Raw genomic sequence first — 126,383 nt, forward strand, 5'->3', positions numbered from 1 at the left:
CCATCGTGACATTGAGATGTGTAATTGCGCCTTATTGTCGGCTGTGGGAGACGCATATTAATGTTTGGAAATATTGCTTCGCTAAATATTGTTCTTTTGGCATTCAGCTTTCACTGGAACTCAAAAATACATGTTTATATTTCCAAGAATGTCTGGGACAGCCCGTTGAATAAAAAATTATTAAGTTTTTACAAAAGCGCAATTTTCAAAAAAGGCCATCGATCGATTTTGATAAAAATTACATTTTCGGATTCAGCGCATCATCTGCTTTCGAATGGTATATACCGTTTCTTTTGAGCCTGAGATGACCTTCCGACGAACCGTGCTACACGCCGAACCGTTTCAGATAGCCTGCTCAAATTTTCAGTACCCTTTGGGGCATCCTTTGCGCAACTTTTGGTATTTATTTTTGTCAAGGTCATGTCAGGTCACGGAGTTATGACGTCATAAAGGGAACAACCTCCGGCCAGATTTACGCTAAATTTGAGATTGCTTCACATTGGTATAAATGCCGACTGACCTGACACACTGATGGATTGTTTTAGAATCATAACTGGCTGATTTGACATTGGCACAATGTCCGTTGACCTTTTCAAGGTTACTTAAGGTCAAGGTCAGGTCAGTGACCTCGGTTGACCTGTAATGACTTCTTGCACTTGTATGCCTTTTCGGGGTATTTTGATGCCCTGAATTCGAATTTGCTATCCATTTCAGGCATCGTCGGTTGTTTCTTGTAGTTCATTTTGGGTCAGGGTCAGGTCAGTGACGTCACACGCCTGACGTGACCCAATGCACAAATGACCTTGCAGACTTCCGATGCTCCCAACGCATCATTTTTAGAGTTATGACATCGAAATATACACCAAACGATAGAGAATTGATCAAGGATCACGACAGTGAAGGTTTCAAGTCGATATCTCTTACCGTTTTGCCGCAATCGGCGCGGAAATCTGAAAAAGTTAGATTTTTCCGAAAATTTGACCTTTGACCGGTCATAAGTAGGTCAAATGTTGACCTAGGACCAAAAAATATACCACCAATCGCGAGATCTCGTTGAGAGCAATCCGTTGGTCTTTTCCGCTAAGCTCTACGACGCTCCGTTTTCAAACGCCAGGGGGGGTCGCACCAACCCCCCCCCCCCCTGCATTGGCGAAGGTGGCAAAACACCGTTTACGGGCGAGGGTTAATGTATCTCATTTTCACCCACAAGAAGACAGCCATATACAGTTTATTTATCTGTCTCCTGGACTTTACCAACTCGAACACATTCACTAACAATAATTTCCTTTCTTTTCAGCTATATGGACCAATAGATTGTGGTTTTCAAGCTCAACGGAGCCCATGTGAACATGTTAGCAAGCCCGGTGGCGTTACTTTGGCAATAACCCAGTCCAGATAATTCTTCCATCAAAGCATCTCTTCCACATCTCGATCCTGCGAACGGAGGAAATCAAGCTGTTGACACCTGAACAAGGTAAAGGAAAGAAAACTTTCTGTATGTGTGAAGAGAAAGAAAGGAGGTGCAAAATGGCGAGCCGCCACTGCAAAGTGCCATTTGAAGCCTTTGATCTCTGCTTGGTGTTCCGAGAAGAAGCTGCAGCTCTAGGGTGCCCTCTGTATCGCAGTGTGATGTGTCTGTTATCTGAGTAACGTCACTCGATCTCTGAGAGTGACGTCACCTGATCTCTGAGAGTGACGTCACCCGACCTCTGAGTGGCGACCGATGGCCGGCGCTGACGTCATATTTGATCGCGAGTCCAACAAGTGGCGTCGGATCAGCTGGAGTGTTTTGCTGATTGTCTGCATAACGCTGTTAGCAGCTCAGGTGAGTCCGTGCTTAGGGGGAGATCTTACTGGGCCGATCAAAAGGGCCGATAAATCAGCTGGGGCCAAGCAATGAGAAAGGCACTAACCCTCAGGTTACCGCACCAATATAATCGATCTGCATCGCATGACATTTTGTAGGTACTATATCGCAAGTGGACCTTGCTCTGAACCCTGTGTGCAGAAATAGGAAAACGCCGCGCGGACTGCTTTCCAGAGACTTTGTTGTACTGTCCTTTTGTCTCATTCCAAAAAAGTAGTTATTCGACGAATTGAGAATCATAAAGCTCATTGCTTAGTGTCCATTTGATATGTTGAATCTTAGGGAGCGAATCAAATCAAAAGTTGACAATTGAGTAACTCAAGTTGCCCATGTAGGTATCAGCCAGAGTGACCATGCATTTACTAAATGTGTCCGATTGCAGGTGGTGGAGCGTGTACGCCATTTTATGAAAGAGCCGATCTCGGTAGAAGTCAAAGTTCACCGAAATAGTACCCTCAAGGTAAGACCAAATAACCGCCAGCTGGTCTGAGCCTGTTTCCTCAGGGAGCGACGCATTACTAAAGGTACAATCTTTTCTATATCAATCCTAAAAAAGATGAACTTGTATCCTACAATCAAACTAGGCATCCCAAATATCTGACAAAACTATTGCAACATCAACACCTACCTGATACTGCATCGATCCGCGGTTGAATGGCGAGGGACCAGCTGGCTTGGAATGACGGCGTTTGCATTTCAGTGCTTCATGCAGCTTTTAGAACAGTCGGTCAGAATAGAGCCACTGATAGGCTCAATGAAGCAGCGTAAATCTCCGGTTTATGGTCGGCTTGATACCTGTCCGGTACATGCATTTCCTCAATCTGATGCCCGGCACTAGGCGATGTAAGCTAGAACGCAAACTTACCACAATCGATACGAGGCCGTCTTCAGTATAAATTCGAATGAAACGTAACCTTCCCCTACGATTTGATGGTTATGGCTATTTATATTTCACAATGTACACTTATTGTTGCAGCAACAATATTATGCGTCCACTTGTCTTTAGTAGATAATATCATATAATATCATGATATTAACCCGCGCCCTGCTGGGGGGGGTGTTTGAACACCCCCCCTTGTGGTTTTTCGCGAATATCTCAAAAACGGCGGCGCGGAGCGCCGCCGTTTTTGGTACACCTTATCATACATCAATTCTACACATGTTGTGAAAATTTCAGACCAAGGTCATTCAAGGTCAGGTCACCAGGTCACTTGAAGTGACCTCACCTCATAAAAAGTTTCAATGTCTGTCATAGCTACACCGAGTGACCGATCGCTTTGAAACTTTCAGCGATTGCTAAGAGCAATAGCATGTACAAAATGTATATCTCAGAATTTTGATATCGATGACCTAAGGTCAGGTCAATTTTGCGACCTCCCCATTATAAGTCAATGGGAGAAAATTGAAATGCGCCTCTTTTGAACGAAAGACATTATAAACACTCCCAAACACTGAATTACAAGTGGTTTAGACACACTGAACATGAAAATGGTGTCCGTGACCCCTGTTTATGCCCTGAGGTCATCTTAGGTCACGAATGGTATCTAACAGTTTTTCGCAAATAACTTTTGATAGAGGCATGCTAGAGCGATGAAAATGCCTTAGATGTGTTCAGCTCGACGATACGGATAGACTGATATGCAACATGACCCTTTCCGGTCAGGTCGTGACCTTGACCTGAGGTCAAATTTTCAAGTTGACCTTTCAAGGTCAAGTTATAGTTCATTCGATGCGTCTTGACGAGAGTAACACGATGCCGGTAAAAGTAAGCTCGTACAAGGCTTGGGTCAAAAGTTATTGCAGAAAAACTGTTTCCGAAAAAATCGGCTATTTTTGCAGTTTTTGCCCCCTGCAGGCAAAACCGTTGACGTTAGGTGAAATCTGAGAAAATTACTCAGAAAGGGCGTTAATAGGGCTATCGAATGCGCTTTTCCGCAGCGCTGTAGATCTATTGGTTCCCGAGTTATGCGTTGGCTTCTTGGAAATTGTCGACATTCGACCTGGAAATCGGCGAAATTTTGCCTTCAATGACCTCTGGTGACCTGACCTTTGACCTGACCAAAAAATTGACCGAAGTGATTTCGTCATTATTTTTGACGCTCTTTCGAACGCCGCCTTCCGCGTATCGCTACGTGGCCCAGGAGCCGAGTTAGAAGGGGGGGTGTTCAAACACCCCCCCCCCCCCCAGCAGGGCGTGGAAATCCAGGACCCCCAGCAGGGCGCGGGTTAAATGACGGTGCTCAAACCGCAAACGTCGTTCATTGCTGCTTGGTCCTGATGTGCGGAGTCTTTTGTGTTGTCATGTATATAAATAGCTACGGGAGATTAATGACAATTCCAGGGCGACATACACCATGTACCAATTTATATCTGCCCAATTGACACACTTTGTACTGTATAGGACGGATTGCTCCATTATCGCCATTATTGTTACGACATTTATTACCGGGATCAATACATGCGGAGCATAATTAACATGCGATACACTCAACAGACGTTGGTAAGCTAATACTAAGGTGAGCGTCAGCCGTACATATCACATACGTCCAAGTCCAGAGTAAACTAAATATTTCCAAACTTGTTCCCTAGATAAGGAAGTAAATGTTTATTTCAAGTTCGATTATGACGTAAATAAGATTTCGTCATGAGCAAATAGGGCAAAATTCCTTTATTGCTCATTGTGGTGGCGTTATATTGATATTAGCCATTTTCACGAAGGCTATCAGGCGAATCGGCACTCTCATTTGACTAAATCTGCACACAATCTCTTTTACAATAAATATTTTTGTATCATGTATTTTTTCAGGGTTCAAATGGAACATTATGTCTGATATTTTAACCTTCGCCCCAGTGGGGGGGGGGGCATATGTTACCACCCTGTCGCGTTTTTTGCGTGTGAATAAAAACCGCGGCGCATAGCGCCGCGCCGCTTGGGGTAGCTTTTGGTACATCAATTTTGGACAATGTGTAAAATATTTGGCCCCAGGTCATGTCAGGTCAGGTCACCAGGTCAAGTTAACTGACCAAGCCTAAAAAAGTTTGCAGTCATGTCCAGCCTGCAGTGTTTGTCAGAAAGGTTTTAAACTTGGTGGATTGCATGCTGTTATGGGCGCCTACAATTTGTATATCTCGGATTTTTTATATCCGTGACCTAAGGTCAGGTCAGTGGCGTGACCTTTCCATTACAAGTCAATGGAGAAAAATGAAAATGCCTCTAGATCCGTGTGTACGCATAGGAACAGTCCAAATATTTCAGAATCACGATGATTTAGACCACTCGTGATGACCAAGGTATCACTTTTGCTGATAGCCTCTAGAAAGGTCATCCGAGGTCATTTGAGGCTACAAACAGTTTTTTGCCAATAACTCACGATTGGAAAGAGATAGAACGCTTGGGATGGTCTCATTGTGTTTGTCTTGTTAAGACGCATCGACTGATATGCAACATGACCTTTTCCGGTCAGGTCATGACCTTGACCTGAGGTCAAATTTTCAAGCTGACCTTTCAAGGTCAAATTATAGTTCATTCGACGCGTCTCGGCAAGGGGAACACGAATCTGGCAATAGAAATGTCGTGGCTTTTTGTAGTCGAAAGTTATTGTCGAAAAACTCTTTTCGTAAAAACAGCTGTTTTTTGAGTTTTTGCCCTCTGGAGGCAACACCGTTGACCTGAGGTCAATTTCGATAATGACCTTATCAAAAGAAGAGTTCAAAGGCTATCGATTGCTTTCCCCTGCGTTTTTCTAGCTACCATAGTTCCTGAGATATCGGCTTGTTTTCTGAAAAATATAATGACAATTGGCAAATTTTGACCTTTGATGACCTCTGGTGACCCCAATATTGCTCTAAGGTGAAAAATGACTCAAATACTTTCAAACGTACGCATTGAGAGCTATCGACTGCTTTTTACCGCGTCTTTCTATCCCTCTTAGTTTTTGAGTTAGAGGTGGGTGGTAACATATGCCCCCCCCCCCCATAGGGCGAAGTTGGGTGAGACCGCCACTGGGGGGCGGGTTAACAAATGAGCTCTGCAAGCATCTGTGTAACCCAAACGGACAACTTTTAAGAAACACAGTGAACCTAATTTGACCAAATCTGCACTAAATCTGCACCTAATCTGCACCTAATGTGTACCAGATGGCCGTCGTGAAAACAGGTATTATTGAACTACGACAAGTATTCGGGATTCAGGGATGCCTGGAACATAGTTTGCAACAGATATAGTCAGTGGCGAAAACGATCATTGATGAAACTCCAGGGATTGTAGTGCAGCAGAAATTGATGATGCGCAGTGGCAGTTTGCGTAGACCCGCCTCTGACATTCGCTTGCCTCTGACCAAAAGAATTCAGTAGTCTATGATTTCTGTAATCTAGTTATTCTGCTGCTACTAAGACGGTAGACAAGTTGGCGTTCCTACCGAGAGGGGATGAGAAGGTGTCAGCGGCAGATAAGACAGCCGGTAACGCACTGAAGAGCACTAAGATGGCTACGCTGGCGACTCAAGGAAGAGATGATTTCACATTTGATCTTGGTTTTGGCAGATTTAACAGCAATATAGCCTGAGATTAGGCTGCAAACAGTCATATACAATCTAATACGTTTTTACGGACAAGGTTCTACAAGTATAACGACTGCTTTCCAAAATCATGTAAATATGAGGTGTTCTCGTACCGCGTTTGCAAATTGTTGACGCACCGTCTATAAACAAACCTTATATATTAAACGTTACATTAGACACTAAGTTCGTAATATTTGTTTGTCGTATGTGTGTGGTCAAACATGTTAACCCGCGCACCGACGGGGGGGGCGGATATCCGCCCCCCTGAGGTTTTTCGCGAATAGCGGGAAAACCGCGGCGCGTAGCGCCGCGAAATTTGGTATGACTATTTCCTTATCAATTTTACACATGGTGTGCAAGTTTGAACCTCCTACCTTTCAAGGTCAGGTCACCAGGTCACTTTGAATGACCCAACCTCAAGTCACTTTTTTGCAACTTTGTCACCGTGCCAGAACTACAGTAGATGTCGGAGGCCTTTGAAAGTCGCAGGATATTATTAGGTCATTAGTAGCTACAATTTGTTTATCTCGGAATTTTGATATCGGTGACCTAAGGTCAGGTCAATTTCGCGACCTCCCCATTATAAGTCAATGGGGGAAAAATCAACTCCCTGTTTTTACCACTAAAACGGGTCGGAATGGCCCCATATACCATACATGACTTCATATACGATCAACCTTCACTACCTTGAGGTCTGTTTTGCTGTTGGGCAGCTGTGAGGTCATGTGACGTCATCAAAGGTCACCAAAGGTTTTTAGCCAATAACTCCGTACAGGAACAAGATACAGACGCGTGGATGGTCTCATTGTGTTCAGCTCGTCAAGACGCATCGAATGATATACATGATGACCTCGAGGTCACGTGACCTGAGGTCAACCTTTGACCTTGACCTTTCGAGGTCAACATATATATCATTCGATGCGGATTGACGAGAGGATCACGATGATGCCCTTAGTTTGTTCCTATATTGACTAATTCGAAAGTTATTCGAGAAAAACTCTCTCCATATCTGGCGCCGCCATTTTGACTTTTTCGACCCCTGTGACGTCATCTTTGACCTGACCTGAAAATGACCTTAGTAAAAATTGTAGATCTTGACCGTGCGTATCCGATGCCGTTTACCGCTTGTCGCTATCTTGCTTCGTTCTCGAGATCTCAGGGGGGGGGGCGGTCATCCGCCCCCCCCCCCGTCGGTACTAAGTTGGCGCATACCCCCGTCGGTGCGCGGGTTAAGCGTTCTATCACGGCTACGAGAAAAGTAACATTTCTCTTTCAAACTGCGATGAATTTTCTGAGGTCAACAAACTCTCGTGCCGTTAAATAACAACTCGCTAGTCGATACTGTACCCGCGATAAAGAAAATCGCGACACTCCCCCCAGTGTTCACTCGCAAGGGAACACTACAACACACTAGCACTGTAGCTCATTCTGGAGGGTACCATTGTTTCACGAACAAGCTTGAGTCTTGAGTCTTCATGTATGTCAGTCACGTATGCAGTCACGTTGGGCACTCCTCTAAGAAGCATATCTTGCTCACCGGCCTGCGGTGCACGTGACCTCCCGTCGTCTTGACCTCCACCGTTCGCACTCTCCCATCAGAGCTTGGGAAGACTTTGCGCACTCGTGCAAGCGGCCAGAATCCGCGGGGAGATCTTCCGTCAATGACGAGAGCGACATCTCCTACCTGAACATTCCTTCTATCCGACAGCCATTTCCTCCGCTTGAGCAGAAGTGGCAGATACTCCCTCTGCCACCTGCGCCAGAAGTGATCTGTGAGCGCCTGCACATGGCGCCATTTCTTCCGGCCAAAAGCATCATGGTCAGTAAAGACACCGGGCGGCAGTGCCGCTTCAGGCCGGCCCACCAGAAAATGGTTGGGTGTCAGTGGTTCCTCGTCGCTGATGTCGGAACTCACATACGTGATCGGACGGCTGTTCAGGACGAACTCAATCTCAGTCAGCACCGTCTGTAGCACGTCGTCTGTCACGCAACTGTTTCCCAGTGCTACTCGGAGCGCGCGTTTTGTGGAGGCCACTAGTTTCTCCCAGACTCCACCCATGTGGCTCGCTGACGGTGGCAGAAACTTCCACTCTATCTGCCTCTGACTGAGCAGGTCGGTCATTTGAGCTTGATTCCACATCTGTAAGCTCTCACGGATTTCCTTTTCTCCTGCTGTCAGGTTTGTGCCGTTGTCACTCCAAACCACTCGCGGCTTGGCACCTCGCCGAGCTATGAACCGCCTCAGCGCCATCAGAAAACAGTCTGCGTCCAAGGAGTTTGCCAGCTCAAGGTGTATGGCTCTTGTTGTCAGGCATGTGATGAGAAGAACATACCGCTTTCCAGTCCGTCGGAAGTTTCTGACAGTGAGAGGACCGAAGAAGTCGAGGCCGACACAGGCGAATGGGCGTGACATATCAAATCGGTCTTCCGGCAGTGCTGCCATCTTCGGTGGTTGCGGGTTCGCTCTCCTGTTCCGACAGAAAGGGCACTTGTGCAGAATCCTTTTCACGGCTGATCGTGCTTTAGACAGCCAGTAGCTTGCTCGGACGTCCGCTAAAGTGTGTTCGAGTCCAGCATGGAGCAAACGTCCATGCGCGTCAGAGACGATCAAACGGATGATATCATCATCTCTTCCGATGATGACAGGATGGCAAGACGTCTCCGGCAAAGGTGCGTTCTGGAGACGGCCACCAGCTCTCAGGAGACCCGATCCATCCAGGAACGGCGATAGCTGTGCGAGCTCGCTCTCTGCTGAAACAAGTGAGCCTTTTTTGATCTGCTTCAGCTCCACGTCATAGGTTATACGCTGTGACTCCTTCAGTATGTTTGCTTCAGCTGCTTGTATCTCAGGGACAAGTAGTGGCCCCCCTACTCTGTTTCCGCCAGTCGTTTTTTGCCTCAGATTGTTCACAAAACGCATGATCCAGGCGAATACGCGCTTATACCGCAGCCAGGAGGAATATCGAGCAGGATCCAGCAGTCGATCCGACCTGAGCTGAGTAGCCAATACCACCTTCTTCGGCTTCTTGATCTCTGGGTCATCGGAGCTCAGCGGCTGCTCTACTTCTTCTGAGGGCCAATCTTCTCGGTCCCTGGACAGAAACTCCGGTCCTGTCCACCAGATAGCATCAGTCTGTAACTCAGCAGCTGACGCTCCACGTGAACAAACGTCAGCTGGATTCTGATGACCTGGCACGTGTCTCCACTGGGCTGGGCGAGACAAATCATGTATCTCTGCAATCCGATTGGCTACGAAAGTATGATATCTCCGGCTCTCGTTGCCAATGTACTTAAGAACCACTTGGCTGTCCGTCCAGTAGACTGTCTCGGAGACCGTGTAGCTTAGCTCTCGTTTGATGAAGCTGGATAGTCTTACACCGAGAACTGCAGCTTGTAGCTCGAGTCTTACGATTGTCAACTGTTTCAGCGGAGCCAGGCGGGTCCGAGACATAACGAATGCTGTTGAAACCTCTCCATTCTCGGTGATCATCCTCAGATACGCGACCGAGCCGAAGGCGTTTTCTGACGCGTCGCAGAAAACATGCAGCTCTACTGCGCGTACGGTGGCCCCGATCGGCAGCTGTGACTTCAGGCAGCGTGGAACCTTGATTTCTTGTAACAGCGGCAGCTCTGACAACCATTGTTTCCACACCACCAGCTCCTCGCCAGTCAGCGGCTCGTCCCAGCTGCATCGCAGGGTCCACAGACGTTGGACGAGCAGCTTTGCTCTGAGCAGGAATGGTGAGACGATACCCAGAGGGTCGAACACCATTGAGAGTCGCCGTAAGACTCCGCGCTTGCTCGCTGCTGCGTCGACTTCACGAGATTTCACACACAAGACGTCTTCCTCTGGACTCCAGAAGCAGCCCAGGGCACGTTGTTCAGCTTGTCCGAGGCATGACAGGTCCAGTTTGCTTGAGCTTCGCTCTTCTGCTGAGATACTCATCAAGACGTCCGAGCTGTTGCTCATCCACTTGGTTAAGTGGAATCCACCCTTGGCCACCAGACTCGTTATTTCTTTCTGCATTGTCTTCGCCTTTGACACGCTCTTTTCCGACTTCAAAAAGTCGTCCATGTAGAAATTTCTTGTCACTGCTTTGGCAGCTTCACGTGACTCCGCATTTTCGGTCACATGATCTTCAGCTGTTCTGCGCAGAACGAAGTTCGCCAAGGTAGGGCTACACTTGGCTCCAAAGATAACAACCTTCATCTGATACATGTCCGGAGGCCTTGTCTTGTCCATATTCCTCCAAAGGAAGCTGAGGGCAGGTTAATCTTCTTCGCGGACTTTGACCTGGTGGAACATCTGTTCCACATCTGCTACCAGTGCTATGTGTTCTTCACGGAATCGAATCAACACTCCTACCAGATTTTGGAGCAAATCTGGTCCCGTCATCAGTGCTTCATTGAGTGACATGTCGCACCACTGAGCTGCAGCGTCGAACACGACTCTGACCTTTGGTTTCGCTGGGTTCACCACTGCATGATGAGGGAGAATCCAACGTTTCGGGCAGTGCTTTGCCTGTTCTTCTGTTGTTACCTTCCTTGCGTGGTTATTGGCGACATAGCCCATCAGAGCCGCGTCATAAGCTTCTGCTTTCTTGGGATCGCGGCTCAGGCTGCGCTCGAGGGACTGCAGTCTCTGGTAAGCCATCTTGTAATTATCTGGCATCTGAACGTCGTCTGACCGCCAGAGTAGTCCAACTTCATATCGATCCCCGTGGTTACAGATCGTGTTCTCTATCATCTTCTCAGCACGGTCATCTTCTTGTGACCGCGATGAGCCCTCAAACTTGGTTCCGAACGATTCAGTCGTCCACCAATCCTGAAGACAGGTGTCATCTTTGTCTATGAGAGCTGACTGAAAGAGGACGTTTCGGAGGTGTCCAGGTACCAAATCAGCTACTGTTCCGGTAAGCGTCCATCCAAACGCAGTGCGAATGCCGGTGGGCTGACCGGGCTTGCCCACTCTCACTTCGAGCTGAAGAATGGCTTCGAGAACGTTAGCACCAAGCAGTAGCTCAACTTTGCCATCACAGTTGGGAAGCTGCACGTCCTGCAAATGCTTCCAACTTGAGCGCTTCTTTACTTGTGGCACCGTCACTTTGATATCTTTCACAGAAAACACTTCTGGAACTGTGATAATGCTACCGTTGTCAGCCGACAGCACCTTCAGCTGCAATCGCTTGGTGTGTTGCGCCGGCCCACAGCCTTCCACGTTCTGCAAGCGAAGCAGCTGGCTTTCACCTGACAGTCCGAGGTCTTCAAGCACATCTTCGCAGCACAACGAAGTCTGCGAGCCAGGGTCGATCAGTGCACATACTGTCTTCTGTTTTCCATCGATTCCCAGTACCGTGACCGGGACGAGCTGCAGAAGGGTAGTTCTCTGGTTTCGCTCTCCTGAGCTGGCCACTACCCGGGCGGTCGCGCTGCTGCCACTATCTGTAGCTTTCTCGTTGGTAAAACTTGTCGAATCGCGCTTGATCGGCTTACTTCCGTGCAGAAGCCTGTGATGGCGCAGTCTACATCCATCCACGCCGCAGGACTTAGCGAACTTGCAATTTTTTACTGCATGGTTCCTTTTCAGACAGAAAAAGCAGAGCCTGGCACTAGCTACTAAAGTCGCCCTCTCATCGGCCGTCTTCTCCAGGAACACTGGACAAGCCGTCAGCTGGTGTTTTTCATCGCAACAAATGCACGGATATCGCCTGGAAGTTTCTGCATCAGTGACGAGAGCTGTTCTCTGCATGGCTGAGCTTCGTTCGTCGCTGATCTGTGGTCGTCTTCTCTCGGTGACCCTCTTGGCTCCTTTAGACACTGCCGCATAGTTCAGTGCAACCCTTACTTGCCTCTGAAGCCACGTGTCAAACTGTATGAGGCTGGGCCGCGCGGGCTCAATGTCCATGACGTGCTCTCCCCAATCGCGCTTTAGCTCAGATGGGAGCTTCTCCACTGCTCTCCTGAGATTCTCAAAGCTGTGCAAGTCACCGTGATACCCTAGCTTCTGAAACACGGTGACGGCGCAGTGCACAGTGGCGTGGAACTTCTCCAGCGACACCGGATCCAGGTACGTCGGAGAGGGGCATCCAAACATCGCTTGAAGGTTGGCGGCTACTATATCCTCCTCTCGTCCGAAGCGGTCCTCTAGCGCTCGAATGGCGTCTGCATACAGGGCCCCGTCGTACATCATACCAGCTATGGTGCGCTGTGCGAGTCCAGTGACAGCTGATTGCAGATGGGCCATTTTCTCGGTTGCTGACAGCGCCCTTTGGTCATGGACAAGCGACTTGAAAAGAGCGAACCACTTGGACCACTCGGCGGGTTCACCGCTGAATTTGTACAGCGTCAGTCTTGGGAGGCTCTGTGCAAACAGCTGCGACGGATCCTGATTCGATGGGCGATTGACAGGGAGGTTCAATCCCGGGTCCAATGGTGCGGCAGCCTCACAGGCGCTGGCTCCGGCTTGCTGCCTCGCTGAGTCTGTTTGAGCTGATGATTGATTACGGTCCTCGTCAGTTTGCTGCTGGCTATTCATTGTCATCGGCGCTTGGGGTAACTCTTCACTGAAATCGTGCCGTCTGTCCCAGTTTAGGCCATCTTCTGCAGCCATCGTCAGCTGCGCTTGCAGTTCCGCTGCAGCTTGAGCGTCTTTCGCCTCTTGAAGGCGACGTTGGCGTTGAAGCTCTTGTTCTTGTCTTTCTTGCTCAAGTCTTCGCTCCAGCTGTGCGGCTTCCAGTCTCTTTACTTGAGCGTTAACCTGGGCCTGCCGTGACATGGTGGATACCGCTGAAACTTGTGACCCAGTCGCAACTGATGCGGGGTCTCCCTGCCTCTCGCGCAGATAATTTTCGATGCGGCTAACAGCTTCCTGATGCTGGATAGACGCATCTTCACAGTACTTCAGAGCTTGCTCCTTTTCCTCTTCTGATTCAAACGTGTTCACGTATTCATCCGTGACGTTTTCTATAGCCTGAAGCGCTTTATCCATGTCAATCAACAACGACGATAACTGCGTGCGGCTCCCTCTTGCATCGATGATTACGAAGGCGCTGCGTCGGATTCTTGTCAAGTTGCTTAGAAGTCTTGCACGATGGCGCTTGATGTCGGGAGACATCGTGTTTCCAAAACAATTCAATCAGAATTACGTTAATCACAAATCAATTATATTATTTCTGACTGAAGTTTTAATCAATTTGCTCAAATTACCATGTAGCTAAATGTCAACATTAAAACGTACAATCAATGTGATGGTTGTCCTGCAACCGCCTCATTAGGCCTCACTTAAGTTAAGCTTACGTTTAGCACGTATTCAGTCGCAGGCAAGCGAGCTTGACATTTGTTCAAGATGAGCAAATCTTTACATTTAAATATTTTCATCACTTATTTGTTTTAACATGTTTGACTGTTCTCGTACCGCGTTTGCAAATTGTTGACGCACCGTCTATAAACAAACCTTATATATTAAACGTTACATTAGACACTAAGTTCGTAATATTTGTTTGTCGTATGTGTGTGGTCAAACATGTTAAGCGTTCTATCACGGCTACGAGAAAAGTAACATTTCTCTTTCAAACTGCGATGAATTTTCTGAGGTCAACAAACTCTCGTGCCGTTAAATAACAACTCGCTAGTCGATACTGTACCCGCGATAAAGAAAATCGCGACATGAGGTCTTCTGTTCTTTTGCTTTGTTTTCTCCTTGCCACCCGCACTGTTGCTGCCGCTGCAGCTACTGTTCCTGCTCCGCTCTGCCCCGGTGACTGCGGCTACTGTCCCTGCTCCGCGCTGCGTCCTGGCTCCCACCTGAGTCACCTGCTGCACCCCGGAGTATATACCTCCGGTATTCAATTAACTAAGTGCCGGCCGGCCGGCCAGCTCCGGTGGCCGCCCTATCTCGGTGTTTGGTGTCACGTTACCGGCCCAGTGAGTCACTGGCTCGTGAGACATGTTACCATCGCTGACCCAGGAATGGCTCCAGCGCCACCACATTGCTTAACCCGCGCCCCGTATGGGGGAGCGCCCCGCGTCCTTTTCCGTCGATACCTCCTAAACGGCTGGAGATATCGCCACCAAACTTTCAGGACCCCTCCGGGCATCAATTTTACACATTGTGACTAAAAAAGTTTCCAGAGGCTATGATAGGTTGTCCACAAATGACGTCAGAAAAACGTCTTGTTCTGCCATTTTCGACCGAAAAAAGACCTTCGCGAGAAGAGCTGTCAGGCCTACAGCGTTGAAGATACATAAACATGATCAGACATATAAGGTGTAGAATTGACAGGGCTACAAAACTGTTATCTCGTATTTTTGAAATTTTGAGTTTTGACCCCCAAAAAATGAAAAAAACCTTTTATTAGATATATTAGCCCAGAAACCTAAAACGTTTTTTGAGTTAAAAAAAAACGGAATAGGTATATGTGATAGTGCTTACCGTCTTCTATCTAAATACCAAATTTTAGATAGATATCACGGTTTTTTGCCAAGTTATAGCGAAAAAAAAATGTTCAAAAAGATGACGTCAAATTTTCAAACTCATTTTTTTTGGCAATTTGAGACCACCTAGCGCAAAACAAAGACCACCATTAGACTCCCCGTGACGAGCTGCATCGAAATGATACCAATTTTATGCAACAAGATCAACTTTGAAATTTGACCAAATTTGACCTGACCTTGACCTGACCTTGACCAAAACGTGACCTAAACTGGCCCCAAAGGCTGCCTGATCCACATAATCGCGTTTGTCATGTAAAATGGACCATAAAACATGAATCACACGACACTTTCATATTGTGAGTTGTGACCCCCAGTGACCTGACCTGGTATCAACGACCTCAGATAGCAAAGTATGTGTTTAACGAGCAATGTACCATCGATGGTTTTCAATAACTTACCAGTTTACTCGATTTCACAACACATTTCTTGAAATGCCTGTGAACGGTGAAAATCCGACCTTTGACCTGACCTGTGACGTCATCGGTTTGACCTAGGTCAATGAAATTAGGTCACAAGGTAGTTCCCTGTTGGGGCTATCGAACGCCGTTTGAATTTACAAAATAGGTCGGTAAATTTTTTAGATCTTAGGAGGGGGCGAAACGCCCCTCCCCCCCCCCCCCGACGGGTCCGCCGATAGTCCTACGGGGTGCGGGTTAACCCACGGTCATGGCATGTTGCTGGGTTGTTAGTGGATGCTATGTTAGTCTAGAGCTAGATTACTTAGTTTTGAAGAGTTTATGAAATGAACAACAGTATTTTCTCTAATGCGACGACTATGTACTCTAATTAAAATAACTTATGGAGTATTACGTTGCTATAATTCAAAAGGTGCATGTTTTATTTTTTTGCCGGGATCAGCCGAGCTTCAGTGAAACACGTGACCTAAAAACATTAACCATGACCTATGAGCCGACCTAGTCGACATATGACTTTTTAACTATACCATGAAAAATGACAATCTGACCATTGAAAGCTGAACGCTCACTTACTGAACCCCCTGAACTTCACAGACCTGACTTCTGACCCGACTGTTTCAGTTCCCGGCTGTGACCATCTGTAACAAGAACTGGTTCAACCTGACGCGGGCCCGTAGACTGCTCGCAGACGTGTTTCCCGGCAACAACTGCAGTGACGAAGACATTCTGCGAGACGACATCAACGCCGGCTCCGGCTGCACGTGAGCACGGAGGCGCACCCCCCCCCCCCCCCGGTCTGTTTGTGGTCAAACCTGACGAATGAGAGTGGGCGTATACCAATGGCCTGCATCAGACTGCAAGGGGCTGTCTAAAAGGTCCTGTCTGGAATCATCAGTATCGTTAGCATAATGTTGTATGCGAAAACGATCTTAGGAGAAAACGATTCACGTAAAAATCCAATAGCAATGCGTGACAGGACTTCTACTTTCCATTCCACAAGGTTTCGGGGAGGGGGGAGGTGGCGCGTTAGCTCGTAATTGCATTTTCCGTTTTATCCTCTAAATCTGCAATCCCTTGCAGACTGTCGAGCGTCATGCCAGATGTCTTTGGTGGGTCGCTGAGAAGGACTCGTTACATGTAATTATTACGAGCGAGCTAGCGCAGTTAGCGAAGCGAAGTCTTTTCAATATAACGGAAAAATCTCAGTATGAGCGGCCCGGCCCGGCCCCGCCCGGCCTGTAACGCTTTTGAGAGGCTTATATCTCAGCAACCGCTGGACCAATTGGCCTGCGGTCTTTTTTGCTGGGTAATTCAATTAACCCGCGCCCTGCTGGGGGGGGGGTGTTTGAACACCCCCCCCCCCTTGTGGTTTTTCGCGAATATCTCAAAAACGGCGGCGCGGAGCGCCGCCGTTTTTGGTACACCTTATCATACATCAATTCTACACATGTTGTGAAAATTTCAGACCAAGGTCATTCAAGGTCAGGTCACCAGGTCACTTGAAGTGACCTCACCTCATAAAAAGTTTCAATGCCTGTCATAGCTACACCGAGTGACCGATCGCTTTGAAACTTTCAGCGATTGCTAAGAGCAATAGCATGTACAAAATGTATATCTCAGAATTTTGATATCGATGACCTAAGGTCAGGTCAATTTTGCGACCTCCCCATTATAAGTCAATGGGAGAAAATTGAAATGCGCCTCCTTTGAACGAAAGACATTATAAACACTCCCAAACACTGAATTACAAGTGTTTTAGACACACTGAACATGAAAATGGTGTCCGTGACCCCTGTTTATGCCCTGAGGTCATCTTAGGTCACGAATGGTATCTAACAGTTTTTCGCAAATAACTTTTGATAGAGGCATGCTAGAGCGATGAAAACGCTTTAGATGTGTTCAGCTCGACGATACGGATCGACTGATATGCAACATGACCCTTTCCGGTCAGGTCATGACCTTGACCTAAGGTCAAATTTTCAAGTTGACCGTTCAAGGTCAAGTTATAGTTCATTCGATGCGTCTTGACAAGAGGAACACGATGCCGGTAAAAGTAAGCTCGTACAAGGCTTGGGTCAAAAGTTATTGCAGAAAAACTGTTTCCGAAAAAATCGGCTATTTTTGCAGTTTTTGCCCCCTGCAGGCAAAACCGTTGACGTTAGATCAAATCTGAGAGAATTACTCAGAAAGGGCGTTAATAGGGCTATCGAATGCGCTTTTCCGCGGCGCTGTAGCTCTATTGGTTCCCGAGTTATGCGTTGGGTTATTGGAAATTGTCGACATTCGACCTGGAAATCGGCGAAATTTTGCCTTCAATGACCTCTGGTGACCTGACCTTTGACCTGACCAAAAAATTGACCGAAGTGATTTCGTCATTATTTTTGACGCTCTTTCGAACGCCGCCTTCCGCGTATCGCTACGTGGCCCAGGAGCCGAGTTAGAAGGAGGGGTGTTCAAACACCCCCCCCCCCCAGCAGGGCGTGGAAATCCAGGACCCCCAGCCGGGCGCGGGTTAAGGTACGTCAATTACGGGGTAGAAGGGATGGGGCATCCCTTCTACCCCGTAATTGACTGCTTTTGATACATCTCAGTGACCGTCGTGGCACGTGCCACGTGAAAAGTCAAGGGTGATCAAGCAGTTTTGCAAAAGTAATGATTTTGAGAGGCCAATATCTCCGCAGCGGCTTGAGCGATTGTCTTGCGGTAATTTTTACAGGGTAGCTGCATCCCTTCTATCAAAGGTCGGATAGGTACTCTTGATCTATGCTCGGGGTTACATGAGCAGAGTTAATACGCATTACAAACGGACTACAATGGTGAGCGAATAGGAAAATCCGTTCCTGATACGCATTTACTTGCTCATGTAACCCCGGTATATGTGAGTGACCCCCACTGCATGCGTGCAAAATACAAAAAGAAGAGGTGCCAAATTTGTTCCCATTTCAGTGACTCGGTAATTACTGGGGCGAATTCGCTGAAACTTGGCATACAGGTAGGCACCCACCAGGCAATGCATTCCCATGTGTTGCTGTTAGGGCGCTACTGCACGTGCGCAGGTGCAGGGGGCGTTTCCAGATCTCGAGAACGGCTGGGCCGATTGCGCTCAAATTTGGTACACGGTTAGGGACCGGTTAGTAGGGTGCCGTGCAAAAGTCATTTTGGACCCCGTTTGCACGTGCGCACGTGCAGAATGCCGCTTCCAGATCTCAGGAACGGCTGGGCCGATTGCGTTCAAATTTGGCACACCGCTAGCGACCGGTTAGAAGGGTGCTTTGCACAAGCCCGTTGGAAGTACCCTCTCGCCCTTCCGCACGTGCAGGGCTCACTTTCTCCGGCTCGCTCGTTCTTCGCCCAAAAGGCGTTTTACTGGTTGTTAAAACATTTGTGTTATCTTGGGACGGCTTTGGCACTTCTGATTCTGGAGCATTAATTCAGCTGCTTCCTACTGAGACTGTATATGTAACTGTCCCATAAGTAAACTAATCATTAGTCAAATCAGTGTTGTAGATATCACCGTGGTATAAACAAACCCAGCATTTAATAGCAAAACAGCTATGTTGTGAAAAGCTAGCCAATTACCTACTACCAAAAACTTTCTGGTGCTTCAGAAGACATGATGAGTAGGTGACAACATTACCAAACAGGCCGAGTGCTTTTGAGTTGTGAGAATAAAGTTTCCACACACAATCGGGCCTGCAGAGATGTTTGCTGGATGCAATTTTCGGTTGGGTGAATGTGCAATATGGATGCGCGCGTGCAGGCCAGATAGACGTTTTTCTTGTAGCTGGGGCTGTGATCGGCAATTTACGAGCACGTGCTATCGGCTCATTTTTCTATGAAAACTGAGCTTCTTGGTTGATAAGGCCTCGGATCGCTTAAAGATATTTGTTTCTTCGTTTTCTCACTTATCTTGATCCTGAGCCCTGTATTAGGCGAACTTGATCGGTAATTGATCGCAACGCATAAGGAAAAACGGAAACGGTTTGTGAACGGAATTACATAGAATGCTCATATTAACCCACGCGGGGCTGGGGTCTCCAGCCGAACGCGCGGGGCTGGTGGGGGGGGGGTAAATTTTACCCCCCCTATTATCTCCCGAACTAATGGTCCTATTTGGAAAACTCAAACGCCAATCGAAAGATCGCATCACGAACAACTAAAAATATGTACTTCATTTAAAGTTTGAGGTCAAGGTCAAGGTCAGGTCAAGGGTATAAATTGCAAGTTTCTACGGTATCGGCCTTGCACCGTAGTTGCCGAAGAATGGAGTCATGGACTGAGACTGATTGCCCAAAACGTGTTCTTAGGCTACCAAGACAATATTTGTTGCATACAATATCATTCAGAGGTCAAGGTCAAGGTCAGGTCAGGTCAGGTCAGGTCACCAAAAAAAAAAATATAGAAAAGGGCATGTGCGACACATGTTTTATGGGTCATTTTACTCATAGAATTCAATAGGCACACTCAATAAGTGATATGGAGCACCTGTGGATGAATTTCAGGTCAAGGTCAGGTTGAGGTCAAATTTTGAAGTTGGTTTTTAAGGCCTAAAAAGGTGTCTATCTGATGCAGTTTTTCACGGCGAATCGAATGGTGCTGTTTTTGTTTCCGTACGAGGTCCAGAAATTCCAAAAAAAATATTTTTTTTTTCTCAAAATTTGTGTGTGTCGTGACGTCATGAAATTTTGAATAACTCCCACATTTTTGAACCGATTCTTCTAAAAATTGGTATGTAGGTGCACATAAACCACTTCTCTGACATATATTCCGGTTATATCGATACACTCAAAATTTTGGATTTTATAATTATTTTCCCAAAAAAGTCAGTTTTTTTAGAAAAAAAAAAATTGGGCCAAAATCCAAAATTTTCAAAAAACCGAGATAGCCATTTGATAGACAACGTAGAATTACGTATAACCTTTTTTACGTCTTGATTCCTTTAAAAATGAAGATGTTAGCGGCGTTTGAAATTTTGCCGTTTTTTTTAGGCGAAAATGGCGAACATGACGTCACTAAAACGTCAACTTCTCAAAAAAATTCCGACGGATTTCGCTCGAATTTTCAGGGAACGTGTCAAATTGATGTAAGAAAAGGTACTGAAAGATTGGCGGCGCTGCGCGCCGCCGTTTTTGAGATATCGCAAAAATTCGTGAGGGGGGTAAAATTTACCCCCCAGCCCCGCGCGGGTTAAAGGTTGGTACAGGAAAAGATAAAACATGCAATATGCAGACGAGAAGTGCATTTCCTTTACACGTTCCAGTTGATGATTGTGAAATGTAGCGTATAAAGTGGATGACATGCAGAGACATTTGATGACATTATGCTGCTCCAGAACGTAGCGAAAGTACTTCGAACCAGTCCTTTCACAAACTATTGCACTATATTATCAAATTCAGATTCTGAACCGTAAAGGTGGGAGCGGCCAAATTATACTACCGGCCAAATTGCCCCGTCCTCCCCTACATTCGAAGCGTCTCGACGACAGGAACACGATGCTGGAAAAAGAAATGTCCAGTTTTAGAGCAGACGTAAGAAATGCTCACAAATATCCTAACATTCCAAAACCTTACATCAGCAGTGTTCGATAAAAAATAACACCCCTTTTTCTAGCCTGAACTATGCGCGCATGATAGTTGACGTCCATTGCTAGCTCATGCTAGATGAGCTCGTTGACCCATTTCATGAAGGCGTCACTCTCCTCTTCAGTAAAGTAGTTTCTCCAGTCGCCCACTTGACCCTTCCGCATGAAGGTACCCTCGTCGGTCGTCTTAACCATCCGTGTCTGCTCCCAGTGTTTGAAGTTGCAGCCGGGGTTCTTCTTCATGTTCTCGAAGTCGGTGTGTCTGGCGATGGCCTCTGCCTCCTCTTGGGTCAGGGGCTTGTCGAGGAACTCCGCCACTCTGCGGACTGCCGTCACGCGATCCTCATGCAGCTCCTCGTAGGTCAGGCACAGTACGTGGTCGGCCTGCTCGCGGTAGCCCCTAACGTGTTCCCGGTAGGGACCGTTCATCACCTCTCCGCGAACGAACTTGTCGCGGAACTCGGCGAACGTTCCTCGGTATCGCTCGTAGTCCACCATCCTCTGGAAGTGGTAGTAGGAGACGCAGACGTCGCGCGGGTCGCGCGAGACGTACAGCACCTTGGCGCCGCTCGTGTGCACGCTCTCCGGCAGCAGGTGGTACATGAGGTGGGTCTTGATGAGCCGCGGTGACTCCATCTCGTGCAGGGGAGTCATCGCTATGCGAGCCGTGGCCGGCAGGTCGAGCAGTGGGAAGCGGTACTCGAGGGTGCGCCCGCCACCGCTCTGGGCACCCGTCTCGCGGTGCACCACGCGCCACACGATCTCCTGCAGCCACGTGGTGCCCGACTTGGGGAAGCTGGCCACGATCACGTCGCTGGGCCGGCCGCGGAACTGTGCCCAGTGCTGCAGCCCGCACAGCATGTGGACCCTGAGCAGCACCATGCCGCGGTACCGGTACGCCCGAGTCAATGGGTTGGTCGTGTTGGGGTCCACCGGCAGCGGCAGCCAGCCGTCGGGGATGACGGTAGACTTCAGCGCGGCGAGCATTCGTGCGATCTCCGGGTCGTCATCATCTTGACCGGTACCGTCGGCAGAGGACGGCGCTGGGCCGGCCGTTGGACGGCATGCGATTGCATTGGGTGTCAGCAGGCCACTGGTCTTAGAGCCATTCGCCTGTGTAGAGTTTGCCTCTGGCTGGAAAGTTTCATTTTCAGTCGTCTTCAACTTAGTTATGTTGAGTTGTGCCGTCCTCAGTTGCGTCTCATCAGTAGAAAGCTGGGACTGCGGTGGATTTTCGGCCATTCTGTAAGCTGTTCGTATAGAAAGTTCCTTCTCCCTGCAAGGAATATGACCTCGTAACTTTACCACAAAAATGATTCCTTTAGTTTTGAGATATTGGACTTGTAGGGTCTTCAGATAAAATGTTTAACACGCGCAGTGGAAGGGTTGCGAGTTCTACGCCCAGTAGAGGGGGGATGTCTCCCCCCTTAGATCTCAGCTCCCACTGGAGCTAGAAAGACGAGATTTGGAGGGTCGGTAGGGGCCATGGAGAACTCTTTTGTGTGTGAATTTCATGACCCTAGGTCAATATCTTTCAGGTCATATGAGGTCAAATGTGGTCAAACCTGCCATATGAGTGACTTTTTTGCGTTTACACGCCGATAACTCAAAAAAGTTACCGGCTGATTTCCTTCTTTCACTATACCAAAGAAAATACATTTGTAAAACCAGTAAAACGCCTTTTGGGCGAAGAACGAGCGAGCGAGATAGTGAGCCCTGCACGTGCGGAAGGGCGAGAGGGTACTTCCAACGGGCTGGTGCAAAGCACCCTTCTAACCGGTCGCTTAGCGGTGTATCAAATTTGAACGCAATCGGCCCAGCCGTTCCTGAGATCTGGAAGCGGCATTCTGCACGTGCGCACGTGCCAACGGGGTCCAAACTGACTTTTGCACGGCACCCTACTAACTGGTCCCCAACCGTGTACCAAATTTGAGCGCAGGCCGCAAAAAAGGCCGCAAAAAAAGACCGCAGGCCAATCGGTCTAGCGGTTGCTGAGATATAAGCCTCTCAAAAGCGTTACAGGCCGGGCCGGGCCGGGCCGCTCATACTGAGATTTTTCCGTTATATTGAAAAGACTCGCTTCGCTCGCTGCGCTCGCTCGCTCGTAATCATCGGTGGGGAAATGTTCGTCAAATACATATGCTGCTATTTGAGGTCACTGATACCAGGTCTGGTCACAGAGGTCAGGTCACTGAGGGTCAGAATATGAAAATATCATATGATGCATGTTTTATGATCCATTTTATATGCCAAATACGATTATGTGTGTCAGGCAGTCTTTGGGGTCAGGTTAGATTATGTTCTGGTGAAGGTCAGGTTATGTTCAGTCAAGGTCAAGGTCAGGTCAAGGTCAGGTCAAGGTCAGGTCAAGGTCAGGTCAAGGTCAGGTCAAGGTCAGGTCAAGGTCAGGTCAAATTAGGTCAAATTTTAAAGTTGATATATTTGCCTAAAATGGGTATCGATTCGATGCCGCTCGTCACAAGGAGTTCAATGGTGGTCTTTGTTTTGCGCTACATGTTCTAGAATTGCCGAAAATTGAGTTCCAAAATTTGACGTCATCAATTTTGAAGTTTTTTGCTATAACTTGGCCAAAAAAGGAGGCATCGATCTAAGATTTGGTATGTAGATAGAAGACGGTAGGGACTATCACATGTGTTCCGTTTTTTCGATATTTGGAAAAATGGCATTTTTTGCGTTTTTTTTTTCTTCTAAAAAATCACTGTTTTGAATTTTGGGGGGTAAAAATAAAAACAAAAATGAAGATCTGAGATACCAGTTCTGTAGCGCCGCCTTTGGTCTAAATGACCATATAAAGAACTTTGAAATTGCTTGATAACTATAGCTTTTGTGAGCGTTTCAAGATTTCATGTTTTTTGCTCATTTTTGCTCGAACATGACCTCAGTTTTACCTTAATAACTCCTGACCTAAGGTGACCTAAGACTTAAAATTTTGTGTGAAGATGAAAAATTGATGGCCGGGAAGGTACTTAAAATTTGACGTCACTGCACGCCGCCGTTTTCTTGCTATTCAGGAAAAACCACAGGGGGCAAATTCGCCCCCCCCCCAGCGGGGCGAGGGATATGCAACATGACCCTTTCCGGTCATGTCATGACCTTGACCGAAGGTCAAATTTTCAAATGACTTTTCAAGGTCGACGAATAGTTCATTCGACGTATCTCCCGAGTTCCCGAGTTAGCCGTTGGCAGTTTCCAAAATTGTTGAAATGGCCTACATTTGACCTTTGATGACCTCTGGCGACCTGACCTTTGACCTGACCCAAAAATGACCGATTTGTTTCAGTTATTATTTTTGACGGTCTTTCGAATGCCTCCTACCACGTGTCGCTACGTGGCCCAGGAGCCGAGTTAGACGGGGGGGATGTTCAGACACCCCCCGCACATTGCCCCAAAGGACGGTAAATAACTTTTGAAAATACCCATCTCCAATATCAGTGTTTTCTGGACTCAAATTTTGCGAGGAATCCGATGATGTGGTCCCTGAGATCTGAAAAATATCCATTTTGGAGATAGCACCTATTTTATGAATAATAAATATTCGTCAGGCATAATAGTCCAATAAATTGAAAATATAAGGAGTTAATTTTTGTATAACAACACTAGAATGTGTCGAGCATGAATTAGAGATATATTTTAGCTGAGATGATACTATATCTGCGCAAACATGTACATGAACTAGTACATTAACCCTTAACGGCCGAGAAGGGGTGGGGCGGGTGCCGCCTTATAGGGTTTTTCGCGATAGCTCAAAACACGCCTAGGCCGTAGACAGCTGAAACTTGGCATACCTAATCTTTTATTCAAGCTGGATCGTTTGACTCCAGCCGCGTGTTCAGGTCAGGTCAGGTCACTGACCTACGACGTCATAAATATCTGAGGACATCTGAGGACCTCTGCGAGGTCCTCAGATGTTGCAAATTTGCAACGCCCTCAGTGCCAGAGGAACTTTTATGCAGGAAGATAAAACTTACAGGGCGTAATATCCTTCAGAAGTCTCACAACTTGTATATCTCGGATTTAAACTAAATGTCACATGAGGTCAGGTCGGTCACGTGACCTCACCATTATAAGTCAATGGGGGAAACATGAAAACCGTTATTTTGGCGCCGGAAATGATCTTAAACTATCCCAAACACATGGAATCGTGGTTTCATGATCGGACCTTCAAGGAGTGCATGAAACCACGATTTCATGTGCTTGGGACAGTTTTAGATCGAAACCACGATTTCATGTGCTTGGGACAGTTTTAGATCATTTACGGCGCCAAAATCACAGTCTTCATATTTCCCCTGCATTGACTTACAATGGTGAGGTCACGTAACTGAACTGATCTCATGTGATCTTTGGAAAAAAATCCGGTAAAATCCGACCGGTAAATTAGGAAAAATCGGAGATATACAAGTTGTGGTACTCATAATGGATACTAGATCCTGCAAGTTTCATTTCCCTGTGAAAGCTCCTCTGGCAGTGAGGGCGTTGCGAAGTTGCGAGATCTGAAGACCGTGCAGAGGTTCACTTATGACGTCATAGGTTAGTGACCTGACCTGACCTGAAAATGCGGATGGTGTCAAATATCCGGCTTGAATCAAAGTTCAAATGTGCAAAGGTTCAGCTTTCTATCCTCAGCGTGTTCGGAGCTATCGCGAAAAAAAACGCTATGGTGGGGGGGGGGCGGCACTCGCCCCCCCTTGGCCGGCGAGGGTTAGACAGGGGGGGGGGTAAATATTCTCCCGGGCTGCGGTGGTTGGGATTATCCCCCGGGCCCGGCCAGACTAAATAAATCGAAATAAAAGTTAAGTGACTGAACATAAATTCACCAGGCTTCAATGGCGGTATGTGGTGGGAAAGGCAACTGTGGTCCTCCTAATTTTTCTCGCTCGTAGCGCTATTGGTTTGGTCTGCAGAGGAAGTGCCCGTCTTACCTACCCTCACCGTTTTACCTCACTTTCTCCTACGTCTTCGCACGCTGGCGGCCAATGGTGAACTCTCTATTCAGCTGGCGGTAGAATGTATATAGCTACAATCAAACAGCCGCGCCATCTACAAAAGAGCTGCCACTTTATTAAGTGGCAGACCCCGCACACCCCCTCGCGCAGTTGGCCCATCGCGGCAGCGGATGGTCACCGACTCAACACTCAACACCGAACACAAATTGAGTACCTCTCAGTTTTACATCTCTCAGTTACGTTTCACGACCATATCTTATCACATCCCTAGCCTCGTAGGGGTCCCTCGGTCTGAATCGTCGCCGCGCACAGCGTATGTACTAAGTCTTCATACGCTGGCGTTCAAAGGTGAACTCTCTATCAGAGGTGGGGTGTCATCAGAAATCGATTGTGGGCGCTCAGCCTGCCGGTGCTTATATTGATACGCCGATAATGGCAGTAACTTAAGTCAACCTAGGGTTCCCCGAATTCTAGTTTTATCGCCGGTTTTAGTACACTTATTTTTCGCTCATTTCAACGATAAGAGAAAAGAACATAAACAACACTACCTATGAACTAATTCGTCCCAGCCGACTCAAAGAATCACCCATGCAATTTTAGGTAATATAGCAAAACAGTTAAATCATATAAATAACATGTCCGATCACCAGCCATCGAGACTTTGTCGACAAACAGACCCATCCTAAATCTAACAATTTTCTGCCATACTGACAGTGACTGTCACTCGACCCAGACAAACACACAGTACATTTCTAACTTCCGTCGGAGCGGAAAACATGTTGAGAATACCAGCCTTCGAGGACCCCAAGCAGAGCCCGACTGTCCGCTCCTCATGTCAAGGTCGTCGGCTGCCCAATACCGCTCCCTTTTCCCCCGGCTGAATCTGCGTGTGACGATACGTCTTGCCTGCGGCAAAACATCTATGGAATGACTTTTGTCGTAGATTTTCTTCCTAACGTTGACGGGCCGGGCTCAAAAACTATACTAGCACCCTCGCCCACCCTTCCCTGTCGAAAATCAGGGAGCTTACGTTCAATGCAGCATGTTTCCGCACTTACCTTTGTCTCTGTGTGCAGCATCACCATAGATTATTTACAGTATGTAATAATCTCAATGATTTGCACTCTATTGGCGCGGAGGATAACCACTGATCGTGTCTCCTCTAAGACTCGATATAGTTAAACCTTTGCCAGTGCATGAATTAGAGAACACGTCAAGTTCACTACTATCTTTCATCCCCGGTTTCATGATAAAGTTCTTATCGCGAGAAAGTTGGATGGTTGCATATTTGGATCCCTCCAGCTGGGGGAGGTGGTGGTCGAGACTTTAACGCATTACGGCCAAAAAGTCGGAAGGGTTATACTTTCGGAGGGGTTATACTTTCGACATTCGCTCTCCGCCAAATGCCTAACTTATGCTTATCTACAACTGGTGAATATCATAAACCCCAAGCATTTTACGTAAGAAAACCGATTAATTTGAGAGTTGTGGTGAGGATTGGGGTGAGGATCATGAACGTCTGCACGGGAGCCCGTCTGAGAGCTACCACACCCAACGTGCACTAAAGAAAAACCCCTGTCCTGCTGAAGGATAAAAATGCAATATACAGACGAAAACAGCATTTCATCTACCTGTTCCAGTTCATGATTGAGAGATGTAGCGTATACACTATTGACATGCAGGGGCATTTGATGACATTATGCGGCTCCCGAAGGAAATAAAAGAAATTAGAACCAGTCCCTTCATGACCTATTGCATTATATGATCCACATATTTCTCAATAAATAGAGAAGTCTGTGTATGATCACATTCAAATTCTGAACCTATTTCACGCTCAGTTTTAACCCTCACTGGCACAGGGGGGTTAATGCAAAATCCCCCTAAAGTTTTTAGCAAATACCTCGCGTAAAAAGCGGCAAATCGCAACGAAACTTTAAGTACCCTCGTATTGAACAATTTCACACCTACCCTGAAAATTTCATGACCCTGACCCAAATGACCTTTGACCTGTAACCTACTTTCGGAGACCATGTTTGGCCAGAATCGCGATTCGGCGTATGTCGGCTCGCATTAGCCGCGCGTTTGCAAGCTTTTCGTGGTTTCAAACGTTCAAACATGTGATTTGATGTTGCTGCCATGCATTAGGGTGGATGTCAAGGTCAACTAAAGGTCAGATCAGGTCGCTGACTTTTGGTGACCTTGGCTCACGTTTACGAGTTTTACATGTTTCTACGATATTTTTATTAGCTGAATTCGAATTTAGCACCCATTTGAACATTTACAAAGTAGTTTTGGTGCCTTCGTAACATGTTAGGAAGCTGTCAGAGGCGGTTGACACGTACCACGAATACCCGTCACGACCCCTACTGGTTGACCCGACCTGACCTGACCCGACCTGGTTTTAATGCTTACAGAAATCATATGTGATCAGAACTAACACGATATTTGTGATCAGCACCCCGAAAAACATAGCAGCCACACTTAACGACGCTCTAACAGATTCCGATTTTCCCGACTTTTGGGTCGTTGACCTGACCTGGAAGGTCAACCGATGACCTAGGACCTTAAAATTTGGTATCATTGGCTTCCACCCGTGACAGACAACACGATCGTTTTCCGCGAAGCTCTAGCTCGATCGGGAGCCAAACGTGAGGGGTGTCGTACCACCTCCCCCCCCCCCTCCTTGTGCCGTCGAAGGACGCAAAATGGCCTGTGCCGGCGAGGGTTAAAGCAGACATGAAAAATGCACAAAGATACTAACATTCTAAAATCTTACATCAGTGTTATGTTCTGGTCACCGCGCATGCGTGCCGCGTGGCGGACGATACTAGCGCCACTGGTGGTGACACGGTATCTAGAGTCAGTCGTTCTTCTGAGCTCGCGAGAGGTGGTGTGTCATTGCCGGCCAATACACTCCGTAACCGAACAATCAGCAGTGGTGGATGTGAAATAGCATCCTTTGTTACAGCTTGAACTATGCGCGCATGATAGTTGGCGTCCATTGCTAGCTCACTGGATGGGCTCGTTGACCCATTTCATGAAGGCGTCGTTCTCCTCTTCAGTGAAGTAGTTTCTCCAGTCGCCCACTTGACCCTTCCGCATGAAGGTACCCTCGTCGGTCGTCTTAACCATCCGTGTCTGCTCCCAGTGTTTGAAGTTGCAGCCGGGGTTCTTCTTCATGTTCTCGAAGTCGGTGTGTCTGGCAATGGCCTCTGCCTCCTCTTGGGTCAGGGGCTTGTCGAGGAACTCCGCCACTCTGCGGACTGCCCCCACGCGATCCCTGTGCAGTTCCTCGTAGGTCAGGCACAGTACGTGGTCGGCCTGCTCGCGGTAGCCCCTAACGTGTTCCCGGTAGGGGCCGTTCATCACCTCTCCGCGAACGAACTTGTCGCGGAACTCGGCGAACGTTCCTCGGTATCGCTCGTAGTCCACCATCCTCTGGAAGTGGTAGTAGGAGACGCAGACGTCGCGCGGGTCGCGCGAGACGTACAGCACCTTGGCGCCGCTCGTGTGCACGCTCTCCGGCAGCAGGTGGTACATGAGGTGGGTTTTGATGAGCCACGGTGACTCCATCTCGTGCAGGGGAGTCATCGCCATGCGGGCCGAGGCCGGCAGGTCGAGCAGTGGGAAGCGGTACTCGAGGGTGCGCCCGCCGCCGCTCTGGGCACCCGTCTCGCGGTGCACCACGCGCCACACGATCTCCTGCAGCCACGTGGTGCCCGACTTGGGGAAGCTGGCCACGATCACGTCGCTAGGCCGGCCGCGGAACTGTGCCCAGTGCTGCAGCGAGCCGCACAGCAGGTGGACATTGAGCAGCACCATGCCACGGTACCGGTACGCCCGCGTCACCGGGTTGGTCGTGTTGGGGTCCACCGGCAGCGGCAGCCAGTCGTCGGGGATGACGATCGACTTCAGCGCGGCGAGCATTCGTGCGATCTCCGGGTCGTCATCATCTTTGTCGGTACCTTCGGTAGAGGGCTGCGCTGGCCCGGCCGCAGGGTGGTCTGCCGTCGGATGGAGATTCCGCAGGTCACTGGTCTTAGAGCCATTCGCCTGTGTAGAGTTGGCTTCTGGTTGGATAGTTTCATTTTCAGTAGTCTTCAACTTAGTTGTGTCGCGTTGTGCCGTCTTCAGTTGCGTCTCATCAGTAGGAAGCTGGGACTGCCTTTGGTTTTCGGCCATTTTTGCGCTGTTCGTAGAAAAAGTTCCTTTTCCCTGCAAGGAATATGACGTCGTAATTTTACCACAAAAATGCTTCGTTGAGTTTTGAGATGCCTATTTGATTGGTAGCGTTTTCAGATAAAATGTGTTATCACAATTTCTGTGCCTACATATGTATAGATTCAGAAGTGAAACAAGAATAGTCATAATACATTCATCGTTCAAACACATTCACACACGTGGGTATGTATTGCGGATTTTACACGATACTATAAAATGTTTAATGTGTGCGATACTGAGGCTAAAAAGTAAGTAACTAAAAAAATTAAGCTAGTTGCCCACACACATGCCGTATCTTCAAAATTACAGAATAAAGGTTAAACAAGCACAAACATGTGTAAAAAAAATGCAACTTCCAATGCTTTCAATTTTTAATCAATTCACAAAAACCAGCTGGTGGATAAAAAAGATGAATTGATTATTCAACAGCTTTTTACCGTGTTTATTTTTATTTTTTAATCAAGTGCATCCAGTGTCACCGCTTTGATAAATCACCAGCTGTTAATCACCGCACCACCTGCCACCAGCACCACTCACCAGCACCACTCACCAGCACTCGGAGATGTGCGCGTGGCGCGTGGTGTCCGCGAGTCCGCCGCACTGTCATGGTGAGGCTGTGAGATGAGCCAGGACGGCGATCAGTGCTCCGATGACCTTCGACCACTGTGCGCCGCCGGCGTTCGGTGGCCTTCCGCGTTTTCGTAAGGCGGAAACATTGGAGAAACATTGGAGACGCCGATAGCAGGCGAGGATTCCCGAATTACAATATAAGGCCGATAGGTAGGTGTAAGAAACACAAGCATAGGGCGTGAGAGAGCCCGTAACACAATAAACGATGGAAACCCTGCCCCGTATATTGACAGTGTTTCCAAAATGTCTTGAAAAGAAAAGTAACAAGTTACGCTGCATTCACAATGCACGTGTTGAAATTAAGCACCCTTTCAACACAGCACGTTTTGCCACCCCGGCTAATTTCTGGTCAATCCACTCACCTGAATTGTCCCTTTGGCCAACCGCCGGCCAATGATGTCTGGTTGGTCGGTCACTGCTTGCGCTGCCAATATTTGCCGCTCACTCTGAACAGACGGCGTATGTGTGCCGTGGCCGAGCCGACTGCTCGACTCTTGCTATGAGTAACAAGCCACGTCTATTTGGCCGTCGGAAGCAGCTAAAATACAGTAAAAGACAGTCAAAGCGATTACGCTCTACACACACCAATATGCTATTGTCGCGTTGCCACATGTACGAGTATGTAAGCATAGGTAACTCGTTTGTTATATTCCTCCTCGATAAATCTTGCCAATATGCCGCTGAATGTATAACCGGATCCCTTCCCTAGGTTTTGCCACTCATAGTGTTTCACGATTCCAATCCAGGCAAATTCGTTTTTTTAAGACTGATGGATCGCTTTGACCCGCGAGTTGCTGGGGAGGAAGGGGGTATACGCCACGTTATAGCTAGAAAACGGCGCACCGCAGGCGCGCCAAATTTTGGCTACCTGTGGCAAATCGATTGAAGTTTATTTTGCTTAAGTTAAAAAGATTGATCTTATAATTCTTAGATATCAAAGTTCTAGTGACGTCATGGTTTCGGAGGTTTCAACCAAAATGTCATATGTTTAAAAAAAATCATGTAAAATCACAGAACAGACGCATCTACATATACGATGAACGACATTATACTGTCGATACCACGAAGTTCAATCAACTGGCTATATCTTTGATGTGTATTACCGTCCCACGTTTTCCAAACTCCTAAACTGAATCTTGGCAATTTTTCGTGACTACTTCACGACAGGATGTATGTAGGTACTTATATTATAATCTGCTCAACCCGCGCCCGGCTGGGGGTCCTGGATTTTCACGCCCTGCTGGGGGGGGGGGGGTGTTCAAACACCCCCCCCTTGTAACTCGGCTCCTGGGCCACGTAGCGATACGCGGAAGGCGGCGTTCGAAAGAGCGTAAAAAATAATGACGCAGAGGTGAAAAAACGGCTACTCGCCTGCGTGCGTAGGTGACAGCCATAGGAATAAGGAGACAGATTCGAGCATCTTAGTTAACCCAGCCGGGCCCGGGGGGTAATCCCAACCACCGCAGCCAGGGGGGGGGCGTTTTTCGCCCCCCCCTGTCTAATTCCGCTAATTCCGCAACTTTCCGCAACTTTGCCCACATCCCTAGATAACTTTTTTACCTTAGCTGAACCAGACCGAGTCACGCGCTCAGCTCATCATTTCAATGAAATGTTCACTGAAAAACTATACCGTACACACACGATACGATGGGCTGGTCCCAGGCTCTGGAACCAAATAATCAGTCCTATGTTTCCGAACATACAGACAATTCCGGCATCCAAAAGACAGCTAAAAAATATAATAAGAGGTTCTCTTTTAGACTCGTACTGATATTCATATGCACCTAACCTTACCTTAGATTCTTACTGATATCCTGGTAGGAAGGCCCTCATGGCCCTGCGACCTTGCGCGGCGGGCGTCGAGGTGCTGTGTTTGCCGCATAGGTCCGTCGGGGTCGGATAGCCGGCCCTCGGCGCCTGCCGCCGGGGACGTGGGGCTAGTCTGCGTTCCATTTCTACTATTTCTATTTTTTCTGTCCTGTTTTTTTTTCTCAGTAGTGTCTTGTTAAATCAGTTGAGGAGAGAGAGAGGTGGTACATTTCAGTGTTCCGTTTTTACAGTCATACCAAAATGGAATATTTTGGTAATACCCACTGATTATTTTTGTACCTATGGTAGTGTCGTTTGCCGTTTTGGTTATATGTGTATCACTTTCTTTGTATTGTATCAATGTGTCATGTGCCGTTTATGTTGTGTATGTGCGTTTGTGGATTTTTTTTTTTGCGCCTGCCGCAAGAGGAAGTCCTAGAAGTTTTAGATACCGTAGTGGTCTCTATCTCCGATAGAGAAAGCAATATTAGAATAACTCGCCCCTCATCTACCCCGCCTGCCGAGTTAGGCTCGCCCAGCAACAAGCTTGCTTAGCTGGGTGGCCTATTTCGGTGGGCACTTGACCATGCTGAAACCTGACCAGGAACCGACACCGACCTTTTGATCTGCATGCTACCGGCTTATACCCATGTCCTTGTGTGATTGTTCCAACTCCCTGTACGAATGTGTAACTAACCAAGGTATGAATGTATAGGTACTGAAGAAAAAAAAAACAAAAAAAACGTAGTGTCTAGTCAAAGCTATTTTTAGCTTTGATTTCTTTCCGCCCCTTGTATGCATGACTCATAACACTACTTGCATCTGTATTTGGCTGCACAGGTTTTTTCGCTTCTTTTTTTGTTATTTTCCTTTTCTTAGCAGGGAGTGTCACGACTTGCATATTTTTGTTTTTGCTGTTAACGTATGGTTCTGTGGTCGTGCGGGACCGTGGGTGGACACTCCTGGTCGTCTGTTCATGGGCGGCGGACTATTTTGTAGATTAGTTAGTGCATGAAAAAAAAAATAAGGGAGCTACGGAAACAAAAGCGATACCAAACGAAAGGTCCTTACGAGACGATTCTAAAGCACCTAAATTTTTTTTGACCTCAGGTCAATTTTCAAGGTCAGAGGTCAAGGTCAAAGGCAAAAACCGGCACATGTGTAGTGGTCTCAAAGTAAGCCTTCTAGAGGACGGCAGGCTGCACCAAACCGGCAAAATTGGGTGTCAAACGAAAGAAGAGAATCTGAGGATTCCGAAAATGTTCTCAAATTTAAAGGTCAAGGTCAATGTCACGCTCAAAATTGACCTCAAACTTGGCACTTTTTCGCACATCTTGCGTGCTAGCTTCCAAGATGTTTTGAAATGTTTTGAGGCTTATCAGTTCCCTATTTGTGGTTCATCTTACGATACAAGGCTGCTCAAAGGTCAAGGTAATAGAAGAGTATCCCTGCTAGAGGCTATTTCACTAATTCAAGTTAATAATAATAAATAAGGCAATTTTGCCATCCGGAAGCTCTAAATGAAGGCTTAGAGGAAAATAGATGCCAGATTCGTGATCAGCGGGTACAAATCCATCATAAACGACCTTCCATGTGTCAAGGTCAACCAGAGGTCATTCGAGGTCACATGAGGTCAACATAAAACTTGACCTTTTCCGAACAAAATATATATCATTCGACGCGGCTTGACAAGGCGAATGCGGTGGTACCACTGCCGTAGCTCTAGGACCATTTTTGTCGAAATTATTTACGAAAAACTAAAACCACATTTCGGGGTCGTTGACCTGACCTCTGATCTCAGGTCACCAAAACTATTTTTTCTATTTTTCTCTAGGTCAAACGCTACACAACCGTGCTCGTAATTTGTCTTTATCTCTAACACTCTATTTTTAGCAGCTATTTGAAGTTTGCGTCTGTGACGCCGAAGTTTGCCGTGCAGGGGCTAGAAAAATGGATCTTGTGACGTCATCAAGGGGGCTAGGTCCAAATTTTTTACTTCAGAAGATGTCAAATTGATGGGAGAAAAGGTACTGAAAGTTTCGCTCTCCTATCCCTAAGCGTTCGGGAGCTATCGCAAATATTCGCCTGGGGGGGGGGGGGGCGAAAAACGCCCCCCCCGGGCCCGCGAGGGTTAATGCACCTAAAATTGATAACTAGGCCGTTTCCGCTAAAATCAGAGCTGTCTTCCCATAGAGAGCCACTATGGACCACGACACAAAAATTTAACAGCGTCATCTCTTTGTAGACAGCTGGGGCTGAAAAATCCCGCCGGTGCGACAGCCGGTGCGTTGTGAATCGCCATAGACAACGCAGGAAAAACGGCGACAGCGCGACAGCTCGTCCCCGCTCGTCGCCGGTTGAGCGGTGGCGGGGACCGGCGCGGCCTTGGCCGCCGCTGGAGTAGGGGAGGACCGGACGACTGGGACGGGGGACGTCACATCTGGGCCACAACTGGGGTGAGGTCCATGACCATCGGTCCCAGAAACTTTGTAGGAGCGTTGATAATTGGTTCTGACTACTGAAGCAAAGGCAAGTGAATCAGTGACAAAACTGACAATCCTTTCGTGAGTTCTGATTGAACTGGATCTGGAAGCCAGGAGCCAGGAGGAGCTAGAAAGTCGATCAGACCTTTAGGTAAGTTGGAAGAAAGTGGTTGATTTTTTGTTGTTGTGTCACTGAAATGTGGTGACGCGTTGTAATGCCCAGAGACCGAAATTTGGCCTTCAAAGGTGATGGCAAAACGTAAAAAAAAGGTACCTACTGTTTCAAGATGACTTGTAAAAAATTCGTGACAGCTAGACATCGCGTAGGTGACAGCTTTTGAGTTTTATTCACCTCTGTTAACCCGCGCCCTGATGGGGGGGGGCCATTTTGGCCCCCCCCCTGTGGTTTTTCTTAAATAGCGAGAAAACGGCGGCGCGCAGCGCCGCCAAATTTTGGGTACCTTACCGGACATCAATTTGACACCTTCACACAAAATTTCAAGTCACAGGTCACCTCAGGTCAGGAGTTATTGAGGTCAAACTGAGGTCATGTTCGAGTAAAAATGAGCAAAAAACATGACATCTTGAAACGCTCACCAATTCTACAGTTAACAAGCAATTTTAAAGTTCTTTATGTGGTTGTGTAGAGAAAAGACGGCGCTACAAAACTGCTATCTCGGATTTTCGAAATTTTTGGATTTTGACCCCCAAAAATCAAAAAAATTGATTTTTTTAGAAAAACTCAAAAAAATTCCAAAAATTTTTCGAATTTCGAAAAAAAACCGGAATATATGTGATAGTCCCTGCGCTCTTCGATATACATACCAAATTTTAGATCGATACCTCTTTTTTTGGCCAAGTTATAGCGAAAAAACTATTAAAAATTGATGACGTCAAATTTTTGAACTCAATTTTTAGCGATTCTAGACCTCGTAGCGCAAAACAGAGACCACAATTGAACTCCCCGTGACGGGCTGCATCGAATCGATACCCATTTTATGCAAAAATATCCATTTTGAAATTTGACCTAATTTGACCTGACCTTGACCTGACCTTGACCTGACCTTGACCAAAACGTGACCTAAGCTGGCCCTAAAGTCTGTCTGACCCACATAATCGCATTTGTCATGTAAAATGGACCATAAAACATGTATCACACGACACTTTCAAATTGTGACCCCCCAGTGACCTGACCTCTGTGACCTGACCTGGTATCAGTGACCTCAAATAGCAAAATATGTGTTTGAAGAACATTTCCCCATCGATGATTTTCAATGAAATGCATTTTACACGATTTTACAACGCATTTCTTGAAATGCCTGTAAACGGTGAAAATTCGACCTTTGACCTGACCTGTGACGTCATCGGTTTGACCGAGGTCAATGAAATTGGGTCACAAGGTAGTTCCCCCGTGGGGCTATCCAACACCGTTTACCGCTTGTCGCTATGTTGCGTGGTTCTCGAGATCTGAGGGGGGGGCCAAAATGGCCCCCCCCCATCAGACCGCGTTGCTCGGCAGACCCCATCTGGGCGCGGGTTAAATGACGAAATCACTTCGGTCAATTTTTTGGTCAGGTCAAAGGTGAGGTCACCAGAGGTCATTGAAGGCAAAATTTCGCCGATTTCCAGGTCGAATGTCGAAAATTTCCAAGAAGCCAACGCATAACTCGGGAACAAATAGAGCTACAGCGCCGCGGAAAAGTGCATTCGATAGCCCTATTAACGCCCTTTCTGGGTAATTCTCTCAGATTTAACCTAACGTCAACGGTTTTGCCTGCAGGGGGCAAAAACTGCAAAAATAGCCGATTTTTTTTTCGGAAACAGTTTTTCTGCAATAACTTTTGACCCAAGCCTTGTACGAGCTTACTTTCACCGGCATCGTGTTCCTCTCGTCAAGACGCATCGAATGAACTATAACTTGACCTTGAAAGGTCAACTTGAAAATTTGACCTCAGGTCAAGGTCATGACCTGACCGGAAAGGGTCATGTTGCATATCAGTCGATCCGTATCGTCGAGCTGAACACATATAAGGCGTTTTCTTCGCTCTAGCATGCCTCTATCAAAAGTTATTTGCGAAAAACTGTTAGATACCATTCGTGACCTAAGATGACCTCAGGGCACAAACAAGGGTCACGGACACCATTTTTATGTTCAGTGTGCCTAAACCACTTGTAATTCGGTGTTTGGGAGTGTTTATAATGTCTTTCGTCCAAAAGAGGCGCATTTCAATTTTCTCCCCTTGACTTATAATAGGGAGATCGCAAAACTGACCTGACCTTAGGTGATCGATATCAAAATTCTGAGATATACATTTTGTACATGCTATTGCTCTTAGCAATCGCTAAAAGTTTCAAAGCGATCGGTCACTCGGTGTAGCTATGACAGACATTGAAACTTTTTATGAGGTGAGGTCACTTCAAGTGACCTGGTGACCTGACCTTGAATGACCTTGGTCTGAAATTTTCACAACATGTGTAGAATTGATGTATGATAAGGTGTACCTAAAACGGCGGCGCTCCGCGCCGTCGTTTTTGAGATATTCGCGAAAAACCACAAGGGGGGTGTTCAAACACCCCCCCCCCCCAGCAGGGCGCGGGTTAATAAATCCACCTTGGTGACACGGCGTTTTGGAATTATTAAGCGGTGACTTTATAAACCGGAGTCAGTTGTGCTTCTATCGAGAAATATGTGAACAGCTCAAATGGCCACAATAAGCGGCTGGATTTAGGTATTATCCGAGGATTTATTTTAAGCGAATTCTACTGTATTTCTTAATTCTATCTTCTTAGGCCTAAAGGCACCCATAACACATGCGTCATATGCAGCAAATGCCAACTTAAATTTTCGGGGATATGTTCTACTTCTTACCTGGTTGACCTGACCTTAACCCTCGCACGACCAGGCCATTTCTCATAACACGAACGACCAGGGGGGGGGGGTTGTTACGACCCCCCCCCCCTGGCGTTTCGAAACGGAAGGTCGTAGAGCTTAGCGGAAAAAACCAACGGATTGCTCTCAACGAGATCTCGCGATTGGTGGTATATTTTTTGGTCCTAGGTCAACATTTGACCTACTTTTGACCGGTCAAAGGTCAAATTTTCGGAAAAATAGACTTTTTTCAACTTTCGGCGGCGATTTCGGCAAAACGGTGGGAGATATCGACTTGAAACCTTCACTATCGTGTTCCTTGATCAATTTTCTATCGTTTGGTATGTATTTCGTTTCCCTAGCTCTAAAAATGGCGCGTTGGGAGCGCTGGAAGTCGGCAAGGTCACAGTCGGCGGCAGAAATTCGAAAAATCAAAATTTAAATTTTTGAAATCTGATTGTATTTTTGGATTTGGGAGGTCCATTTGCTCCCTATAGAAGCTAATATTGCTGCATATTCCCATTGAGGTGACAAGAATTAGCAAAATAGTGGTTCGGGCGCTTTTCAAAAATAGTACCGGACGCTGTTCCTCTTGTGACGTCATAGCTCCGTGACCTGACCTGACCCGGTCAAATTTTTTATACCATATGATAGCCAATACTTGCCCCAACATGCATGGGAAGTTTCATTACGATCCATCAACCGATGTCCGTACCACCGGCAGGAAACCTCGGGCGTTGGCACTCAGTTTGTGAAAATCCGGCCGGAGGCTGTACCTCTTATGACGTCATAACTCCGTGACCTGACATGACCCGATCAATTTTTTTTCGGCAAAAGATGCGCAAAGGTTGCCCCAGAGGGTGTTGAAAATTTCAGCCCGCTACGACAAGCCGTTTAGCGTGCACTTCGAAAAAACCTCAGGGGGGGGGTTGATACACCCCCCCCCCCCTAGGCGTTCTAGGGTTAACCCTGACCTTTGATGGAATGACCCTATGTATGTATATAGCTCTGACACTCGAATAGCACATATAAAGTACTTATTTGAAGCGTCGCGTCGCTTTCTTTCGTTTGCCGCCTCATGCGTTTCGCTGCGCTTATTGGTTCTCGAGTTATCGGCTGCGGGCTTTAAACACCCCCCCCCCCCCTCCGCAAATGAAGGTGATATACCCACCAACTGCAGGGTGAAGTGCACAAATAGATACGGCACGAGACGAACAATAGAAAAAAGTAAAATCAAGAAAAGGTGATTTTCAGCTGCCCAGTGTCAGGTCAAAGGCAGGGGTGAAAGGTGCTGGGCAAGGCATTGAGGTTTATTGTGCGCTTCCCATTCAGGCGTGTACTGGGATTATCCGACTAAAGACACTTGCTTTCCAAATCCCTAAGGTCCTAAGTATCCATTTCTGAGTCTCAAATCCTGGTCAAGCTGAAGAGCACCTCAAGCAGAAGACATAATGGCCAGACAGCCACAGGTGGTCGCCGCCGTCATTCGTCCTTGCAAGAGTCCTGTGCCCAAAGAGGCTAAACTATCTCCGCTTGGCCAACACAAGCTTTCATATTCAAAATCGAAACACTCCGAGGCATATCAACAGCAAGAAGCAAGGTCAAAAGCAAGCTCAAAATCATCTACGACTGGGAACTTTGCCAAGCCAACTGCATCCACTTTGTTAAAATCTATAAGTCATTCACATGCTCGTTCACCTAGAGGGCCATTCAATGCTTCAAGACAGATTCCCTCTGGTCTTCCAAAAAGAAGAGAAGCTAAAAATTCCGCATCGAGTGCATCTGCTCCCGCAGCGATGGCGAAACAAAGGAAGCCTCGGCTGCCGGCGTCTGCCAGCGCCGCTCGAGTCCAGTCTCGGCCCGGAACATCGGGGAGCAGCCGTTCAGGCGGCCGGCGTAGCTCTCCGACATCCTCGCCCGCTCGCAGTCGGAGCAAATCCTCGACAGTCTCGTCCCGAGCTCGGCAGACGTCTTCTGCTGGCCGCACGTCCGGCCGCACCTCGGCCGCCTCTGCGCGGACCCACTGCAGCCCGGCTACAGCGGCCGCCCCAGACCGGCGCCGCAGTTCCCAGTCGCCTCGCCCATCGTCGCACGAGGCCCGTCTGGACCAGGTCAAGCACCACATAGACCATTTGCGGCAGAGCCCGCCTCACTTGAGCTCGCCCGACTTTACCTCGACGCGCACCAGCCTGGTTGAGCGCAGTCGCGCGCCGCCGCCGGCTGAGGCCCGGAGATCCGGCGTAGCTCACCCGGGCAACTCCACGGCTCTGTTCGGCTCGCCGCGCTGTTCCGGCCACCGGTCTCGGTCGAGCTCTCGGTCTCAGTCTCGCTGCCGGTCACCGAGTCCGGTCGCCAGAGGTGCGCCCGTCTCGGCTACTCGCCGTATCGGTAGCGCCACCTGGGTGGAGACGCGGAACCGCGCGGCGCCGGTGGCTGGAGCCAGGTGCGGCTCGGGCGCGCGCCGCTCCCCGCCGCCAGTCTGGCAGACGGCGTGCCACCTGCCGCGTGTTTCCTATCCGCGCCCGAGCCCGGCGACCGCGCTGCGCGCTCGCTCGTCGTCTTCACAGACGCGTCGGGCGGCTTCTAGTGATCGCCGTGTGACGCTGCAGCGCGCGGAGACAGCTAAAATGGACTACATTCCACAGTCACGCTATATGGCCCGTCTGCGGAAAAGCGGCGCCGGGCGCCCACCGTCACAGCACCCATCGTCACAGCGCCCGGCCGCCTCGGAGCCGGCACAATCGCCGCGCCGACCGGCAAGGTCAACACTGCGATCGGCGACATCGCCCACCAGCGCTGCAGCCAACTCAGCTCACCATCACCGCGACCGCCACCGGGTCGGCGACGTGCTTGATTGGTCCGCACCTGCGCCTGCGCTTAAAAAGGAGGTACGGACTGCCCTCAGGTCAAGAAATGCGAGCTGGAGTACCACGCACGGCGGCGCGTCGGCCCGTGGCGCGGATCACAGTCGCCGACCAGAGTCGGGCCGCCAGCATCAGTGTGTGCACGAGTACTACATCAACTCTCGTCTGTTCCCGACGCCTCTGTACGCCGATAGCGGCGGCGGCAGCCAGTGTGCGGCCTGTGCTGCTGTCGCGCGCCACTCGCCCGCAGCTCGCCGCCGCTCCCGGTCGCGCTCGCCGGGGTCGGAGCGGGGGCGCCCGCGCTCCCGATCGCCTCGGCTCGGTAAGGGTGCGCGGCGCACCCGTTCTCAAAGCGCCGGCCGCCGCCGCAGCAGCGTCTCGTGGCAGGACGAGCAGGAGCGCTCGGTGAGTGTCACCTGTCCCAACTGCCGACACAAACTGACACTGTCAGCCACGGAGCTCGGTGTCGCTCTCTCTGACTCTGCGGAGCCGGGACGGAGCCGGCGGCGGTCACCGGAGAAGCAGGCACGGACCCGGAGGCCGTCACTGGAGAGGCCGGGACGGCGACGGTCCCCGTCACTAGAGGAGCAGTCACGGCGCCGGCCACCGTCACTGGAGAGGTCGGCAGAGTCTCAGGCCGGCAGACGCTCGCCGCTGACACTGAGGTCGCGACCTGTCAAGGCCATGTTTACGGTGCCCACAGCGCTCTTCCAGGACGCCAGGGAGGAGTGCGGTGGCCCAGGGTGCGGTCCCGCACGGCGATCGGCCAATGCGCTGTGGCCTCCCGAGCTGGATATGTCACCGAGTAGGGTGCGGCCGATTGCTCGCGGCTGGGCGGCCGAGACCGGCGCTGGGCTAGGAGGTCGGACGGCGCCACCGCGGCGTGCCGCTGACCCGATCAAAAACTCCTATAGCCTGAGGCAGTGTATGGGCCAGAGGCTGTGAAGCTGGTCGTGTGCAGGGAAAATGCTAACGGCTACACTGTTTGGCTGTGGGACGATGACGATCATTGGATGAATTAATTTGTCATCCTTGCGCTCTACTCCAATGGCTAACTTTTTCACATGCTGTCATTTTGTGTATGCTACGAAATGTGACTATTATTCTAGGCTGCATGGCGCATAAAAATAAACGATAGCCTTATTGAGACTGTACTTACCTAAATGAATTCCTAATTACGTGATGCCATAGATCGAATGAAGAAGTAAGAGCTGAGCGTTTACCTAAAAGCACCAGCTGCGGCATACTTTGATTATCCATACTCGTACTGCCAATTTACTTTCATTGCACCACTTCCTGCGTGATAAATTATTACTGTTTCGTCTAGTCCTCCCGTTATCGATCCTAGTTCCTGCGTTCTCGCGCACAATTGCACGCTTAACAAAGGCGTCAAGTGCTGACAGCTCGTGTCGACGGAGCCGGCTTTGGGCGACACCATGATGCAGATCAACGTCGGGTTGTATCAATACGCATGCAATGGTACAGAGCAACGGCCAGAGCAAACCAGACGGTCTGCGGGTGTAATAAATGTGAGCAACTTCTTATAGAAACATGATTTAGTAAATGATTTGATATCTGTTGTTCACCGTCATATCATGCCAAAAGCATTTTCAAGTACATGTTGCCTGTCAAGCAATGCTGAAATACACGAGTCTCATTGGAAACCATTTATATTTGCATCGTACCTTTTTTGCATGCATATTCATTCATGGCATGTTTTCGATAATCTTAGGGGTGGTAAACAACACCAATTTATCAAATATTCGTCAGTCAGCCAACAAAAAATAATACATCGCAGCGTCGAGATGACATTAGGAAGCCTCTAAAAATCCGGAAGAGGCAGTTGACAAGACCCGTCAGCAAATGGACCCATGTAAGCTCATGATAGACAATTGAGCGGTGCAAATCGAATCCGTGTCGTAGTGGAACGATGTACATTATTTTATGTACAGCATTATGTATGTATGTTAGAGCGTTCAACCAACCGAGCACAACGGATAAGTACCGTTTGCTACGGTATCGCCACTAGACCCTGATATTCAGTTGCAATGTAGCTGAATATCACTTCCGTGTGCCACTCAGATGTCTAGTTATCATATCCCTAGAGCACAGCTCCTGCAACATTGAAAACGTCGGCACGGCCCTTATCTTTTGGACGCTTCAGTGTCAGCGTATGCTTTGAATTGTTTCCGCCATTACGTTTCGGGTATGCTCTTTCGAATCCCCACGGAAAACAATTTGAGAGCCATGGTCAAAAAAGATTTAACCCTCGCCGGACCTATTGGTATTCTACATACGCGCCGGCCGAGGGGGGAGGGGCGGGTACGACCCCCCCTCGCCGTTTCGCCCCTGGTGGAGCTAGCGCGTCGCGGAAAAAACGAGCGTGTGCGCCGTTACGAGACGCAGAGATTGGTACCCAATTTTAAGGTCCTAGGTCAACCGGTGACCTCTGAGGTCAGGTCAAGTGCCCCAGGGTACGGTTCAGTTTTTGGTGAATAACTTCGCAAAAAACGGCCGCAGAGCGCTGATTTTGGCAGCATCGTGTTCGCCTCGCTCAGGCGCGTCGAATGATATACTTTTTGTCCGGGTCAGGTCAACTTGGGGTGTTGACCTCAGGTCAAGGTCAGGTCAGCACCCCCAGGTCACGAAGTTGGTCGAAAGAGGTCATGTCGCATATCATTCGATTCGGCAGGCCTTCCTGAGTCCATTGGTGCCTTTCCCGACTCGCTAGCTCAATTTGATCAAGAGTTATTGACGAAAAACTAATTTGACCTTGATGACGTCATAAATGATGTCACGCAAGGTCAACATTGCAAAAGTGACGCATCTAACCTTGCAAGGAGTGCATAAAATCACGATTCTGTGTGCTTGAGATAGTTGGAGATCGTTCCCGGCGCCAGAATAGCAGTTTGAATTTTTTCCCCATTGACTTATAATGGTGAGGTCACGAAAATGACCTGACCTCATATGACCTTTAGGAAAAATCCGAGATATACAAGTTGTGGGACTCATAATGGATACTAGATTCTGCAAGTTTCATTTCCCTGTGACATCTCCTCTGGCAGTGAGGGCGTTGCGAAGTTGCGACATCTGAAGACCGTGCAGAGGTTCACTTATGACGTCATAGGTCAGTGATCTGACCTGACCCAAAAATTCGGTTGGTGTCAAAAGATCCGGCTTGGATCAAAGGTCAGGTATGCCAAGTTTCAGCTCTCTATCGCCAGCGTGTTCGGAGCTATCGCGAAAAAACCCTATGGGGGGGGGGGGCGGCACCCGCCCCCCCCCCCCCTCGGCCGGCGAGGGTTAAGAATCCGAGAGGAAGAAAATTTATTTGGAACTTTAACTGCAGTAGTGGAGACTCACACTCACAGTATTTCCCGGCCCCCTCCCGCTACAGCTGTTTTTCCCCACTTAACGAAAATCTGTTACATTTTGAAACCACCTGACACACGCCCTTCACATCTAACAGTCATCTGACACCTATGACACTCCTGTGACACGCCTGACTCTCACCCGTCAATTCTGACACTCCCATAACATATGACACGCGACCGAGACATCTGACACATACCGCTGTCACATCTAACAGACTAACAGTCCTCTGTCACATCTGACACACAATTTTGTCACATCTGACACATACCACTGTTCTATTTGGCACTCGTCTGTCACATGTGACAGTCGTCTGACACATAACTGTCACATCTGACACTCGTCTGCCACCTGCCGGCAGTGTATCAGATGCCATTGGTCGCCGACTGCCCCCCGAGCAGGGTGGGAAGTTTCTGGACACCGCAGATGTCTGGCGCAGGGCATCTCACAACTTCTCCGAGCTCATACAACAGGTGAGGTGCCGATGATGGATGAAATAATTTGTTTATTATTCTCATGATAGTCGGACAAAACAGCATAGACGCTAAAGCACATGTATCATATATGTGGCCTGGTATAGTTGCGTTTCAACTCATTTTCGTAATTCGAAGACAAAGATGCGGTCATCTATGACATTTACGTAGCTATGACGTTTTCCCGGTTTCAGGTTCCTCGTGTCGGGTCGCGGCCGGCCGGCCGCCGACCATTTTCAGAAGTGGCGGGCAGACCGTGCGTCGAGTACTTGCTTTCTCGCGCGGCGGTACTGGGGTTCACTAGCATTGTTTAAAATATTTTCATTTGCCATGAACTTGAAATTATACACTGTAATTAACGATCTTTTGTCAATTATTACAAGTTCTTCAAATTTATTCTTTGAAAGCAAATGATTTCATTTCACTCAAGAATTGTCTTGTCCAGCACTACAACCGCCACCCAGCCGCCATCCATTGGAAGAGATAGGCTCTGCGGCACAAAGTGTCGTTTTAAGCTGGACTGGGAACCAATGTGTGATGACATTTCGAGCTAAATTTATGCTCATTGTGTACCTAGAAGCATTGGGAACAACGCTCTGACTGTACATTTTTAGATTTTTGCCTCTAAATGAAAATATTTACAATCAAGTACTTTGCGAGCGCAGTTTAGAAGCTCCCGTAATGTTAACCCTCGCCCGCACATGCCATTTTCCCATCCTAGAACGCACATGGGGGGGGGGGGGTGGTTGCCACCCCCCCCCCCGCGCCATTTCGTTCCTGTTGGAGATAGAGCTTAGCAGTAAAGACCAAAAAGATTCTTTGGGAAGAGACGAATCCAATGATACCCAGTTTTACCTTCTCAGGTCAGTCATTGACCTTCCAGGTCAGGTCAAACTAAAAAATGTTGCTGTTTTGGGTCACCGTTGGATATCAAGTGCGCTGCTTATCAAATACCGATGACGATGCTGTTTTCTGGTGCCAAGCCAGCTAGAACCTCTTTGTCACACTATCCGACCAGAATTTTGCTGCTGAGGTCATTTCAGGTCAAGTTAGGTCAAGGTCAATTATATGTGTTTGTATGTCTGTGTGTGTCTGTGTGTATACTGATGTGTGCACCGATTGTTTTTGGGTCCATATCACATGAAATCATGATCTGAGAAGCTTTTACCAAAAATGCAGTCAAAAAACTTCACAAAAAGTAAATTCAGCTTGCCTAAAACGCAATTATCTTAGATGACCTAGGTTGACCTTGACCCTGACCTTGACCCCTGTACATCGTCGAACAACATGTTCCATGATAGGTGGGAGGTAAGACTGGCAAAAAAGGCCGAAATCAGGGTGTCAAAAGCTCACAAGGCCCATGGCAAACGCAAGATGTTGAGAATTGGCCATTTGGGTCATGACATGACCTGAAAAACAAGGTCATATCTCCGAAACCAAAAATCACAGAAACTTGAAATTTGCAGTGGACATCAAGAAAGGATAGACGAGCAGCTATACGAAAAATCAGCCTTCTAGCTCTAAAAATGTTGAGTGCAGAGCAGAAAGACTGCCTGGGGGGGGTGGCAACCACCCCCCCCCCCCCCCCCATGTGCGGGCGAGGGTTAAAGTCCTATCTCCAACAAGTATGTAAATACTGCTCTAGGGAACCAACAGTTCGCATCGTACTAGCTTTAAATTATATCCATATTGTTCCCAGTACTTTGCTGAACACTGTGGTGAGTGTACATTTTTCGTTTTTTGCTTTACAAGCGTAAAATTCGTCTGGTTTTATACCACTTCATTCGCCTCCATAGCCCGGTAACGGCGCCGCGCGGCGCGGCCGGCCGGCGCCCGCTGTAGTTCCAAACACTGCCCGATAGATGGCAGGCGCAGAAGTGGTCCCAGCCGTCCCGGTACGTTTGAGATAATATCAGAAATACATGCATAAGATGCCAATCATAAATTTGAATAATGTAGGTAACTGAAATCGCAAATAATAGCAAAGAAAAATTAGTGGAATCAAGCCCTAAGTCTGCGGTTTTCATCTAAACCCCTGTATTACATTGGATCATCAGGATTTGAATGAAATGACAGGATTCGATAAGCAATGATGACGTTTGAAAGCTCACGCCTAGAGGTCGTTTGACAAAATAATCCAGAAGATAGGCTATCTCATTCAAGCTAGATTAATCTAAGAATTCCAAATGGATATGTAATTTGCGGCTCAAACTTAACGGTGAAAAGAGTGTAATCATAAAATGAATGAAATAATGCGTCAATTCAGACCAGCAAACATTGATGCATTTTGAGCAAAATAGTGATATTATATACCAGTAAAGCAAGCACAAGGCACCATTTCCCAGTTTCAACACTTTACTTTATCAATAACGCATATCACTGCTTAAGTATATAAATCGCGTAAAAGCATGACTAACACCTCAGTCCACTATACCCCCTTTTGCTATTTTTACCTGCATTGAATTCCAACGGTGATATGTGCTAACCAGTGCACCTTTTTCCAGTGTTATTTTGGTCGTAACGTCACCTGCGAGCGGGCCGGCGAATGGAGCGAAATCGTCACCGAAATGGGCATCTGCCAGACCTTTCAGACCAGTGAGTCCCTCTCTGATGGATGGCTTCTATGAGTTTGTTAGCTATTATGAGGCACATAAATGACACAGTCCATTGACCACACGGCCGGGTAGTGTTTTTGTAATTAATATTGTCTATGTAGCTGGGATCGCGTGACAACGACGGCAGGAAATGACTCAGTTCCGTCTTGCTGTACCAGTTCCTGTAAGTACATATTACCATGGTATTACTGTATGTAATGACACCCTAGGACGGTGCCAGAGGGCATGGCGACAAATTGACTAACGACTTGCACTTCGTATGCTATTTTGGCATTGCTGACTTTGTCTATGACGCGCATTCAACACTGATGTCATTTTATGTCAGTTGTGGCTTTCAGACAATTGATGTGATATTTATATCAGTTGTGGCTTTCAAACCTTTGATGCCATATATATGTTAGTTGTGTATTTTAAACTATATTTATGCAACATTTATGTGAGTTGTATCTTTCAGACGAGCCTGTGAAAACCAGCGGTCATTTCAACCACCTTTATCTCGTGCTCAATGACAAACAGAAGAAGTTCAAAAATGAAGAAGGTATGTCAGCATAAGTCACAACTTCTTTTAGTTTTGTTATTCCCTACTTTATAAACATTGATTTTAAAACGACGTGAATGCAAACACGTACTCTGTTTCATTTCCGGAGATGGATCACATCAAATTGCACGTAAAAACTCACATTGCCCTGAGTGGTGGTCGTTGACGGCAACCAGGCGCGCTCTGTTCGTGCTTTCTCAAAGCATGCCCTTCAAAAGATAACCAGTCATCCGTAAACCGCGGCATCCTACTAACCCGCCTCCTACCCAGCAGTCAGCACAAACAAAAGCCATGCTGGCCTTCTGCGACAAGTGACCTTGACACATGACCTGTGACCTGAAGCATGTGGCCCATGGCCTGTGACCTGTGACCATTGATTTGATACGTGGAACATTACCTGAGTATCTTGACCCATGACCTTGCGCCTGACTCTTGCCCAAGGCACTTGATCCATGACCTGTGTCTCCGTGACCCCTTGATCCGCTTTGAACGATGACCTACAATCCGAAGTCATGATACATGACCCATGACCCTTCTCGGATAGCCTGTGACCATGAACTCATTGCACTTCGCCAGGTTTTCGTGTGCTGATCCACGACCCCGGCGATGACCCGCGCCTGATGGTCCGCACTCACGGCAGCTCCATCATCCAGAGGCACGGGCGTGACGTGCGCATGGTACTCAAAGAGGTCAGAGGTCAACCGTGAGGTCAGAGGTCACACAACGGGACTTGGGCATTGTGCTCAAAGGGGTCAGAGGGCAAATACAGGGTCAGATGTCACAGAAGAGGTTACATATGAGGCCAGAGGTCACATGGAAGGTCGCAGGTCACAAGTAAGAGGTCACACATGAGGTTAGGGGTCAAATGGCCTCTACATGTCACAGAGGAGGAGCGAATGTCATTTGGAAGCCATCGTTCAAACAGGAGGTGGGAGGTCACACAGGTCAGAGGTCATATATGAGGTCAGATGTCACAGGTGATGGTGGAGGTGAAACAGGAAATCAGAGGTCACAGAAGCAGGAATATTCGCTTTGCGTTCAAAGACGCCAGAGGTCAAAATTGGAAGGTCAGGGTTCATTTATGACTGATAAGAGGTCACCCGTATTCATCGAGAAAGATTGGTTTTATTATATAAGGTCAGGCAGGGGCTGTACTTTCATTTTCTCGTAAATCAAAATGTTTCGAATACCTGCACACTGTGCACAGCTGCTACTTAACTATTAAATTCCTAGGGACTAAGCTAGTAGAATACTGCCACGCGTTTCGCACCATGGCTGACCTCAGACGTATGTCCAGCAGGCATCCCAAATGTCACCGCTGTATTGCCCGCGGTGTGATCTCGCTTTACAGCCGTCCCACGCTCAGTTTCATGGGATGGGATCGATAGCACAGCCAACAGCACCGACACAGCGAACGGCTGACCAATAACGGAGCTGTGTAAACACACCTTTAGTGCCCGCCCCGCGTCAAGTGTGCTTCAACCCCGCCCCATGACTAATGAATTAGCGCAGTGCAAGTCACATTCAAGTAATAGCCTACCTATAGCTTGATTGGTTCTAATAGCAGCCCTCGCAAATCGCATTCTTTATATTTTGCACATATTCTGTAGGCATTCTGTACATTGGGTAAATCGTATCTCCGTATTTCGGTACAAGAGACCTCTCTGCATGAAATAATTCATAACCGGTACAGCTATTCTAATGGAAACCTACTGGAATTTAGACCGCATTGCTCCATGCTATTGCGTATAATGTGCCATTCATTGTTTTTTTTTCGACAGTTCAAGGCGATTCCGAGCCGGGAATACTTTTGTCGCTCCGAGGACGACGGGTACTCGCACATAGGCTGCGAGGCCGACTGTTTCAACACGATACTATATCGGGAGGCTGGCTGTCTGCTGCCGTTCATGAACCACACTCCAGGTGAGGGAGAGAGGGGGAGAGAGGGAGAGAGAGAGAGAGAGAGGGAGATGGAGGAAGGAAGGCAGGGAGGGAGGTAGAGGGAGGGAGGGAGTTCCCTCTCACTTTCCTCGCAAGTTACCTGTCACTGACATTGTCTGTCTGTCTGTCTGTCTGTCTGTCTGTCTGTCTGTCTGTCTAGTGTCTTTCTGTCTGTCTCTCCATGTGTGTACGTGTGCCTCTGTCAAAGTCTCGGGTCTCTGATAGGCTCTGAGCCCAGTTCATATAGAGCCCCTTTGCTGCTAAGGGACACTTATCGGAAAGGGGGACTCGACAGACGGGTTCATATAGCCACCCTTACACACCGGCACCAATGTTACCAAAAGTGTCCTTTTGAAAAGTGGCACTTTTGAAAAGTGACACTTGCCGACTCACTGGCGGATCCAGGCTTGCGTTTTGGGGGGGGCCAACTTATGCAGGAGCCAAACCTAGGGTACCCCAAAATTCTGTTTTCTCATCGGATTTAGGCCACTTATTTTTTGTCACAGCCCTGACACTATGAATATTTTTTTTTTTACTAAAAATAAAAATATATAAATGGTAGCCCACCCGACCCATGCCTTTATATTACTTTGTAAACACTTACCATTGCTTTTGTCGACCAGTAAACGCGCTTCGAGTCAGTGCTTGGGTCCCTTTGCGGGCCGGGAGGTGGTAAAACACCCCCTGTCTAACTCAGCTCCTGGGCCACGCACTGATTGAACTATGTTTCATTATCGCTTGGGGGAGGGGGCAAACGGACCACTTTAGGCCTCTGGGAAGGGGGCACGGCCCTAAATGCCCCCTCCCTGGATCCGCCAGTGTAAGAGACCATTGGAGCTGCAGTTGGGTACCTCAGACGTCAGGGTACGCCCTCAGATGTATGGGACTCGCATGGAGACCTCTTATGCTATAGTGGACTGAAAGGACCCAAAGGAGCCTGTCTAGGGCTCCCGGAGATAGACGTGGGCCCTCAGGAGCCCGCCAGAGCCCCCAATGAGGGATAAGTGAGGGATACCAAGTGCCTGCAATTGCATATTGCATAAGCCATAACGCCTTTACAAATCAATATATTATGTATCAGTGGCAGATCCAAGGGGGGCCACATGGGTCATGATCCCCCTTGGTGCCCGGGGGCACTACAGGCCTGTCAGGGGCACCACCGGCCTAGCAGGGGCACCACCAGCCCGTCAGGGGCACCACAGGCCTAGCAAGGGCACCACGGGCCTGTGAGGGGCCCCACAGGCTTGTCAGGGGCACCCCAGGTCTGTCAGGGACACCAGAGACCTGCCAGGGGCGCCGCCGGCCTCGCAGGGGCACCATGGGCCTGTCAGGGGCACCAGAGGCCTATCAGGGGTACCACAGGCCTTACAGGGGCACCACCGGCCTTGCAGGGGCACCTTGGGTCTGTCAGGGGCACCACAGTCCTGTCAGGGCCCAGGGGCACCAGCGGCCTAGCAGGGGCACCACAGTCCTGTCAGGGCCCAGGGGCACCACCGGCCTCGCAGGGACACCATGGGCCTGTCAGGGGCCCACCGGCCTCGCAGGGGCACCACCGGCCTCGCAGGCATCACGGCATCACGCAGGGGCACCTTGGGCCTGTCGGGAGCATCACGGGCCTGTTGGGGGCACTTTAGGCTTGTCAGGGGCACCACAGTCCTGTCAGGTCCCAGGGGCATCAGCAGCCTAGCAGGGGCACCCTCGGCCCGCCAGAGGCACCACAGGCCTGCCAGGGTCCAGGGGCACCACAGGTCTAGCAAGGGCACCACGTGCCTGTCAGGGGCACCTCAGGCTCCCGTGCCCCCTCCCCCCCCGGATCCGCCAGTGATGCCACACCACGCGAAACACCGCCAACTACCAGCTACCGCGCCATAAACACGTGCCAACAACAGTCTTTTTTTGAAGGTCGACTCCACTCGCGCAACTTTTGACTGACCCCCATTGCTACCATATTGCTTCCATATTATGCTGTGGAAAGCTTTACTTCACCAAGTGGCTAAAAACCTCCATCAAGGTATATTTTCTTAGCAATTTTTCTGACGTTTTGGGGGGGGCCAAACAGGCCACTTTAGGCCTTTGGGGGGGGCCATGGCCCCCGTGGCCCCCCCCTGGATCCGCCAGTGTGCCGACTGGCTTTTCTACATGAACTGGGCCCTGATTCTGTTTTACAGGTTTGCCCAGCAGCGCCATCTGCAATACCACCGAGCACTACCGCAGCGCCATCTGGCACAAGCAGAGCCTGCTGCACAGTGGCGGATGGAACGCCCAGGACAACTGCACATGCGAGCGAAAATGTCACGAGTTCGAGTTCCTGCTGTTTGCCGAGACCGGGGAGATTGTCGACTCCAGGGCTCGGCTCAGGGTCTTCTATCAGGTAAATGGACTGTGACCGCGCCGGACACATCATGGTTAGCCAGGCTAGCCCAACTAAAACCCGATAATCATGAAGCTTACCAACTCAGCTCAATCAACGAAATCGAAAATTATTTTCCTATTTTACATCCAGAGCAAATACTTCGTCCTAAATTGCAATAGCTATACAATTGACATCCTCAAAAGACCATTTCATATTGTTCTTGCCATAAATTTGTTTGAGAACCCGTCTTATCCCATTGACACGTCTTTCTCATTCTCTCCCATTGTCTCATTCTCACTTCCCCCACCGTCTTCGCACAGGACCTATACTACGAGAACGTGCAGGAGTCTCTGGCCTACCCTGTGATACCGCTGCTCTGCGACCTCGGGGGCGCTCTGGGGCTGATGCTCGGCGCCTCGCTGCTCACATTTTTCGAGATCGTCGAGGCCGTCGGCATGCACGCCTTTAGGCTGTATCGCTGCGGCGGCAAACAGGTTAGACAGAGGGGGAGAGGAGCGGGGTAAGAGGAGAGGACTGAATGGAAGGAAAAACGCAAGGGAGGTGATATGGAGACGAGCGAGAATGATGAATGTGGACAAGTGCGGGAAAAGTATGTTGGGAATTATACATTACAACAAGTGACTTTTTTATTTGAACAGAGCCATTCACTGTACCGGGAGACGAAACCCAACCGGTAATTTGCGCTAAAGCTAAGTGCCAACATATTTCATTTTAGCCCAATGTTCACGGTGCTCTGAAAAACGTTACCATAAAAAAACACGAAACTCGAGTGATTGTTTTGTGTACTTTTACATTCACGCACATTTCTAAACGTCATCGGAATTCCAGTAATAGTATCGGCATACTTTCTCAGTCCACAGCTGTTGATTATGCTAACAAGCTAGTGAGAGAATTGTGCCCGATTCTCCCGCTAGATGGCAGTAACTGTCTGCGCCTGACGGTAGACTGTACCGCAATACAGTGCGGGCAATAAGAACAGAGGCAGAGCTCCCGGAGAAAGGAACGGTGCCACACCCTGACTCTCTCTCTCTCTCTCTCTCCCTCTCTCTCTCTCTCTCCTCTCCTCTCTCTCTCTCTCTCTCTCTCTCTCTCTCTCTCTCTCCTCTCTCTCTCTCTCTCTCTCTCTCTCTCTCTCTCTCTCTCTCTCTCTCTCTCTCTCTCTCTCTCTCTCTCTCTCTCTCTCTCTCTCTCTCTCTCTCTCTCTCTCTCTCTCTCTCTCTCCCACAGGACTCAGTTGCCATCACGGGCGCGGAGGAGGAGGCGCCCTCGTTCAGCAGTCACTTTCGGCACAGCCGCCGCTCCGCCGGAGGACGTCGCTCTCGCTCGAGGAGATGCAGCTCCGGCTCGGGCCTCGAGGCCGATTTTTTCGGGGTGTGTCACGATCTGGATCATCTGGATGGGGCGCGGCGGGATCACCGCGATCACCTGCACGTTCCGGGTCACACGGTGGAGACGGGGCTGTTCCGGTGACTGGGTAGAGGACAGAGGGGCCGACAGAGATAAGGAGAGCGGCCAGGACAGGGTGGACACAGAGGGAGAGAGGCGCTGGGAGAGGCAATGAGTATGCGGTGGTTGGAGAGTGGTGCATGGGATTGAAAACAGAGGAAAACTTTGGCTGGGTGCAAGTTCAGTGGGATCCTCGACAGTGGCCATTGATGTCCAGATGTGAGATGATGGTTCGTTTCCGAACCAAGTGGACGTTGCAACGAAGAGCATGCAGTTTCAATGATAACGCCGAAATAAAAATAGCGTTAGATACATACGCGGCTGAATATACGTGAGGATACTAACTAGAAAAATGTGATGTGTTTTTCGACCCCTTGCTGCGAATGGTCGGATTATTGAGTTGAATAATAATCGAGTTAGCTTGTCGGTGCGCAGCCAAGGCAATAGAAACTCAGGCCTACCTGCGTTTTGTTGTAGGCGACTTATTGTGCTATTTATCTGTCGAACTGAATGCTATTATTGCTCGCAACAGTAAACGCTGTTATATAATGTAAGTTATAGCTAACAGAAGAAACCTAACTATATGCCTATATGCCTACAGGGTGTCCCAGAATTACCCGGACATTTATTTTCTGGCTAAAAGTACGACTGCGCTCGTTTCTGATGATATTCAAGCATCATACTTTTAGAAGATATCCCTTAGCTATCGAGATTGGGGACTGTGTGCTTTTGGTGGCCGGTAACGACTCGAATCAATTATTATCCAGAGTCAAGTAAGAGTAGTCCTTTTCCGTTTTCAGCTTAAGCCACTAATAGGCAACCATGGTGAATCAACTCCCGTTCTCAACTTTGTAAACGGACTTTCGGCATGGTTTTTGCTGGAGAGCTTCAGCAGCTCATCTGCAAGCAGTTAGGATTGAGCAAAGCGCAATTATATCAGCTAACGAAGCCAGAGAGAGCAAGAGATAAACCTGATTGACAAGCTTGGGCTCGGCCAAAAAGGGCCATGCACCAGTTTTCAAACAAGTGGTTGCTTGTCATAGACAACAAACGTCACCAATCTAGCTAAAAACTAGCTAAACAATAGATCAGGATTATCTACAAAACATTAGTCTACTTTGCACCACTATCTTCGACAAAATTTTGGAATTTGGGGTCCTTCGCCAGAAAAATACGCGAAAACTACGGGAAAAGCAGCGCAATCACTACAATTCATCCCAAAAACATAACATATACAACAAAACAGTATATTGAAGGACACTTTGTGGTCTAACGAAGGTATTATGTCATTTGAACCGCCTGAAAAAGGCGTGTGTGAACGTCAGATGGCTACAACGCCCCAACAGCAGAAACGGCCAGGCACCCGCCGAAAATCAAATTGTGAGACATTTTGAGCCACCGTGCACTCATTCGGCTTGATATGATGGCTCAAAGACAACCGTTAGCACAGAATACTACTGCGGTAATATTCTACCAGTGCGAAAACTGGATGCCGTGAACCAAATGGCCATGAACGGGTTTGTTTTGGAAACCAAATCTGTTGGAAGCCAAAGGTTGCGCAATGTTCAGACATGGAGCTTCTCCACTCCAGATGTAAAAAACGCAGCAAAAGTGGCGTAGGCAGAAATTTTTGTTTTGGGGGATAATACCTTATGGCCTGGGAACACTTTGATGTCAAGTTTATCTTATATGATCGTATTATCCTCCGGCAAGAGGTCAAAGAAAACAGGCCTACACCCAGTTTCGGGAGACCCGTAAAACAACTGAGACCAGCAATGGCTGGCATTTTCCATCATTGTCGGCTGATCTTGTAACAAGCGTATCTATTGCATGTGCTAATTCACAGCCACCCTAGTTGACTATATAGGACGCGGTAAAAAGAAAAAAGCGCAATCATGGTTGCCTTATTTTATACGCTAATTAACAGTGTCCGGGTAATTATGGGACACCCTGTATGTATCAAAACGATAAGCGGCGGTTTATCATTCTTCCGCAAGTGTTTTAGCTTACTTGATGGAATAACTAAAATCACTTTTAGAATCATCTGTAATTCTGGGGCTTGTTATAGAGATGCCGATAAAAATGGAGCCAGGAAGTCAATGTAATGATCGGTTTATTGTTTTGACCTTCCCCGGGATATTAGTTCTCATCCACCCCGTCGTGGGCTGTATAGTGTACACCTTGTCTTTTACATCTCACTTTAGACGACTTTGCTCGATGCTGATGACCATTGACCTAGGTATGAAAATGATGTTGCGTCAGTCAATGCCATGTGACATTACAATAAATAATGTTATATAATTGTTTGTGAAATATGCCTTGAATCTTACTATAACAAACAGGTAGGTATCTTTTATCATTCGACAAGTAAAGTAGTCACATTATTTCAGAATTACACATCATATTCAAAGTAACTCGTGTAAAGGAAGACGATCATGACAATGTGTCCACAGCCTTAACCCTATTAGTGGCAGGCTCCTGGCTACCCCCTATTAGTGGCAGGGGGGGGGGGGCTGTTTACGACCCCCCCTTGATATCTCGAGATCTAACGGGCCGATTTTCAAAATTCAAACGGCATTCGATTTCGCTCAACGTGATCTACATTTCTAAAAAATAAAAATTAAGAAATGTCAATAGGGGGGGTAGAGGGGGGTAAAAACGGGCAAATTGCAGATACATTTTAGACTGTTTATCACGGCCAGGTTTCTGAACCAATCTTAACGCAACTTTTGCCGATCGATAGAGAATGAACCAGGAATTCACATGGATCCTAAAAATATGCATTTTCAAAAATCATAGGCGGATACAGATCATTGAGATTGGGGGTACACAAAAAGTATAGTAAATAAGGCTTTTGTTGGTACTGTTTCTAAAAAGGGTGGTAATGGTCTTGTTATATTATAATTTTCTTATGAGAGAACGACTAAAATTGTATTGGTAATGCATAGGCGGTGTCAGGGCACCTATGTTGGGAGGTAAAACATAACCCCCCTTTTTGGACGCCTGGATCCGCCTATTATAGCAAAAACGTGTCAAAAGAGGATGCACAATAACTGTATATGTTATCACATGATACCTTTTATTCACTGTTCGTAAAACTGGTGCATCATCGTGATCTTCGCCCAAATGACTCGCTTCACGAATAGGACCCCCCAATTCCCAGTGCTCTGGAGCCGCCCCTGGTAAAGTTATGAACTTGAAATTTTCAGGGAATGTGCCCAATTTAGTTTTAGGAAAAGTCAGAACATTTCAGCATCATAGCTTCAGCGGTTTTGGAGATATTCCCGAAAAACCTGAGGGGTGGATAAAAACAACCCCCCCCCCTGCCACTAATAGGGTTAAGGCTGAAACAGACTCTTTCCGCGTTCAGGAAATCGCATGTGAGAGCCTATTCAAATACATTATAATTCTTCTCGCATCAATCGCATCCGGGAGGTGCTTGCGATTGATGCGAGCGTGCTTCCATGTATTTGAATAGGCTCTCGCATGCGATTTCCTGACTGCCGAAAGCAGGCTGAAAGAGTCTGTTTCAGGCATTATTATCAAAGGCTGAAGACGCGGGAGTTGCAGAATCAGCAAATGTCACGCCACCTTTAGTGGCCATAAATACGCCTCCATTACGAAGTGCACTCAAAGCACAGCCACTGCCTTTGTTGACAATAACCGCGGTAAATAATGCTGGCCTAGACAATAATTTCGTGCAAATTTTTACGCCATCTAGACTGGCAAAATACAGTCAAAGTGCTGGAGATTGATGGTGACAATTCCATTAGGTGCACCATATTTCTGCCAATAAGGAGGCTGAGCTCGCTGCCTAATTTATTTCATGAACTATATAGAGTTAGCACATATCATGCAATGCAGTGCACCGATTGACCCCAATGCGATCAGCAGATCTTATTGAGATGGTTGAGGACCAGAAGACTCATATATGAGGAGCCAAATGGTGACAGACACAACATATCGCCATCTCATCATATCATGCAAGCAACACACAGTTAGAGGTAAGCGCGCTATTTATTATATGTTGCGAAAGCGAATAATACTGCAACTCAGAACCGCTAGCCGCCGCTGTCCTATGCCGTTTCGTCGGACACCGATCGCCCCCCCCCCCCCCGCCCCCGACCACCCGCCGCTGACCCGCCCCGGGGTCACGTGGCAGGGGCGGTGCCAGGCCCGCCCAGCCGGGAGCTCGCCATGGGCGACTCTAGCCAACGGGCAACGGGTGGTCGCAGCCGCCCGTAACATACCTCCCCACACGGAAACAGTCTTTAGCGAAGAACAGAATGATATAGGAGGGTACTTCATCACACCCTCGAAGGCAAACATAACGGGCTCACGAGATATCTCCTAGGCAACAGACTTGTGACTTGTCTCGTTGAGAAAGAGGAGAAAAAAGTGTCAACGAACACCTATCTAACTGTACAGTCACATATACCTACCACTCGGAGATATAGAGGAGTATAGCTTCGCACGCCTGTACTTGTCAGTAAGTACAACCTTCTCTACTCGGTAATGTAGAGGAGGGTGGTGTCGCACGCCTGTATGTATGTAAGTACAACCTTCTCTACTCGGTAGTGTAGAGGAGGATGGTGTCGCGGACCTGTATGTAAGTAAGTACACACTTCTCTACTCGGTAATGTAGAGGAGGGGTGTCGCGGACCTGTATGTATGTAAGTAAGTACAGCCTTCTCTACTCGGTGATGTAGATTAGAATGGTGTCGCGGGCCTGCGCCCCGAACGGCCACCAGGGCCGGTCGTCGGACCTGACCAGCGCTCTGCGGCTGTTGCAGTCGTAGTTGCCCGTCGAGTACAGGGTGGTGCAGTTGGTGGTGATGTGGGGGAACACCAGGTAGGAGATGTCGTACGTCAGGTCCGGCACGGCCGTGAACAGCCCGGAAGAGAGGAGGTACCTCTTCGTGCCCAGCAGACTCAGGCTGCGGCTGGCAGTGAAGTTCTGCTTTGTCTCTGAAACGTGTCAATGGGTGATGATGTGGCAAACGACTCGGCAAATATAAACCAACGCTTTATTTAAAATTTCACTTGAAATTAACAGTAGGGGAGAGTGGGGAAAGATGCCCAGGGCTTGACTATGTCATATATTATTCGAAAATGACGATCGGAAAGCCAAAACTTGGAGTTTCAACGGAAGCCGACATCATTTTTCTCTAAAAATATCACACTTTCGTGCCTGAAATATGATAACTTTTTTTGCTATTAAAGGGACACTCCCACCTTAACATTAGTTTTGAGTTGAGATAGCCAAATTGGTGGCCATGGCCTGCAAATACCGGTTTGGGCACTCACAACATCGACAAAGGCTTTTAAGGGACTATCCCACCTTTAACATGGGGTTTGAGTTGAGATAGCCAAGTTTGCGGCGAGGTTCAGAAACCACTATCTATCTAGGTTGCAACCCCCGCGGCCTCTTGGTGTTGAAGAAATTCGTTCCCTTCATTTGAAAATGGGCCTTGTACAAGGCCCTATCTTCAACATGGAGCGACCGTTAGTGTGACGTCACCTCGTTTAGTCATTCTGATTTAAATGGGTTTGTTCGTTGAAAATCGCTTAAAACTTGGTCTGAACTTTGTTGTGGTGCCTACAGAGTAAAAAGAATCAGCTTTATGATAGTAATGTGGCCTGGGGAAGGAGGTAATTTTGGGCTGTGACGTCACATATTTGAAAGTTTGTGTTTGGAATATGGGAAGCCTAATATGTTTAATGAAAAATAAATGCCAGAACCGTGTTCCTGGTCATCCAATCTATAAAGTCGGGCACAATTTAACTGGTTTTAACAACATTTTAGAAGGTGGGATAGTCCCTTTAATTCGGAGATATGGAATTTCAAACTTGCAGTTTTCGGATTCTAAGGGGCTAGTGCATTGGTATGCCCCCTTAGAATTTGTGACGTCAGCGGAGATCTAACGATTTTTAAATCTTTTACTAAAACGTTTGGTAGCACGCGGTGGTATATGCTGCTTTGCGCGCAACAAATGCCGCACTTTCAAATAAAGTCGCTAGGAACAGCGGAGATCCCAAAAAGTAAACAAAAGTAAAAGTCTAATATCTTGAAAACCGGTGAATATTTTTCGATGAAATTTGGTAGATATTCGTTTTCGCTCTTTCTGAACCGAGCGACATCACTTTCGTGCCAATTCATTAACATTTTTGAAGGTGGGAGGGTCCCTTTAAGCATTTTCCTGAAGAAGTGAAAGGGGGCATCTTACCCCACAGGGTGGAAAAGACGCCCCCTGGCGTTGGGTAAGATGCCCCCTGCACTATAAGTGACATAAATAGGCACGTGAATCGCCTGAACGAATCAGTAGTCCCTTCGAGCCTGCAGTAGACACCAAACGTCATCGTAAGGGCCCTCAAAAGTAGTCGTAAGGGGCTTCAGAGGTCATCGTTAGGGCCATCATAGTCCAGCGTGGCCAAACAAGCCTCCGTGGTGGCGTTCGGAGACCACTGTGGGGCCCTTATAGGTCTTCATGATGCTTGAGGGCCCTCGAGCCCATCGTGGGGACCTCAGATGCCAGCGCGGCCCGTGGAGCCAACGTGGGAGCCCTCAAAGGATGTCGTGAGGGGCCCTGGAGCCAATAATGTGGCCCACAGAGGCCGTCGTGAGGGCTCTCAGAGTCAGATGCCGCCCAAAAAGTCGCTGTGTGGGCCGATAGACCGGCATGGGGAGCACCCGACCGTACCGGACTCTCAATAGTCCCAGATTGGCTTTTGTCTCTCATCACAAGTATGTAATAAATGATTTGACGGCTGCTTGAAGGACAGCCTACGGATTCAGGGGGCGTCTTTCCCCATCAGGACAGGGGGCATCTTACCCCAAGGTACCGAAGTAACATTAAATCAGCACAATTTGTTAGCCATAAAACTACACCCTGAAACAAACTGTTTGGGACACAGTACACGCATGTTAATGTATCACGACTATAGCAAGGGACGCAAAAATTATCTCCCTTCTTTGATATTTGCAATGTTTTGACGCCAAAATATTTTTTGAAAGCAGCAAATAAAAAACATGCAATCACCAGCCAGCCGTTGCCCAACTGAGCTTCGCAAATTTTTGTGCAGTTAACAAGGCAGGCTTCCGCTTTACGCTAAGAGCATTAATTTCCAGGTTCGATTCTTTGTTTCCCCGCTAGAGGGGGTGGGGCGTCTTTCCCACCCTGGGCATCTTACCCCACTCTCCCCTACATATGATTGCTTCGACAGTCTAAATTATTCTTCAACATAACTGTAGGCGATTGCAGCGACACTGCCGACTCAGTCCCTGCCTGTAAAATCATTTATTTTGCGCTTTCATTGCGCTTTTATAGCGGCCTGATACAAGATTCACAGAAACATGCTAATGAGTTGCATTGTTTAATTACTTGTATATTATATGTTAAATTGTTCACTGCATCTTATCGAAATGGACGAACTAAGCAACCAAGTACGCTGTTTTCGTAATCTCCCCCCCCCCCCCCCCAGCACCAGCGCCGTTCAAGCTCCTCATTTGCGGATGCTCCTCATTGGGACGCACGTGTTTGGCACGTGGACAGGGACATTCGCGGAATATTCTGCCACTCAAGGACTATCACGCTACTCGGACTGTAAGTAAGGCTGTAGTAAGGCTACAATGCGTGACCTCACGCAGGTGCTAACGCAAACTGCAATGGATGTCGCGACGTCGGTTTTCATGTGTGTGACAGCTTTAGTTAAGTCATAAACAAGTGCATGGTAATCAGTTATAAAATATTGAGCCATTATGGGCCAAACATAGACGTGGCCCCATGCGCTACTGTTGCCAGGTCTCTTGTGATAGACACTTGGTGTTGAAAATAGCAAGACTAATGTAATGAAGACAACTATAACTTGAAACAGGGCTTTCAAACAAAATTTATGGTATTTGTTGCTTTGACTTAACCTTGTTTTGGGATCAAATCTATAATTTAACGTTTCTCAAACAAAACGTATATCATTCGAAGCGCTAGAGCATTTCTCACACGATGGTCTAAAAAATATGGACCGAATTCGTGACCATACAATTTTTATTGAAACTGCTCACCAAAAACCGGACTCATACCTTAGGGGCTTTGTCTTGTCCTCAGTGTTTTTAGGTGTATTTTTTTTACAAAAACACAAGTTTTTTTTAACATTTTTTAACATCTTTTTTAATATTTCCTCTGCAGAGGACACGCGTTGATCTGAGACAGTAAAGTCGGGTGCCAGTCACTGCGTGTCATATCGGCGCGCTCGTATTTTTTTCTAAAAAGATAACGCTCAATGAGGGGCGGAGCAGCCAGGAAGGTCGTTACATTTCTCGCATGTAGGAAACCGATAGGGCCGGTGAGAAGTAAGGAAAATAAAATGAAACATTGCCGGTGAGTGCATCCGGTTTCCACTAAAAGCAATTATCGACTTCTTCCTTACCAACTACATCAATTAGTGAAGTACAGTAATTTCTGCATGCAATAGCAGCCCTACATATTTCGGGTAGAGAGTGGCCATAAATTTGCGTATCTGCGTGGCGACCAAAAGCGCCCGCACTACCTGCGTGACCGTACTCAATATAAAACACGACCCATATAAGTACACAAACGCCTTCTTTCATTCACGCTGTTGTTCAACAATGGACGACAAATTGCTAGACTTATTTTTTCGCCGCTCACTGTTGTATTTTCCTCCAACGCCCGCCCGCTGACAATCACGCAGTGACGCAGACCAAACTTGCTCGGCGGCTCCGGCTAATAGCAACCCCCAGACGACGGAAAACACAAAGCGGGGCCAGTCGGAGCTGCTCGGACGGGTAATCAGGTAACCAAACGAAGCCAAATGAATACAGGAAGAAAGGTGGTCATAATTAAAATAGGCTTAGAACTTGTTTTTGTCAGAAATAAAACAACTAAGGGCCCTACATAATGGTGTGTGGAGTATGTAGATGTTTAGCGCAATGGTTTCTTCAAAAGGTGCTAAGCTAAAGCTGAAATACAGTGTAACGCGAAAAATAGCACTGCAGTAAAAGAAGAAAAAACAGCTGCAATATCATAGTTTCGTACCTGGCAGAGTGCTGGTGGCTTTAGCAATGATCCACACATGGTACTCCGCTGACGTTTGGTGATCTCGAATGACATCAGCATACCTGAGAAACGGAAAAGTATTACACGCAAAGCAGGAGATTAAATGAGCAATGCAAATCATACCCACTAGCACTAAGCGCATTGACCCGATACAATTTACATCAAATGCGTTATGATCTATGTATTTAGTGAATGTCCTTGAACGACTTATGACCGTTACCTAATGATCAGTGTGTGTCTCATCATTCTCCAGCTACACCTACTTGAGGATGGAGAAGTCCTCAGTCTCGCTGGGGCTGCCGGTCGGCTTGTCCTGCAGGTTGCCGTAGCTCCAGGGGGTGACACCGGAGCTCTGGTAGGCCAGCAGCAGAGTGGCGCCGCCGAAGCCACCCTCCATGCGGCAGTAAGTGAGGACCTGCTGCCCGTTCAGGACGCTCCAGTAGCGGTGGTCGGGCAGGCGCGGTCCGGCCCGGTGGATGTCCCTGCAGGTGACGGTGGTCGCAGTGGTGCAGGTCCGACCCCGACACAGGTCACCAGGCGTGACGCAGTCGGCGTCTCGCCGGCAGAACTCGCCACTCCGGGATCGGGCCGGCATCAGGAAATACTGGGCGCTGTGAGCCGACTGACGCTGGCGATAAAAGTCGATGTAGGAGGCCACCTTGTCGTACAGAGTGCAGCACAGCGACCTGGTGTCGAAGCTGAAGCTCTGACAGGTGGGATGCTTGTGGCACAGCGCGCAACACTGACACGAAGTGCCTGCGCTGTTCAGAGTGTAGTTGGACACTACGTGGGAGGCGTCAAGCGTGCCGAAGTATTCGAAAATCTCCTGACACGCTCTTGATTGGTGGAGAATAGCAGCTAACAGAAGAAGATGTGGTGTCATTGTTACTACCGTTGGCTTGTTCGAGGCTTTGACCGTGCAGCGTTGCCAGCAATGAGCCTGAAACATTTCGCGGCACATGCAGGTACGATGAAGGCGTTTGAATGCCGTTGTTCGAGGAAGGACAATAACAGCAATAAGTTTTAAAGCCGCATGTTTACAACGCTTTATAGCACCCTGAGCTCGCAGTCCCGCAGTTACACAATACGCTAAGTTTCAAACTTCTAGAAATTCAGCTGCATATCGTTGATAGGACCAAAACACTTTTAAAGGCAGCGCTATCTGACTTGGTAAGAAGGCCTTAGGTGTTCTTGTATCAAACGTCTTGAACGGAATGCAAAGTTAATGTGTTCTAAAGAACTGTTTTGCTGTCTGAAAGTGATTTCACCATTACCAAATATAGTATAGCGATTAGCGACAATTATTCTATATTCTATGGTTTATTGCCGTATCTAGCGACTTGAAAAATGTACGGTAAAAACGTACCCATTTTTGTGCTTTCAGTCAGCCAACCCATGCCCCCCCCCTCCCTCTCCAGTCAATAATCCGTGGTGGCATTGTTGTATGAAAGTAATGCATGGATTGTTGCATTAACCCACGCCCCGCTGGGGTCCTGGATTTCCACGCCCTGCTGGGGGGGGGTTGAACACCCCCCCCCCTTTAACTCGGCACCTGGGTCACGTAGCGATGCGTGGAAGGCGGCGTTCGAAAGAACGCCAAAAATAACAATGAAAACATATCGGTGTTTTTTGGTCAGGTCAAAGTTTAGGTACCCACATGTCATCGAAGGCAAAATTTCGCCGATTTTCGGTCGAACACGGACAATTTCAAAGAAGCCAACACATAACTCGGGAACCAATAGAGCTACAGCGTCGCGGAAAAGCGCATTCGATAGCCCTATAAACGCTATTTCTGAAAATAGTTCTCAGATTTGACCTAGCGTCAACGGTTTTGCCTGCAGGGGGCAAAAACTGCCCCAAAATAGCCTGAGAACACTTTTCATACAATAACTTTTAACTCAAGCCTTGCACGAGCTTGCCTTTACGGGTATCGTGTTTCTCTCGTCAAGACTCATCAAATGACCTATAATTTGATCTTGAAAGGTAAACTTGACAATTTGACTCTAGTCAAGGTCATGACCTGACCCAAAATGGTCATGTTGCATATCAATCGATCCTTATCGTCGTGCTGATTACATCCAAGGCATTGCCATCGCTCTAGTGCGCCTCTATCAAAAGATATTCGCTAAAAACTGTTAAATACCATTCGTGACCTGAGATGACCTCAGGCCTCAGGGGCATAAACCGGGGTCATGGGTACCATTTTTATGTTCAGTGTGACAAAGTTACTTGTATTTCTGTGTTTGAGAGTGTTTATAACGTCCTTCGTCCAAAAGAGGCGCCTTTCAAGATTCTCCCATTTACTTACTTTTTCCCATTTACTCGTATAATGGGGAGGCCGCAAAACTGATCTGACCTTAGGTCACCGATATCAAAATTCCGAAATAAACAATTCGTACATACCATTGCTCTTACCAGTCGCAGAAAGTTTCAAAGCAATCGGTCACTCGATGTAGCTGGCAGACATTGAAACTCTTTTATGAGGTGAGTTCGCTAGAAGTGACCTAGTGACCTGACCTTGGGTGACCTTGGTCTATAATTCTTAAAACACATGTAGAATTGGTGTAGGATAAGGTATGCCAGAAACAACGGCGCTCCACGCCGCCGTTTTTAGATATTCGCGAAAAAACATGGGGGTTGGGTGTTCAACCCCCCCCCCCCCCAGCAGGACGCGGGTTAAGTAGGTAGGAATGGAATTTTTATTTCGAAATATGTCATGCCTAACATATTTGTTGCTTTAGTGAATGCATCTCACTATTTGATTTACTTATTTGAAATTTATATGTAATTTATATGTGTACGTTATGAGTATGGTAAAATTACAAAAAGAATAGTAAAAATATTTTCCCAAAAGCGTATCCATGCTCAAACGATACAAGCACACCCAATGTGCCCCTCCATTGGTCACGAAAAGCTCACCCTCCTTCTCCAGTGGCCCAGCGCGGCTCGGGTGTTCGTCGCGCCCGACGACTGAGTCTTATATAGCCGGGTGCGCCGAGGGACGATTATTGACCGCTAGTTAGGCACCGGATCCGCAACCGACACCGCACGGTAGTCGGACGAATATTATACATACCTAGTATTGTTTTATCGATATTCGGGTGTTGAAAAAGTCTCTGACGAAACGCGTCCACCCATGTGCTGTATGTTTTTCCTACTCAATATATATCCATACCTAGTTACATTACATTATCCGTATATAATGCATACATGCATGTACTTACATACACTCCGCCGTTAGAGGTGTGTTGTAGCCGATCCTGGCTACTCCGGGAGATTCTGTTAGATGTTGTGACATTTTGACCCTCGCCCCGTTTTTTTTTTAAGGGGGGGGGGTGTGAGACCTGTCCTTTTTTCTTCCATATCTCCTAAACGAAGGCTAGCTTATAGGTACGACTACCGAACTTTTCATAAGTTTACCCTTTTCGACCGCAATTTTACACGTACACATCCTGACAAAAGGAAAATATGGAGATCCCAAGCAGAATGACCGAAAAAGACTTCAGGGTGGCGTCATGTTCGGTCAGTTTTGGTGCAAAACATGGTTCTACAACACGGACAATGGCTCTAAAGAGCTCAGTTTTTTTTATAGTACTAACTTCGGTCCCGTAGCTCAGTTGGTTAGAGCGTTGGACTCCGCGTGGTGAGAGCACGCGTTCCCGCTTATGACAGTCCGGGTTCGAAGCGCGACGGGCGCTCGATATTTATGGGCCTCCTGACAGGTATGGTTGCGGTTGGTGGCAGGCCGTAGCCAGGCGAAGTCAGCGAGGGGACCGGCCGTGCGCGGCTTTGTGCGCACGTTAAACTTTGGACTCTAAATTCTGCCATAGATTCGGAATTGCGCGATTGGAGGGTAGAGGGCAGGGTCATCGCAACAAGCTTCGCTTAGCGGTGGCTCTGTCCTTGTATAGACGGCTGAGTTTCGCCGCCCGCATCCGTCCGCGGGAGGAGGCCGTCGGCCGTCTCCTAGCAACTGTTGCTAGGGCAACGCCACCCCGCTCCCCGCTTGGGCAGCGACAGCTGACCAGACGCTCAGAGGAGAGAGTCGGCGGAGCAGGGGCCGGCCGGACTTGTGCCTGTTTTTGGTTTGTTTTGCCTAATATAGCAAACATGTGATTTTAAATATCGGCTTTCGGACCTAGACTCAACCACAGTCTACATTGGTGGCAGCGGTGCGTGTTTATCGCAAAACTATGCCTTTTGAGCGCCGCAACAAAGTGAGAAAAAGTAAAGCCGATTATTTTCTGTGCCTTTTGCACTGACATTTTGGCCCGCTTGATGCGTGGCGAGACATTGAAGATCGAGCTAGCTTGCTTGCTGGCTATGATGAAACCAGATGGGACTACCACAGCTGCGGTGGCCAGCTACCACACCGTCTGCACTGCAACATCTGCGAGACTGCGCCATGAGACAGGTCAACTTCGAGCTTTCCTCCATTGAGGTTGGTGACACGCTGCTCCATGACCTGTGTGCGCATATTTAACATGTCGCTCGTAAAAACTGTCTCGGCTCCGGACAATGACTGCACAGTGGCAGTGAGTCGCGCAGTTTCTGTGAAATTCGTCGAGTGACTGAGGCCTCGTTCACTGCCTCACTGAACTGAACTTTCGCTGATTTTTTACCGCTGTGGCTCATCGTTGATCGTCATTTTATGGAAGAAAAGTTATAACTCTATTTTTTTCATCGCAAGAAAGTTAAAAAGTTACATCCTTTCCGTGTCATATCCTTTCATGTGAAGGTGCCTTTCTTTTTCCTTGTCCTTTCATATGTGAGAAACGATCATTTGCCTGTGTTCTATCCTTTCCCAGTCGTACCCATTTTCCGTATTTTTTTTTCTGGTGTTTGTGCATTTCATTACGATGCCGGATGATGTAAAGCCACCTGATCTGGATTCTGGTTCTGAGATGGCTGTTAGAACCACAGTGCGTGACCCCGTTGACATTGCGATGTCGTCTTTTGTTTCTTTGCCGCGTTTTAATGGGGATGGATCTCTGCGCCGGTATTTGGAGGATTATGACCGCTATGCTCGTGTTCAGGGGTGGGATGAGCGACGCAAACTTGACGTTTTGCCACTGACTTTGACTGGCATTGCTCGCGATGCGTATGATGGGTTGCCTGCGTCCCAGCTTGGCTCATTTTCTGGTGTGGTTGAGGGGCTACAGTCGGCCTTTACCAAGGCGTCGGGGACTGACCACCATTTGGCGCTTCGGAACTTGCGCTACAGTGCAGAGGAGCCCCTGGATGCATTCGTCATTCGTTTCAAAAAGCTGATGAAGCTGGCCTTCCCTACTGTAGACGACCTCACTCCTCTCCTGTTCAGTCACTTCCTCGCTACGCTTCCGCAGGAGTATTACACTGCCGTAATTGCCGATGGCATTTCTTCCTTTGACTCTGCCGTCACAAAGGTGCGCAACATTCAATGTTCACGAGTAACAATCGGTGCTGCAGCATCCCCGCTTGCTTCCGCTGTGTCTCCTGACCAGCGTGCTCCAGGCTCTCAGTCCACTGTGAAACCAGTCCGTGTTCTTGAGTCTGAACAGTCTGTTGTCGATGCTCTGAACAAACGTGTCTCTGAGCTTGAGGCCCGCCTGGCTGCAGTGACGCTCCAGGCCCAGATGAACCCAAACGTGTCCAACCGTCCCAACCGTGTCCAGCGTCCGAGAGGTGACGCTGCTGCTTCAGTGACGTGTCACTGTTGTGGCCGCGCCGGTCATGTCCGTAACCGGTGCCGTCTGAATCGCTGTCGATGTTTTGTGTGTGGCGGTGAAGGTCACATCGCCAAAGTGTGCCCAGAGCGACAGCAGGGAAACGACCAAGGGTCCGGTCGTTCACACGGGGTCGCCGGTCGGACCCAGTAAGCAATGATGAAAAGTCAATCCCGATCACTGATACGATGCGCATTACGGGAAGCGTGTCTGGTGTCAAATGTGAGTGTTTGCTGGACACCGGCAGTTCAATTAGCATCTTGCATAGCTCAGTGTTTGATGCCCTCCCAAATGTGACCCTGAAACGTACCAATGTAACGGCCAAGGCTGCGTCTCAAGAAGACTTGCCTTTGTTGGGTCGGGTCGTAGTCACATTCCAGATCGGTGATGTCACTTACCCCCTTCCCCTATTTGTGTCTGACGCAATTGACGTGCCTTGTTTGTTGGGAGTGGATTTCCTTCAACACTGTCCGTGTGTGATAGATTTGAGTCGGAGACGTCTTGTCATGGTTCCCAACGTGTCCGTTCGCTCAGTTTCTGCACAGGCTGTGAGTTTGGGCAACGTGTCTCTGAGCTGTGACCGCGTGATTGCTCCTGGTAGTGAAATGGTCCTTCAAGGTCTTGTGCCAAATTGCAATTACGTCGGCCCAGCCCTGATTGAGCCAGATGATGTCCCCTCTGGTGTTGAAGTGGTGCGTGCTATTGTCAATGTTGATCGTGCTTGTGTTCCCGTGGTCGTTCGGAATGTGACAGCAGAGCCGATCACGCTCTTCAAAAAGCGAAGCTTGGCTTCGGTCGAGGTTGGATTTGTAGAGCAGGCACCGGAGCTCTCGGCGTCGACAGATGTTGATGTGAAGAAACTGGCCAAACTCGATCAGTCTCTCCTCACTGACGAACAGCGTCAGAGAGTCCACGAGCTGTTGTCCCGCTATGCAGATATGTTTGACGGCCATATCGGCTTCACTGATGTGGTCACCCACGACATAGACACCGGTGACCACCCGCCCATTCGACAGGCACCCAGACGTGTTCCCCCTCACCTTGCAGCCGAGGTCAAGGCACAGATCAGTGAGCTGGTGGACCAAGGGATTCTCGAGGAGTCGAATGGCACATGGTCGTCTCCAATCGTTATGGTTCGAAAGAAGAATGGAAAGTTTCGTTTGGTTGCTGATCTGAGACGTTTGAATGCTTGCAGTAAGATTCCTGTGTATCAGATCCCGCGTATTGATGATACGCTGGATGCGCTGTCTGGTTCTGATACGTTTTGCCAACTTGACATGAACAGCGCGTATTTTCAGATCGGTGTGTCCGAGAAAGATAGAGATAAGACCACCATCACTACACCCTTCGGTTCGTACCGCTTTCGAAGGATGATTTTTGGTTTGGCAGGAGGACCTGCTACCTGTGCTCGTCTGCTTGATCGTGTGTTGGGAGATATCACGCCGAAAGACTGTGTTCATTATTTTGATGATATTGTGGTTCATGGAAATGGAGTGGAGGACGTGCTGGCCAAACTTGATAAGGTGCTGCAGAGGTTGCAGGCCGCAGGGCTTACACTGAATCTGGAGAAATGTTCTTTGTTTTGTAAAGAGGTCAACTTTTTGGGTCATGTAGTGTCAGGTGGTGGCGTGAGAGCTGATCCCGAAAAAGTAGCCAAGGTAGTAGACTGGCCTGTTCCTCGTACAGTCAAGGAACTGTCGAGCTTTTTGGGACTCGCGTCATATTTCAGAAAGTTTGTGCGCAATTTCGCCGAAATAGCTGCTCCTCTGTTTCAGCTGACGCACAAAGATGCAAAGTTTCAATGGGGTGACATGCAGCAGAGCGCGTTTGAGCAGCTGAAGTGTGCGCTTACGAGCGCGCCAGTGGTCTCATTTCCCACATTTTCAGCTGGTGCTGGCCGATTCCGGCTGGATACCGATGCTTCTGACACAGGCATTGGTGCTACCCTCTTCCAGGAGCAGGATGGAGAGGACAAGGTGATCGCGTTCGCGTCTCACAGGCTGTCGAAGGCGCAACGCAACTACAGCACCACACGAAAGGAGTTGCTGGCTTGTGTTATTTTCGTCCAGCATTTCAGACACTACCTGCTTGGTAGACGTTTTGAGCTGAGGACTGACCACGCGAGCCTTCGCTGGCTTCTCAATTTCAAAAATCCCTCAGGAGTGCTGGCGAGATGGCTGGAGATACTGTCCGAATATGACTTCGAGATTATCTTTCGTCCAGGGTCTGAGAACGTGCCAGCTGATGTCATGAGCCGACGTCCGCCGGTGACCCAGGATGCCGCGACTCAAACTGCACCAGAGAGTGTCCCGGTCATGAGAGTGTCTCCTGGCTCGTGGTCAAATGGCTTTCTTCGCCACGAGCAGGACCAGGACCCTGCGATAGCTGACATAGCGAGACACATGTCCACAGGAAAGAGGCCGAGATCGACGAACGTGACCCCCAGCGCTGTGACGCTGCTGAGACAGTGGCACCGCCTGAAGCTGCTGGACGGTGTGCTGTTCCGTGTGTATCGTGCCCGTGCAGGTGGAGAGGAGCAGTTGCAGCTGGTCGTACCGCAGCAACTTGTTCCCGGTGTGCTGACCTCTCTGCACGCAGGTCCAGCTGGAGGCCACTACAGTGCTGAGGCCCTTGTCGCGACTGCCAGACGCGAGTTCTGGTGGCCCAATATGGACGAATCCGTGAAGGATTTCTGCAGCCGATGCGAGCGCTGCAACACGAGAGCTGCCCCAGTGCCCCGACCGAGAGCGTCGATGGGCGAGCTTTACGCTGAGGAGCCTCTGGAGACCATTTCAATCGATTTCCTTTCAGGTTTGCCGACTACTTCACAGGGCAATCGACATTTGCTTGTGGTTGTTGACCATTTCACCAGGTGGTGTGAGGCTTACCCAGTGCCAGACATGAAGGCAGTAACGGTAGCAGACGTCCTGGTGAATCAGTTTATTTCTCGTTTTGGCTGCCCGAGACGAATTCATTCTGATAACGCTGCCAATTTCACAGGAGCTCTCATCGAAGAGGTTTGTCGCCTGCTAGGCGTTGAGAAAACTAAGATTTCCCCCTATCATCCGGAGGGCAACGCTAAATGTGAGCGCATGATGAGAACCATTCTGGGAATGCTTTCAAAGCATCTGGACGGTAACCATGATGACTGGGATGTCCATCTGCCGCTATTGATGTTGGGCTACCGTGCAAAAGTGCATTCGTCGCTTGGTTACTCACCGTATTTCATGCTCTTCGGCAGGAACCCAACGATGCCTGCCACTCTTCAGTTTCAGGTGCCGTCAACTAAGGCCAAAACAGCCACTGTGTCAGAGTACCTGGAGAAGCTCACGCAACGGTTGAAACTGACCCACGACATCGCTATCCAGTCTTCCAACAGCAGACATCAGCGCAACAAGAGACTTTACGAGAAGAAGCTGACACAGCATCAGTTCGAGGTTGGTGACCCTGTTTATTTGTTCAAAGCTGTAGTACCACGCGGTGAATACTACAAGTTCGTCAGGCCGTGGAAGGCAGCTATTGTGACCGCAAAGCTGTCGGATTTGAATTACAGAGTTCGTTTGCTGGGTGGCAGAAAATCGGTTGTTGTGCATCATAACAGGTTGAAGCCCAGACCCGACGGCTCAGTGATTCCGGTCCCAGATAGTGACCTTACCTTTTCAGAGACTGCTAACCCGAACGTGGCGGCCGGAGAGGCGATTGATTCCACAGACGCCCTCCAGCCGGATGGGAGGACTGCAGGTTCTCCTCTGGCCGCCGGGCCAGCTGGTCCGTCTCACCCACAGACTGTGTGGCCCACAGGAGATGATTATGTCCCACCGGCTCCTCTTGGCATTTCAGACGCTGATGAGCCTGCTGGCGTGACGGACGTCACTGATGACTTGTCGACAGGCATTGCAGTTGCAGGTGATGACTCCGCTGTGACGGTTCCTTCCGATGTCGCTGCTGGGTTGGCGATTGGTGTCGCAGACGTCACCGAGGCCGTAGAGCCGGTGGCCGCCAGCAACGCTGGTTCAGCGCCGGTGCCGGCGCCACGCCACAGCTCCCGGATTCCCAAGCCTGTCGATCGTTTTGTTCCCGGGTGATGTGCTAGATTAAGAGATTGTTGATTGTGAGATATGTAATTGTTCTGTGTTGTGACTGAGTTGTAAGTTGGTCTGTGAAATCGTAGTTGGTGTGCTGTTAGGCTTATTGGGACTGTGCAGAAACAGAAGGAAGTTGTCGAGTTTGGTATTGGCGTAGCACCCATGTGTTGTCCGAGTGGCCACGACGACATCGCTTGGTTCCCTGTGAGCGGGGATAATGCAAAGCACCATTGACTTGCCGATTTGCGACTTCTGAGAACGCACTTATCCTTCTTCCGTTAGCCACCACTGCCCTGTCCTCTCAGGCCGGTTAGAAGAGATAATTTGATAAAGGAGAGCACCTGCACCAGGCAAACCTCTGTTTCTGTTGTCGTAGGGTATCTACACGCTTTATGGTGGGTACTGTGTTCACCGTTGTGTTCTTTTGCGCCCGAACTAGTGCCCACCGTTGCGAGTTACTCCTGTAGTGATGTTCCGGATATCACGGTGCTCCGGCTACTGTTCAGCTGTGGCTCCGCGAGCCATAGCCTGGCCTGCGGATTGCGTGGCCGCCAGCAAGGACGCGGCTCGCCATGCCGTCACCGCTCTTCGCCTGGGACTGGCGTTCCGGGCGCGCCTGCCGCCGTCTGATCTGCACGCCCAGGACAGGCTGGCCGCGGTGAGACGGACACAGTGACACATCGGATGGTTGCCCCGGTGCACTGGACAGTGAAGTGCGGGAGTACCAGTGTATGTGGTGTTTGCGTGTTTGCGTGTATGTGTTTTATGCGTGGGACCAGGGACATGCGCTTCCGCGATGTGTTGTGTTTAATTAGGTGAGCGCTCGCTTTCGTGTCTTGTTTCGCGTACCAGTGTGTCGTTTTTTATGGTGCGTCGGATATAGACGGCTGAGTTTCGCCGCCCGCATCCGTCCGCGGGAGGAGGCCGTCGGCCGTCTCCTAGCAACTGTTGCTAGGGCAACGCCACCCCGCTCCCCGCTTGGGCAGCGACAGCTGACCAGACGCTCAGAGGAGAGAGTCGGCGGAGCAGGGGCCGGCCGGACTTGTGCCTGTTTTTGGTTTGTTTTGCCTAATATAGCAAACATGTGATTTTAAATATCGGCTTTCGGACCTAGACTCAACCACAGTCTACACTTGTGATTCCTCACCATCAAAAAGGTTCGGACTAAATTTAAAAAATGAAATGATATTGGTACAATAAATCGGGCATCCGGACTGCCATCTCGAGTTTTCATTTTTTTATCTTGTAGATTTCATATACAAACGCATAAATATTGTATAAGGTATTGCAAATTCGAGCCATATATTTGTCGCTTTCTGCTGCCAGATCTGTTGAGTGGGGGCCGATCTACCGTACTATCATGGCTTATGCATTGATGATTGATGGACCGCGGCCTCTACACTAGTGAACTCTTACAGCACTGCTGTACTGAAGTCAGCAGGCAGGTAACGTTATACTGCAAACATTACAACGGTATTTTACGTCACTAGCTACTTCGGCAACTTGGAGCCGGCGAATATCTGCCGGCAACTTGGAGCCGGCGAATATCTGCCCACATCTTAGCTGAAATAGCGAAAACGTTAGCTGGGCAAGTTATTCTGCTCATTCATTTGATGTTGCCAGCCATCCAAATGAACACACATGCTCAATGCTTATAGCGGGTCGGATGAACATGCAAAATCGCATTAGATGCGGCCATGGATTCGGCTCAGACGTGCTATCAGCCACTTTTATCAGTCGTGACAGATGATATACGGGGACGGTGCGGTCGCAAAACGTCCCGCTGATGACAATCACAGCCGTGGCCTGGGAGTGTTGACAATGTCAGAAAAATGTCGTGCTCGAGCGCGGCTCATAATGAAAGACCGAACGTGACCAGGTCTGTGGTTTGGGGTTGGAATAGCGGGTCAAAATAAGGGGGTTATGTTATGGACTGAAGCAAATGTGCGCAGTTGTAACTGTAAGCTGTAATACAGGTAGCCACAATACTGCCAATTATTTCTGTCTTGCTCTTGTAGAAGCTGTCATAGCGTGACTCACTAATGCCAAATGCTGTTTGAACAAAACATTAACAATCATTGACGTTAACATTAACGGCGGACAACAAACCCACTCTCCTTCGAGGAGAATGGGGTAGGGGAGAGTGGGGCACATTCGTGCAAAAAATGGATAAATCCATGTCACATGGATGATGGAACAGATGATCTGTTCGTCGGTTAGTGCAATGGCAAAATTATTGGTTGTTGTATGGAAAGGCAATGTTGCAGATATTTTTCCTCTTTAAAAGTTATCCTCTCGCAAAAACGGAAGGAAAATATGGAAGAATGTGCCCCCACGCAGTGCGCACACGAACCTGCCCCACAATGACCGTCTTATCGGCCGCCGCCGATAAGACCCGTTGAGGGCTCCAGCCGCGACCACGGCGGCACTGAGCCCGGGGGGACGGGCACGCACAAACAGGACGGCGGGCAATAACTGGGGAGCTCAGTCGGGGAGCGGCCGCGACCGCGAGAGGAGAGGAGTGACGCTGCGACACAGGGACCTACTCCACATTTTTTTTCTCCCCTCCTTTTTTTTCCTACCTATTCGTCGTGAACTCCGTGGCGGCAGCGCCAACGAGGGATCGATCATTATCAGCCAAAGCACAGTATAGTGGGCGCCGGCGGTGCGCCGGCCCGGAGACCTCAACGTTATTTATAATATATTTCAAAACTTCTTATTGAAAAAATGACAGTTTTTCAACAAACAAGGTTGCAGCAGTTCTGTGAATAAAGTGAGCTTCTTCGCCCCCAATTTTGAAAAGTTAAACCACATTTCAGAGTCAGGATCACGAAAATGGATGATATGAGAAAAGTTTGAAAGCGCACGAATATTCCAAATTTGCGTTTTTATCAAGCATGACAGCAGGTACAGTGTTGTCTTCTACAGTGAACGAAGGGCGGCAATAGATCCGTTTACATAGGGCTAGTTGCCAGATAGTGGAATTCCGATACCGATACATTTATCCCACTAACGAGACATTTCAGGCACATTCCGCTAGTTATGACGACCTATCCGGCCTTATAGTTCGTCAGAACTAGCGGAATGTGCCTGAAATGTCTCGTTAGTGAAATAAATGTCTCGGTATCGGAATGCCAATACCTGGCAACGAGCCCTATGTAAACGGGGCTAATGGTAGATGTTTTTTCTTGACGTGAATGACGTGTGAATGAGCTAGTGTGTGTGAGGGAGAGGTGCCATGAAATAAGCTAAAAAGCTTTTGCACTGATCCCAGACTGTAGTGTATGATGTCTTAACATGCGAAAATATTCAATAAAATCGAGCAAACAAACGACAACAACTACATATTTTCATACCTTACCTTTAGCTCGTGCAGTCACTCGTCTTCCCATAAACTGCTAAAAAAGAATGTGCCTAATGCACGAATGTCCCCCACTCTCCCCTACCTTCTCCATTCTCCTCAATTCATATACTCTCTTCTTTTTTTTTCTCTCTCTCTCTCTCTCTCTCTCTCTCTCTCTCTCTCTCTCTCTCTCTCTCTCTCTCTCTCTCTCTCTTTCTCTCTCTCTCTCTCTCTCTCTCTCTCTCTCTCTCTCTCTCTCTCTCTCTCTCTCTCTCTCTCTCTCTCTCTCTCTCTCTCTCTTTCATGATATAAGATATTTCTATGACCTATGATGACCTGGCCTTGACCTGAAAACCAACGTACAAGCTGAGTATCTTCAGGGTATCTAAAGCATCTATTCACAAATGTGTTAACAAAAAATGAGCCTGATCCTGACATGTAAGCCGGCGGCCAGAGCCCAAAATGTGAACAAGTCGGACATTGATAATTTTTACTTTGACCTGACCTGTGGCGTCATCGGTGACCTCGAGGTCAATGAAATTAGGTTTCATTCAACAGTTGTTCAGGGCTATCAGACGCCGTTTGAATTTTAACAATTAGCCAAGTAATTTTGGAGTTAGACCCCCTCCCCCAGGCGCGTTACACGGAGACCTCAGTGGGGCCCGCGACATGCCCATCAAAACCGGACACGGCCTGTCCCGCCCAACTAACTTCAACTGGCTGCGGCTACTCCCACCAACTGCAGACCATCCCCGTCAGTAGTCCCAAATATCGAGCGCCTGAGCGACTCGAGCCCGGGCTGTCACTACCGTGAATCCACCACTCTCGGACAGGCACTTTTGCACATTACATGGCCACCCCATTTGTCACTCCGCTCCAAACTGCCGTCAAACATTTGAAAACTGAAGGGTCTCTGGCTCGAGCTGTACTTCCTCTCAAAAAATAAAAGCTGATCGATGAAAGCTCGTATATTTCGCACGTCTGATTGACACACACACACAAACAATCGGACGGTTGAAATCAAAGAATGACAGAGAAGTTTGCTACAAGTTGGTCAATGGTCATCTATTCCCGTGAGCGCTGTCAAATATCACTAGTACGGCTGGTACGGCTCGTACTGGGGCTGAACGGGCTTGGGGGGCGGGGCCGGCTGGTAATCACCCTGGGGCACCACCGGCACCTGCGGGATCGGGTACTCGGTGGGCACCGGGACGGGCAGGTGGGCGCCCTGCGGCTGGTAACCGTTCACGCCGGCCGTGTAGGTGACGGTGTAGGTGTTGCCGTAGTCGTCGGTGTAGCTGTACTGTCCCTCACGGGCGTAGCTGGGCTGGCCGCCGTAATCGGCCACGGGCCTGCCAGAGTCCGAGGCAGAAATGCCGTTGTCCGTCTGGTAGCTGTAACACAAAATAGTCGTTTTCATAAATCTCATCCTCGTCGCCAGATATGTAGTGTCCGCGTCGTCGTTCGGTTCGGCTCGGATTCATTCGGTTCATTATCGCCCGGGCCGCACATGCCACGAGTCTCCCCACCGGATGCCTGTATTTCGAGATGGCCAGGTCAAGCTGTTGGACAATTTATCCAGGTAGGACTATGACCACTCCTACAACATTATAACCGAAAATAGCGCACTGGCGACAAAACACTACAAAAGGGGAGATTTAAACAATAAACATCAACAACAACCAAAAAGTCATTTTGTGTAGGCATCTCTATTTTATATGAGCATGATAGCATAGGTCTCTACCATACCTATTATCAGAAGTAAAATAAAGTTTCAGTGATTATATTTGCCAAATTAATTACATTCCTTTGTAGACATAGACGAATTCAAAACTCAAGTTACATATAACAATTTCTGCTTACCTCGAGTCATAGGAGCCGTCGGGGCGGAGGTCGAACTGCTGAGAGAGGATCTGAGGGACCTTCTGTCCGTATTTCTGGGTAGTGGAGTAATAGGGAGGCTGGGTGGTGGGAGAGTAGGGAGGCGGGGTCGAGGGAGAGTAGGGAGGAGAAGTCGGGGGAGAGTATGAGGGAGCCGGCAGCTTGTCGGCGACAGCAACGGCCAGAAGAGCGGCAATCACAAACTGAAAAAAATACAACTTATTTAGCGCATAGCAACAGCTAGAAGGCCATGCTAGAACAGACAACTGCTAGATTCCAGACGAAGCCCGAAATAGCATGTCTCTTGCACAGTGCACATACCACACATATCAAAGAAAGCTTTTTTTTTATCAATTTAGGGCACAAAGGACAGTGCAGTAAGCCACTCGTCACACTCACCATCTTCATGTTGGCTGCTGTTGCTGCTGCTGTCAGTCTTGCCAGCTCCGGTGATGGAATGATGCCTGTCTCAGCCGTCAGCCGGGTTTATATTGTGGTCCCGCTACAGACGCCCTCGACGGGACGATTTAACATGTCTATGCATCTAATCCACCTCTCATTACATGGTTTGATAAAAATGTCTGCCTTTCTTCACAATTTGAGCTCTTCTTATCATATTAAACCTCAAGGTTATATCGTATCCAAGGTGCGACCAATCTTATCTGGTGCAACGTGAGGGAAAGGAGAAGAGAACAACGTGATAATATTTGTATCCCACAGGTAAGTCATGTGTCACTGGTTCATCTCAGTATAGAGCATGACAAAAGGGTGTCAGTGCTAGGAACCAGAAACAAACACCTTGCATCTTTTCATCAGCGACAACGTATAGCCATAATTATCAGTCAGGCCAGGTCATCTAGCAGGTTAACCATAGTAGGTGTAAACCGCCACTAACAGCTCCGTAACATTCTGCATGGCGGCACCTAAACTACTTCATAGAAAGCCAGATAAGCGCCAGATAAGAAATCATCTAAAAACTACTGCAAATGACGCAAACTCCTAAAGGTAACCTGAGATCACCAAAGGTCAATCAACTTAACCCAGCCTTGAAATGACTGGTAATATGGTAATATGAAATGACCTTCATATTACCATGCAGAACCGCAGGCCGGTACAGAACGTTAGTTGCTGATACCAGCCGTGGGCCGGAACACAACGTAAGTTGTTGATATCAGTCGCGGGCCGGACGTCAGGACTCAAAATGGTCGCGGGCCGGATCCAGCCCGCGGGCCGCAGGTTGCCGACCCCATGCCTCAGGTGAACTGGGGTAAAAATTGCCATCAAGCGCTGGAACGTTGAATTGATGTGGTAAAGCGATGTCAACATAGCTTTGCGAAGCTATATCACCGTTGTTTACCCACACAGATACAGACTGGGGATTCATACCGAAAACGCCACCCCAAACCACCAAAGATGTGACGTCACCAGCAATAGGACTTCTCTCGTCAAAAACTGAAATTGGCATGCAACACATTTGCAAATTATATAACCTACTATCTATTAAAATCACATTAATGCTTAGGTACACTGCTTAATGGATGTCTTACAAGTTATGATAACATATCTATAGCTATTAGATAAAAAAGGCATATAACGGGAAGGCACTCAGGAATTTGTAAATTATGTAACAGGTAAAATGAAAATATAAACGATATGTGAAATGATGCTACCGTTCAGGCACACTACGAGCCAACCTACCTTTGTCAAAAATTGGTGAGAAGTGGGCATTTCATGCTAAAAGGCGCAATCACAGTGGAAGCGGGAAGTTGAGAGCAGTGTGCAGCTTCAAATGTGCACAGTTAAGGACAACCCTTACCCCACCCAGGACCAATATAAGATCCACCCATCGGAACATAAAGAACGATGGAGCATTTCAGGTGCATCCATAATCTCTAGCTAGAGACATTTTGAAAGAGACATTCGAAATGGAATCGAAAGACATTGAAAACACGATGGTCTGCGACTTGAGAGGACAAAGATATGATATAGGAAGCATCCAGCTGAATCATGGGAAATGAAGACAAAGGTTCATACCTGCACGCCCGACTAGCATACCAGATGGTGTGTAATAGGTGTGATAGCAGTTTTTACATGTGACATCAGGGGAAACAATCTGCTCTCCTTCCATGGACCGTAACACACAGATCTTCTCACGAAGACATGCTCCAGCCTAGGCGTTTCTGGTTATTCCAAGCGGATAGGGCTAGCCCGGTGCCGACTAGCTATTCAGATCGGACGGCGGGGCTTAAAGCCGACCAGATAGTCGTGCCCGTATATAAGCCAGGTGGACTAATGCCGATGTCACCATTCGTCAACTGCAGCTCACAGGACACACATCCTCAAATCATCAAACATGAAGCTGGTGAGTGACGCGAATATGGAAAGCTTTGTGATGTGGAGTTGATGCTTTTGTATACTTCTTTTCCGTCCAATTTTCAACCACTATACACGTCAAACGTTTCGTTATCATCTCGATTTGTGTTGCTAAACAATAATCACATTACCATAGTCAATCCTTATAACCAAGCTTCGATCGTTGTGTTTTGCAGATTGTGTTCGCTGCAGTTTTGGCCACGGTCGCCGCCTCTGCTCCCCAGTACCAGCCCAGCTACTCTCCCCCGAGCCCTGCTCCATACACTCCCACTACCCAGAAATACGGACAGCAGGTCCCCCAGATCCTCTCTCAGCAGTTCGACCTACGCCCCGACGGCTCCTACGACTCGAGGTAAGCGATTGGGGAAATCTTATGAAGACCATCATAGTCGTATAGCTCTGGTGCTTTTTCATGAATTTTGTGGTTTTAAGTCGCTTCCCTTCCTTTGCGTTTCTTTTTTAGATAATTGATTGCGTTGAGTTCCGCCACTCTCTATTTTTTTTCTAACGCGGCGAACTTTTTTCATTACAGCTACCAGACGGAGAATGGCATTTCTGCCTCGGACTCTGGCAGGCCCGTGGCCGACTACGGCGGCCAGCCTAGCTACGCTCGCGAGGGACAGTACAGCTACACCGACGACTACGGCAACACCTACACCGTCACCTACACGGCCGGCGTGAACGGTTATCAGCCGCAGGGCGCCCACCTTCCCGTCCCGGTGCCCACCGAGTACCCGATCCCGCAGGTGCCGGTGGTGCCCCAGGGCGATTACCAGCCGGTCCCGGCCCCCAAGCCCGTCCAGCCCCAATACCAGCCGTACTAGGGATGAGTCTGGGATAGACCATGACAGATTGTTACCTGAGCTGATGTCTGTTTGTATGTCTGTGTTTTCTTTGTGCATCGACCGTTCGTAATACACGGGCAATTGCAACCTTTTGTGTTATAGAGTTATTGGAGTCAGAAAGCCGCCAGTTTCCGATGTTCTCTTCGCGAAGATGACTTGATAGATTTGCTTTAATCTCGGTTACATTAAAAAATATATTAAGCATATAAACAATGACAAAATGTCTGTTCCGACTGGAAAAAGCCACCGTCAGCTCAAAGAATAAGTAATAGGATATTTGAGCGTCCTCATCATTGGTCGCTCTGTCGTTTGATTTTCTAAATAAACTAACATTATCAAACTGTTCGAGAACAATTCTTTTCGGGAACAAGTGACGTCGTCGGCCAAATTCTGGTAAAGAAACAGCGATCAGTTCTCGAACTTTCATGAACTGTTCGCAAACACGGTAAAGAGGGGGTAGATAAGACCCTCTCCTTAGCCGTTTCGCTCCTAATTGAGATAGAAACTTTAAAAAGGAAGAGTGTGCGTCGTTACGAGACACAGATACTGGTATCCAATTTTAAACCTCGCCCTGGCAGGGCGAGCCTGGCAGCCTCGCCTTGCGCCTTTCATAACGCATCCTGGCAGGGATGGGGGTCGATGCAACCCCCCTGGCGTTTCGAAACTAAATGTTGTGGCGCTTCGCAACAAAGACCAGTCGATTGTTCTCAACGAGTACTCGCGATTGGTGATATTTTTTCCGCGCCCTGATGGGGGGGGGCATTTTGGCCCCCCTGTGGTTTTTCTTGAATAGCGAGAAAACAGCGGCGCGCAGCGCCGCCAAATTTTTGGTACTTTACCGGGCATCAATTTGACACCTTCACACAAAATTTCAAGTCACAGGTCACCTCAGGTCAGGAGTTATTGAGGTCAAACTGAAGTCATGTTCGATTAAAAATCAGCAAAAAACATGACATCTTGAAACGCTCACCAATTCTACAGTTAACAAGCAATTTTAAAGTTCTTTATGTGGTTGTGTAGAGAAAAGACGGCGCTACAAAACTGTTATCTCGGATTTTCGAGATTTTGGGATATTGACCCCCAAAAAATAAAAAAATGAAATTTGAAAAAAAAAAATGTTTTTTTTTAAGAAAAACTAAAAAAATCCATTTTTTTCGAATTTTGAAAAAAACGGAATATATGCGATAGTCCCTGCGCTCTTCCATATACATACCAAATTTTAGATCGATACCTCTTTTTTGGCCAAGTTATAGCAAAAAAATCTGTTAAAAATTGATGACGTCAATTTTTTAACTCAATTTTTAGCAATTCTAGACCTCGTAGCGCAAAACAGAGACCATAATTGAACTCCTCGTGACGAGCTGCATCGAATCAATATCCATTTTATGCAAAAATATCAACTTTGAAATTTGACCTAATTTGACCTGACCTTGACCTGACCTTGACCTGACCTTGACCAAAACGTTACTTAAGCTGGCCCAAAAGTCTGCCTGACCCACATAATCGCATTTGTCATGTAAAATGGACCATAAAACATGTATCACACGACACTTTCATATTGTGACCCCCCCCCCCCCCCAGTGACCTGACCTCTGTGACCTGACCTGGTATCAGTGACCTCAACTAGCAAAATATGTGTTTGAAGAATAGTTCCCCATCAATGATTTTCAATGAAATGCATTTTACTCGATTTTACAACGCATTTCTTGAAATGCCTGTAAACGGTGAACATTCGACCTTGGACCTGACCTGTGACGTCACCGGTTTGACCGAGGTCAATGAAATTGGGTCACAAGGTAGTTCCCCGTTGGTGCTATCCAACGCCGTTTACCGCTTGTCGCTATGTTGCGTGGTTCTCGAGATCTTAGGGGGGGGGGGTGGCAAAATGACCCCCATCAGACCGCGTTGCTCGGCAGACCCCATCAGGGCGCGGGTTAACCTAGGTCAATATCTGACCCAGTTATGGGTCATAATATGGCGGGTGAAATGTCAAATTTCAGGGAAAGGCTATTTTCCAAATTGCTTGCCAATATTGGGAAAACCTATGAAAGATAGCGACATAAAACTTTTAAGACCGTGTTTCGCAGCGAATTAGCGACAAAATGATGTATAGTTGACAGCATTGCAGACACTACTGGCGTGACGTAGTCCCCCGGAACATGGGAGGTCACACCCATCGCCGGCGAGGACGACGAATATCGAGAGCTTTCCAACTAACAAAGTCAACTTTGGCGCATCTAAGATAGAGACTTGCAAAAGGAGCGTATTCCTCAGTCAATTAGCTGCAAAATGACATATTGTTGACTGGATTTGCCCTATGACTGACGCTACGTATCCCCGGGAATCCGACAGATCACATCCGCCGGCCCGGTGAAAATCGAGAGGTTGTAACTAATGCCGAACCAATATTGGTGTATGTGTCTGTGAAAGATAGAAGCGTGTATTTTTTACGATCGCGATCCTCAGTCAGTTAGTCACAAGATGCTGATATCCTCACTATCAGGCGTGCAGAACATTCCAGGTTTTCAATATCTCGGATATCCTAGAACATTCTGTTCAACTTCTTCAAAGTTCAATCTAGGTAATTGACCTGGGTTGACCTTGTAAAGGTCAAGGAAGTTTTGAAGGCATTTAGGTGAAAATTGAACCACAGATTCGGACTCAAGACCCCAAGAAACCCCACTAAACACAGCTCATATCACGGAGGTCAGCATGTAAACATGCGAGGTAATTGACCTTGGTTGACCTTAGAAAGGTCAATGTATAATATAGGATGCTTGTCCATTCAAATTCTGACATAAATCACACGGAATATATTCGTTCTTGTTGAAGAGATCACGTCCCGTTACTGTATGTTCGATTTTGTCAAAAGCGGTCAGAGGTTCTACCTATTATGACGTCATAGCTATGGCTCGGTGACCTGACATGACCCACAATTGTTTTTTTACCAAAAGTTGCGCAAAGGATGCCTTGCAGAGGATATGGAACACTTATCCACGATCAGACTAACAGTTCGGCGCACATCGCAAAAAAACTCGGGAGGGGGTCCCCCAACCAGGGCGAGGGTTAATGTATTAGGCCAACTGGTGACCCCTGAGGTCAGGTCAAGTGTCCCAACGTAGGGGTTTGGTTTTTGGTAAATAACCTCGCCACAAATGGTGGCAGAGCAGCGATAGTGGCACCACCATGCTCGTCTTGACCAGGCGTGTTGAATGAGATACGTTTAGTTTGGGTAGGGTCACTTTAGGATGTTGACCTCAGGTCAAGGTCAGGACAAATACTTTTGGATCATAAAGCTACTTGTCACGCTGTCACGCTGCATATCATTTGATGTTGCAATTCTTTCTGAGTCAATTGATGGCCCAACCGACTCGCTAATTCGATTTGATCGGGAGTTATCAGAGCCAGAGGAAAGCTCCTACTGCACCAAACAACCTTATTCACGTCTTGTATGACGTCATCTAAAGTCCCAAAATCTTCAATTTAAGCGTCAGCGTTGTAAGAATTACAGGGTGGAAAGAAAAATATGTTTTGATTTTAACAGCCCGTGACATCAAAGCGAGTAGTAATAGCTCAAAATGAATTAGTGCATTTGAATCACCTTTTCTGGAAGTTTTATACCTGGTGTCATTCACACTCTTTCTCGCTCCTGGGCGTCCCCCATAGCACGTGTTCTGAGTAACCCCTTTTTCGCAGAATTTAGAGATATGTGTACCGCGCAACCTCGCGAGATGAATTCAGCGCACAAATCGGGTGGATTCTACGTGCGACCTTCCAAATCGTCTTCATCACGTTCGGGAGACTCTCTGGGCTCATGGCTGGCACCTGTGATTTCATTAACCCTCGCCCGCACATGGGGGGGGGGGGTGGTTGCCACCCCCCCAGGTAGTCTTTCTGCTCTGCACTCCACATTTTTAGAGCTAGAAGGCTGATTTTTCGTATAGCTGCTCCTCTATCCTTTTTTGATGTCCACTGAAAATTTCAAGTTTCTGTGATTTTTGGTTTCGGAGATATGACCTTGTTTTTCAGGTCATGTCATGACCCAAATGGCCAATTCTCAACATCTTGCGTTTGCCATGGGCCTTATGAGCTTTTGACACCCTGATTTCGGCCTTTTTTGCCAGTCTTACCTCCCACCTATCATGGAACATGTTGTTCGACGATGTACAGGGGTCAAGGTCAGGGTCAAGGTCAACCTAGGTCATCTAAGATAATTGCTTTTTAGGCAAGCTGAATTTACTTTTTTTGAAGTTTTTTGACTGCATTTTTGGTAAAAGCTTCTCAGATCATGATTTCATGTAATATGGACCCAAAAACAATCGGTGCACACATCAGTATACACACAGACACACACAGACATACAAACACATATAATTGACCTTGACCTAACTTGACCTGAAATGACCTCAGCAGCAACATTCTGGTCGGGTAGTGTGACAAAGAGGTTCTAGCTGGCTTGGCACCAGAAAACAGCATCGTCATCGGTATTTGATAAGCAGCACACTTGATATCCAACGGTGACCCAAAACAGCAACATTTTTTAGTTTGACCTGACCTGGAAGGTCAATGACTGACCTGAGAAGGTAAAACTGGGTATCATTGGATTCGTCTCTTCCCAAAGAATCTTTTTGGTCTTTACTGCTAAGCTCTATCTCCAACAGGAACGAAATGGCGCGGGGGGGGGTGGCAACCACCCCTTCCCCCCATGTGCGTTCTAGGATGGGAAAATGGCATGTGCGGGCGAGGGTTAAACCCCACAGATAAAAACCAGGGGCGTCGGGCCTGAGAAGAGGGCTGGCCATGAAATTTCGGCTTTTTTGACTGGTCACGTGCCCTCTAAAGTGTTCCTCCGGCCAGGAGAGGCTCGCTCTTTATGTGCTAGATGGAGCCCCGTCTTTTTTGGAAACAGTGTACTCAGTTACACCCTCCAGAGCTGTCACTATCTAACGCCCGAGCCTTCTCAGCACCCGAGCGTAGCGTTCCTTGTTGACGGTGACCGTGGTGCCTTTCGATGTTTCGAGGGAAAACGGTCCGATGAGACAGGCGGTGGACATAACACATCATTACGTCAATGTGAGACTGTGCAGAGGGCTCTATAACGTTGTGCCCAGAGGGAATGAAGCCCAAACTTGACAGTTCTGGGTTGATTTTACCGCTCATTCGGACCGTTTCCCTCGAAACATTGAAAGGCACCACGGCCACCGTCAATAAGGAACGCTACGCTCGGGTGCTGGAGAGGCTCTAGCGTTAAATAGTGGCAGCCCTGAAGGTTTTAACTGATTAAATTGTTTCCAAAAAAAGACGGGGCTCCACCTAGCACGTAAAGAGCGGGCCTCTCCTGGCCGGAGGAGCACTTTAGAGGGCACGTGACCAGTCAAAAAAGCCAAAATTTCATGGCCAACCCTCTTCTCAGGCCCGACGCCCCTGGTTTTTAACTGTGGGGTTTAATGAAATCACAGGTGCCAGCCATGAGCCCAGAGAGTCTCCCGAACGTGATGAAGACGATTTGGAAGGTCGCACGTAGAATCCACCCGATTTGTGCGCTGAATTCATCTCGGAGGTTGCGCGGTACACATATCTCTAAATTCTGCGAAAAAGAGGTTACTCAGAACACGTGCTGTGGGGGACGCCCAGGAGCGAGAAAGAGTGTGAATGACACCAGGTATAAAACTTCCAGAAAAGGTGATTCAAATGCACTAATTCATTTTGAGATATTACTACTCGATTTGATGTGACGGGCTGTTAAAATCAGAACATATTTTTCTGTCCACCCTGTATTATAGGTAAATGGCGATTCCATGTGATTGAGTACCTAAATATTTTTTTTTTACACAAAATATGCCTGCAAACGTGTGTGCCACTGTATGATAATGCTAACGCGAAAGATATCAGAAATGATGAATTGTTCAAGAACGTTCATGAACATTGACGGACTGTTCGTCAACAAGGAATTGTTAGTGAACATGTGACCTTGAATGTAGGATTTTGTTAACTATCAAATAAACAAACCAATACACAAACGTTGTTCACGAACTGTTCATGAACAAATATGCAAACACAAAACCCTGTTTATAAGTCAATGCTTTCTCAGCGCCAACCATCTGCATTTTCATTTCCATTAATTGTGTTCCTGGCTGGCGGTCAACCCCACCAGACAACCGGTGGTGAAGTCCCCTTTTGAACTGCTTAGTACACCCTCTCAGTGGTGACAGTTTGAGAGACGGCTAGCTATACCACCACGACGGTCTCTGCCGCTGCGGCGCTCCATCGGTAGTGTGCACAGCCATCTCTTTGCCCTGTCCTTACAACAGGAGCTATTGTTAGGACAGGGCATTAGCCCTTCCTGGTGAAGGAGCGAAGGAGCTTCCTGCCAAAAATAAAGGCTAACGTGCCCTGTTCATTTATTGAACTGAGCGTCTGTGGGTATCCTGTCAAGGAAAAAGTTGAAGGCTTCTTCTATACCACCTTATCTTTGAGGTCGTTTTTCTTGTGACCAAGACCAGGGCGATTCAGAAATTCCCAACTATCGCAAAACGAACATCTTAAGAAGTTATAACTTTCTCGTTGCAATAGCTTTATAACACAACATGCTTCAAATGCTCGTATATTACGAACGGTCGATGCAGGAAGAAACACAGACATACAAACAGACATCAGCTCAGGTAACAATCTGCCATGGTCTATCCCAGACTCATCCCTAGTACGGCTGGTACTGGGGCTGGACGGGCTTGGGGGCCGGGGCCGGCTGATAATCGCCCTGGGGCACCACCGGCACCTGCGGGATCGGGTACTCGGTGGGCACCGGGACGGGCAGGTGGGCGCCCTGCGGCTGGTAGCCGTTCACGCCGGCCGTGTAGGTGACGGTGTAGGTGACGCCGTACTCGTCGGTGTAGCTGTACTGTCCCTCGCGAGCGTAGCTGGGCTGGCCGCCGTAGTCGGCCACGAGCCGGCCAGAGTCCGAGGCAGAAATGCCGTTCTCCGTCTGGTAGCTGTAATGAAACAGGTTCACCACGTTAGAAAATACCAAAAGGTTGTTTAACTCAACACATCTTACCTTCAGAGACGTCTCCATATGAAGAGCATCAGAGTAAAGCTTAAAAACCCTCAAAACTCATGAAAATCACTAGAACTTTAGGACATGGATGGTCTTGATGCAATAACTCCCAATCGCTTACCTTGAGTCGTAGGAGCCGTCGGGGCGGAGATCGAACTGCTGAGAAAGGATCTGGGGGACCTGCTGTCCGTATTTCTGGGTAGTGGGAGTGTATGGAGCAGGGCTCGGGGGAGAGTAGCTGGGCTGGTACTGGGGAGCAGAGGCGGCGACCGTGGCCAAAACTGCAGCGAACACAATCTGAAAAACACAACAAGCGATGTTTCGTTATAAGGATTGACTATGAGAGTGTGATTATTGTTCACCAAAATAAAGCGAGATGATAGCATAACGTTTGACGTGTAATTGTTGGAAATGATGGAAAAGAAGATGAAAAAGTATCAAATCAACACCGCAAAGCTTTGCATATCCACGCCACTCACCAGCTTCATGTTTGATGATTTGAGGATGTGTGTCCTGTGAGCTGCAGTTGACGAATGGTGTCCTCAGCATCATTCCGCCGGGCTTATATACGGAACGGGCTCGACTGGCCAATCTGCATCAAACACTCCTTGCCCAGCTGAAGAGTTAGCCTTGCCCCTTCCGTCACAAATAACTGGAAATGTTCCGTCTCCAGCATGACTTGATATGAGCATCAAGCGGTCCCACGCGCGATCCTCAGATATCCATCAACTTAGTGTCCGTTCTAAATGCTGTTCTCACGATAGTTGAAGAGCGACATAGAGTATTCATTGTTCACACTTTTTATGAATAGGTTTAAACATGACTATCTGCCCTATTTAGAGTGATATGATATATCAAGTGATCTAATCTGATGCTTAAAAAACATAGATGGGAAAGGGGTTCGGAAATACCTTAAATGTTACTTGATGAGAACTGTTGGAATGTTATAGGAGGTGGTTTTAAGGTTGACGAACTCCAGCGCAGCAGGACGAGTGCATAACCATATTTCATTTTTATATCATCCAATTCTGTCTCAGCATTTAAAAGTTGACGATCAACCGCAATCACTGAAAGTTGTGAGTTGGACAAGGAAAATTGGAATGTCCATTACCTTGTACCGATTTTTCTAACCTGGTGACCTGAACCAAGGTCATCCGGACCTGAAATTTCCAGGTCATATCTAAAAAGGCTGCCCCATAGGCTGTGCAAAATTTGGCGGCGCTCGCCGTTTTTACGCTTTATTTGAAAAACCCTGGGGGGGGGGGAGGTCGCATCGATCCCCCAAACCCTGCCAGGGCGATGGTTAACGACAAACTATTGACAGCTGATAGCTGGCGTACCTGGCATTTGATTCAAATCGGATCATGTGACGACAACCACATTTTCTGGTCAGATCATATCACTCAACTATAAGGCAACAAGTAAACATCTGCCCTGTCCAAAAACATCGCAGCTTCGCTCCATCCGTGCCGAGCAATATTACGAAGAGGGATGAAATTAACAGCAAGTTGTAAGATCTCAAATCATATGTAATCGGTTTCATATAGGAAATGGGACTAAAAATTAAAAGTGATAGTGACGTCAAACTGTCAACTTTTTGGTATACCGATACCAAACCGATACAAACTCGGTATTTGGTATTTCAATCTTAATGTTTTTGGTATTTTGTTGGTATCATGAACCCTTAAGAGGCTAAGAAATCGGTAAAAAGTTGGTATTTCCTCATGTTCTCAAGTTGGTTTGGTTTTGGTATTTCTCCACGGTTTTGGTTGGCATTTGGTTTGGTATCGGTATTCCGATTTTCCGTCATTGACATCACTACTAAGGACTACAGAGCTATGAACTCTGTCCGAGCGGCGCTGATAAATCCCGGGGCAAGGTGCGGCTCGGTCCTCGTTCCTCGTCTCATCTCACGTGTCCCGTTGCCATCGCCTCATCAGCTGATTCACCCCGCGGGGAAGGTTCTGAGAATTTGCATCCCGCAGATCCGGGAGTGGTGCAAAAAGAACGGCATAATCTAAAACACAGATAGCCCTCGCTAGCAACGCTCGGGTATCCAAGGCAAGCAGACTTGAAAATGCGTTGTCACAAGTGCATACTCGTACATTAACCCGGCAGGCGGTGGGCCTACCAGCCACCTTCCGCGCGGTGGGGGGGCATTTCCCCCCCCCCCGTATCTCCGAAACTACTGGACGGATCCGGAAAATTCAAACGGCGTTCAATAGCCCTGTCAAATTTGTCGAAGCAAACGAAATTTCATTGACCTCGGCGTCACCGATGACGTCACAGGTCAGGTCAAAGATAAAATGTTTCACCGTTCACGGGGCTTCTAGGGAAAGCGCTATAACACCGAGTAAAACGCATTTTGTCGAAAATCAGCGATAAGGCGTCAGTTGTCTAGTACATATGTTGCTATTAGAGGTCACTGGTCATACCAGGTCAGGTCACAGGTCAGGTCACCAAAGGTCAACATGGGTCACCACATGAGCCCAACTTTACTAAGGTTATGCGATGCATGTTTTATGGCCAGTTTTTCATTTCCAACTCAATGGTGTTGGTTATAAGACCATCAGGTACGGTTTAGGTCACTTCCTGGTGGAGGTCAGGTCAAGGTCAGGTCAAAAAACGTCAAATTTCAAAGTTGATATTTTTGCATTAAATGGGTAGGGGAGAGTGGGGTAATTTGGCCGCTTTTTTTAGAAAACGATATAACTTAAAATTGACGACACATTTCTGCATTTTCTCAACGCTGGCAGGTGTCGCATTCATTTTACTTCACTGGACAGTGAACTTGAAATGATAGAGTAATTACTTATATTGAAATTGTGACGCATTACAAAGGTCTGCAAGGCGGCCAAATTGCCTCACTAACAGGGTTATTTGGCCGGGGGTGTGGGGCAATTTGGCCGGTGTTAGTTTGCGGTCGGGATTTTCTGTTATATTGCGAGTCAGCTTCAGATTCAGCAATGACGTGTGTCCTATGACGCATTTGCCGCATTTTGGAGGTTGACTCAGGGGTCACAGGGGTCAAAATAGCCAAATCAGCGGCTCTAGATGCGATATAGGGTTGTATACGACTCAGTCAATAGCAATCAATTCAATCACGACAAATTTGGGAAACCAATCAAATCAATCAAGTCAGAGCAGTTTTCGGGAATTGATTCAATCGACTCAAACGCAACAATTAAAGGAATCAATCAACTCAATCAAACGACTCAAACCAAGACATACATTAGGTTTTTTGCCCCACCAACTTGGAAAAGTGTCCATAGCAGTCTGGTGTACCTACCTACCTACCTACCTACCTACCTACAGAAGAAACAAAAATATTGTCAATTAAAATTATAAATTGCCATGCCATTCAAAGTTTCTATGTAATAAGGAAGGATACCTAGTGATGGACAGGTGGATCATGATATTGAGGTTCAACTGGTAGAATTGGAGCAGAAGTTTCATTTAAAGGAAATAGTTCACTTTCACGAAATTATTTTTTTTGCAATGGATTTATGATTTTTTATGTTCAAAATGATCAGCAAAGAAAATAAAACCTATTTATAACAAAATATTATTTTCTATATTTTGATATAAGAAGACCTTTTCAGTTTCTGTAAGGCACAGGCGATCCAGTATGAAAAGAGCATGGGTTCCGAAAATTCTTCAGAAACTAGAGAAATTATCGCGGCCACCGGCATTTGGGCGATCTGCTGCTGCTGAATGTCCTTATTGATCAGTACGATAATTTCTCTTGAGTTCTCGTAGATAATTTCACTAGTTTCTGAAGAATTTTCGGGACCCATGCTCTTTTCATACTGGATGCGAATATATGCAAGGCACACATCCTCAACGCAATACACCTTTTTCGGGACGAGAAATAGAATATCTTTGCCTAGGGTGATCGTTGGGCTGTAAAAGCTCCTGATTTATGCTCGTCTCAGCCCAAGCTACGGAACTGCTATTCCAGTTCAAAACCCATGTTAAAAAGTGAACTATTTCCTTTAATGGGTGCAAAATAACCCAGTAGTTGACTCGCCCCTTAACCCAAATCACCACCTTTCTCCTAAAAGTTGTCAATTTAATTTTGGCCATAGTCCAACTCCATTTACACTAAATATCAGATATTGCAGTTGAAAGTTGGCTGCTCGGATTTTGGCAGTGTTCGTAATTTGGCCATTTACCCTACACCATGTCTATTTCAATGGATTATATGCATCAATAATATATTAACCATAGGGAAATAGAAATAAATATCTTACCTGTGGCTGTATGTGACGGTTTTGGTTAGACAGAGACTGACGGGCAGCCTGAAAAAAAATATTTCCACACAATGTGCATTTGAGACGTGGGATGTTGTCAGATTGGGAAGGAAGATATTTGAAGTATTTAGCGGTCCACGAGTCTGGACGTGGCATGTCAATGTTAGGTACCTATGTGAAGAATTCAAAACATTTGTGTTTGAATTTTATTGCAATACAATTTGAAACTGTTAGGACTGGGGGATAGGGATGAGGATTAAAAATATATTTAAAAGAAAATGGAGAGGACAGGAACTCTGGAACCACAGTATAAGTTAAGGACAAAGGAAGTGGGAACGAGGAAAATTAAAACGCGAAAACGGCACGGTGCGACTGCATGAAAACGTTTTGCCAATAGGTAAGTATGCTAAGCTTTTATAAATCCTTATTCTACCTCTTTTGATTTTTTGGTAAGATGACGTCATTGATTATCATGTAGTATGGTAGATCATCATAAAATAAATCGTTTGTACAACACCAATTTCGTTTTAGTTATTATTTTATTTGTAATAAAACCACTTGATAATATTCGGTAAAAATTTCAAGGAAAATGAAATATATTAAATATGTTATGCTTAGGCTCTCAAGAGAAAAGAATCAACAAACGTTCTGCTGCAAATTAAACAATGCAGCAAATTAGCTATTAATTAGGCACGTAAACGTAAATAGCGAGACGAAAACGGCGCTTTTGTTTCAGTTATTTTTGTAGGGGTTTCAGATATTTATAGAGTTCAGTGGGTTGTTTCTGAGATGTGGAGATGTGAATTATTAATTAATCACACTTTATTAGTATATAGGGCCTTGCACTTTATCATCTGGATTAAAAAAGCGTTTCCTGCTGAGTGCAGAAAGGTAGGTAGGTGCATCGCCAGGTTCTATCACCAGGATTGGTGCAGTTATTGCAGTTTGAGTTGAAAGTCAAAGTTGGCTGTTCATGTTTAGGCCCTGTTCTTTATTTGGCCATCTACCCCATATTGCAGTTGTGATGACAAGCAGTTTTCAGTGTAGTTTTGTGATCTTTGATGTCATCAATTGGTGTCATTATTTTTCGTCAACTAAAAGTTATTTGAACTTTCCTTTCAATCGACTCAATCATACGAGTCACTCTAATTTTCAGGAATCAAATCAGTCAACCAGTCGCTAAAGTCAAACGAGTCAGTCAACCAGTCATCTCGAAAAGTCAATCGACTCAATCCAATCAACTCAAAATACGCGTTGAAACAAATCAATCAATTCAATCGACTTGATTGGTATACAACCCTGGATGCGATCACAGTTTTTTACGAATAACTTTTGAATTAATCAAGCTAGGCCAAAACTTCGAGTACCATCGTAATTCTCTCGTCAGTCCGCATCGAAAGATATATGTGTTGACCTTGAGAAGTCAAGGTCAAAGGTTGACCTCAGGTCACGCTGCATCAGGGCGCTTGACCTCAAGGTTACGTGATTTCAAGGTCATCATGCATATCATTCGATGCGCCTTGGCGAGCTGAACAGAATGAGACTATTTGTGCGGCTGTACCATTTTTATGTAAGGATTTATTAGCAAAAAACGTTTGGTAACCTTTGATGACGTCACATGCTCTTACAGTTGACCAATCGAAAGTAAGGCATCGAAGTAGTCAAAGTTGGTCATGAATCATGTCATTTATGGTACAATTGACCATGAAAACTCGGCCGTCCCAGCATAGTGACCATGAGCGCACCGGCCAAGTTGCCCCGCTAGTCCCGGCCAAATAACCCCATATTGCCATTCTGAAAATTTTTGTCTATAAAGTAATCACGGCTATACGGAATTAGATAAAATTGCTCTTGGAACCGCTGATCACCCCCAAGAATGGCGCTATAATGTCTGAATTCGTTTGTAGCCCAAACACTACATGTTATACAACTTTGTAAACAGAAGTAAAAGTTGCCATTTTCTAATGAAATTAACGTTTTATTAATTTTGAATAAAACTACGAGGGGCAAAGTTTTGACATTTGTCCTCCAGTTATTTCTACCCATGACAAATGAATAGAGACTAGAGTTATTTCACTCACTTTTAGTAGACATCGTACAGGTGGGGGCGGCCAATTTACACCACCGGCCAAATTACCCCACTCTCCCCTATCGATTCGATGCAGCTCGTCACGGGGAGTCTAATGGTGGTCTTTGTTTTGCGCTACGAGGTCTACACCTTTTTAGGCGCAATTTCAAAAAGTTGAAGGCCAAATTCAAAAAGTTGAAGTTCAATTTCAAAAAGCCTAACACCAATTTCAAAAACTTTAAGTCCAATTTCAAATAAGTTAAGTCCATTTTCAAATAAATGAAGTCCAATTTCAAAAAGATAAAATACTATTTCAAATGATATGCTATGAACTATTACATTTAGTAACATTTAGTTTTTAGACCGTCATTTCCATGTAAACGATGGATATGCAGCTTGCAAGTGAACTTTTCAAATGACTCACAATAGCCAGGAGTATGTTGAGGTAAACGGCTTCATACAAAAGAACGTGCAATATAATCGCAAAAAAAGAACGTGCAACATACTGTGGTTGGCTCAAATGTTCAAATGGTTGCTAACTTCGAATTCAGCTAAAAAAACTAGCCTAGAAGAATGTAAAACCCAAAAAAGTGAACCGAGGTCAACAAAGGTTATGACCTAGCCTGACCTTCAAGTGACCTTGACATCTACCCAAATGCTTTGGAGCAGCATCAAATCACATGTTTGAACGTTTGAAACCACGGAAAGCTTGCAAACGCGCAGCTAATGCGAGCCGACATACGCCGAATCGCGATTCCGGCCAAACATGGTCTCGGAAAGTAGGTCACAGGTCAAAGGTCATTTGAGTCAGGGTCATGAAATTTACAGGGTAGGTGTAGAATTGATCAATGCGAGGGTACTGAAAGTTTCGTCGCAATCGGCCGCTTTCCACGTGAGTTATTCGCGAAAAACCTTAGAGGGGTGCATCAACCTCCCCCCCCCCTGTGCCGGCGAGGGTTAACGACAAAATAATTATGATACCAATCGTTATCCTACATCTTTCATCGAGTGAATCTAACATATCATCATGTTTGCTATGGCATAAAAAGATTATATTATCTCTTATTGCATCACTCAACAACTCGTTTGAAATTGTATTTTATCTTTTTGAAATTGGACTTCACTTATTTGAAAATGGATTTAAGTTTTTTGAAATTGGACTTAAGCTCTTTGAAATTGGTGTTAAGCTTTTTGAAATCGAACTTCAACTTTTTGAATATGGTCTTTCACTTTTTGAAATTGCGCCTAAAAAGGTGTAGAATTGCTAAAAATTGGGTTTGAAAATTTGAGGTCATCAATTTTGAAGTTTTTTTCGCTATAACTTGGCAAAAAAAAAAAGAAGTATCGATCTCAAATTTGGTATGTTGATAGAAGGCCGTAGGGACTATCACATATACTCCGTTTTTTTTTTCGAAATTCAAAAAACGTTTTTGATTTTTTGGCTATTATATTAAAAAATCTATTTTTTTATTTTTGGGGGTCAAAATCCAAAAAATTTGAAAAACCGAAACAGCAGTTTTGTAGCCCTTTTGATTCCACACCTTTTATGTCGCAACATTTTTCTGTATCTCTAAAGCTGTAGGCCTGACAGCTCTTCCCGCGAAACCTTTTTTGGGTCGAAAATGACAAAAATGACGTCACGCTGACGTCATTAGCGGCCAACCTATCAGAGCCTTTGGACAAATTTTTGGTCACCATGTGCGCTAGCTGCTCCCGGGAGGGTACTGAAAGTTTGGTGACGATCGGCGCAGCAGTTCTCGAGATATATTGAAAAAAAAAACTAAAGGGGGGCAAAAATGCCCCCCCCACCGCCTGGAAGGTTAACAATTCGAAGTACAATGATAAGTAGGCTTGACGCTTGACAGAGTGTTAAGAAAGATTTAGTCACTGGTTCAAACCCACGTAAACCGGCTGCAGAAACCCCAGTTGACAAAAATCGCAAAAGCCTAATTGGGAATGCCAGTTTTCGGATACCAATAATTGTTTGAAGCCAACCACGGCGTGGCTGGACAGCAATTAGCAAACAAACGTGTGGCGTGGTCCGCGAGAAAAACGGTGACCGAACAAAGATCAACTGAATAACGAGAGTGGCGCCAGCCGTCGACAATACCGTGGTGAACGTTTGTCTCCAGCTCCATCCCCAAAACCCGCCTACTTCCAAGCAAAACGAAAAAATGCAGTCCCCGCTCCAAAGGCAATAAAAATAATGACACGTGTAATCCTCGTCGGACCAATTGGTTTTCTTCGTAATGGCTGGTAGGGGGAGTGAGTATAGCCTCCTCATCGCGTAGCCACTAATTAAATGGAATTCCGCAAAAAGTGTGTGCGCCGTCACGACACGCAGCGACCGGCGACAGTAATTACCAACATGGCCCATAAACAGCATATCCATACGGCTTGAGTCCTCATTCAAAAATGTCGCGCAACGGACATCTTTTCCCCCTGATCCCTACATTGCAAATTACAAAATGAATGATCTATGTACCTGAGGTTCAAAGAAATGACATGCCGTTTTCTGTATCGAAGTCGTTTCTCGAGATATGAAGGTGGATAGAATCATCCAAAGCCCCGTCAGTTGACATACCCAGAAGGTTCAGCAGCGACATGGTATCCCCACAGAGCTGAGTACTTACCGATGACGGCTGGCTCGGCACCACCATATTGAGTTGATCATCACACAACAGCGTCCAGCTGTGTCACTCAGGCTCCCATGATGGCTAGATGAGACCAGAGGCAAGAGTCCGGCCTGGTCCCGCACACGCTGAACGTTCCCGATGAAATCCCAACGACCTCTAATGCATACATCATTACGTTACAAAATTATTACAAAGTGAGGCAATCACAAATGACAACCTTTTTAGAATCAAACTCAGGCTTGTGATTCCGCTCAACAATCTAAGCATAAAAGGTCCACTTCACTTGTCACCCCGACACAACACAAAACACCTCACTTTCTGAGTACACCCATTCTGTCCAAGTGTAACACTTTCAGGCTTCACCACACCATCGCCGACCACTCCTGAGACGCTTCCCCGCACCATGCCACCTGAGAACTGAGGTTCCTGACTGCTCACTTGCCTCTGGGCTCCCTCGCTTCACACTCGCTTCATGGTTCGCTCGCCAACGACGAGTCAGTCAGCCGGTGTCCAATGACACAGCCTCGTGGCATCGCTGGGCTGGGCAGAGAGAGAGAGAGAGAGAGAGAGAGAGAGAGAGAGAGAGAGAGAGAGAGAGAGAGAGAGAGAGAGAGAGAGAGAGAGAGAGAGAGAGAGAGAGGGAGGGAGAGAGAGAGAGGGAGAGAGAGAGAGAGAGAGAGAGAGAGAGAGAGAGAGAGAGAGAGAGAGAGAGAGAGAGAGAGAGAGAGAGAGAGAGAGAGAGAGAGAGAGAGAGGGATGCTTGACATGGGCAGGATGATCATCAGTTTTCACAAAGTAATTGATGCAAAGTCGTTTCATTACAAAATCGCTTCATTACTCATTACACTCAGGATTAAACGTTTACCATGGCGATCTGACATTCATCCCGCAGAATAGCAAACCCTGGTTACATATATCCTCATTCGCATCATAAGTTGTATTTTAGTGGAAAAGCAACATATCTAATTACTATTATATTTTTATTTTTATATTGTGTAAGCTTCAGCTTGATCTGAGGTGTCCCGAATCTGGGCTAAATCCGGGCTGTCTTGATTATCATAATTTTTTACCTTGATCTCAAACCATTCCATATTATGTAAAAATTGTTACTGATGCAAAGAGTAAGAAGTACCTAATAACAAAACCATAGATAACATGAATCAACAATTTATTCATGTTAACAATTGATTCATGTTAACAAATAACAAATAACATTCATGTTAATAAATAACAATTGATTCATGTTATCTATGACAAAACAAATTCCATGTAATAAGAAAAAAATGTGCATTGGCATATTTTACACTGCACATAGTATTGGCCAGGAAAACCGCTATAAGAGTTTCACATGGACAGTGGACACGGACTAAGCGAATGCCTCCATCACTCGGTGTGTGGGGGGGGGGGGGGGAGGGAGCGGACTCGTGGCCGCCAACCGAAGATGGCAGCGCCATCTGAGCACCTTTTGCCTGCGGTAGAGGGCAGGGCAGGTGGGATCTGCATGATTAATTTGCCGTGATCATCCTGTGTCAGTCTGGTCATGCACTCATACGGCATATGACCTGGGTATGTCATGCATGCCCTCCAGGCTACACGTGTCATGAAGAGTTGTAGTTGTCTGGTACCAGCATCTATGGGCAGGTAGCTAATCGAGTGGCGACAGCCACTATGATGTTTGTGGCGACAGGCCCTCCTGTTTGCGGTGACGCTGCGACGGTCACTCCTGTTTGTGGCAAAAGTCGCTCCTGTTTGTGACGACAGTTATTCCTGTTTGTGGCGACAATCCCTCCTGTTTGCGGCGACAATTCTTCCTGTTTGTGGCGACAATCCCTCCTGTTTGCGGCGACAGTCGCTCCTGTTTGTGACGAGAGTACCTCTTCTTGAGACGACAGTCGGCACTGTTTGTGACGACAGTTCCTGCTGTTTGTGACGACAGTTCCTCCTGTTTGTGGCGATAGCCACTCATGCTTATGCAGCAGTCCGCCGTGTTTGTGGCGACAACCACTCATGTTTGTGGCGACAGTCGCTGCTCTCTATGGAATTTTGAATTTGATTTGTTCAAAGATGACGCGTTACTGCATTATGGGTTACGTCAGGTCGACTATCCGTATCTCGCTCTATGTAAGTAGGCGCAAGTCAAGATTGCTAACTTCGCCACATATGACATGGACTAAAAAAGCTAGGACAAATTGTCACTATAAACAATTAGAGTTCCTACTGCTCAAATAATTGCTAAATCCAAAACGTTCTGCCAAAACTAGCATAAAAGGTCATAAACTAAAGCAAGTAGCAACCGCATTCATCAAACGTCAACGTCAGTGATAACGTCTACTCGTGACCTAGACTTGACACCTACCATAAGTCATGGGGCAAACATTATTAGCTTAGATGTTGGCAAGTTTCTAAATAGGCAAACATTAGATAGTATTGTTTCATGTCCAAATGGGTGAAATTGCAGGTAAACCTATGTTTTGCCCACCAATTACGATAAACAACAGCTTGCAAACAAGTGATTTACGTCCTTATTCACCAAGACGTTCTGGTCTGCGATCAACGATCGCACAGCTAAAAAAAACTCAGCACACGTTGGGCAATCACTATGCGACTATGATGTTCTTTGCGGTGCGCTGCTGTTGGAATTGGACAGAAAACCGGATTGTCTCCAGGGCTGCGTTCCGCTGAACTGCTCCCTGCTGCAGGTACCTGTCCCACCGCTGGCCGGGTCTGCAGCCGGCCACCGAATTCCTGCCGGCGTGTCCGGCCACTCGGCCAGGTTCGACGCTCTGTTGACCTTGATGACGTCCGATGAGCCACAGCTGAAGGACCCGGTCTTGGTCTGCCGCCCACGGGAATACAGCAAGGGAGGTGGAGGGCCATAGAAGATCCAGTAACTCCTATCCTACTCTGCCGTCTAAAGGCTGAAACAGACTCTTCCCGCAGTCTGGAGATTGCATGCGAGAGCCTGTCCAATGCACGGTACACTCACTGCTTAGTGCTTGGTAACCATTCTTATTTCCAAAAAGTGAAAATAGTTCGAAAACTAGAATAATGATAACAGGGCTTATTTTGAGTCAATTTCAGGCGACCAACATGCTTTCAAGTTTCAAAGACTTTCAACCACGGGCTCCGCCAAGGTTTCAGCATGAGGGGCCCAACCCAAAAATGTACAACCCTATACATGAGGCTACATTACGGAAGTTAATTTATTGGGAAGGGGGAGAGGGGGAGGGTCTGGAACTCCGCGACCATCCTCCTCCCCAAATCCCGTGGTGGAGCTCCTGCTTTCAATCCAGATATTCAGCCTAAGCAATCGCAACAGTTTTCTGTGACCGCTCAGACGTGGAACTGTGTGGAAACCGGTAAAAAGTCTCGAGACCATTCTCTGTGCGCAGTGCAGTGATGATAACCGGATCCAGTTCTCTGATATGGGCATGCAAGATTTCATGACATTTTTTCGTCTAGCAGATTTTCGTCGGACAAATTTTCGTCCGCAGATTTTCGTCTGAATGAATTGTCTCGCAATTTGTTCATCTGTACATTTTTTTTTTTCGCCAGTGTATATTTTCGTCAGTACGTTTTTTTTTCAAACACCCTCTTTGACATTTCTTTGCTTGTCCAAAACGTGTAAAAATCGAAAAATGGTAAAAGGGAAAGATTGGCTGCGATGGCGAATACATAAAGAGCAGAATGGTCAGATCAGAACATAACCAAACCTCACCTAAAACTACCTACTGATTTTTGCCTACCGGGGGATAAGGAAAAATTACTTTCGTGTATAGATAGCAAGCAATGATAAGTCAAATGTTTTTAGGATAAGTTGTTATGCATCAGGCTTCAGGCTAACTTAACCCTCGCCGGACCTATTGGTTTTCTACATACGCGCCGGCCGAGGGGGGGGGGGGCGGGTACGACCCCCCCCCCTCGCCGTTTCGCCCCTGGTGGAGCTAGCGCGTCGCGGAAAAAACGAGCGTGTGTGCCATTACGAGACGCAGAGATTGGTACCCCGATTTTAAGGTCCTAGGTCAACCGGTGACCTCTGAGGTCAGGTCAAGTGCCCCAGGGTACGGTTCAGTTTTTGGTGAATAACTTCGCAAAAAACGGCCGCAGAGCCGCGATTTTGGCAGCATCGTGTTCGCCTCGCTCAGGTGCGTCGAATGATATACTTTTTGTCCGGGTCAGGTCAACTTTGGGTGTTGACCTCAGGTCAAGGTCAGGTCAGCACCCCCAGGTCACGAAGTTGGTCAAAAGAGGTCATATTGCATATCATTCGATTCGGCAGGTCTTCCTGAGTCCATTGGTGGCTTTCTCGACTCGCTAGCTCAATTTGATCAAGAGTTATTGACGAAAAACTAATATGACCTTGATGACGTCATAAATGACGTCACGCAAGGTCAACATTGCAAAAGTGACGCATCTAACTTTGCAAGGAGTGCATCAAATCACGATTCTGTGTGCTTGAGATAGTTGGAGATCGTTCCCGGCGCCAGAATAGCAGTTTTCATTTTTCCCCATTGACTTATAATGGTGAGGTCACGAAAATGACCTGACCTCATATGACATTTAGGAAAAATCCGAGATATACAAGTTGTGAGACTCATAATGGATACTAGATCCTGCAAGTTTCATTTCCCTGTGACATCTCCTCTGGCAGTGAGGGCGTTGCGAAGTTGCGACATCTGAAGACCGTGCAGAGGTTCACTTATGACGTCATAGGTCAGTGACCTGACCTGACCCAAAAATGCGGTTGGTGTCAAAAGATGCGGCTTGGATCAAAGGTCAGGTATGCCAAGTTTCAGCTCTCTATCGCCAGCGTGTTTGGAGCTATCGCGAAAAAACCCTATGGGGGGGGCGGCACCCCCCCCCCCCTCGGCCGGCGAGGGTTAAAAGTATTTGGCTTACAATTGCCTGTAATATCTCCTAAGGCATTACCCGGCACTGCACTGCTTCGTCCCTATTATCATTATGACGTCACTCTCCTTTCCTCACAATATAATAGCATCGTAGTACTTTTTTCATTCAGCCTTGGAGTTGAAACAATGTATGTTTGCGAGGCAAAATCCAAAGAGTATACATAGTACATAGTTACATAGTTAGTATACATAGTTAGTATACATAGTTACTAGTGGTGTCAATCGGAACTTGAATCTTCGGAATTGTGATTTTTTTCCAATGTCCACTTCGGAGTTCGGTTGGACAATGACAGCAGGCTTTGGACAACTTTGGACAATCGCTTGCTACACCTCAACATTTTTAAAAGTAATCTTGTTTCACATTGATTGGCTGTTAGAAAGCTCAGCTTTCGATATAATTAACACTTTTGAGCTGGTAACGATACATTAAAAGCAAATTAGATAACGGTGTTGAATGTAAACTATTGCGTAAACGTCGGACATATTTGGACAGATGGCTGGCTTGGACATTTTTGGACGGACAGTCGACGTAAGCATTGGACATTGGACGGACATTGGACATACGTTTTCTGAAATTAACACCACTAATAGAGTTACATCGTAGAAAAGAGAGAGAGAGAGAGAGAGAGAGAGAGAGAGAGAGAGAGAGAGAGAGAGAGAGAGAGAGAGAGAGAGAGAGAGAGAGAGAGAGAGAGAGAGAGAAAGAGAGAGAGAGAGAGAGAGAGAAAGAGAGAGAGAGAGAGAGAGAGAGAGAGAGAGAGAGAGAGAGAGAGAGAGAGAGAGAGAGAGAGAGAGAGAGAGAGAGAGAGAGAGAGAGAGAGAGAGAGAGAGAGAGAGAGAGAGAGAGAGAGAGAGAGAGAGAGAGAGAGAGAGAGAGAGAGAGAGAGAGAGAGAGAGAGAGAGAGAGAGAGAGAGAAGAGCAGGTTACTGATGAGATAAGCTGAACTGTTGATTGCAAAATGAAGCATTTCCAGCGCTTGGCTGAAAAGTCTCGTGATCAAAGCCTCCTCCGAAGAAAAAAACTATTTACGGCGACTGACTTATGGGGAAACCATTCCCAAGACGATCAACCCCTGATCGAGCTCAAGCTTCGCAGAAAAAACGAGCGTGTTGCCCATACCTTGGCATCGCCTTCACGTGATCTTGTCACCCATAATAATCCATAGGACAAACATCAATTGTCAGTTGGGAGTGGACCCAGTTTGCACGCATACGCAAGTGCAAGGTGCTGCTTCCACATTATGAGAATGGCTGGGCCAATAGCGTACAAATTTAACTCGCCGCTAGAGAACAGTTAGCTGGGTGTTGGAACTAGTGATGTCAATTACGGAAAATCGGAATACCGATACCAAACCAAATACCAACCAAAACCACGGGAAAATACCGAAACCAAACCAACTTGGGAAACTGAGGGAAATACCAACTTTTTACCGATTTCTTAGCCTCTTATACATTAGTGAGGGCTTATGACACCAACAAAATACCAAACACATTACGATTGAAATACCAAATACCAAGTTGGTATCGGTTTGGTATCGGTATACCAAAAAGTTGGTATCCGATTGACATCTCTAGTTGGAACTACACCTTCGCACTTGCACACGTGCAGGCCTCACGGCTCACTGTCCCGTTCTCTCGTTGGTTACCCACAAAAGCGTCTTACTGGTTTAAAAAAAAAAACTGATTTACCTCACCGCTGAAGAAGCTATTTCTGCACAACTTTCAGTGTATTGGGTCATTGCAGCATGCGTATAACGCAGTACGTATCACATGCAACGACAATCGCGCCATTAACGCAAGGACGCATTTAACGAACACATACGAGCACTAAAACAGTGCAACATCGCCTCGTCGTACTAGAGTATGATGCCCTCCAACCTCGATGGAAAATCCCATTGCTAGAAGGCCAAAGACCATGTACGAATCACTAAGACAGGTGCATGAATGAAAGACTTTACTGTTCACCGCCCGGTCTGAACGGACTGCGAGTTCAAGTTGGACTGGGTCTGCGAGCCAGAGACGCCGTCAATGCTGGACGTGCTGCCGGAGGCCTGGTTGACGCTGCTGCCGCCGTTGGAGGCGCTGCCACCGGCCGAAGAGCCCAGCTGGGTGATGGTGGTCTGGCTTCCGTCCGGTCCGGTAGTCTTGCCCTGGGTCAGCTGGCTGCCAGCGGTACCGGTGGCCGAGCCAAAACCGGGTATCACTGGAAGGCCCGGCAGACCCGGGACTCCTCCGAAACCAGGGTTGGTGAACTGCGAGGACTGAGAGTTGGTGTTGGAGGAGCTGCTGCTGCCAAGGGGAGTGTTTAGGTTCTGGTTGTTGCTGGAGGCAGAACCGACGTTGACGCCGCCGTTGGCCGCCTGACCGCCGGTGCTAGCTTGTTGCTGGACAACGGTGGACGAGCCTCCGAATGGGTTAATGGTTTCTCCCTTGATGACGCTGCTGCCAGCCTGACCCTGAGCACTTCCTTGGCCAAAACCTGGGAAGGGTGGAACAGCAGGGAAGGCGCCTCCAAAGGTGCCGAAACCTGGAAGAGATCCCTGCTGCGACTGGGCGTTGGTGTTGGACGAGCTGCTGGTACCGAGAAGACCCGTCTGGCTCTGGGTGTTGCCGGAGGCTGTGCCGACGTTGAATCCGCCGTTGGAAGCCTGTCCTCCGGTGCCCGACTGTTGCTGGACGATGTTTGTCGAGCCGCCGTGAGGTCCGATGGTTTCCCCCTTCACGATGTTGCTGCCTGACTGGCCTTGAGCGCTACCGGTACCGAAGCCAGGGATAGCCGGGAAAGACGGCATGACAAAACCTCCTCCAAAGTTGCCAAACGTCGGGCCTGCGTTCTGCACAGACTGGGCGTTCGTGTTGGAAGAGCTGCTGGTTCCCAGGAGACCCGTCTGGCTCTGGGTGTTGCCGGAGGCAGAGCCGATGTTGGAGCCTCCGCTGGCCGCCTGTCCTCCGGTGGCGGCCTGCTGCTGGACGAGAGTAGACACTCCACCAGTTGGCAGGACGGTCTCGCCCTTGGTGATGCCACTGTTGGCCGTGCCAGACGAGCTGGGACTCACGGGTACGCCCTGATTCAGCAGCTGGGGCCGCGCCTGGACGCAGGCCATCACAGCCAACAGCACCAGCGTCGTACGAAACATTCTGGAACCAACAACGAGATTATTGTTACAAATTTCCTCAAACGATCCCATTTTAAGCAGTAACTAGTTACTTCATAATAATGAACATCTAAAATGATAACTTGTGGTGTCATATAAAAGCAACTGCTGATCAATTTTCCTTTTTTATTAGTGTAACGATCATGTTCAGATTCCTTTTCGACAATTTTGAAGCCAACATAGGCTACACGTTGTTTCAATATCTTAGTCCAAGACAATTGTTTATATAATCAATCATAAGCTGCTCGTTAAGCCTTCCTGCTTCAATCAGCTTACCTGGTGATTGAGTCTGCTACTGATGTGGCTTCACTGCTGAGTATTGCACGTGTCTGGTGCAGTTTCCCGGCCGGTCCGGTTTATATAGGGCGGTCGCAGTCAGCTGCTGCGGTGTGATGACGTGCCGTCTGTCTGCAGTGCGCCACTGCTCGTCTGCAGCTCCTGTGCCGGCACCCTCGACTCGGGAATCCCGTCCAGTCGGCGGCGGTGCGGCCCCTGTGGCGGCGCGGTGTGCAGGAGCCTGCTCGCTCGCCGTCGCCGAATAGCACGAACCTGTTCTGTGGCGCAGCACCGCCGCACGCCACCGTGATTGCCGTAAAAACCGGCAGTCATGACGTCAACAACCGCATGCCGGCTGATATTTGGATCGCCGGCGCGGAAGAACAAGGGACTTATCTCAGTAGACATGACTTTTGAAAACTGAGTGTATTGCGCGCTTGCAATACCTTGAATTGAATTTTTTGGTTAACCTTTTTTCAACATTAAATTACGATTGGAAAACTTGTTTGTGCCCAAATACTCCAGTCGCAATTGATGGCACATCAAAAGACATGCGCCTGGAAGAGCTTGGCAGAGTAGACAATTTGGAACTTCTTTTCCAAGGAAAGAGCCGATGGGTATTATGTTCCCCACGAAGCTCTCACCAATTATGGTCTTGCACTGGATAGCAGAAACACCAGCCGAAACAAGGCCGGACTCTGATTCACTGACGTTTCCTTTGCACGCACTTCTTGCGTCACTACGCATGATTTGTGCCGCTCGCCTTTCCCCCAGAAAGACCATGCGTGACGCGGTAATTCTAGGCAAAAACTGCAGCGCCAGGTAAGTAGATTGCATGATTCTTGGCAGAGAACTACGCAGGGTGCGTGAAACCTGTCAAGGCTTCATTGCCTTGCCATGCTTGATGACGTCACAGGTTTTGCAGAGATGCTGTATGTACCTACATTGCTTGGTCGAAAACGCAATTGCACGCTTAGCGGAAAGTAGTGTGAAGACCAGCAATCCAAACACGTTATTGCCTTTTCCCTTCATCTATCGTGCTTCATTTCCTGTTCTGATACAATGCACCTGCTGTGTTCCAGCAGGGAAATGGGATTGTAGTTTCCTTATGACGCTGCGTTGTTTCCCCATGACCGTAACTGTTTTCTTGTTATGGACGGTCAATTTACTCGAATATCTGAAATGAACTGGTGAAGGTGAGAGTCATACATTGGCTCTTGGATTTCCAGTTAACCGCGAGTTGCTGGGGGGGCGTTAACGCCCCCACTTTTTTCGCCGGGCCATAGCATAAAAACGGCGCGCCGCAGGCGCGCCAAATTTTGGGTACCTTTAGGGAATTGATTGAAGTTTATTGTGACAAAGTTTCAAAAACATCGGTCGGAAATTTTTTGGGATATCGAGGTTTTAGTGACGTCATGATTTCTGAGTTTTCGACCAAAAACGGCAAATGTTCAAAAAATCATATAAAATCACAGAATAGACATACAGACATGCCGTAAACGCCATTAGACTGCCAATACCATGATCAATCAAATGGCTATCTTCGATTATTGATTATCGTTTCGCATTTTCCATAATCTTGAACTGAATCTTGGCAATTTTTCGTGACTACTTCACGACCATGATACATGCATTTCTTAAATTGAACTTTTTGAGCCAAACACGTACACATATGATAAAATGAATGTCACCATCGTGTTCTACGCCCCAAATTACCTATAAAACATGTGTCACAGGCTGCGAATATCAGTTTTGATTTTCGGGGATATGTGCCTACCCGGTTGACCTGACCTTGACCCTGACCTATGCTTGACTGACCCCTACATGGAGCTGACACTCTTGTAGGCCTTATATGATGGATTGTGCACCGTTTGGACAGAGTTTATGAAGAGAGGCGCCCATTGCGAAGTCCTGAAGTCCATGCTACTGAAAGCCCGATTTCAGGTGTTTGACCTGACCTTGACCCGACCTGTGACCTCAAAAATCAACTTTAAAGTACTCATTTGAAGCGTCTCGTCGCGCTCTTTCGTTTGCCGCCTCGTGCGTTTCGCTGCGCCTATTGGTTCTCGAGTTATCGGCTGGGGGCGTTTAACGCCCCCCCCCCCCCCAGCAAACGGTGGGTGGCGAAATACCCCAGCAACTGCCGGGTTAACTATAAACACGTTGAAAAGCCATCAAACTGCAACAGTCTGAACACTGGACAGAAAAGTCGCTACAGCAACATACCCATAAGCGTTGATGTATTACAAATCAATTTGCATTGGTGTTTTACCTACTTCAACTGGCATTTATTCAAGATGTTAACGCCAGTTGGGTCCGTGGGTAAGCTTGGCGAAAGTCTTAGCTGCGATAGTAAAAGGACAATAGCCGTTTTCACGACGGCCATCTGGTACACATTTGGTGCATATCTGGTACAGATTAGGTGCAGACTTGGTCAAATCAGGTTCAGTGTGTCTCTTAGCAGCTATCAGCTAGGGTTGCACTAATTGCTTTATGCCTGCTTTGTCATATTATCAGAGAGCATCATCGATTAAAACACTGAAATGATTTCATAACATGAAGATATTTGCTGTAAAAGAGATTAGGTGCAGATTTGGTCAAATCAGGTGCATTCACCGGATAGCCCGTCGTGAAAACGGCTGTGGTAATACCCAATAAAAGATACACCTATTTACCATACAAAAAAAAAACTATTTGTCATATTCCTATAGCTCACGTTATGCTGCACCACTTTTTACGTCCTTGAATTGCAATCTTTTTATTAGATACCTAATGCCGAACCGCGATGAACGACATATACCAAAGTCGGTAGATGATAAGTGTCTTCGACGACCTTCCAGGCCTGATAATCCATCCATGACATCAGACTAATGATAATGATAGAGCGCAGGTGCCAGATCCACAATTTCAGACATTTTATGATCGAGAATCTAGACAGGAATTGTCTGCGGTCGCTGGTAAATGCAACTGCAGTTTGGTGGCCGCAATCAGTCATGTGCCAACACGAGGCATGCTAAACATTGCCCTCCTTGGCTTTCCCAAAGTAGCCAGCTGGAATTTCCCGATCGGGGACAGGGGGTCAATATGGGAGCAACAAGCTCAGGCCGTCACAGCTGCTTTCGTCCTTCCTTCCATCTAAAAATTGTAACTTTATACAGCTAGAGTGCTTCATCAAGGTTGATAGTTTTATATGTTACCGATGTTTGCACTCAAACCTTATTCCGCATGTCACACTGCCCCAACTTGCAGTTGTTAGTCATGCCGCGAGTGAAACAAGCCTCTGTTCACGAGGGGAAGGCGCTGCCGCCAACCATACGCACTATACGTATACTACATATACATACACTATGTGCCGCTACATACCGTGGCACTGTGCGCACTGGACACTACCCACTGAATTCTCTGCTACAAATGCACTATATCTCCCCAAAACTCTTCCCATCCCTGTAACGCCCGGTTCGCAACAAGGCGGACAACAAGGTGGATATCGGATATTGTTTGTTAGTTTTTGACACTCGCTGCACCTATTGGTTTTCCAAGTACGCGCCGGCCGAGGGGGGGGGGACGCGCCAAATACGCGCGCCGTTGGTGGGTACGACTACCCCCTCGCCGTTTCGCCCCTGATGGAGATAGAACGTCGCGGAAAAGGTCAACCGGTGATCTCTGGGGTCAGATAAAGTGGCCCAAGGTATGGGCGCAGTTTTTCATAAATAATTTCGCAAAAAAAGTCGTAGAGCCGCGATTTGGGCATCATCGTGTTCGACTCGCTGATGTGCGTCGAATGGTATACCTACTTTTTGTTCGATAGGGGTCAATTCGAGGCGTTGACCTCGGGTCACGGTCAGGTCAGCGCCCCCAGGTCACGAAGTTGGTTGAAGTCACGAAGTTCATGTCGCATATCATTCGATCCGGCAGGTCTGCATCTGAGGAGTCCTTTGGTGGCTATCCCGACTCGCTAGCTCAATTTGATCGGGAGCTATTGACGAAAAATTCTTATAACCTAAATTACGTCACGCAAGGTCAACAAAATCAAAGTGAAGCATTGGTGATTGGACCTTGCAAGGAGCGCAAAAATCACGATTCAGGAAGGCAGCAAAAAAATTAACATCCTTATCAACAATTAAAGTCTTTCAATGCCTACTTCGCCAATGTTTGAACCGCCAGAGTGTTGCCTGGATTCCCCCCCCCCCCCCCAAAAAATGTAGAACACCGCTTACCACTTGTAGGTAGGTGATTTAAGTACAGAGTTAAGCCGCGTCCCACTGGGGTCTGCGGATAATATGCGCTACTGGGGGGGGGGGGGAGGAGCTATTCATAGCCACCCCCTCCTAACTCTGAAACTACTGGGCCAATTGTCAAAATTCAAACGGCGTCTGATAGCTCCGGTAAAAAACTGCCCAGCGAAACCTAATTTTCTTGACCTCGAGGTCACCGATTACGTCACAGGTCAGGTCAAAGTATAAATTATCGATGCTTTGCTTGCTCACCTTTTCGGCTCTGGCTGCCGACGCACAAGTCAGATAAGGCTCATTTTTTGTTTACGCACTTGTTAACCCTCGCGGGCCCGGGGGGGCGTTTTTCGCCCCCCCCCTGGCGAATATTTGCGATAGCTCCCGAACGCTTAGGAATAGGAAAGCGAAACTTTCAGTACCTTTTCTCCCATCAATTTGACATCTTCTGAAGTAAAAAATTTGGACCTAGCCCCCTTCATGACGTCACAAGGTCCATTTTTCTAGACCCCTGCACGGCAAACTTCGGCGTCACAGACGCAAACTTCAAATAGCTGCTAAAAAATAGAGTTTAAGAGATAAAGACAAATTACGAGCACGGTTGTGTAGCGTTTGACCTAGAGAAAAATAGAAAAATAGTTTTGGTGACCTGAGGTCAGAGGTCAGGTCAACGACCCCGAAATGTGGTTTTAGTTTTTCGCAAATAACTTCGACAAAAATGGTCCTAGAGCTACAGCAGTGGTACCATCGCATTCGCCTTGTCAAGCCGCGTCGAATGATATATATTTTGTTCGGAAAAGGTCAAGTTTTATGTTGACCTCATGTGACCTCGAATGACCTCTGGTTGACCTTGACACATGAAAGGTCGTTCATGATGGATTTGTACCCGCTGATCACGAATCTGGCATCTATTTTCCTCTAAGCCTTCATTTAGAGCTTCCGGATGGCAAAATATCTTATTTATTATTACTAACTTGAATTAGTGAAATAGCCTCTAGCAGGGATACTCTTCAGTGACCTTGACCTTTGAGCAGCCTTGTATCGTAAGAGGAACCACAAATAGGCAACTGATAAGCCTCAAAACATTTCAAAACATTTTGAAAGTTAGAACGCAAGATGTGCGAAAAAGTGCCAAGTTTGAGGACAGTTTTGAGCGTGACCTTGACCTTTGATTTTGAGCACATTTTCGGAATCCTCAGATTCTCTTCTTTTGTTTGACACCCAGTTTTGCCGGTTTGATGCCGCCTGCCGTCCTCTAGAAGGCTTACTTTGAGATCACTACACATGTGCCGGTTTTTGCTTTTGACCTTGACCTCTGACCTTGAAAATTGACCTGAGGTCAAAAAATTTAGGTGCTTTAGAATCGTCTCGTAAGGATCTTTCGTTTGCTATCGCTTTTGTTTCCGTAGCTCCCTTATTTACGGAGTTAGACAGGGGGGGGGGCGAAAAACGCCCCCCCCCCGGCTGCGGTGGTTGGGATTACCCCCGGGCCCGGCCGGGTTAATAGATGCTTTAGACCACCTAAGGGTATCAAAATTGTGCTTTAATTTTCAGGTCAGAGTCAGGTCATCACGTAAATCTTTTATCATAAATCGATCAACTGACACATGTTTTATGGTCCGTTTAGGCCATGCTGGTCGAAATCGGTGTCGTTTATGTCATTCGAGGTCACTTTGAGTTGAATTTAGCTGAGGTCAGGCCACTTTCAGGTCAAATAAGGAAAAATTCAAAATTAACATTGTTCAACAACAAAAAAGTGTCTAACGCATGCAGTTTGAGCTCCGGAACATGACGGTGCTATTTATATTGGTGTGCGATGTCAAATACGTACTGAAATATTGATTTGAAAAACATGATAGTGAAATTTGTGTTATAGTGCGTATAACTTGGCTATTTTAACCCTCGCCCTGGCAGGGCATTTTTCATAACACGGCCTGGCAGGGGGGGGGGAGGGGGTCGATGCGACCCCCCCCTCGCGATTGGCTCCTATGGCACCTAGAAACACCAAATTTGGTAGGTAGGTGGGCCCCCTGGAGTTCTCGCCTCTGTGCAAATTTGGTTGCTCTAGGTCAATATTTAGGGGGTTTTGGGGGGTATAAATGTAAAAATTTCGCTAAAAACAGGTCAAAAGTTTTTCGCTTATAACGTTTGATCTAATTGAGATAGAGCAAAAAGAAAAGCACCAGTGAACTCAGCACGTCAAGGCGGGTCGAATGATGTACTTTTTAGCTTGCTTAAGTGTACTTTAAGTTTTCCTTAAATTTTAAGTAAACTTAAATTTATAAATTAAAATCAAGTTGACCAAATTGCATCATATTGCATATCATTCGATTCGGCTGATCACAAGGAACACAATGATATCATTTTTGAAGCTCTAGCGTCATTATGTGCCAAGTTATTGGCAAAAACGTCATTTGACCTCAGTTGACCTCATTTGACCTGACCCATGGATAACTACACCAAACAAAGAAGCACCAAGTGACCTGCTGTTAAGTATTGTGGTTTCAAAGCACAAAAGTGATGGAACGAAGCGAATATCTCCAGTATTTTCCAAATTTAGTATTTTCCCATAGGCTTAACATTACGACGTAATGAACTCTAACTGACCTCAGGTCAGTGACCTCTAAAAACCCGAACTATATGTTATACAACTCGGTGAACTTAGCACATCCTGAAAGTTTGAAGGAAATCATTCGAAAACTGTGAGTTGGACAGGTGCAAAAAGAAAATTGAAATTTGACCATGACCTTGTACCGGTTTTTCTGACCTGGTGACCTGACCCAAGGCCATCCGGACCTGAAATTTTCAGCTCATATGTAAAAAGGTTGCCGCATAGGCTGTGCCAAATTTGGCGGCGCTGCGCGCCGCCGTTTTTACGCTATCTTCGAAAACCTTAGGGGGGGGGGTAGCATCGACCCCCCTGCCAGGGCGAGGGTTAACCTTCGCCGGCACAGGCCATTTTGCGTCCTTCGACGGCACAAGGGTACGACCCCCCCTCGCGTTTGGCCCCTGATCGAGCTAGAGCTTCGCGGGAAAAAAACGAGCGTGTTGCCCGTCACAAGAGGAAGCAGATGATACCCAATTTTAAGGTCCTAGGTCATCGGGTGACCTTCTAGGTCAGGTTAATGACCCGAAAACCGGGAAAATCGGGACCTGTTAGAAAGTCGTAAAGCGTGGCTGCTAAGGGTTTTTTTCGGGGTGCTGATCACGAATATCGTGTTAGTTTTGATCAGAGATGATGTCTTCTCTGCATTTAGACCAGGTCGGGTCAGGTCAGGTCAGGTCAACCGGTAGGGGTTGTGACGGGTATTCGTAATACGTGTCAACCGCCTCTGACAGCTTCGTAATATGTTACGAAGGCAGCAAAACTACTTCGTAAATGTTCAAGTGGTTGCTAAATTCGAATTCAGCTCCAAAAACTAGCCCAGAAACATGTTAAACTCGAAAAAGTGAACCGAGGTCACCCGAGGTCACCAAAGGTCAATGACCTGACCTGACCTTCAGGTGACCTTGACACCCACCCTTATGTATGGGAACAACATCAAATCACATGTTTGAACGTTTGAAATCACGAAAAGGTTGAAAACGCGCGGCTAATGCGAGCCGACATACGCCGAATCGCGATTCCGGAAAAGAGGGAAAGAGGTCGGAAAAGAGGTCACATGTCAAAGGTCATTTGGGTCAGGGTCATGAAATTTTCAGGGTAGGTGTAAAATTGATCAATGCGAGGGTACTGAAAGTTTCGTCGCGATCGGCCGCTTTTTACGTGAGTTATTCGCGAAAAACCTTAGGGGGGGGGTTGCATCACCCCCCCCCCCCTATGCCGGCGAGGGTTAAAGATATCCGTCTAAAACTTGCTAGAGTATTTCATGGGCATGTGTTTTATCATGAATATTCCGTTTTTTTTCTTCGAAAAGTCAAAATATTATGGCAAAAAGATGAAAATAAAAATTTTGAAATTTAATATGCATAATTGTATACTTTTCAAAATTTTCAAAAGTTTGGAAATTCAAGATGTTTGATAGATGTTCAAGATGTTGTCAGTTTGATAGCAAATCGTATTCTGAGTCCTCTAATGCAAAAAAAGGATCCATCTCAAAAACTGAGTTCTTGAAAGGCAATTGTTGTACCTAGATGGCAATGTTTTGCGTCGAAGTCAGCTGAACATGACGTCATTCTGACGTAATTTTCGGCCGATCTGTGGTAGCTACGAAGTTCATGTTTTAATACAATGTGTAAAATTGATGCAGCTAAAGTCGCTGAAAGTTTCGCGTTGCTTTGTTTAGCAGTTTAGAAATTATCGTAAAAAACGACAGGGGGTATGAATAGCCCCTCCCCAAGCATGGGGCGCGGGTTAAAGATGGGCGCGTGCAATTGCCTCCACCCCATCCCCTTTACACATATCTTGTCATGCGATGACCAAATCACAATCAGGGTCCGAAACAATATTACAGGCCTATTTTGTCCAATACACATGATAAGTTGCTGCTCGGGTGAGCGGATGAATCAAATTGCGTAATTGAAATAATTTGCATTGGATATTACAATGGACTCATCCCAGCAATGTATTACGTACATATGCGCACGCGAAATGTGCATATGTATGAGCCATTCTCGTGCGTATTCCAGCCTAAATAGTTTAGTCATACACCACGATCATAGGCATTGTCTATGTGGTTTATATCTGGACGTACAAACCGGTTTGGCGTGTTTTCCTGACTGGCGAGCTCTGACGGGTACTCGTAGTGTAAACACTGGAAATGGTTGCGTCACTGGATCATTTACGACGTCAGCGCATGACTGATATGACTGTGGTGTAAATACCTCATAAGAGCAAAGTTCCGTCCTGTTTTTGGAGTTTTCAGTGTACCGTGGGATGTGGTTATGGTTTCTGTGATTATGTCTTTCCTAGCAATTCTTGAGCTTTCGGTAATGCCTATGCGATTATCCTACTTTGCGCTCCCAAAACAAATCATAAGGAGTTCATGCTTATTGCACTTCAAGCTTCATACATTTTTTTTTCTTAAAAACAAAATATCATTCTAGGCTTTTCATATCACTGTCCATTTGAAAAAGTCATATATAATCACACGTTACTAAATTCACCAATATCACAATGTGGAAAAATGTTGTTTTTCATTGCGTTTACTTGTTTCTATAGTGAAGCGCAAAACAAAGTTTTTTTTTCCTGAATGATAAATTATTATCAGTACCGGCGCTGGCCGAGGTTCCACCATCTTCATCTTGAGATGCTGAACCTCGCCAATCGAGAATTGCATAATCTGTTCTCGGTTTCCTTCTATCCAGGTATCGAACTGCACTCTATGCGTATGAGTGACCATCATTGCACGTGCCGACACAGGAAATGAGAAAAAGGGGGTGTTACTCGGTGTAAGTTACCCTATAACTGCGTTACTTTCGGATTACGGCTACAGGGCGGCAGAGGGCCATCGCTTGTCGATATTTTTACTCATTTTCAATCGTTCTCAAAGTTGTGTCTGCTCCCACATCTGACTTTATCATACCGGAAGATTGTCTTTCTAAACATAGGCAATGCGAGAAACGCCATAATTACGGAGCGAGCGAAGCGAGCGGAGTCTTACGTAGAATAACGGAAATTTCTTAGTATGAGCGGCCGGCCGGACGGCCGGCCGCGGTCACGATTCTGGGACGCTTATATCTCAGCAACCACTTGACTGATTTACATGCGGTAATTTTTGTAGGGTAGCTTCATTCCTTCTACCGAGTATTGGACGATCCCCGATGCATGTGGGTGACCCCTTATGCACTTGCCACGTGCAAAACGAAGAGGTGTCACTTTTGTAATAGGAAGTTGCAATATCTCGGTAACTACTGGGCCGATTGCGCTGAAAGTTGGCATGTAGGTAGGCACCCACTAGGCAATGCATATCCATGTGCCAGAGTTGGGGTGCTGCTGCACGTGCGCACGTGCAGGGGTCGTTTCCAGATCTCGAGAACGGCTGGACCGATTGCGCTCAAATTTGGTACACGGTTACGGAGCAGTTAGTAGGGTGCCGTGCACAAGTCAGTTAAGACCCATTTTGCACGTGCGCACGTGCAGGGTGCCGCTTCCAGATCTCGAGAACGGCTGGGCCGATTGTGCTCAAATTTGTCACATCGCTAGAGACCAGTTAGTAGGGTGCCGTGCACAAGGCAGTTGGAGGTACCCCCTCGCAATTTCGCACGTGCAAGGCCCACCCTCTCGCTCGCTCCGTTAGTCGCCCCAAAAGGCGTTATACTGGTAGTAGGAATTACAAACATTTACATTGCAGGCGACATTTTCAGCGTGACGCAGCGTTCGCGAAGTGACGACACAGCCGTTGAGCGTTCACGGTAACTGGCGCCGTGAAGTTTACTGAACCAATGCACCTACCTACACCTGGAAACCTGCGCGGCGCATGGGATTCCCGGCTAGCGGGGAGCCGGCCGGACCGCACGCCATAATTCAATACGTCATCACACCGACAGCTGACTGGGGTGGAGTATATAAACCAGTCAGAGTCGGCGAACAGTATCATTCACAAGGAAACTGAACAGTGGTATTGTTGTGGAGAAGCAACTTTTGCAGGTAAGCCAATGAATATCACTATATTATAATCTACACCTAATACATTTAAATATGCCTCAAGTGACTATCGACAAATGTTTTTTTTTTTAATGATACTAATGAGTTTGTCCTAAAATGGACAAATATTTTTTGTGATTGCTTCTCAAGATACCGAATCATTACTTATCTTATTTGGCTATGTAGTGCGATATGCTATATCTTTACACTTCCCTGTGTTCTATACACTTGGTGTGCTTATTCTACGTAACGTGAGTTTGCAACACGCGTCTGTTGTTTGTTTCAGGATGTTCCGCACAGCGTTTGTAGTCCTGGCTAGCCTGGCCTGCACCCAGGCGCGGCCTCAGTGGCAGCAGGCGGTACCGCTGGTCCCCGGCTCGTCCGGCACGTCCAACAGCGGCATCACCAAGAGCGAGACCGTCCTCCCGATCGGCGGCACGTCCAACGTGGTCCAACACCAGTCCGCCACTGGAGGACAGGCTTCCAACGGCGGCTTCAACGTCGGCACTGCCTCCGGCAACACCCAAAGCCAGACGGGTCTCCTGGGAACCAGCAGCTCGTCCAACACAGACGCCCAGTCCCAGCAAGGCTCCGTTCCAGGCTTTGGCAGCCTTGGAGGAGGTTTTGTCATGCCGTCTATCCCGGTTATCCCTGGCTTCGGTCCCAGCAGCGCTCAGGGCCAGTCAGGCAGCAACATCGTGCAGGGGGAGACCATCGGAACTCACGGCGGCTCGACAAACATCGTCCAGCAACAGTCGGGCACCGGAGGGCAGGCTTCCAACGGCGGCTTCAACGTCGGCACAGCCTCCGGCAACACCCAGAGCCAGACGGGTCTCCTGGGGACCAGCAGCTCGTCCAACACGAACGCTCAGTCGCAGCAGGGCTCCGTCCCAGCTTTCGGCCATTTCGGAGGTGCAGGACTAATCCTTCCTTCCATCCCGGCTCTCCCTGGTTTCGGCTCCGGCAGCGCTCAGGGTCAGGCTGGCAGCAGCATTGTCAGTAGCGATACCATTGGACCGTTCGGAGGCTCTTCCAATGTGGTCCAAATGCAGTCCGGCACCGGCGGCCAGGCCTCCAACGGCGGCGTCAACGTCGGCTCTGCATCCAGCAATTCGCAGAACCTGATCACGCCGCACGGCACCAGCAGCTCGTCCAACACGGACGCCCAGTCGTCGCAGTTCACCAACTCCGCCCTGGCCGGTTTCGGAGGAGTCCCGGGCCTGCCGGGCCTGCCAGTGATCCCCGGTCTTGGCCTCGGCTCGGCCACCGGTAACGCTGGCAGCCAACTGACCCAGGGCAAGACCACCGGACCGGACGGCAGCCAGACCACCGTCACCCAGCTGGGCTCTTCGGCCGGTGGCAGCGCCTCCAACGGCGGCAGCAGCGTCAACCAGGCCTCCGGCAGCACGTCCAGCATTGACGGCGTCTCTGGCTCGCAGACCCAGTCCAGCCTGAACTCGCAGTCCGTTCAGACCGGACGGTAAATTCTCATTATTGGATGCATTATCTCCGAAAATTGTTCATGACCATTTCTGCCAGTACTGTTTTTTTTAATAAGCATTGGGATTTGCACGCAGTTAATCAAGCATGTTGATTTTTGTGACTTGTGTTGGTGTGATGTTTGTTTTGTGCTTGACACTGATGCTGATGCCCTAAATACAATAATGCTGTCAATGCTTGGTTCGTTTTATTCATAAGTTGTCATCAGGAATGTTTCAAGTCCACTTGATAGCTATAAGCAGACATATGCATGGGCCTGGGCCTGTGTGCGAACATATGATCTCAGGAGTTCCCTCGACAATTTGCAGGAAGCGATTTGTAATGCCACGGAATCCCGCGCGGAACAATCAGGAAACACTATCTCAAGTTCTGCAACCAGCCAAGAACAAGGATCTAAGATCTGTGTTGACACTTGCCCCAAAACGTGAGACTTTGATCTGTGGTGATTCCATGACGTGGGGTGTTGCCACAAATTAGAAATTCATAAACGGCGTGAACTAATTGGATTTATCAGCAGAAATACTCAGCTTGCACTCTTCGAACAAAAATTATTCCTGTGTCGAAAAAGAGATGTATAGCCCTCGCATGTGTGCGGCGTTTGCCAGCTTCTAATGTGTAGGGGGGAGGTCGGTTGGACCCCCCCCCCCTTGCCGTTTGGCCCCTGATCTAGCTAGAGCTTCGTGGAAAAAATGAGCGTGTTGCCCGTGACGAGAGGAAGCCGATGATACCCAATTTTAAGGTCCTAGGTTATTGTTTGGCCTTCCAGGTCAGGTCAATGACCCAAAGTCGGGAAAATCGGGACCTGTTAGAAAGTCGTAAAGTGTGGCTGCTATGCGGTTTTTCGGGGTGCTGATCACGAATATTGTGTTAGTTTTGATCACAGATGATGTCTTTAAGCATTTATACCAGGTCGAGTCAGGTCAGGTCAGGTCAACCAGTAGGCGTCGTGACGGGTATTCGTAGTACGTGCCAACCGCCTCTGACAGCTTCGTAACATTTTACGAAGTCACCAAAACTACTTCGTAAATGTTCAAATGGTTGCTAAATTCGAATTCAGCTCCAAAAACTAGCCTAGAAACATGTAAAACTCGAAAAAGTGAACCGAGGTCACCCGATGTCACCACAGGTCAATGAACTGACCTGACCTTCAGGTGACCTTGACACCCACCCTAATGTATGGGAGCAACATCAAATCACATGTTTGAACGTTTGAAACCACGAAAAGCTTGCAAACGCGCGGCTAATGCGAGCCGACATACGCAAAATCGCGATTCCGGCCAAACATGGTCTCGGAAAAGAGGTCACAGGTCAAAGGTCATTTCGGTCAGGGTCATGAAATTTTCAGGGTAGGTGTAAAATTGATGAATGCGAGGGTACTGAAAGTTTCGTCGCAATCGGCCGCTTTTTACGTGAGTTATTCGCGAAAAACCATGGGGGGTCCATCCGACCCCCCTACACATGCGAGGGTGAAGATTCATATTCCGTAATCGCACTGGGCGTCTACAAAAATTTAAAATATGTGATTTTTCATTTTAATGACATTTGACGAAGTGAATGGCCTCGAACTATGAGCCCGTGGGATGCGAGCTAGCAAAATCTTTGTTACCATATTCCAGCTCCCTTATCTCAGATCAATGCACAATGCTCCGCTCCCGTCTGGTGTGTAGAAGCGAGTCCCATTGTGTGTAGTCATTGTGTGAAGCAAGGGCCCAGCGCAGCCCTGATTGGCGACTGATCCATAGGCGCGGGAGCCGGGGGGGGGGGGCAGTGGGGGCAGCTTCCCCTCCCCCCACCCAACTCTTGGGCCGTGGGGGCGATGCCCCCACAGCTTTGAGACGGAATACCACACTTTTTTTGCAAATGTTTTCTTTTTTGTTGAAAAAGCCAAGGGATGAAAAATAAGTTTCCTAAAACCGGTGAGAAAGCTAGATTTGGAGGTACAGTGGATCTAGTAAGGATCTCCAGACGTTACTAGATGGCGTTGAGCCTCAGTCGAGTCCATGTGAAATTCAAGGAGAGGTCACTACCGAGCTGGGCCCGATGGGGAGGTGGGCGGAGGGGGGACAGTTGGCGAGGTCACGGTGCGGGTGACCTGTCAAACAGCCCCGGCGCGGTGGGGCACTGCCGCAGGCAAATGGCGCACTCCAGCGTTGTTCCATATCGCGGTGGTGGGCCGGGCGACCGGTTAGCTTGGCTGCTTGGAAGGAAAGGATAATGAGGCATGGGTTTGCTGTGGCCGGCTCATTCTGTCAACTATGATGCACCCAAGATAATGCAAATGTGATGTTGGTAATGCAGCTGGCAATGGAATGCTAGCGAATGCTCCGAGCGCCCAGGCTATAAGGATTAAGATTATTTATGTCTCCTAAAATTTCCATTGAATATAATTCAAGCACTAGAAAGATCGTATCGTTTACCAGTTTTTTGACCGGCTGGCGTTTCTTGCGTAGCGTTTCTTGCCCTTTAGCACATAAGTATCACGCAGGTGATTTTGTTTCTGGTAATGGGCCTTCAAGGTCAAATCAAGTCGCTAAGAGAAGATGAGGAAAAGTGGACGAATGCCACATTTTTTTTTTTTTTTTGCATGAAGTCTCGAGTTGAAAACAAAGTTATTATACGTGTAAGCTAAAAACAATAAGATCAGTTAATAAAAATATTTGACCCGAAATTAGCCTCTGTTTTGTCTGACCATGATTGCGTGTAAGACACCGGTCCAACTGGGTTCAGCCCGGCCCAGCCTGGTTCGGCTTCCCCTTTTTTAATATAAATTTGGCCCGAACCTTTTGAATGAAAGGAATCACAAGGTCCCCGCTAAGCTGAGCTTGTTGCGCTGACCCTGCCCTCTACCCTCCGATCAAGCAATTCCTGGTTTATGGCAGAATTTATAGTCCAAATTTTAACGTGCGCACACAGCCGCGCACGGCCGGTCCCCTCACTGACTTAGCCTGGCAGCGGCCTGCCACCAACCACAACCATACCCGTTAGGAAGCTCCAAAACGTCAAGCACACGTCGCGTTTCGAACCCGGACTTTTACAACCGGGACGTGCGCTCTCATCACACGGCCTGGTCTAACGCTCTACCGACCGAGCTACCGGAACGGACATTTACCTTGGGGTTTCGCCTTGTGACATTGACAGACGTCAGACACTTTGGCCGAACTTTAGCCGAAACACTGAGCAAGCTGCGCAGGCCGATAGGTGCTCGTAGCGTTGAGGTTGGGTAACCTGTGAGCTAAATGCGATGTCGTGAGTTCGAGCCCCACTCCCGGGTCTGGTTTTATCTAGACACGAACCAAAACCTTTCCTTCTACTGCAACACAGACAAGCACGATGACATCTTTCCCCAATATTTTCCCCCAATATCTTTTAACCCTCGCCGGACCTATTGGTTTTCTACATACGCGCCGGCCGAGGGGGGGGGGGCGGGTACGACCCCCCCCCCTCGCCGTTTCGCCCCTGGTGGAGCTAGCGCGTCGCGGAAAAAACGAGCGTGTGCGCCGTTACGAGACGCAGAGATTGGTACCCGATTTTAAGGTCCCAGGTCAACCGGTGACCTCTGAGGTCAGGTCAAGTGCCCCAAGGTACGGTTCAGTTTTTGGTGAATAACTTCGCAAAAACGGCCGCAGAGCGCCGATTTTGGCAGCATCGTGTTCGTCTCGCTCAGGCGCGTCGAATGATATACTTTTTGTCTGGGTCAGGTCAATTTGGGGTGTTGACCTCAGGTCAAGGTCAGGTCAGCACCCCCAGGTCACGAAGTTGGTCGAAAGAGGTCATGTCGCATATCATTCGATTCGGCAGGTCTTCCTGAGTCCATTGGTGGCTTTGCCGACTCGCTAGCTCAATTTGATCAAGAGTTATTGACGAAAAACTAATATGACCTTGATGACGTCATAAATGACGTCACGCAAGGTCAACATTGCAAAAGTGACGCATCTAACCTTGCAAGGAGTGCATCAAATCACGATTCTGTGTGCTTGAGATAGTTGGAGATCGTTCCCGGCGCCAGAATAGCAGTTTGAATTTTTCCCCATTGACTTATAATGGTGAGGTCACGAAAATGACCTGACCTCATATGACCTTTAGGAAAAATCCGAGATATACAAGTTGTGGGACTCATAATGGATACTAGATCCTGCAAGTTTCATTTCCCTGTGACATCTCCTCTGGCAGTGAGGGCGTTGCGAAGTTGCGACATCTAAAGACCGTGCAGAGGTTCACTTATGACGTCATAGATCAGTGACCTGACCTGACCCAAAGATGCGGTTGGTGTCAAAAGATCCGGCTTGGATCAAAGGTCAGGTATGCCAAGTGTCAGCTTTCTATCGCCAGCGTGTTCGGAGCTATCGCGAAAAAACCCTATGGGGGGGGGGCGGCACCCGCCCCCCCCCCGGCCGGCGAGGGTTAAAAAAAGTAAAAATTATCGCTTATCAATGTTAAGCTAAGTTCATTTTGAAGAAAATATTTTTGGTCTTTTTTTGGAGTCATTTCAACGTTTTTCTTTTCTGATTCTTTCGATCCAATAAAAACCACCAAAACTGAACGTGCCAAATGAAAAAAATATCAAACTCAAATAACAGTTTAGAAACACCTTAGACATCATGCAACTATCAACTGAATAGTTGCATGCTATGAATACGCCCTAGATTTCAATTATCATTGTTCAGCATTTTGGCTGGAACTGGCGCTGCCTCTCGCTTGCCCGTTTGTTTGAGATGATTCCCTTCAGTCGCATTCTTGCTGGTTCCACATGAACAGGATACCACCATACCGGAGTGAACGCACCCGCAACCATCATCCCCTCCCCTCAGCCTCTGCGCAGTGGCGGGCGGCCCGCGGCCGACTCCCGGCGCTACGCACGCCCCATGCGCCGTGATACCGCGTCACTCCCCCTCCCTCCTTCCCCCACAATGACCGGTGACCTCACTTCCCTCGGCTTTTGGACTCGCCCTACCCCGACCGTAGCGCCACGTGGTGGCTCTGGAGATCTTAAATAGACCCACTGTACACTAGGCTGATCTCTATTATGGTGTGCCCCCCCCCCCCAGTCTGAACGTAGTTCCCGCGCCCCTGGTCTGATCTGTAACTGGTCAGTGTTTTATTTTTTGTAGTGTTAGGCTCTTTCAGTCTCTTTAACCTAAATGATTATAAGAATGAGTGAGGGACTGGGTGCAGCCATGGTGGTGCGTCAGGCGCCGGCTGAGACCGTCACGTGGACAGGTCACCCAGCATTGCTAACGGTCACTCCGATATACGTGAACCTGCCTCGAGGAGCTTACCACGTCACCTGAAGGCTGTCGTCCAGTCCGTGTCAGGGAGCTTCAGACGAGCTTACATGCAGGGTAGGGGGTTTGTCTGTCCCGAGAATAGAAAGGCAGGTACTAATATCGTTCCTCCTGTGACCAATCTTACAAATCCCGTAAAGAAATTGGCAGCAGTGGTAAGTACAACTTTTCTTTAAAAAAAACTCAGAATGGATGAAAAGGTGTTTTTGGGCCCGGGTGCCAGATTAAGCGGTGCTTGTGAATGACACCACGGACCCATCACCCAACCTTGCGCGCATCCGTTGCACCAGTTTTAATTATTTGATTAAAGCAGCCTGGTTAACGCACACTCCTAGTCCTTATGCGTTTTTCGTCCTCTTTTTTATTTTTATTTTAGTGTTGCTGATTTTTTTTTTTGCAAACGATAATTGCGCCTGGAAACCTGGCGAATAGGGCAATAATTTAGGTTAGCGAAAACCCCGATCGTCACGTCTCCCGTCCAATGTTCCACAGATGTCTCCTTCTCCTGCTTTCGAGGACCCGCATGAAAAGATCTGATCAGTCGCATTCCTTTGTTTGTATTTATATTTCAGAGATAATATACCTAAAGCTGCAGAGCGAAACCACAGCTGAAGATAGATGGAAACGGAGCCGGGTCACCGATAAATATTACATTTATATGTCATATAATCAACTTTGATATCACTAACTGGAAACACGAAATCGTTGTACATGCCACGTACGCAAAACAATAACACAACACTGGCACAAGTGTCCGAGTTAACTACACTCACACACCTTCATCAGAAACCTGATAGGCATTCTCATGTCAAAAGATCTCGTAGATAAAAATGACATCATAAAACAGTTGAGCAAGCGGCAGGCGCTCCTACCGTCCGGTCTGAACGGACTGTGAGTTCAGGTTGGACTGAGTCTGCGAGCCAGAGACGCCGTCAATGCTGGACGTGCTGCCGGAGGCCTGGTTGACGCTGCTGCCGCCGTTGGAGGCGCTGCCACCGGCCGAAGAGCCCAGCTGGGTGACGGTGGTCTGGCTGCCGTCCGGTCCGGTGGTCTTGCCCTGGGTCAGTTGGCTGCCAGCGTTACCGGTGGCCGAGCCGAGGCCAAGACCGGGGATCACTGGCAGGCCCGGGACTCCTCCGAAACCGGCCAGGGCGGGGTTGGTGAACTGCGACGACTGGGCGTCCGTGTTGGACGAGCTGCTGGTGCCGTGCGGCGTGATCAGGTTCTGCGAGTTGCTGGAGGCAGAGCCGACGTTGACGCCGCCGTTGGCCGCCTGACCGCCGGTGCCGGACTGCATTTGGACCACATTGGAAGAGCCTCCGAACGGTCCAATGGTATCGCTACTGACAATGCTGCTGCCAGCCTGACCCTGAGCGCTGCCGGAGCCGAAACCAGGGAGAGCCGGGACGGAAGGAAGGATTAGTCCTGCACCTCCGAAATGGCCGAAAGCTGGGACGGAGCCCTGCTGCGACTGAGCGTTCGTGTTGGACGAGCTGCTGGTCCCCATGAGACCCGTCTGGCTCTGGGTGTTGCCGGAGGCTGTGCCGACGTTGAAGCCGCCGTTGGAAGCCTGTCCTCCGGTGCCCGACTGTTGCTGGACGATGTTTGTCGAGCCGCCGTGAGGTCCAATGGTCTCCCCCTGCACGATGTTGCTGCCTGACTGGCCCTGAGCGCTGCTGGGACCGAAGCCAGGGATAATCGGGATAGACGGCATGACAAAACCTCCTCCAAGGCTGCCAAAGCCTGGAACGGAGCCCTGCTGAGACTGGGCGTCTGTGTTGGACGAGCTGCTGGTTCCCAGGAGACCCGTCTGGCTCTGGGTGTTGCCGGAGGCAGAGCCGACGTTGAAGCCGCCTTTGGAAGCCTGTCCTCCGGTGGCGGACTGGTGCTGGACCACGTTGGACGTGCCGCCGATCGGGAGGACGGTGTCGCTCTTGGTGATGCCGCTGTTGGACGTGCCGGACGAGCCGGGGACCAGCGGTACCGCCTGCTGCCACTGAGGCCGCGCCTGGGCGCAGGCCAGGCTAACCAGAACCACGAAGACTTTGCGGAACATCCTGAAAAAGTTAATGTATGTCAGTCCCATTTGCAAAAAAAGCAGTATTGAGTTGTAATATTATGTTATACAAACAAGACATCAGCATTCATAAACCCAGAAAGGTGGCATTTGATGCTGCCTTTTTACGGCTCTATTTTATAGGCATATACCTAAGCATGCAAGCATCGGTAAGGTTTCTACTATTTTCAGTTCAACGTGAAAAAGCAAGCTGCAATGTCGACCGGTTTCAGCCATTTGCCCACAGGCACTTTTCCTTGCTCACCTGATAACTTTTCGCTAGAGCTGTTATAATATCACCACTGGATGATACTGTGTGAATGATACTATTCACCGACTCTGACTGGTTTATATAGGTACTCCACCCCAGTCAGCTGTTGGTGTGATGACGTATTGAGTTCTGGCGTGCGGTCCGGCCGGCTCCCCGCCAGCCGGGAATCCCATGCGCCGCGCCGGTTTCCAGGTGGATGTTGAAGGTATATATGATGTTCCAACGGTAACAGACTTCGTGGGTAAACTACGCAGTCTCATGGGAAGTGCCAACTCTGTAAATGCTGCCTTCTCGTAGTGAAATTAGCGCAGTGACGTCAGTATTGCTCCGAGCCTGGCAGTGCTTACGTGTATGTTGTCCGTGGCTATAGGAACTTTGTTGTCCGTTATATGGCACTCAGCTAGCAAACCAGGATAGGTGTTAATCCTCGAACGTATAGGTGTTTTACCAGCCGCGAACGTATAAGGGGAGGGGGTTCGTTGGACCCCTTGCCGGTTCGCCCCTGATCAAGCCAGAGCTTCAAGCCAGAGCTTCGCGGAAAACACGATCACCCGTGACGTGAGGAAGCCAATAAGGTCAGGCTTGGTCATTGGTTGACCTTCCAGGTCAGGTCAATGACCCAAAAGTCGGAAACATCAGGCCCTGTCGTGAAGTGTGGCTGCTATTGCTGCTGTTTTTTTTTTTTTTACTTGCTGATCACAAATATCATGTATTTTTTATCATAGATGATGCCTTCATGCATTTAGGCCAGGTCGGGTCAGGCAAGGTCAGGTCAACCAGTAGGAGTCCTGCCGGGTATTGGTAGTATGTGTCAACCGCTTTTGACAGCTTTGTAACATGTTACGAACTACGAAGGCACCAAAACCGTTTCGTAAACATTTGATTGGCTGCTAATTTCAAATTCAGCTCCAAAGCTGACTATAGAAAGTCATAAGGAGTTCAACATTGGGGGTCCTGGAACTTGGAAGCACATATTTCCTAGAAAAAAATCGCGTTTTACACCTCATCACTAAAAATACTATAACTTCTTTCTTTTTTGACCGATTTTGATGAAACTTCAGGGGACCCGCATGCCGTTCAATACGATTGAATTAAGTGTTTTCGGATTGTTCGAGGCTGACCTCTCTTGTGACGTCACAGGTCATCATCCATTTAGATGATTATCCACATGTCGAATCTATGATAGGTATGTTGGTATACATCATATCCAGACCCATTTTAGAGCACTAGATTTATGTTTACTTTTGACTTCCCGTCATTGTAAATTGGACAGGTTTGTCCTTGTTTGA

The 126,383-nt window shown here is 47.8% G+C and overlaps 9 protein-coding genes across 9 annotated transcripts; 3 read left to right on the forward strand and 6 right to left on the reverse strand.

The window, feature by feature from the left end:
* The first annotated feature begins 1,297 nt into the window (after positions 1 to 1,297).
* LOC122386416 (acid-sensing ion channel 1B-like) lies at positions 1,298 to 55,816 on the forward strand. Its single transcript, XM_043375593.1, has 12 exons — positions 1,298 to 1,825; positions 2,250 to 2,327; positions 15,957 to 16,096; positions 44,490 to 44,601; positions 47,106 to 47,196; positions 47,671 to 47,754; positions 48,331 to 48,443; positions 49,536 to 49,677; positions 51,864 to 52,066; positions 52,369 to 52,542; positions 53,297 to 54,111; positions 55,469 to 55,816. The coding sequence occupies exons 1-11, from the start codon at positions 1,724 to 1,726 to the stop codon at positions 53,537 to 53,539; spliced, it is 1,482 nt and encodes a 493-aa protein (XP_043231528.1). The 5' UTR covers positions 1,298 to 1,723; the 3' UTR covers positions 53,540 to 54,111; positions 55,469 to 55,816.
* LOC122386417 (sulfotransferase family cytosolic 1B member 1-like) lies at positions 20,977 to 22,171 on the reverse strand. The gene has a single exon (XM_043375594.1). It carries the CDS (start codon positions 22,156 to 22,158, stop codon positions 20,992 to 20,994), a length of 1,167 nt encoding a protein of 388 aa, XP_043231529.1. The 5' UTR covers positions 22,159 to 22,171; the 3' UTR covers positions 20,977 to 20,991.
* A 1,521-nt stretch (positions 55,817 to 57,337) lies between the features above and the next one.
* Positions 57,338 to 63,601, reverse strand: LOC122386418. Its single transcript, XM_043375595.1, has 3 exons — positions 62,850 to 63,601; positions 62,566 to 62,648; positions 57,338 to 58,483 (listed from the first exon to the last, which is right to left on the reverse strand). Exons 1-3 carry the CDS (start codon positions 63,545 to 63,547, stop codon positions 58,209 to 58,211), a joined length of 1,056 nt encoding a protein of 351 aa, XP_043231530.1. The 5' UTR covers positions 63,548 to 63,601; the 3' UTR covers positions 57,338 to 58,208.
* A 13,068-nt stretch (positions 63,602 to 76,669) lies between these two features.
* LOC122386419 (endocuticle structural glycoprotein ABD-4-like) lies at positions 76,670 to 78,206 on the reverse strand. The gene is made up of 3 exons (XM_043375596.1): positions 78,000 to 78,206; positions 77,583 to 77,803; positions 76,670 to 77,113 (listed from the first exon to the last, which is right to left on the reverse strand). The coding sequence occupies exons 1-3, from the start codon at positions 78,006 to 78,008 to the stop codon at positions 76,813 to 76,815; spliced, it is 531 nt and encodes a 176-aa protein (XP_043231531.1). The 5' UTR covers positions 78,009 to 78,206; the 3' UTR covers positions 76,670 to 76,812.
* Positions 78,207 to 79,918: 1,712 nt separating this feature from the next.
* On the forward strand, positions 79,919 to 80,902 carry LOC122386420 (endocuticle structural glycoprotein SgAbd-2-like). The gene is made up of 3 exons (XM_043375597.1): positions 79,919 to 79,962; positions 80,150 to 80,325; positions 80,506 to 80,902. Exons 1-3 carry the CDS (start codon positions 79,954 to 79,956, stop codon positions 80,795 to 80,797), a joined length of 477 nt encoding a protein of 158 aa, XP_043231532.1. The 5' UTR covers positions 79,919 to 79,953; the 3' UTR covers positions 80,798 to 80,902.
* A 6,512-nt stretch (positions 80,903 to 87,414) lies between these two features.
* Positions 87,415 to 88,395, reverse strand: LOC122386421 (endocuticle structural glycoprotein SgAbd-2-like). The gene is made up of 3 exons (XM_043375598.1): positions 88,352 to 88,395; positions 87,994 to 88,169; positions 87,415 to 87,807 (listed from the first exon to the last, which is right to left on the reverse strand). Exons 1-3 carry the CDS (start codon positions 88,358 to 88,360, stop codon positions 87,516 to 87,518), a joined length of 477 nt encoding a protein of 158 aa, XP_043231533.1. The 5' UTR covers positions 88,361 to 88,395; the 3' UTR covers positions 87,415 to 87,515.
* Positions 88,396 to 103,447: 15,052 nt separating this feature from the next.
* LOC122386405 (uncharacterized transmembrane protein DDB_G0289901-like) lies at positions 103,448 to 105,312 on the reverse strand. The gene is made up of 2 exons (XM_043375575.1): positions 105,171 to 105,312; positions 103,448 to 104,877 (listed from the first exon to the last, which is right to left on the reverse strand). Exon 2 carries the CDS (start codon positions 104,874 to 104,876, stop codon positions 103,701 to 103,703), a length of 1,176 nt encoding a protein of 391 aa, XP_043231510.1. The 5' UTR covers position 104,877; positions 105,171 to 105,312; the 3' UTR covers positions 103,448 to 103,700.
* Positions 105,313 to 115,692: 10,380 nt separating this feature from the next.
* LOC122386408 (uncharacterized PE-PGRS family protein PE_PGRS54-like) lies at positions 115,693 to 117,660 on the forward strand. The gene is made up of 2 exons (XM_043375583.1): positions 115,693 to 115,988; positions 116,272 to 117,660. Exon 2 carries the CDS (start codon positions 116,273 to 116,275, stop codon positions 117,467 to 117,469), a length of 1,197 nt encoding a protein of 398 aa, XP_043231518.1. The 5' UTR covers positions 115,693 to 115,988; position 116,272; the 3' UTR covers positions 117,470 to 117,660.
* A 5,657-nt stretch (positions 117,661 to 123,317) lies between these two features.
* On the reverse strand, positions 123,318 to 125,168 carry LOC122386398 (uncharacterized PE-PGRS family protein PE_PGRS3-like). Its single transcript, XM_043375567.1, has 2 exons — positions 125,089 to 125,168; positions 123,318 to 124,824 (listed from the first exon to the last, which is right to left on the reverse strand). The coding sequence occupies exon 2, from the start codon at positions 124,821 to 124,823 to the stop codon at positions 123,636 to 123,638; it is 1,188 nt and encodes a 395-aa protein (XP_043231502.1). The 5' UTR covers position 124,824; positions 125,089 to 125,168; the 3' UTR covers positions 123,318 to 123,635.
* Between the last annotated feature and the right edge of the window lie 1,215 nt (positions 125,169 to 126,383).

This window comes from Amphibalanus amphitrite, unplaced genomic scaffold (genome assembly GCF_019059575.1).
Source record: "Amphibalanus amphitrite isolate SeventyFive unplaced genomic scaffold, NRLGWU_Aamphi_draft 000250F_arrow, whole genome shotgun sequence".
Classification (NCBI taxonomy): domain Eukaryota; kingdom Metazoa; phylum Arthropoda; class Thecostraca; order Balanomorpha; family Balanidae; genus Amphibalanus; species Amphibalanus amphitrite.

Bases quoted from the DNA above. Each gene is read 5' to 3' on its own strand.
- LOC122386420 (XM_043375597.1), top strand. The intron at 80,326-80,505 runs GTAAGCGATTGG...TTTTCATTACAG, and splicing joins GACGGCTCCTACGACTCGAG to CTACCAGACGGAGAATGGCA.
- LOC122386421 (XM_043375598.1), bottom strand. The intron at 87,808-87,993 runs GTAAGCGATTGG...GTTTCATTACAG, and splicing joins GACGGCTCCTACGACTCAAG to CTACCAGACGGAGAACGGCA.
- LOC122386417 (XM_043375594.1), bottom strand. From the start codon at position 22,158: ATGGCCGAAAATCCACCGCAGTCCCAGCTTTCTACTGATGAGACGCAA.
- LOC122386408 (XM_043375583.1), top strand. From the start codon at position 116,273: ATGTTCCGCACAGCGTTTGTAGTCCTGGCTAGCCTGGCCTGCACCCAG.
- LOC122386416 (XM_043375593.1), top strand. From the start codon at position 1,724: ATGGCCGGCGCTGACGTCATATTTGATCGCGAGTCCAACAAGTGGCGT. The intron at 2,328-15,956 runs GTAAGACCAAAT...CGACTGTTTCAG, and splicing joins ACCGAAATAGTACCCTCAAG to TTCCCGGCTGTGACCATCTG. The intron at 47,197-47,670 runs GTGAGTCCCTCT...TGTATCTTTCAG, and splicing joins CTGCCAGACCTTTCAGACCA to ACGAGCCTGTGAAAACCAGC.
- LOC122386405 (XM_043375575.1), bottom strand. From the start codon at position 104,876: ATGTTTCGTACGACGCTGGTGCTGTTGGCTGTGATGGCCTGCGTCCAG.
- LOC122386398 (XM_043375567.1), bottom strand. From the start codon at position 124,823: ATGTTCCGCAAAGTCTTCGTGGTTCTGGTTAGCCTGGCCTGCGCCCAG.
- LOC122386419 (XM_043375596.1), bottom strand. The intron at 77,114-77,582 runs GTAAGCAGAAAT...TTTGTGTTACAG, and splicing joins GACGGCTCCTATGACTCGAG to CTACCAGACGGACAACGGCA.
- LOC122386418 (XM_043375595.1), bottom strand. From the start codon at position 63,547: ATGTGCCGCGAAATGTTTCAGGCTCATTGCTGGCAACGCTGCACGGTC. The intron at 62,649-62,849 runs GTAGGTGTAGCT...TCCGTTTCTCAG, and splicing joins GAGGACTTCTCCATCCTCAA to GTATGCTGATGTCATTCGAG. The intron at 58,484-62,565 runs GTACGAAACTAT...GACACGTTTCAG, and splicing joins AGCCACCAGCACTCTGCCAG to AGACAAAGCAGAACTTCACT.